This window comes from Phasianus colchicus, chromosome 3, assembly GCF_987193195.1.
Source record: "Phasianus colchicus chromosome 3, bPhaCol1.hap1.1, whole genome shotgun sequence".
Classification (NCBI taxonomy): domain Eukaryota; kingdom Metazoa; phylum Chordata; class Aves; order Galliformes; family Phasianidae; genus Phasianus; species Phasianus colchicus.
This window is the reverse complement of record NC_143438.1, coordinates 38,855,793-38,999,971: the sequence shown is the minus strand read 5'-3', so window position 1 is coordinate 38,999,971 and position 144,179 is coordinate 38,855,793. Positions and strand designations below refer to the sequence as shown.

At 35.5% G+C, this 144,179-nt stretch overlaps 1 protein-coding gene across 1 annotated transcript; it reads right to left on the bottom strand.

Moving 5' to 3' along the window:
• Positions 1-58,505: 58,505 nt before the first annotated feature.
• Positions 58,506-124,772, bottom strand: NETO1 (neuropilin and tolloid like 1). The gene is made up of 11 exons (XM_090137316.1): positions 124,196-124,772; positions 120,694-120,747; positions 119,112-119,249; positions 110,747-110,995; positions 87,740-87,781; positions 87,506-87,633; positions 76,030-76,258; positions 64,186-64,299; positions 61,370-61,928; positions 60,213-60,287; positions 58,506-59,006 (listed from the first exon to the last, which is right to left on the bottom strand). The coding sequence occupies exons 1-10, from the start codon at positions 124,221-124,223 to the stop codon at positions 60,227-60,229; spliced, it is 1,602 nt and encodes a 533-aa protein (XP_089993442.1). The 5' UTR covers positions 124,224-124,772; the 3' UTR covers positions 58,506-59,006; positions 60,213-60,226.
• Positions 124,773-144,179: the final 19,407 nt, after the last annotated feature.

Here is a 144,179-nt window from a genome sequence, read left to right as displayed (position 1 = left end):
TTTTTTTGTTTTTAAATGACACTTCAGTCAACTGAAAATAGCGATCTCATTTTGGCAATACACTTAAAATCTATTTTAAAAGTATGTAGAGATTTTTGTTTTCTCAGCCACTCAGAACCCATGAGCAACAAGTTAATTTGGTGACACTGTGAACAGATTTCATTGAATGATACAATGAAGAAATTAATGTTAAAAATATATAGAAAGTGAAGTGTGTCTGACAACTCTTAATATTTTAATTTGGAAAAAAAGTCTAGGCAGTATGTTTTGTCTACTCTTTGAGTAGAGGCAGATAATGCCAAATAAAGTGACATTAAAAATTAAGAAATTATGTAGGTTTAGAGTGATGGTTAAGTAAATTCCTTATTATACTTAACATAAAAGAGATTTCCTATGTCAGAAACAGACAGTAACAACTATGGTCTTCTTTATTGGTAACTTAGATTTAAAATATAGAACTAGCAAGATGTTTCTCACAGAAATTTTTCTATTTCTGAGAGTCATTTAGCCTTCTTTGAAATAAAATTTCAAAACTTTAAGATATTAGGACTTTAAAAGTCAATTAGAAAATGAAAAGAGAACAAAAAAATAATCTAGAAAACGAGGTAAAATTTTGTTCTAAGCTTCCACACACCCTAGAGCAGAAGTAATCAAATTCCTATTGCATTCTTATTGTTTTCACCAGCTACAAAACCAACACATGCACATACAGAGTCAATGAAAGGATAATTGCAAGTACCCTAAATCAAACCCTAAGCATCTGTGGCTGATACTGTTATATGTTATGGCTTGTTGGTTTGGTCTGATTTTGATAGCATATACACTGCTGGTGGGTATTGGAGAGTAGCTCACCTGCACAGGAAGCTTAAATATCTAACTTGAGCATGTATAAGATAGAAGACTGCAAAACCAATTATTGCAGCAGAAACTGCGTCCATTCTGAAATAAAGCACAATATGTTTTTCTCTTACTTTCCTTACCCATTTCATCTCAGTTGTTTGTTTATATAATTACTAGCCTTCATCTCCCCTCCCCATTTCCCCCAGCCTCCCCCAAGTAAATACTGGCCGGATAAGACATCAAGACTGCTGTATCAGTATTTAGCAAGGATAATACAAAGGAAATGACATTAAAACTCTTACATAATTCTCTATATTGAGTGCTTAAATCTGATTATTGAAAAGATGGCAACTCCTTCTCTTATACACTACTCACTGTTTAAACTTCATGATCTAGAGAGGTGTTACTTTGCTTTTGAATACAGAGAGATAGCTGCACTTATCTGGATTTGAGCTTTCCAGTTCTCACTAATTCGACTTGTTTAATACCATGCTTTCACAAGCTTCTAAGAATTTTCCTTGGCATTGAATGGCTTCAAGTTACTGAGCAAGTTCATAAAAAGTTAGCGTGAAGTCCTGCAAAATGAAGTTTAATTAGCCAACAATTAAACTTTCTGGCTTACTGAGGACATATTCAAGGAAGAGTGAATTCTAATTTTCAAAATAATATACTTTGTCCCTGAATTTGTGGATGGAGAGCTTCTCCACAACAAAGATGCTAGCACATTCAAAACTGTCTACCAGAAGGATTTTAAAAACACACTGTGACTGAGATGGTCATTGTTAATTTTTTTTTGTCTGGCTTTGCAATGTCTCTGATTTCCTTTTATATTTCTTTTCTTCTTCCTTGAGATTTGTTTTCCTTTTATAATTCAATGATGACAGTTCATAACTATAATTACTGTACTTAATTTTTTGTGTGTGTGTGTTGTTTTTTTTTTGTGAGGGGGGGTATTACTGTAGCACAGCAAAGATGCGAACTTTGACATAGAAAACCTGAAGAAGCAAGAAGAGATGATGAAAATTGTCATGTTATTTCTTGTGCTCTATATTTGTACACTTTAGTAATTTTTAAAACAAATTTACTTAGCATTCAGTAACTTAAAACACCTTTTCTTTCATAGGACTGAATCCTTTGAAGCTAAATTAAGTGCAATTTATACATTAGGGAAATTTTTTGAGGAGGCAAATTTCATTAAATCCCAGATCAGAAAAAAATCAGGGACAGCAGCCCTAGTTTAACAAATATATTTGACTTTTCCAAGGATAATTGAGCAAAGCAACACAGGAATATAGTTGACATTATTCTGTTTAGAATTCTAAAACACATCTTACATTGCTCAACAGAATTTTGAAAATAAAGTCTCTTGAGGTTATAGGAGGAATAAGAAAAACTGGAATGTGGCTAGAAGAAAGAAGATCTATGATTTATGCAGTAAATGTGGGCTAAAAGGCAGTCATTAGACCATATTTATTATTTTTTTATGTAGCCCTCAAATCTCTTTTCTAACAGTAAACTGTAGAGTTTGTAAAGAATATTAATTAGTTTTTAATCCATGTAGAATATGTTAAACATTAGTAACCTAATTCTAGAGCCCGATGAAGCTAGGTAATCAAAGTCAGCATAAATCAATTCACTATCAAGTGTCAATTTATCTCCTTCAATAATTCATATTAATATTATTAAAATATATTATAGATTTTCATAATATTTATGGTGAAAAGTCCCAATATTGTACATTTTCACTACCTATCTTTAGTTGCTTAAGTTAAAAAACAACCCAAAAATTAGTGTTAATGACTGACGTAACTGTATAACAGAAGTTAATTCCTTGCCTGATGTCAGCCAGTGGTTGAAGTATTGAATTACACTGAACTGCCATATTTTCTTGTCTTTATATTAGCATGGAACTAGACAAACTAGACAAAAGTTTAAGATGGTAGGAAAAAAAAAAAAAGAAGCTGGAGCAGAAGTGTACAGGAGTCCCTTTTCTTGAATAGAATCATATTTCAAGAGAGTTCTTACACTGGTTTTAACTACATGCATGGTTTAGTTGAGCATAGTTTAATCTTGCTATTTTGACAAACTGGTTTTAAGCCATTTGTTTTTGAAGGAAGTCTGTGACTGGCTGAAGGGATCTTGAAAATAAATGCTTGATAAAGCATTTCAGCCTAAAGCCTGAAACATACTGAAACAGTGTGGGAACAGATGATAGAAGAATGAAAAGGAGGCTAAATTGGGAGTTGATTCTTTGCCTTAACAACTAACATTCAGCTACTAAAACAAAGAGAGTTGCAGTGAATTAAAGTAAAAGATTTAATCCAAGGGCTTGCTTTCTTCCACATGATCTAATAAACATGGAATTAGAAATATTTTTGCAGCTACAGTAAGAAAACAACAGGAATTATTTGGGGAATGAGTTTGTTACATGGGATAGTTTGTAGATTAAATGAGTGTGAAAGTTAAATCTGCAGGTTTTTTTTCTGACAGCCAAAAGCCTTAGATGAATTGTACAAGGACGTTCTGAATAAATGTAAAGTACTTAATATTGTTTTTTGGCTTTTTCATTATTAGTCAGAGAACTTGGCACAATATACTCCTTCAACAGGAACTTCAAGTCTTGAAACTATTAACAAAATATAAGTTATCTATTACCTTACCATATATCAGGAGTAATTTGGCAACTGTCAGGCATCACTGAACCATAGATTAACATACAAATGTTGCGCTCAATGCCTTCTGAGCAGTCTATTTCAGACTAGATTTTTTTCTGCAGACACTTATTTTATTCTTTATTAAAATAAAAAAAGACACTTCAGCTGCTTTACTCATTTGTTATTATTCTGTCTATAAGCATAACTCTGTTTTGTATTGACTGGAAGAGAAGTCGTAGTATGTTATCACTGATTTTGAAAGCACACTAACATCCAGCTATTTTGCAGAAGGGATTTTCTCTGTATGAGAAAGCCAGCAACAAACCTGGAATAAGATTCTGGAACAATTTTCTCATTTTGTTACCTTTCCCAAGGTAACAAAAGGGTGGTGGAATCAGAGAGGAAGTTGCAATAGCAGCAAGATGTGGTGATAGGTGGTAACAGCCCATTTCTTCAGCATAATCTCAACAGGAGACCATTCCTGTTGAAGACTAGTGGTTTGCTTCTTGAATGTTTGCTAGACAAAATTTAGCAGGTAAGCAATTTTCATCATGTGCAAAGAACAAAAGATAGACTTTTCCAGCTTGCCCATTGCTGAAATTCCACATTACTACTCCATCTCATGTAACTGTAAGCTGAAGAGAATTTTAATGCTTCTTCCATTGCTGCTGCTATTCCCCTATAGGATAACTAAAAACACTAATAGCTTAGAAACTTTGAGGTACTTCAGAAAGCAGTATAAACATCAAAGATTATCTGACATTTCAGTATCACTTCTCCCCCTGAAATTTTATCCTGTCATACCAGGTCAAGTGCTTGAAAGAAATTCTAGGAAAATGCACTCAAAAAAAAAAAAAAAAAAAAAAAGCTTCGGCAGAATGTGATTTACCTCAGGAGAGAAAATTCCATTGTGAATTTCACAAAAGACTATATCCCTACAAAGTGTCCCAAGTTAACTCAAGCATGAAGAGCAGATGAGGCTATCACAAAAAAGGCTGTTCTCTTCTGGTGAGCTGAAAATTCTAGTATATTTAGTTAGAAATGTTCAACAATATGCTTTCATTTGCTTGAAATATTAATGTACAAATATTTTTTCCATAAGAAAATTAAAAGAACTAATCCCCAATGAATACCAAGTTCTGAGTAAGATGTGAGTCTCTTGAACTACCACTGAATTTAGAAAGGAATGTTAAATATCACAGCAATTGAATACATGGAGTTTTCTCAACTAAAAATACAATTATAATTAAATGATTGTTTTTCACAGAAAAAAAATGACAGTTACAGATAAATAACAGTCTTTAACAGGAAATACCAACATTATTTTAATTCATATTAACATTTAAAAACTACTCAAAACAATTTTTATTCAGTACATATGATCTTTTTGTTTGTTTTACCTTAACCAGAAATCAATGTGATATGCCATACTGAAAGTCTAATTAAAATTGACTAAAAAAAAAAATGAAAAGAAATATATTTTAATAGATAGTTTAACCACCTGAACAATCATTTACAATTTTTTTTTCCTTTTTGTAATTTTTTTTTGACAGTGTTGACTCCATCTCACTAAAGAATTGTAGTGTAGAAAAGCATTTTTCATGGGGATGGAAATGAGAAATCAGACAGTTTTATTCAAGCCAGTACATCTTTGTAGCTTATTACATTATTAAGCTTTCAAAAGGCAACTCGAACAAAACCTAGATCTGAAAGTTCTATGGATGAATAAAACTCACATCCATTTTCTATTGATTCAGCTTGATAAAAAAAGATCAGAAGTTTAAACAAAAAGGAAATAAGACCAGGCAATATTTCTTCTGAAAAATAAAGCCATCACTATATCAGTGTTAGCTGGCATAAATTGTGTTATTCTTGTTTATCATCATTGGTTTTAACTCTTGAAAATACACCTGACTTATATGCTTGCATAGAGGAAGTTTATTTCTTTCAAATAACTACTCTTGTAAATAAGCTTAGAAAGGATAATTGACCCAGTTTGTCAAGGAGTTCACGTGCATGCGTATAGTTACAATGTCTTTTCAAACTAGCAATGCAGAGTTATTAAAGACAGTGGTTAAATATCATGTTTCAGTCATATCTTAAAAGACTAAAAATCTAACATACATCAGGTCTTCAATAAAAGGGCAAAACAGCACAGCCAATGTCAGCATATAATCTGTGAGAGATATCCAAATGGTAGAGTGCACATTAATAAAAGGTGTAAAACATGAGAGCTTGTCACAATAGAAGACAGATTGAATTGGTTAACCATGCAGTGATGACCACTCCTAGGTGATGGTGAATACCAAGCATGGTCCCTGACTGATCCCATAATATGCATTTTCTTCATGCAAAAAGAGCAAGCAGGTAGCTCGTCATCACTGATATGCAGAACTAAACCCAGAAGTACTTACTAACATGCTGTGCTCACTAAGGAATTGAGCAATACTAATAGCTTTTGTTTCATTTCATACCACTTCTGTTCACATATCAGCAAACAGTTTCTGTCAAAAAAAACCACAACATCTGAAGACATTAGTATTTGTGGGATGAGCTGAATGATCATTTTAAGTCACAAATCTTTTGAACAATGTAAGGGTAGGACAACTAGACAAAAAATGTTGTGCTAAAGAATAAATACTGAGCTCACACCATAAATACATCTACAGGTATATGTTAATATGCTGGGGAAGCATAAATTAATCCAGTGAAAGATAGCAAGGTAATTACTATGTAAAGAACTAGTTATTTGAGAGTCCTCTTCCCCCCCTTCTTAGAAGGGGATTAATATACCAAAATATGGTATTATTTCTGATGATGGACAACACATTTTCTATTATATTGCAATGTTTTGTTCCTGTCTTTCACAGTATATGGCTGGCTAGTTTTAAGATTTAATATTTGCTGTTATAGAAGCCCTACAGACACAGCACATCTCCAGGGTATGAAAAGGTTCGTAAATGTTTGAAAAAGGATTCCCGCCTCATTGGTTTTCATAATGTATCACTACTCCACAAGCAAAAGGTTACCCTCTTCTGGCACTCCCAGAATACATGACTGCTAAGAGGAAGGATAGCAGTCTGACAAATAGGCAGATTTAGTTAGGCAAATTTATGTTTCTAGCTCTATTTGCAGGAAAAATTTGTGTAACTTCTGTTTTCTGTTCTTTTCTTTTTTCTTTTTCTTTTTCCCTCTTTCCATCTCAAACTATGCCCATCCTGCTGGTGTACTATGGATTGATATTTCCAAAATAATCCCCTTTGTGATCCACAAAGCAAGCAGATGGAAAGCTGCCATGTAAAGGAAAGAAGGAAGGTACTTTCATATTTTTTGCTGATGGAAATTATGGAACTTAAAAGCTCTCTGTTGATTTTTAAATCATACTTTATATTTATTCTTTTATTTTTTCTTCCTGTACCCAACTATCATCATTTTAAAAAATGGCTCAGATTATGGTAATACAAAGAGATTAGTAGGGGAAGAAAATCATCCTTCCATCTAAAGAAATGTACTTAGGAATCCCACAGAGTTTTGTTCACTGCTTTATACACATCTGATCTATTGGCCATTCATGTACAACAGAAGACTCAACAACTAGAATTATGCTTCTAAAACAGACATTGGCAAAACAGCTGTGAGTATGGGAATCATAGTGTCTGAAATTCCTAAAATTCATGTTAGTATTCACATCCATATTCAAACACATATTAGAAAACAGGAAATACAGTTTTTATATAGAGAAACAACAACAAACATCAGCACAAGAAGAAAGAGACTAAATGTCACAGAGTTAACAAGATCAGTCTGTGCCCTTGACAGGGGGGCAGTAGGCCCCTGGCCCCCCCCCAGCCCCACAGAATGGGAAAGAAAATGGAAAAGGGATAGGGAAATGGGCTCAAGGAAAGAAAAAAAAAAGATAGCAGCAACAATCTATGGAAAAAAACATTTTACTAACTATGATATCGGAATGCAAGATAACAATATAATACAGTCTAATTGAAATTGAGACTAATAAATCAAATGAAATAGGAGAGAGAGAGTTCCCAAGACCGAGTCAAGCCTGAAAAGCTTGGAACGGCTAGGAAAGCACCCTCCAGCACCCACTGCAAGGCAGTAAGAGACTACCCCACCCAGAAGGGCCAGATCCCATCACTTCCAGGATGTACAGGGGCAGGTACTTGGAATTGGAGCATTAACACTTTAACTCCCTACATGAATGTTATGATGTGTAATGCCAAAAACCAAAAAACACAAAACCATGACACTAAAGGAAAAGTTCCTGGACAGCAACACATTCCTTGCTATATAAGGAAGCAGAGAAAAGAATCCCTGGGAAGAGAAAGAGAAGCATTAGGGGAGGGCTTTAGCTTGTCAAGACCATAAAAACAGACTAGTGTGTGGAAACAGGGACCAGAGACATAACACATAAGACAAGAGAAAAGCAGCTCTTGCTACTGTTCACAAGACAAGAAGTTAAGGAAAACAATGAATGCTTAACTGCAGTCTTACCAAACCACAAGTTACCTAGTTTTTCTGTGACAGGAGGAAATATTAAGTGTACAGTTTAATCTGTAGTTGAGAAAGATTTCTGAAACCAGAAAATCCCTGAACCCTCATAGAAGTCCATCAGATAATGGCAAAAGTACTAGAGCTCCATGTTGGATAAGTTACCTGGCAGTTATACTGCCTTCAGAAACTAAGTCATGTCTTAGTACCTAACATACTCTGTGCATACACTCTTTGAAATAAGTTTTTTAAAAAACATTCTTGAAAAGAACAACATATCAAAACATTTTTCTAGTAAAAATATGTTTCTCAGGACAACCGAGTCTTTACTACTAAGTGATGGAGTTCTTCCAGATTTCATAAGTAGAGATAGTCATATGGCACATTAATACTACACTATAAACCAGAATTAAAAAGATAGTAATCCTGATATTTGACTCAACTCAACTGAATTATCAGATGAAGTGTTGTTAGATAAGGACCGTGAGTAGCAAAATGGACACAATTTTCAAAAGGTAGATACAAAGTGCAGATTTGTAAGAGATCTATCTTACAATATCTGATCTGCAGGTACACTACCACTGAACCATCCACCACCTTTTTCTTGTCTGAACAGTCAAGGGTTTAACTTCACTACATGATTGAAACCTGGATCATCAGGAGTTGGGTTACAGAACACTGCTATACTTTGTATTATATCCCTTGTTGTTGTCTTCTACATGCCCTACATGTACCAGAGGCATAATCCACATTATTCCAATGCAGACCAGTGTGAAGGGCTGATCTTGAATGCAGAGCTCAAAAAGAAATTTAAAAAAAAATGCTTAAAAAGTGACTAAGCACAGGCATGCCAGAATTTTGACTAAATTAAATATTTAAACTAGCCATATTTGATGGATTAAGGAAGATTGGAATCATCCCTGAAAAAATTCTGGTAGAGGAGTAGACACAAGGGTTACATTCACATCAGCACTTAGGCGCAACTCAGTAAAAGTGAAGCTACCAGGTGAAATAGACAGTGCTAAGGATCCGGTGTCCACGCTATCTGAGTCACACAGAGGTTTATATTAGACTTGTTTTAGTTTGGTCCTGAGGCTTAATTTCCCACTAGTTGTTGGATGGCATTTAGTGTGGTCCTAAGGCACATACACCAGATTAGCTTCATCTGAAGGAAATATATCTCACACACTCCTATGATTGCCTCTCTCTGAGAACCAAAACAGTTTGAAAAATAGAACTTTGCTATTCAAACTGAAATGCTAACATAGATGCATGCAGCAGAAGTAGATTTTTTTTACAAACACAAGTTTACAATCTTAGTATCTTCCTACGACTGAGAATGAAGAGAACTCTGCTTCCTCCAAGATATCCAGAAAGGTTATTCAATACAATTTTCTCCTATCATCTTCATTCATAGACTCCAAGTACATTTAGCTTGAGCCAGATTGAGGAATGTATTGATTTGGCAGCCACAATTTATGATAACAAACATTGTTTTCTCTTACAGGAAGCTGACATGTTTTTCTCTGATGGAAATAGAATTACAGAGTAGAGAGAAAAAGATCACTCATGACTCATTACATCTTCACAACAATTAATGTTTCTATAGACCTCAGAAGACAAATTCACCGTATACATTCTAATATATTTCAACTAATTTATTTTACTCCTAAAAATAATATGATTATTGTGTTATTGCCTGCAAGATGCCAATGGCCACATCTGCAAATATCTGCCTACTTTCATATACAAATTTTATGTCCTAGAGTAGAGCACGTAAACTATAAAGACCTATAGAAATCTGTGTTTGTACTCTATAGGCCTAAATAATAATCCCTTCTCTGTAGTTCAACTTGCTCTCTACTATCACATATATTCAAAGAATTATCTGAATGTCTATACTAGATTAAAATTTATCTAAAAGCTGTAGCTATCTCCTCATCAGGTCTTCAAATATGCATATCCAAGATATATTTTCTTAAACTTAATGGTCTAGGTGCCCCACGTAATCCACCACAGTAGTCCATGAGTCTGTGGTTGCTCTCAACTGCTTTCGATTTCTATTACAGAAGTTCCGAAATAAGCTTAAGGACACTTTGATTAAATTTAATCCAGTTTGCTTGAACCTCACTTTTTGTTAACATCTTCCTAGAATTCGGTTTGCTATCTAGCAAATTTGTATGAAAGGATCAGATCTGATTTGGTTTTATTGGTTCAAGAGCGAAAGCAGACTGAGACACATAAAGTCGTGACACAGTAATCTGTACTATTTTATAGAAACTAGTTATCTCTCTTATCACAAATTCACATGTACATTGAACAATGCTTATCTCTATCCCTTCCACAAAGGGAAGACAGGAGTAATTGCTCTTGCCCAGACTTTCTTAATAGGCCTAACAATAGCTTTTAAAACCATTGTGAACTAAAATAATGGTCTCTAAAAGCAGACTGCTCCTAAACATAAAACAACTATTACATTTAAGAATGAATCTTTTCTTTAGAGCTATGCACAAGTGGTTTTTATGTTAATTAAGATGTCTGCTTTAGCATGGTTCCTCAAATCTATCTTACTGAAATGCACGTATGGCAATAAAACACAATGAATTCTCTGTATATATATGTAGACATTTACATTTATGCATTCACACATTTATATCAATAAGCAAGATGTATAAATGCAAGCACTTTACATATTTTAAATTAAAGCACACGGATAATTGCTGAAATGTTTTCTTATTTTTCATTTTTTTTTGTTTTTAACTTCATCAATGATTTGGAAAGAAATGCATTAGCATTTACATTCTGATGTTCAGCAATAAAACTTTTTTTGTTTTAAAGCAAAGCACTGCAGATTAAAACTTTTTTGGAGCTTAATATGTTCTAAGACACAACATTTCCAAATATTTATGACTTTCAGTTCAATAACGAAGAAAGTTTTACCAAGAAATACTATTCAGTATTTATTTCAGTATTTCCAAATGTATTTCCATTTCTACTCTTTATAAATATCAACAAGTAATTACAAAGAAGTTAGGATACAAAGACAAGAGATAGTTTAAGAAGCGTGTTAAAAGTATCCTATAGCCACTTTTAAACTTCTGCACAGTTAGACTTAGCCAAGAGCAGAAGTAACATACTTGAAAGCAGTGTTTTTTTCCCTGATATAATGCAAGATCAAATCAATCTTTTTCTTTTATTGCTTTGTAATTAAATATAATTGCATAGCTAGAACATTTTAGTTTAAAAGTAGTTATGGAAAACATTTTGTAGCAATGAGAAAATTCTTCAGTATTTCAACTCCAAGGATGAAATTCCAGTTCCACTGAAGTCAAGTCTTCAGAAGTTGCATTATTCTTTTTTGCTTATATCAGAAAAGAAGTACACATTTCTTAAATATATACTAAGGAACTTCCTGTAACACGTTACTGTGATAGTTGTGAATACCAGATCATCTTCTAATCAGTTGATAAGGACTGGCCTTTTTGTCAAATAACTATACAGCTAAAATTATTTCCATTCGCTTATTATTTTTTATTTTTAAATTGCATATTGTTATGCAAGTAAAATGCAAGAAAGCTATCCAATTAGTCTAGCTTTTCCTTGTTATACATTAGCTTTGAATAAATTCTGTCTGTTCAGAACTTGTTTATATCTTGAGAAAGAAGCACTTACCCTAATTGTTTTTAGGTGTTTTTTTGTCACTGGGCTCTGAAAGCCTATGGTGTTTTATGAATATCTTAGAAACAACAACAACAACAAACCCTTCAATTGAAGAAGTTATGCATACCTTGTATATTATTATGGAATGTATTGCTAATTTTACCTGACAGTGTCTTTCCTCTATGAGCATTTACAAACCTTAAAGGAACTGATAGGTGTTACATCTAAGATGAATATACATTTATTATTTGAAAACAAACAAACAACAACAAAAAAAAAACAGTAAGAAAACATATCCATGGAGGGATTTCTATCTTGTGATTAACTTTCGATGCAATAGTACTCAACTGTCTGTCTGATGGGCTCTTATTACTTTCACTTCTTCCTTTCAAAATATCAACATTTCCATAAGGAAATAACGCAGTGAACAAAATGCCAAGGATTTAGGTTTTTTCTAAATTGTGCTAACTTCCACCTGATTTCAATAGAAAATAATTCTTTTAGTCAGTTGTGTTAAAAATGTAATATCATTCTTTTACCTTTTAAAACAAAACAAAAACAGAAAACCATACTCTTTCAGGAAATATGTTGTACAAGGCAGATCTCAGTTGAGCAGAACGAGGAAGATGGAATAAGGACCAGCTGAGAATAGCTCTCAGTTCCTTGGGAGTGGTTTGGTATGGACAGTCAGCTGGATTATGCTTAAAGCAAAATAGTCTAGTGAACTCAGAGGAAGAAGATCTGCAGGATGGTGACCATGAGGAAGAAGGAGAATTTCTTTTAACAGAGCTGGGTAGAAAAGGAAGTCTATGAGCCAAAGAATTGCCTTCTGGTAGTTTTCCCTACTGAACTCAAAGGAAGAGTGTATTCTCTGTACATTCTGTCTAAATAAGCAGATTTGCACTGCTAAAATACTCAGGTTAGTATTCATTTTCTAACAAACTTTTATCTTCACGTGTTTGAATATTATGCACAAAGAAACAGAAGATGTGCTTTAGCATATAGCCACCAAATAATTTGGGTTGGAGGGACCTCTGGAGGTTATCTGCTTCAACCTTTGTGAAGCAGGGACAGTTTAGGTAAGGCTGCTCAACACTTACATTGCACTTCATCATAGCAAAAACTTTTCCTAATATATAAGTATAATTTTATTTGCTACCTCCCATCCTATCACTGTGCCTTTCAAGGATGAGACTGGCTCCATCATTAATTATATCTTTTATTAGAATATATATTTGAATGTAGCATCTAGGTCTCTTCCCCACCTTCTCAGCTTTTCCTTGCATTTTTTGTGCTGCAGCCCCTTGATTTGCATCCACTCCAGTATGTTCATTTTCTTCATGTACAGGGAAGCCCCTAACTAGACATCACCACAAGAATGGTTTCAGGAAAGCTTTTGGCAAAGTCAGCAACATCTAGGGCTCGCTCCTTGTACTGCCAGTAATTGTAGTACAGGACACAGTCATATTGGCCAGGCACAATTTACACTTGGTGAACCTCTACTAGGCCTTCCCAGCCATCCTTGTGTTTCCTGAGCCTGGCCATGGATTCAGCAACTGTATACTAACACGCATACAGGAACAAATCAAGGAGCACAATTTCCTTTCAGCAATGTAGTATCCTTTTACACTTGAGATGGCTTCTTAATACAAAGTCTGTATGTTATTTGGAGAGAAAAATTCTCCCTATTGCTAGAGCTTTATATTTCTGACACAGATAAAGAATAATATTTAAAAAGTGCAGCTAAAACTTCACTCTAGTCTCAACTGCTCTAAGCACAAAAAACTATTCTTCACCTCCCTCTCCCTTCCCCCCCCCACTATAAAAGTCATTATTTCTGAGATCTTGAAATCCATTTAATGTTTTCTACCTGCAACAGAAAGATGTTCCAGACAAACCCTACCAGCTTGCTCACTAAATCAAACAACAAGGTAGGACACATCATTCTGACATACATTGAGCCTGAAGGATACTGAAAAGCGCACCTCAGATTTTCTTTTAACCTTCCAATTAAATTAACTCACTGAGGGTATTTTCTTTCTATCTGACAATAGTGTATATTTAATCTGACAATGTTTGTTTTAAGAAAACCATAGGGAAATTCCAGGCTGGAATTTTGATTTCTTCTATTCATAATGGACTCTGGCTGCTACCTTGCCTCATAATTAAGTAAGCTGTCAACATATATTGTAGTCACTGGAGAAGGATACTCTGTCAATACTTTTCCCAGATAAAAAGCACATTAGAAGCATCTAGTTGAAAAAGGTAGAGGTAAATGCAAAGCAAAATTTTCAGTTTCCTGTATGATTATTAACAGCAGTTAAGTTCTTAGTTTTTGCTAAGAATTTTTTTGCAAGAATTTTGCAAAAATTGCAAGAATTTTGTTACTTTCTTCAAAGCAGATCAGTAACTATGAAGAACATTACATTAACTAATAGATAAATTTCATTCTGAAAAGTATAACCTGATATCTGTGTTAGGATGGGAAAGTGGTTTGGTTTTTTGTAAGATTTTTATAGGAATTTTTGTATGGAGAAAAATCAGCAGAAGACAAGATAAACTAAAACATGTTATTACAATGATACTTGCTAATCCTTAGCCTTGGCCATCTCAATATCAGCAATAAAAACAACATAACTGATTAAAATCACCACCTCCAAAGCAAACTCTTTGCCCCAAAATAAATAAATAAATCAGGTAGCAAAATGAGAAAGTATGACTAAAAAACAAATAGTGGAGGTGAATGCTTAATTCCCTAATAAATAAATCAAGTCTTTGAGTCCTGCAAGCAAAATAAAGCAAGATTTATTGGTGTTCTAAAAGGTGTTCTGCCTACAAGGCAATAAGCTGAGTTCAAGAACCACAGCAGGTTAATGTAATTACCACATAATTGCCTATCTTGATTGTTCAACACTTGGAAAAATGCTGTAGCAAAAAAATATGAATCTTTCTATTCAGCATTATCAACACTGAAACTTTTTTTTTTTTTTTCCAAATAAAAGAAGAACTATATATTTTAACGATCACAAGCACACAAACCAAAGACCTGTGTCCCAGCAAAACTGGATTACCTTCATTAAAGTATACCCTAGAATCATCACAATGATCTACCACTGCAGAGAACATGCCTCTAGGAAATGATATACAAATGAAACAAAATATCCAGTGTTGCTTCTGTAATACTGACATGAAAGGATACAGTCACATTTAGTACTTCCACCTCTCACAGGAGGACAATATTTTCCTGTAATGTTTACAGAGTACAAATCAACCAAAAAACACAACAGGAGTTCAATTAGAAATACAAATATTTCTTTCGCTTCTCTGATAAGCATCAAAAATACTAAAATTCTGTCTTTTACACTCTGCTTAAGCATATGAAAGTCTTCCCTTTGCTAAGCTTTCCAGGACACTGCTGTGTAATACGTTCAGTCACTGCAGTATTAAAAAGCCTTCCAAACACTCTAACATTTAGTAAGAGCAAAGGAAATTAGAAATAGATTTTTTACCTTATGAATCCAAAGAAATCAGTGAGATACTTTAAGTAAATCCTTCTATGGGTTTCTTATTGATTACCAAAAAAAAAAAAAAAAAAAAATGCTCTGGCTGCACCATGCTAAGAATCAAGGTAGTAATGCTTGAAGTGAATTTACCAGCTGATATAAGCTGATTAAATTTGCCTGAGAAGACACAGATTAAAAAATAAATAACCCTCCACTCAAACACACACAACATCCAGATATAAGTTTGACTTACAAGCTATTTTAGATGTTCAAAATCTGAAAAATAAATTATTATAATTCTATTACTTGCACTAGTATCAGATTCATATTTAGCAAAATGAGCACCTCTGCTGATGTACAAAAAAATCAGCATGAAATTCAATGTAAGGCAGTTGTATAATCAATGAATACACAATGTTATAATTAAGAAATACCCAGGAAAGTTAGGCTAAGTAAGATTATTACAACAGGAAAATAATAAATGGAAAATGCTTACTGATGCTGTAGGCTCGTAACATTCTCTACAAGGAGTAATCTCCAGAAAGAGATCCTTCCTCAGTGGCAGTCAGCACTTGAATCGGATCTAGGAGAGGTGGAGTCAGGTGAATTACCTTCACCTGTGCTCCCATGGCTGACTCATTTCTTGCCTCAGGTGGTCAATCAGAGGTTCAGTCCATGATTCAGCAGTTCCCAGACAGGCAGTACAAGGAAAAGGAGCCCAGTGAATCCAAAGAGTAAGAGAATCCATAGGCCAAGAAAATACAGTGAATCCATAGAGTAAGAGAATAGCTTGGGTTGGAAGAGACTTAAAGTTCAAATAGTTCCAACTTCTCTGCCATGGGTACTGATGTCATACAGTAGGTCAGTTTACCCAGGAGTAAGGAATTTTTAGGACCTTCTTTAGGTCCTTTAGAATCTACATTAATGGCTGTATTTCTGATGAGTATAGGTGGTAAAGCATCTTCTATGTAGTTTAAAAAATAAAAAGCTTTAGCTGGCTGATGTAGTAGAATTTGGAGAGATTATTATGGGCAATTAGCAGCCATTGTTAATGGCTGCAAAACAATGCAACAGTAGACTGCATGCTGAACAAAACAAATGATTGTTAGACTTATTTATATGTGTTTCTTTTCTCTGCAGTGTTCTATGGATCTTAATAACTGGGCTTTTCCCCTAATTAGAGTTTAATCCAGAAGAAGTGCTAGAAATTGCATTTTGACACTTTAGATTCTGGTTGATTTGCCTTTCAGTGTAAACTCAATCACAAGGCAATGCAAATTATTCAGTAATAACAGAAATGCACCACATTAATTCTTATCTTAAAGGTGTTCACTTTTGTATTAACTTATTTTCTTTCAGTAACTTCTCACAAAATGATTCATCTTTAAGCTTACATGTTATGAAAAAACAATGAAATAGGAAAATAGCTTACAATTAATTATAATAGAAATATTTATAATTCTGTACTAATTCTTATGAAATACCATCCATAAGATTTGAGGGAAAAAATGTGTCAGTGGATGAACATGTATTATAGCAATCCAAGAAAGATAACAAATCATTTTTGGTTAATCGATACCCTTACAAACCAGAGGACCGAGTAAAGCCAGAACAGTGTATGTGCTTAACATCATCTGAAATAGTCCTTCTTCCGAATATGGAGCAATGCCCACCTACCCTTTGATTCAAAAATAAATCTGGTACTGGTTTTCTTCAAAGATCACTTGGTTCCTATAATCAATATATACAGGAAATAGAAGACCGCTACGAGAATTATAATTTGCAAGAACCGATAACATAATCCATTGTGTTCTGGTGTTGTATATCATATTGTAAGATCTAATTTATACAGGGAATTCTAACTCACCAACTTTAAAGTAGTGAGTTAAGCTGATGCAACACTCTCCCCTTAGTTCAAGTACTTTACTTTACATCTTTGTATGTAGCCTTTCTCTAAGGATTAAAATTTCCAATAATAATTTAATGTCACAACACTCTTTTCCAGAGCAATCTTTAAACATAAACCATCATCTCTTCCTTTGAGTTATTTTTACTATCTCATAAATGCCACAAGTATTCCTGTATATTAAATGAAACATATAAGTAAAATCAATAGATTTTTACATTATTAATTTAAAATACTTATCAAAATTGGAGAGTACGTTCTATAAATAAGCAGAGTAGAAAGTTCATATTTCATAATTCATGAATTATAAATTGCCATTGTAGAGCTTAGTAGAACAACAAAAATGGAATGGACAAGATAGCTATCCTTCATTTCAGGACTAAGCTCCTAAGGAAACCCAGAAAACTGACATTCATGATCCACTGCAACACCTCATTGTAGCAATTTTACAGGTTGTTGAGTTTGCCTTCACATTTTGTGAATAACAATCAAAACTTGGCTTCATATCTTCAGAATAGACATTATGAAATAAGTAGCAGCTTGCATGTTTCATGACCAAACCATTCAATACTGTTTTCACAGTGTATTTGTAGCATGGTGTGAAGTTGTACATTAGGAAAGGCTGACAGGGATTTACTTTTAATATACTTTTGGATACCATCTTTACAGGTGTGGAAAGCAAGAAAGCAGAACTTTTAGCTTGTGACATTTCTCCCTCTGTTTTCAATGTAAGTTCAAAGAATGAGAATTTATAAACTCAATATTATGGTGCTCAGTGGAAGCATGAACATAATTATCATTAGATAGTTTTGAGAGGGCTATTCCACACACTTATGTCTTTTGCCTCCAGAAAGTACTAAGAACTCACTGGAATGTTACTTTAATAAAACACCTAATTACTATGAATTACACAATTTTTTTCCCTTTATTTCTTCTGCTTCTTATTCTCAAAATAACTAACATTCAGCAATGGTTATAAATGTTGCATTAAGATATTGTAGCAGAAAGCAGCACAGACATCAAATAATGGTAATTTACATACTAAGTTAGGCAAAGATAATGAAAAAAAAAAAAAAAAAGAATGGCCATGCCATTCTGTCATGAAGTGGGAAAAATTAAGGTCAGCACCCAGATGATCATCTTCTAATGTCATGTTATGCTTACGACAGAAAAAGAATGAAACCTTATAACAAACATCATTAGTCCTAACTATGAACACTTAAAAGCAATTGCATTAATTAAAGACTCTGTGGATAATGTTTATTCCTTTTTCTATATAAAGCCGTATGAAAATATTTCTCTTCCAACATGACACTGGCAATATGCTCTACATTCCCTTTTATAGTTTTTTCAACAGTAATTTTCTTGATCATGAGAGGAGATGTTTTCAATGATGGTATAATAGGATTTTAGACAGTTGTAAGACAAGGCACATTAACCTCGTATCATATAAATTTTAGCATAATCCTTTTCCTGTAACAAAAAGATTAACTGTATAGAATTTAAATATTTATTTAAATATATGCATATATATATATATATATATATACTGCCTAGACTGATATAAGTCACCCATATTTGCCAGAGAACAAGATTTCAAGATCTTAACTATCTTTGGAGTATCACTATTAAAATTCTATGACAATGTCCAAAAGATTCTTACTTTCATTTCAATGGCAAATTTCTTTCCTCCCATCCAAAAATTGTTTGTGATATTTTTTCCTAATTAATAATAGTGGCCTTAGCTCTGAAGATGAAATTGAGATTATAATTATAGAATAAATCTGATCAAGCAAGTTAAGCCACCATTCAGTTTTGACACACCTACAGTTTTATTTGGGAATCATACAAATCTGCAAGTGTTATTATGCTAAGTGGTTATTTATGATGTCCTCAAATGTTAGAAGTATTCAGACTAGTCAAATGCTAAAGTCTCAAGGTGCTGTCTATGAGATTTAAGAGTCTACATAAAGAAGTAAAAGATCACAGAGACAGTTTCAGTTTCTTCTAAAAATCATCATGCGTACAATTATTTTAGTTCCCGCAGGTTACATTTTGGGGAACAACGTGCAAAGGTGCAACAATCAGACTGTAATGCTGAGTGCACAAAGATAACAACAATAAGGTAAAAGAACAAAACCTCTCTTTATAATAAGTCCCATACAGTCAGAAGTGTGTTAAAAGACCTCAAGCCTGAATTCAGGAAAACAGATCCACAAAAAGACCTACAAAACGGTTGCCATTTGTTTCTGAATGACTGAAATGCATGTGTTTCCATCGTGCAAAGATTTCTTTGTACCTAATGTTCACTCTTTTTCTGTCTCCACTATGAAAAGCAGGAGGCTCTCTATGTGTAATTGTGCTGAACAGATTTCCTATGGTCTGGGAAATAGGCAAAGAAATGAAAACAAATACTCAGGGTAGAAACAGGGAAGTAGCCGTTGCACAAGGCCCCCACGGGACCTCCAGCAAAATGCTCTGCACAGTTGTGTGTACACAAGGAAATCAAGCTGGGATAGGAGCTGGGAGGAAAGCCATCACAGACAATCTAATTCATAAAACAAGGTTTTATCTCTGTCTAAGAGAATGAAGCCTGCAGATGAGATAATAAGCCCTGCTGAGATTTTCCCTTCCCCTTCAGAAACATTCATGGTATTGCAAAACAAATATAAGTTGTTAACTAAAAATAACCAGATAGGAACCACCTTTGAACCTCCTTGTGTTCTTAACCAGTTAACTGAATGACTAATTTAAAAAGTGAGCAAACAGACAAACAAACAAAAAACAGGAGTTCTTCTGCATGGCATTCCTTATGTTTGAATTTAAATTCCTCATGTGTAAGTTAAATTCCTATTCCATTGCTGAGACTTTATTACAAAGAAAGCATAACTTCACTGACTGTAGCAGAGTGTTTTGTTCATCTCTTCAGCACAATTACACATGGAGAGCCTCTTGCTTTTCATAGTGGAGACAGAAAAAGAGTGAACATTAGGTACAAAGAAATCTTTGCACGATGGAAACACTTTGGAAGTTAAATGCACTTAAATATAGCTATCCAACATGAACATTAAGCAAAAGTAATAATGTTGAGCAACATAGCCTTTTTGTGAGACAATTTCAAGAAACAGATTCTTAAAATTGTAATAAACCAGGTTTAAGTAATGAGTTAAAGAAGTTGCATTTTACACTTTCTTAAAAAACGAGGTTATTCTCAAGTAGTTTTGAAAGCAAAAGAATAACTGATCCCCATAAGTGCCTTCTATGTTTTGAGGAACATCTCTTTCTGGGTATGAAAACCTCCCTGTATATTTTCATTTAAACATAGAATCATAAAATCATTAGAGTTGGAAGGAACCTTAAAAGGTCATCTTGTCCAACTTCCCTGCAATGAATAGGGACACCTACAGATATATGAGGTTGCTCAGAGCCCCATCCAGCCTGATCTCAAACGGATGAAGAATCCACCATCTCTCTGGGCAACCTATTCCAGTGCTTCACCCTTATTGTAAAAATCATTTCCCTTATACGCAATCTAAATCTCCCCTGTTTTGTCTTTGTCCTGTCACCACAGACCATGCTAAAAAATTTGTCCTATTCTTTTGTTGTAACCTCCCTTTTGGTCCCTATTGGTTCTCCCCAGAACCTTCTTTTCTCCAGGCTGAACAGTGCAAGCTCTCTCAGCCTGTCCTCACAGGGAAAGTGTTCCATCCCTTACATCATTTTTGTGGCCCTCCTCTGGATGTGTTCCAACAGCTCTCTAACATATTTTGTGTATCAGTTACCTAGAAATCTCCCAGAAGGGAAAATTTTCTCTTTCACAATAAAAGACATGTATTGAGGTGGATATTTCTTTAGCAGATTTTGTGATAAAAGTGGGGTCACTCAGCATTCTGTACTGGCCTGGTGCTCTTTAATACGCTGGAATATCTCTGTTTGGAAGAAAAGTTGAGGGAACTAGACTTGTTTAGCTTGGAGAGAAGAAAGCTCCAGGTGGACCTCATTGCATCCTTCCAGTACTTGAGGGGAGCTTATAAACAGAAGAGAGACCAACTTTTTACGATGTCTAATAGTGAAAGGACAAGAGGAATTGGTTTTAAACTAAATAAGGAGAGTTTTAGGTTAGACGTTAGACAGAAGCTCCTTATTCAGAAGGTGGTGAGACACTGGCAAAACCATCTGGAGCACCTGCAGATGCCCTATCCCTGGAGGCGTTCAAGGCCAGGCTGGATGCGGAACCAGGCAGTCTGATCTAGTGGGTGGCAGCCCTGCCCACAGTAAGAGGGTTGGAACTGGGTAATCTTTAGGGTGTTTTCATCACCCTATGAACATCATCAGTCGAATGCATCCTCAGCAGGTCAGTAGATGACACCAAGCTGTAAGGCATGGCTGACACACCAAAGGGATGGAATGCCATACAGAGAGACCTAGACAAGATCCAGCACTTGACCCAGGAGAACCTCATGAGGTACACCAAAGACAAGTGCAAGGTCTTGCACCCTGTTCACAGCAACTCCCATTATCACTACAACTGGGGGGACAAAAGGATGGAGCCCAGCCCTGCTAAAAAGGTCTTGGATAGTAAGCAGGACATGACCCAGCAACATACTCAGAAAACCAACTGTGTATTCTTGACTGCATCAAAAGAAGCAATGGTGAAGCACTGGAACATGTTCCCAGAGAGACTGTATAGATGCTCCATCCCTGGAGACATTAAAGGTCAGGCTGGATGTGGCTCTGAGCAACGTCATATATCTGTAGGTGTCCCTGTTTACTACAAGGGAATTGGACAAGATGACTTTTTAAAGTCCCTTCCAATTCCAATGATTCTATGATTTTATCCCAGCATTTGGCTTCCTCTGCTTTGCAGATATTTTCTCTCTGCAAGATGCTTTCACTCCATATCTGTACAAAAGAGGAAATTTTCAAAGCATCCCTTCAAAATCCATAGCAGACCTGAGACTAGTACATATAACAAAGCAGATCATACTCTGCTGTACAGAGCCACTGCATCAATTAAAGTCATTCATACACCTTATTTTTGCAGACTTTATTTTCATTATCATCACCTCTGTTTGCAAAGTGTTTGGGGAAGCTTAGCTGAATTTACAAAAAGCTCCTATTTTTTTTCTTTTTTTACCCCTGAAAATGCAAAATATAAGAGAGGAGAGAAAACTAGAACATCTGTTCTAATCAGGGACATACTTTGTTTTTTATTGTCTGTCAAATGTAAAGAAACTTATGAACAACTGCTTTCTCAGGAACGCCTTTCTCTATTTGTTTTTATTTTTTCTTCCCTCCAAAAGCTGTTTTTTTGTTGTTGTTTTTGTTGTTTTGGGCTTTTTCTCACCATGAAAATAATAGGGAATAAGATCAACCGCACACACACACACACAAAAATCCAACCACAGGCTAAGTCTGTTATGCATTAGTTTAATTCAAACTTAAAAATCTTGTAGCCTACAAGTGTTACAGTTTAAATAAAATTAGATTACTGTCTAAACACTGAATCATTTATGAGCATGTTACGTAAATATATTTACATTTTGTGCTACATTTTCTGCATTTGGCCTAAAATGCAGCACTGGAGTTTGCCAAATTAGATTATCTTTTTCCGAAATCAAATTCTTTGGATAATTGAAATTATTGTTGGATAAAATGAGAATGAACTTTCCAATTTTCTAAGTAGCTTCTAAATATATCTTTAATTTTTATGGTTTACTTTGAAATAAATGGTAAAAATATTTGTTGCATGAGTCTTGTGGCTATTTTTTTTTTTTTTTCCAATTGGTTGGAAACAGAAATGCTGAGGTACTAACAGGCTGACTCCTGTTCTTACCCCTGCCATCAAAATGGTTCCAAAGAATGTTTATCATCAGGTGATAGGCGCTTTATATATAAAAATAAAAATATAAATACATATATAAAAGAGATCCATAAATCTTTGTACCTATTTTCTCCACGGTTAAGTACCTTCAGATAAATGTAATTCTGTAAATTCAAATGAGTAAGGCAGAACTACCTAAACACCTGGAGAGGGATATGAATAAAATATGATAGTAGCTATCCACTTGTCACTTGTGGCTGAGATCATATGGATATAAAAACGGAGTTTACATATTTTTTCATTCAGGTTCTTAGAAATTATTCCCAGTTTGCACAGCAGGATTACTGTAGCACTTCAAGTTTTCCCTTTAATATATGGGTTTTTGAAAAAGGAAGATCATAACTACTAAGAAGTAGTAAATGTAACTGTATATAGAATGCAGTTTTTATGAGTTTGTAGATAATTCAATAGATAATTCAGAGAAACAAGTAGTATTCCATTAGATTAGAACTTTGCAACTTGCCATAAATTTCAGTTATTAAGTTTCAAGTGCTGATGGTCTTTAAAGAAAAAAAAAAAAAAAAAACATGTAAAAACCATAAAGAACTAGCAACAACTAGATATATGCTGATGAAGTAATTGGCAGTTGTTCTGTAACACCAATATGAACAATTTTACAGTTATCGTAATGGAAAAGAAAAAAAAAATAAAAAAAGGAAGGGAGAATGAAAGCTACAGACAAAATATAGGTAGATGAAGAATTCAGATAACAAAGAGAAAGATCAGAAACCACAATTGCTCTAAGAGCCTGTGATGGATACCTTGTGAGAGGTCCAAGATGTTCAGATCCTTTTCTGTAGCGAGCTCCCCAAAAGGACTGAAAGATTTTTAAATTCTGATAGTCCAATTTTATTAGGCTATAAACCAAGATAATGAACTTCAGCAAAGAAAATTCAAAGTGATTTGGACAAGCATAACATGGATAAAAGGATTCATATCTAATCTCATCCGTTGCCTCACATGTCCTTGCAAGTGAGTCTTGCCTCCCGTCGTTGATAACTTTCTGAGCTGCACAGCTTCAAGAAAAGGCTTAGAGAAGTCCTTCCTTCTCCACCAAAACTTGCCTCTTCCTGATCCTTTCAACAGCCTTACAGTCTCACTGTCTCAACTGCTGATAACCCTCTTTCATGCTCTTTCCTGCCACCTGCAATCTCCTCTCTCTTCTGTATTTGACCAAGACTTGTAGCCACTAAAAGCAAGCAACAATCTTCCTTCTAAGTGACTTTACTTGATCCAGTTTCTAAGGAATTAACACAATATTATTATATATAAAGATGGAAAAGTCCAAATAGCATTTCTCCTGATGGCTGTCTTCTTATTAAGTTGTACATTTTATAGCAAAGAGGTATCAGAAATAAGATACCAGATCACTTATTATTTTCTTAGAATATGAAAATCAGATATCCCCAGTTAGCCCCAATATCCCCATTTTCCAGGAGCACCAGAAGAATTTCATTAATACTGGGGGATGGACTGCTTTTCCATGTGCAGTTCTACTCAAAACCAAACTAACAATCAGTCAAATTCAGTTTGCAACTCCTCTCTGTAACATCTCAAACACTCTTGCCAAGTCAGAAATCATAGGTGATCAAAAAAAGTTTCTTTCCATCCCCAAGAAGATCTTCACAATCTTTATTCCTCATTGACATCAAATACTATTATTTGGTTCTCTCTGGTCATTCAGATGACCTTTTTGTCTCCAAGACTCTATAGACAGACACAGGAATGCCATGCAAATCCTGACACAATCTTTCAGATCCATTTCTGGTCTTAGCAATGACAATAAGGAAAAGTAGAAAAAGCTGTTTCCATGTGCAGTACAAGTAGTATCAAACTGATGAAATACAGTCATTATAAGCATTGACAAAGATGCAGATTTTCAAGAGGGAATCCTCTACCTACTTAACAGGAAGAACCAGAACACCAGTAGGTGTCTTACTTTGCTTGCAGATCTAGGTTGTCATATGTTTTCCGATGACATTCCCAATCTCAAGCTCCAGAACTGATAGGGTTTTGTAAGGAACTGAGGGATGGATCACATTACAAGGTCAAGATCTGCAATACAAACACTTCAGCAAATGCTGATATATTCCTCCTGAGAACAACTGACTCCTTGACTTCCTCGCTAATGGGCACTTAAAATGCTTCAAAGAGACACAAGAGTTAACATTTTCCCACATGCAGACTATTCATTTCTAATGTATTTCCTCCCTCTGCATGGTCAGCTTGGAGCAAAGGCAGCTGTGTGGAAACACCTGACACCTTTCCTGAGGTTGGAGGTAGAGGAGAATGTGGTATGCAAAATCCTTCCTAGCTTTTTTCTTCTTCTTTTTTTTTTTTTTTTTAACATAGATTTAACAGAGGCGTAAGCTGAACTTTAATCTTGTAAGGAGACCTAACACAGTGAAAATAGGATATGTTTCACGGTTTCATAGAAGGCAATGATGAAAATCTTCCCCTGCTGCATTTTGGCTATGGTGAAAACTACTCATCAACGGTCTTGGTAGCCAAGAATGAGATTTCCTACTTACCACAGATATATTTGTTTACCTGCAGCTCTTAACCTTTCTAAAACTAAATCACCAGACAATTAATTGATTTATCAATGTTGTCCGGGAAGAAACATAATTGCTGGAAAGTAGAAAATATGTCAATAACATTACCTTGGGTCAGACAGTGGCTTTGCATGGCATGTGACTGGACAGAAATTAATTTATGCACATATAGATAAAACCCAGAAGTATCTTACAGAGAAACTGTAAAACAAGTAAATTTATGATAGGGTAGGATTGTCTTATACACGACCGCAGGACATAAATCATAGAATAGCTTGTGTTGGAAGGGACTCAAGGATCATCAGGCTCCAACTCCCCTGCCACAGGCAGAGCCACCAACCTCCATATCTAATAGTAGACCAGGCTGCTCAGAGCCCCATCCAACCTGGTGTTGAACACCTCCAGGGATGGGGCATCCACAACCTCTCTGGGCAGCCTGTTCCAGCACCTCACCACTCTCTCTGTGAAGAACTTCCCCTATAAGAAGGTGTAGCCTATGGAGAGCCCTTGTTGAAGCGGGGAGTAGCATGAGGAGCAGCAGCAGAGAGGTCAGGAAAGGCTTCTGCCCCATTCCCCTTCCACCAGCCCTGCTTGGAGGTAGGGAGGAGGACATAGAGATGGGTTTGAAAGAATAAAGTTGATCCTGGAAAGAATAGAGAGGAAAGTGACTCAACTTTGTATCTCACCATCCTACTCTATTCTTGAATGACAATACATGAAATTAATCTTCTCCCAGTTACGTCTGCTTGGCGTATGGTAGTAATTGAATTGTGACTCCCTGTCTTTATGCAGACTGGTGAGCTTTTCTTGTCTTCTTTTCTGCCTGCTATGAAGGGGTGTGAGAGAGTGACTAAGAGGGCAGCTGATCAGGGGCAATCTGTCATATCTATACTCCCCCCCACACACCAAAAAAAAAAAAAAAAGAAAGGAACAAAAATCAAAACAGGACCACCACTGTGTTCTTCTTTTGCTCCTTTATGCATTATATAATTGTAAGGCTCAGAGTAAATCTTACGTAAACAAAACAAAAATACCAATTGTTGGAACACAAACAGCTTTAACGTTCTATAGCTATAGAACTCTAAGACATAACTATCAATTTAAATTGCTCATAATTCATAAATTGTTCCTTCAATGAAATTACCCTCAGACCTGTCTTCCTTTCCCTGCGTCTGCTACCTAATGGCTGGCTTGGCAGCTCAGTTAAGTACTGCCTATAATGGGAACATTTGCAGAAGATAACAGCTGCAGGAACAGAGAGGGATGGGCAAAGGAAGATAAGATCCTTATCAAGTATATTGTCTTGTAGCCTGGAAACCTCCCGTGCCATCACGCTCCTTTAAATTTCATCCTTAGAGTGGCTAAACACATGCAAAGATGACCAATCTCTTGCACATATCACAGTTAAAAAGCTACACTGAGAGTTCACTGCCTGCTCTGCAAGGAGACTGGTCCTTATTCATCACTGCATCCTCACACTTTGTTAATCACTCATGCACCTGCAGCTTTCTTGGCTGTGGCACATCACATGCTTTAAAATAGCTCTTGCAGGCAGTCATTAAAATCAAACACCTGATCCCATCCATCTCTGCAAACAGGCCCAGAGGCATTCACCACATGGACCTCAATTGTAGGGCTGTGCACTTCATGTTTCAGTTCAGTGTCAAGAGCTTCAACCCTATGCGTATGAGAAGCGTTACTCAGAGGCTTCAGGTGGTCAGCAAAACGCCCGGCACAACCTTCTGAATGTGTCCATGATGTAGTTAACGTAGCATTTACCGACAAGAATATTTCTGGTGTCCTGCTTAAGAAAGCAATTGGCACCCTCTGGTGGTCTGTCGATCTTACTGCAAGTCATATGTAACTCCAGAAGTAAGGTACCAATTTCTGTCCTAACGGCAAAATCACTCACAGATCCTGGGAAAAACGCCAGAAACTCTCAAACCTGAAAGTAACTATGCTACATTAAACTACTTAGATTTCAACCATCATGCTCTCCAGAGCCAAAGATGCTTAGAAAAAAGCCATTCCTGTTCTCACTCAGTAGTACTGTTTTTTCAATACACTTTTTACTTTTTTTAAATTATTTTTATTTTATTTTATTTTGAGGATGGAGGGGTGGACATAAAACTTCATGAATTTCCTTTTTTTTTTTTTTAACTTTTTGTTTTTGATATGTTGAAAGTTTACATAACTTGATTGGCAGGTAAAATTAAGTCAAGCAGGAAGATAACTGCAACAAAATTTGCATGGGTGACTTCCTTGGGAAGCATTAAGGTAGATTTTAAACCCATTTTTAATTTTATTTATTTTTTGGTTTGCTGGAGGAGGGGGATGGGGGGGGGGGGGGCGGAGAGACATCTTGACAGTAGCAAATATAATTTCAATGACAGGGCTAGTCTAATACAAATTTCACATTGGTTTGATTGATGTGTAGGAACAAGGAAACCAGGTTTACTGGTGCCTACCCAGTCATGCAGAAGATTATATAAGCTTCCCCAAAGCACTTGTTCATAGAAAGGGCAACACACAGAACAGTACACATGTCATGCTATGAAGGGCAAAAAGGCAAATATTATCAGACCTGGGGCCGCATATGCCCTCATTCTTTTCTTTATGTCAATGGAGCGTTATCAATGACAATACTGAGAATGTCGTGATCATTACAGCACAAGAACTAAAGGAGTAGAGATGATTGATTTTGCAAAATCATATTTCACAGCCAGTGCTTCTTATCTGTAAAGGATGTAGGAGATGTAGTTTATTCAGTGCTATCCCAACATCTATTTCAGCTACTTAGTAATAACTGTGCTGATGTATTGAGCAATTTGTTAAAAATATACAGCTTTCCTGTATACAATAGAATTCAGAGGACCTGTTCAATTGAAAGAATTTTCTTTATCTTTTCCCCATTAAAAAAGAAAAAAATTACCATAGTACCTGCCCACTGTTGTAACTTCTGATGGAAATTCACTATGTCATTCTTTGCCATTTCTCTTAAGAAAGGGAGCAACTGAAGAGGGAGCCATTTACTCCCCATTAGAGAGATCCAACATATTTTGGACATTTTCACAAATGGACATATAGTTAGTTCTGTCTCCAGTATTTTCATCACAATTTTGAATAATCACCTTTAAGAAGAGGTGGTGAAGACTTATATGAAGAGGAGAGGACTCCTGCCTTCACCTCAGAATAAGCAAAACTGATTTAAAGGGTCTTGTGGAACGTCACATTACCACTTAGCAGCAGGAATTTGATGCAGATAATCTTATTTCCTATGAACACAACGATTTCCCACTAAATTCTGAAATCTATACTGATATCTAAAGGCCTTAGATAGCTACATTAAGAGTAACACTCTCCACTTTGTTTTCTGAAGCCTCATAGCACAAAAAAATAAAAGTCAAAAGGTGTCAATTACATAGGTTAGTTTTCTGTTCAAAGCAGAGCCAACTTCAAAGATGTTAAGGATTTGTAGTTGATCAAGATTTATTCACAGTATATTACAACTTATAAAATTAATGCACTGGTTCATAGAAAACTATTGTCTTCCCTCTTCATTAACATTGTTCCATTTGGAAGATATTTTGCTAAAACAATATCTGAAAACACACCATGTTTAGCTTTTTTTTTTTTTTTTTTAAACCGCATTTTAGGTAGCAGAGAATTATTTACTTTCTTCTTTCTTGCTCTGTTCCAGTGGTGACACTTTCTTGAGCCACAAAAATGAAAGTTCTGACTAAGGTTACACAGAGCCACAAAATCCAGCAAAGTATGATGCAGTAACAGCACTACTTCCATATTAGATTTATTTATGAAGTATTCATCAAATTTTTTTAAATAGAGAAAAAATTCTTGTTTACATGATGATATGATATAAATATCCCCATTTTCAGTAACACACACTGTTTTCAGGTGAGCTCTCCAGTTTTTATTCACAAAGATTATGTCAGCCTCACTGGTGGTTAGCAGTATGCAATTAGTATACAATTTATGGGTGAGATATTTTTAATCTTGTCACCTTTCACCTCAGGAGGAGGAGAAAATGGAAAGCAGACTTTGTTTTGCAAGGTAATAATTTAGTTACTGATTTCAACAACTCAAAGATAGTTATGCTTCCACCACAACCTAATTCTAAAAAATTGATTGACATTCATTTAAAAAAACATGATATAATTTAATCCTAGCAATATAAATATGCTATTGCAATATTAACTCTATACTTACAAAAGTGTTTCTTGGACTGGAAAGCTTTCACTTATTCTGCATTGATGTTTACACCGATGTACAGAAATTTTCTTAAAATATTAGTTTTTGGGCCACTTCATGAAGAATGGGGTGTTCAGAGTCAATTAGGTCAACAGGGAGCACTGCAGAATTGTAAGTTAAGACTTCCAGTATAGACAATATTATTTTCTAATGTCTATCACTTGTTTTAAAGTCTTTTTCCTGTTTCCTAATGAAAATACATGATTATTTTACTTTAACAAATAAGGAAAATTTAATATACTTTTGGTCATATTTTTTTTGCTATTTCAGACTTTCACCATAATAAATATGCTTAATGCTGACACCATCTGTGTTATCATAGTTATTTAGAAATGAAATTCTGGTCCATCATTCTTACCTACTACCTACTGAATTTAGATTTGAGTATATGAAACTGAATGACTCAAAAATAACAATCAACATACCCAAGCCAAAACATGAAATCATTATATTCATAACACTTATAGTTCTTTTTTTTTTTTTTTTTTTTCAGACATGTTAATAAAGCAACCTTTTTTCCAGCTGATAGATCTAGAAGAAAAGAAACGCTAATACAAATAATTAAACATAGGACATTTATGTCATGCTGTCATTTGCCACATTTGAGGTGTTACATTCTTGTACTTTTAAGGAACGGAGATGTAAAAACTATTTTCCAGAAGATCCTCAGTAAAACAAGGACAAGCCACCTACTTTACCTTCCCCTGAAAGCCTAGCAATTAGCCTTTTACCTCAGCATAGAAACAAAATAATCCCAGTCTAGATAATTTTTTTTCCCCAAATGGTAAGAAGAGGTTATGGAAACTGTCTTTGAACCTAGAGAATCCCGTGAGGTCCATAGAATCACAGAATACCTCAAGCCAACAAATTAGGGTTATTTCTAGGTGAGAAAAGGTTGCTTGAGGTTAAAAGGTTAATTGTGAGTCTGCTGCTTGCCAGCAAAAAAAACCAAGAGTTAGGTCCATGTTTAGCAGATAACCACACCAGAGCAGTTTCACAGATGGAGAACAAATTTAGTAAGGGCATATAAATATGTTTTTAATGTCACCTGTACAGTACCATTACACATATCATCAGAGATCTGTTTGATTAATATTATTCTGAAACTGCTAATGACTCTAGATGTAATTAAAGGTAAAATGAGCAAAGAACTGTAAACTACATCCAGGGCTGCGTCTAGAAAGAACAGCTAGTTCAGTATTGGTGCTGCACGCAGCAAGGGTTGGAAAGCCTGCTCAACAGTGACAGCTATTAACATCTGCCAGTTTTGAATAGACATTCACAGATGTCATCTTGCTAAGTTTGCTCTGAGTTTGTCAATGACAGTTTGGTTGTTTGTACTGACAATCTGGAGAGCCACAGCTTAAGTTAGCCTAAGTTAGGATCTGCAAAAAAAAACCAATATATATATATAGGAAATCCTGGATGTTGGTTTGGTTTCACTGTTTTTGTTTGCTTGTTTTGTTTCTGGAATTGACAGCAGATACAGGATGAATGACTGTTTCAGATGCCTGATAATTTAGATTGTAGCTGGCTGTAGAGGGGGTACTAGTACAAATTTATCTCAAACATCTGCAGTGCCAGCCAGGTTTGTGCTGGTCTGCAACTGACAGCAGCTATGATTAAAGCTAAGGGTGACGTAGGGATTAAGTATATAGATGATGTCAGTTGACACATCTGGGCACAGGTGGGCCTATAGGTTATACAGTCTGAAAGCAATATAACTTTAGGATTTATCCAGGCAAAGTTCCCTGATCATGTTTTTATTCCAATTGCCTCTTGGCACAAGTGTTTTCACAGGATGACAGCATAGGTCTTGATCCTGTTTTATATAAATCAGATTTAAAACTGCTCTTGGCAAACTAAAAAAAGGACACTGTAAAGAGGTGTTGCAAGCTTTGGGGAATGTTTGTGGTCAGACCAAACAGAATTGTAGGCTGGGATAGATTAATCAATTTTTAAGTATTTTTTGAGGAAAGAAATGTATGAAGCAATAAATAAATAAATACACAAGGTTAGCTGTTGTCTCTCTATGAATATGATTCTCACTTGCAAATTCCATGATAAGGAAAATGACTTTTAAAGTCTTAAACGACTTGGAAAAATATATGTAGTTTACTGCAGTGAAGATCTTGCTTTTCTCTGCATTTTACAAAAATGTCTCCCCAGGTTTCTAATTGCTGACACTGAAAGTAAAGAATTAAAAGAGTACTTAAAGTTTTTATCTGAAAACATAACATAAGGATTGGCATATACAAGCAGAAAGTGAAAAAGAGTTGTTCAATGAAGAGTTCATAACTCCCACACATTTTATATTATATACTATATATATATATATATATAGTAAGAGGGAGATCTTGTATTACTGAAAGAGAGGAGAAGCTGGATCCTATATTTTTCCTTAGGCTTCCTCCTTTCTCACTTTTTGTTTGGAAAAGGAAGAATAGACAAAGCCAGATAACACAGGATATTTTTAAAGTATAAGATTGTCTATAGAAAAACGGAAAAATATATATATTCTGAAGCCACTTTGAATGAACAACTTTTATATATTTCCTTAGATGAATCACAGTAAAACATTCATTTCATAGCCTAGGAAGTTAGTGGTGTGCTACAGCAATTAATCTAAAAGCAGAGAAATCAGAAGAGAATTGTAAGTATGCAATTTTACGTGTGTCTTTAAATATTTTATGAGTGAGGTTGATACTTTCACCTTAGGCACTACCATAACCATAATCCAGCCTAATTAAGTAACTGTCTGATGCTCCCAAAGTTGAACAGGTGAGCGGAAGGGGAGTCCCGTCCTACTTTCCTCATGCTGGTGGCACGAGTAATTTGCAATTATATTTTTCTAACCCTTTACTCTAGCTGGTGCTTGAGCAAGGAAGGAACCTCACTTACCCTTGTCCCTTGGGTGATTAGTAGGAGAAATAACAGCAAACAACCATGTATTTTTCTTCTCATATATAATCTAATATCCTGAAATGAAGGCTGTCCATACACTACCTTATAATGTGAGAGTTTGCCATGTTTAGAGATGATCTATGAATCCATGGGACTTGCTATAAAGAGCACAGACAGCTGGTTTCTCATGTATCACTACGATTTTGGCAAGCAGATGCCAGCAAAGTGGCATTTGCTTAGGGAGGCAGCTATTCCACATATACTGAGTTTTAGGTACTGTCTATATCTATTGTCTTTGATTGCTTTGCTTGCACAAGACCTGGTGAAACCAGATTTTCAATTCTCACTTCATTTATGTTTCCACCACAGTTTTAGAAAGGAGACAGAGAAGGGATGTAGGTCCTTTTCAACAGTTGGCTATTCTTTTTAAGAGAAAAATAAAGCAAATTCCTTTATATCTTACTGCTTGAGGTTGGATTAAAAAGCCTATTCAATGAAGTGGAAATTTCGTCAAAGCACTACATTCTGATGAATTATCTTTTTGAAAGGGAAGATAAATATATATTTCTCTTATGACTAGCAGAGCATTTTTGTAGTGATATTTGCTCAGAAAAAAAAAAAAAAAGGAAAGGTTTTTGAAAATTAGAATTATATGTAGGTGAAAACTTTGAACCAAAGAAATTGTCAGGTAATAACTATCACTATTTTCCAAGTGCATAAATATATCCTTCCTGCACCCATCTATGTGCGTGTACAACTAGACCAGAATATCAAAAAGAAGATTTCCTTTGGAGCACAGCTCCTTTTACTTTAAAATACCGTAAAAGGAATGTTGTATTCAGAATTAGTTTTAAAACAAGTTCCAGTTCTTTGCCATTAGGTGTCTCTGTTATCCTTTGCAAAACACCAATGTGGCATGATTTTTTTTCAGTGTTTCCTAATCATGCTTAAAGAAGTCTGTTTATCCCTCTTGCTTATGTTTTTGCTAGTGACAGCTTACATATTACTGTTTTCAAAGGTGTTACTGTTAAAATACAGAGCTCAGTTAATGAGATGGGTGAATTTAGCTAAAAATTTGCTTCCCAACAAAGAAAAAGTAGTTCCTTAATACTAATTTTTTGTAGTCAAAATAAAGTTCAAGTCAAGTCAACTAAAAGTTAGTGAAAAAGTTAGGTTTTTTTTTCCCCCCTCAACAATTTTGCAGATGTCTTCTCTCAGTCTGCATCCAGGTTTGGGGCTCCCAGTACAAAAAAAAAGACAGGGAGCTGTTGGAGAGGGTCCAGAAGAGGGCCACGAAGATGATCAGGGGACTGGAGCACCTCCCCTATGAGGACAGGCTGAAAGAGCTGGGCTTGTTCAGCCTGGAGAAAAGAAGGCTGTGGGGTGACCTTATTGCAGCATTTCAATACCTTAAGGGAGCCTACAGAGGGGAGGGGAATCAACTCTTTGAAAGGGTTGATAACTGCAGGACAAGGGGAAATGGTTTTAAGTTGAGGGAGGGGAGATTTAGGTTGGATGTCAGGGGGAAATTCTTTACAGAGAGAGTGGTGAGATGCTGGAACAGGCTGCCCAGAGAGGTTGTGGATGCCCTATCCCTGGAGGTGTTAAGGCCAGATTAGATGGGGCCCTGGGCAGCCTTGTCTAGCATTAAATGAGAAGGTTGGTAGCCCTGCCTGTGGCAGGGGGGTTGGGGATTCATGATCCTTGAGGTCCCTTCCAACCTTGGCCATTCTGTGATTCTGACTTTCTTGAGTGGAGAAAGAGTGGAGATAAGGTCTTACAGTGATAAGATATTAACTATCCTTGAATCTCTATACCCTAACTGCCTCTGAACTGTCATTTAACTGTGTACTGGTCTTCTAATGTAGAAAATTCAAATTTTCTCCACTTTATATATTTCCAAACATTTTGAACTTTTCTAGGATGCAAACTACCCATAACTCTGTGCCAGATGTCCCCACACCTGCACATGTTTCAGAGAAAAAGAGTTAAGAAAATAAATGAGAAACAGGGAGATAGTTAAAAACTCTCAGCAATGTCTGTTATCTTACATCAAGAGCTTCATCAAAGCTACACAATCAAAAGAGAAACCTTTGAAAATAGCACCATCACAGGGAGAAAACAGACACCAGAATTTTCCATAGTAACTTGTATTATCCAGGTAGTAAGGAAACCTTATCTGCCTAATTAGCCAAAGACACATGAACTGCCTAAGTATTATATACTTAGCATACACCAACAGTCTATGGTACTTTCAGAAGGGCTTATCTCGAAGAGAAGGGTGAATTACATGCTGTCCTACATATACTTATTTTAGTCCACCTTGTTTGGTAGGGTTAACACAGATCTTTGTAGGCAACATAGACACTGGGATCAAGCACACCCTCAGCAAGTTTGCAGGTGATACCAAGCTGAGTGGTGCAGTTGACACACTAGAGGGAAGGGATGCCATCCAGAGAGACCTGGACAGGCTTGAGAGGTGGGCCCATGTCAAACTCATGAAGTTCAACAAGGCCAAATGCAAAGTCCTGCATCAGGATAAGGGCAGTCTTAAGAACAGATACAAGTTGGAAAAAGAATGTCTTGAGAACAGCCTGAGGAAAAGCTCTAGGGAGTACCGACTGATAAGAGATTCAACATGAGCCAGCAATGTGTGCTGACATCCCAGAAGGCCAAAAATATCCTGCATCAACAGGTTAAGGGAGGTGATTCTGCCCCTCTACTCTGCTTTTATGAGACCCCACCTGGAGTACTGTGTCCAGTTCTGGAGCTCCAACACAAGAAGGACATGTCGTTGTCAGAGCAGGTCCAGAGAAGAGCCATGAAGTTGATCAGAGGGCTGGAGCACATCCCCTGTGAGTACAGGCTAAGAGAACTGGGGCTCTTCAGCCTGGAGAAGAGAAGACTCCAGGAATTTATAGCAGCCTTCCACTACCTAAAATGGGCCTACAGGAAAGCTGGGGAGGAACTTTTTATAAGGGCAGGTAGTGACAGGACAAGGGGAAATAGTTTTTAAACTGGAAGAGGGTAGAATTAGACTAGATATCATGAAGAAATTCTTCGCTCTGAGGATGGTGAGACACCAGAACAGGTTGCCCAGGGGGACGGTGGATGCCTCCTCCCGGGAAGCATTCAAGGCCAGGCTTTGAGCAACCTGGTCTAGAGGGAGGTGTTCCTGCCTATAGATGGGGGTTGGAACTAAGTGATCTTAAATGTTCCTTCCAACCCAAACCATTCTATGATTTGAGGATTGAGCTAGAATCTTTACCTATCTCAGATAACATGAACAAAATTGATACTTGAATATCCATTGTAAAGTCTTTTTCTCAATTGATTCTGGTACAATTAAAAACAGCTTTCCTACCTTCCCCCCCCCCCCCCAAAAGCCCCCAAAACAACACACTTGCAAGCATCTAGAAAATCCAATTTCTAATTTGTAAAATAGAAATCACATTCAGTGATAACTGTGAAACAATAAATGTAGAATTCACAAGATGTGTTTTTATGGAAACCACATTTCCAAGCTGAATCACATTTTAATGTCAAATGAGTGCATGTTTTACGTTGAAGAAAAAACAGCTTAGTGTACCATCTGTTACCTTTAATAGCAAACAAACAAGACTAGTTGTAGTTAATACTGTTGATGTAAAATATATGAGAGGGATGTTAAAAACAGCTCAGTGACAGATATAAACATGCTTTGAAATACGAATGAGCTCAAACAATCCAATGTGCAACATTTACCAGCCAGCTGTTCTTAAAAGATAAGGCAATATCAGAATTTTAAAAATCCTTGCACCAGTCAAATGCAAGCTCACTTCACCAACACACAAGATGATGGAAGAGGCATTTCCTATGTAAAACACATGTAGGATGACCAATTCATTTCTTAAAAACCTCAAATTTAAGGGTAATAATTACATCTTATGCAGATTTGTTGCACCTGACAAGTATGAAAATATCCTCACGAGCATATATATCTTTAGAAGAGATTCCAGTGAAAAGTTGATGATACTTTTCATGGAGATGTCCAGAAAAATCCTCATAGCCCTTCTCATTTTGTGCCTAATATAAGATCGCAGAACTGTAGAATCAAATAATGGATTGATTTGAAAGAGACTTTAGAGATAATTTTGTTCTAACACCCCTACCACGAGTGAGGAAACTTCCCACTAGCTCAGGTTTTCCAAGGCCCCATCCAACCTGGCCTTAAACTTCTCCAAAGATGGGGCATCCACAGCTTCTCTGGGTAGTCTGTTCCAATGCCTCACCACCCTGTGCAAAGTTTCTTCCTAATGTCTAATCTGAACTTAACCTTTTTCAGTTTAAAGCCATTCCACCTTGTTCTATTACAACACTTCCCCATAAAGAGTCCCTCTCCAATTTATTTATTTATTTAGCCCCCCCTTTAGGTATAAGAAGGCCACTACAGGGTCTCCTCAGAGCCTCCAGGAGGAACACTCCCACTGTCAGCATATCTTCACAGGAGAGATTCTCCAGCCATCTGATCACCTTTGCGGCCCTCCACCAGATCTGCTGTTACTGAGTTACTTCTCAGTACCTACACTGAACACTGGTCAGTAATAGATGTAAACTAAATGTTTAAGTTCGTGTAGATGCAATCGTGCTTTGTCCAATCTTGCCTTATTTTAGCAGAGTTCTGAGTTCCTGAAGCATTGAGTAAATTGATCTTCCCTAAACAGAATACCAAAGAGCTCAGTAATGCCCTCAGCAGATATGCTGCAAATAAAACTCTTTCTGTTCATTTGGCAAGGGCTAACTTGAAATTCTTGGTGGAAGGCATAAGGTAAATAATAAAATGGAACTCAGTAATACTTGTTTTTCTTTTTTTCTATATCCATAGATAGACAGTTATAGAGACCATAACTTCAAACAATTAACAACAGGATGGTATTTTATGCACAAATGTATCATCATAAATCCTGCTGTGAGCAATGACAGTGACCATAGCCCATTAGCTCCTTGCAGTTTTTTATTACTACAGCATGACAGCACTATATCAAAAGGAACACAAATAAAATAACCTTAAAGAAAACCAATCTGCCCAAATTCTATTTGTGTTACCTGGATTCTGTGTTTGTTTAAAAATCATACATATGGATGCCTTTCAGGAGATGCTGCTTTAGATAATAAAAAGTTGATGCATTTATGCTTCTGATCAAAGGTCATTTCTTTAGCTCATAACCAGGGATGAATATTGCGTTTAGCACAGATAAAATTTCTTGGGAGTAAGTGAATTAGAAATAGTATTTTTGGTGTTAACATTGTGTTCAAAAAGGTTTTAAAAATGATTAGCAGAGGACTTTTCATAAATTTACAGTTTTTAGAAATGTGCGGGGTTTTCTTGGTCTTTTTTTCCAGGCCACTACCTCACTAAAGTAGTAAGTATGAAAAAAATACAGAAATGTTCTGCAACTGTACTAGTTTAAATATCTATGCATGGACATGCATTCTGCTGGGACGTAACTCCTTAAAGAGAGTGAAGTCACCTTTACCTTGGAAAGAGTCATTGAATTTAGTGAACAATGCTATAAAATATTTATTCCTTTAATTTTCTAAGATAGTGGCAACTGCTTTTGAAGCAAAGGAAGTCCAGAAGTAAATGCTACTTGAATGAATAAGTGGATTAGGCTGTGGTCTGCTTGTTGGTTAATTTATACACCAGTCATAGCCTTTTATACTTCATTTAGAGACATATTTCTTAGTTAATTATAGAAAAAAATGTAATACTGTTCTGCTGGCTAACAGAAATTGCAGAGTTTTGAAAGCATTAACTGATGAATAGGAAAAATGACTAAGTAGAAAAAACAGGTTCAGATAAATTGACATAATAAAAGGGAAATGAATAGATTCAGCTGATAGCACTGTTCCACCAGCTTGTTTTAGAATAGCTAAATCCTTCTAGTAAATGCAATTTTCTTTTTTTTTTTTTTAATACACCAGAGTGTTTAATATTAAAGGATTGAAGAATGAAGGGCATTTTATTTGCAAAGAAATGCAGAAGAATGGCTCAGCAGACACATGCATTTTTTTTTTTTTAATTTTTTTTTAATACTGATTTCTAAAGAGTAGGCAAGGCAAGAAAACTTGCCATCCAGTAAATTTCTGCAAACGATTTATGGCTCTAAATATCCTAATGTTGCTTGGCTGCTCTCATAGTTTACCCTAACTCTAGGAGGAAGGCAGAAATGAAGATTATGAGACCAGAGCTGAGTTTAGTACCTACCAGAGCACCTTCTCCTTTCCCCAGGCAGAGGACATTGCAGCTGTGGCAGCACCAGAACCTGTATGTGGCCTTTCCAGATTCTGTTACTTACTCAAGTCAGGATCAACTTCAAATATTTTCTACCACAGTATTACTACAGAATTAGAACTCCTTAAAGGCAGCCATCACATTGCCAATTTAAAAAATTAGTTTTTCATTAGAACTAAGCAAGTCGTACCAGCATATTGGGCAAACAATGATTTGACATAGATTCTTAAGTACATTATCTTTCCAGACAGCAGGAAGGGATGATGCCTACTTTTATACAACAGTAGCAAGATAGTGCTTATGCTTGTCCAGTTTGGTTCAAAGACATCAGTGGACTTTTGCCCTTGACATCAAAATTTAGAAAGCTAGGTTTAAAAATGCAACTGGAAGGAAAAAAAAAAAATAAAAAAATCAGCCTGCATTGTAGGAACCACCTTATGCAGGAAACAAAGTAAATTGTTTTCACCCTTCTCAGCTTAAAAACTGTTTGTCATAATTTGTCATTTAAGAAAGACATGGATATACTGGAATGACTCCAGTCCTCCAGTGGAGGACCATCAAGTTGAAAGGACTGGACCACCCTCCTATGAGGGTGATAGTGCTTGGAGTTTCCAGCCCAGAGGAGAGGAGGCTTTGCAAGATCTCCTCAAGGTCAATAACTGAAGGAAGGGTGCAAAGAGGATAGGGCCAGTCTTTTTCGAGTAGTACCAAGTACCAGGACAAGAGGCAGTGGGCAACAAGTGCAGCACAAGAGGTGTCCTCTAAGCATTTGGAAGTTTTGTGCTGTGTGATTGATTGAGCATTGATGCAGTTTGCCCAGAATCTGTGGACTTTCACCCTTCAAGAATCTCAGAACTCACATGGCCATGGGCCTGGCCACCCTGCTCTGGGTGGCCTGGCTGGAACAGAGGTTAAAACAAACAGATCCAGAGATCCATTCTAGCCTCAGTCACAATGCAGTTCTATGATTGTGGTCTTGAATTTTAAACATTTTTAAAGTGTTTAGTTATGTCAAGATCTTAAAAAAAAAAAATACATATTTCAAAGAACACATTTACTAGTGTCATCTGAATACTTGAGTGGTTTATATTAGTCATGTCATTCATTCCCTTCCAAGTAAGTGGATAGAAATAACTCAGGTGAATCATCCTGCATGCACTTCTTCACACTTGTTTTTGAATGAAATTACTCAGCCTCCAGAGAGGCCTATGCCTTTCTACTGACTGTAAAGGGAACTCAAAAAGAATGCAGATAAACAATATGCAGAACCAGAAGTTCATTCCAGACTGATGTGGAAATCAAAAAGAAGATTGCTGCTGTTGTACTGGGCCTCCAGCTGTCAGCTGTAGAACTACTGCCAACAATTAGGCAGTAATAACATGTCTCAGAAAAGTACATCTTTCTTTTAAAGCTATAGGTTCTAGAAATTCTAGAAGCAGAGTTTCCTGATCAAGAATACAACTTGTGCTCATTCACTCAAGAAAACATTCCTGTCGCAATCATATCTGGCTAATTCCACTCTGAATAAAAACAAACAACAACAACAAAAAAAAAACAACAACAAAAAAAAAACAAAACATTGAACTACACTGAAGAGCTTTCACGTTTATTTCAGTCTAAAGTGAGTGTAAATATCAGAGGTGAAATCTGGCCTAGTTGAGCTCAGGGAGTCCTTTAACACTGACATGAGTAGAAGAGATGTTTTGCTTTAGAAAAGGTCCCCTTTTGTGGGCTAAAATCTCAAATTACAGAAAGTAAATGGAATAACAATACATCACACACAAACAATTACCCGCCCATCTTACAATTCCTTCAACATCGGCTTTCAGTTAGATTCAAGGTGTAGAAAATGCATTTTGCATTACAGTTGTTCAACAGCAACCATATGTAAACCTGCTATAGCAATATAAAAGATGCTTTGAGCAATCAGTGGAACAGAGATTCAGAAGAGTTTGCAGAAGTTAATGCACACCACTAGCTGATATGATGGAACAATCAGAATTTAGAATTTTTCTCATCTTTATGAGTTATAATCATAAGCTTAAATACTTTTTAAAATATAATGCAAACAAATAAAACTCCTGAATAGGGTAAATTATATGGATTGTTTTTGAGCGTTTATCTTGAAGACATAGTCATATAGTCTCTTAATAGACAACGTGTCACCTTCATTAACTTTCAGAAATCAGAATCTTCATCTACAGAGAATTTGCAAGTAACAGAAGAGAGTTGTTGCTTTTGAAACAAAGTTCAGTTTTGTAAATTATATTCTACGAAGCTAACCTGTATGGAAGAGAATTTATTTCTGAACTTCTTTGCAAATGAAACTCAGTAAACAGTCTACAGTGACAACGCTATGATGAAAACTTTACATAAAGAAATTGAGTTTATTTTCCTGTTTCAAAGTAAAGGGAAGATTCTCTGGCACAGTTCCTTTCGTACTTGGAAGTCATTCATGTCATTAGGGAAATTCATATTAGCACTGACAAAATCATAACAAAATGTGTAAGCGGTTGTCTGAAGAATATTTTATGTTAAAGATAGAAGTTGCTTATCATACACGAGGGCTGCTCTGAATAATAAAGTAACAGGTAACTACTCATCACATCACAGGCACAGATCTTCACCTCAAGCAGAAATATGCATTTTCTAGGCAGGTAGCAAGGTGGTATCTATTTCAGTGTACCTACTGCATAGAACTGGAGCATAGAATTGCGTCTTCACTGACACCATATTCAGAAGCTATTAGGTACATCTGAGAATCATTTAAATGCAAATAGGATGTGAGCTGTTTGTCAGTGACTAAAAATAGTCTTCCAGGCAACTGCCTTAGTAATTAAAAACCATCTGGTATCATGAAAGAATATAATACTGTCAGTATATCCACAGGCCAAAAGGATGCACTTGTTCTCTTAGAACAGTAGAAACACCTATGTTTTTATGTTAGAGCTCTGACAATTAATACGGAAGATCAGACCCATCTTACTATTTTTTTCCCCCAAGTTGCTCCTGGAAAATAAATGAGAAGGGTAAAAGAAAGACTGACATAACTAAAAAAAAAAAGGAGGAATTTAAGAACATACACAAACAGATAAGTATCTTACAGAGGGAAGGAGCCTTTTTGAAACCTTTATCTCCTTCTTTACCTGGTAAAACTATGAAAGATGTAAAGGAAAATATAAAATTGGTACCTCACCTTTTACATCCAATAGAATTACACTCTTGATTTTTAATGTGAGATACATAGAAGTGGATATAAAGTAATTTAGCTAAAACCTCCCTCTTCTCTGGCTCATTTTATTATTTTAATATTTGCAGACACTACAATGAAAATATTCAAGTCTGTTAATCTAAATCTGAAGTTTTTTTCCAAGCTAATATACCCTAGAGAATAACTGATAAGATTGTTCTTTATTAAAAACAGTAATAAGAGTATCATAGCTTTCGTGCTCGTGAGGGAGATTAAGCGATAGTTTAATGCTGACAGCAAATAACTACATAAATTAAAATTAGCGATCACAGTAGTTGCCTACTTCATAAAACATCATCTTCAAGATGATATTCATATCACATTTATAATTTTCAACTTTGTTTGTTAATTTGTAACAGTTGAAAATATACATACCTTCAGTTCCAAATTCATTAGAGATAATCATTCATTAAGGATGTTGAAGAAAGTTATATTAAGATATTTCACATTGATAGTTTCAGTAGTTACAGGAATAACAGGAACTGCTTACGATGATTCACAGGAGACAGTTCCAATGCACAGTGAAATTCTTTTAACAATCAGATTTGTGTTTTTTACGGAACCAAATAAAGAAGTAGTAGTAGATCTACTGCAAATCTGATCAATTTGCATATAACAGAAGTTTAACAGAGCCAACAATGCAGGCTATCAGACTAGTATTACATCATCTGCAAGTGATGTTGGATCCTATACCATTACACAACTGTTTCAGGGGCTTCAGAAATTAAAGCTATTCCATATCTAATTTTTAGATGTGTCAAAATCATCTCTCTAATCGCTGTTTGTGTAATTCATTAAGTATCTTCAATCAAAAAACTTTTCTTAAAAAAGAATACACCGGAAATACTAAAGCTAAGTCATTCAAACAATGAATAGCAACTGCATGTGGAAGTGTGTGCATTTCTATCTGTATATCTCTGTGTATCACATTTCCACAGCTCAATTAAGGAGAGGTATTTTTTTCTTGCATATTTAGGTGAGCATAGCAACTGAGGTTTTCTTCCAGGCTGTCAAGACTCGGAATCTTCTACATGCATAGTTTGGGACATACCTGCTCTGAAAAATGAAACTAATTTAAGGTTTGAGACTATCACCTGTGAATCATAATGATTACTCTTCTAAACCTGGTGTCTTACATGAAATGAGAAGCCTTGATTTAGCTTCTCTTTTAAAGTTGCACCCCTGTGTGAATAAACAACCTCGTCACTCTCTAGCGCTCAAAGATGCATCTTCACATGAATGAATTGTTCTGTAGCCTTATTTTAAATATACATAGCAATACAGAGAAATCAGTAACATTTGCCAATATCTACGCTTCATACAATACCTCTCCATGTAATGATTAATTAAAAAATTAATTTCCCTATCAGCACCCATTTGTTCTTCTTCTTGTAGATGAATTGTATTATTTTCCTACATGTTTGAGTTATTTTCAAGAGTAAACCTTAATCAATTGAATAACAAACCTCTATAATCATTCAGTTCTTTGTAGTTTAATTGAATTTTATTTGCTCACTTATCATCTATAATGATTTTCTAGTATTCAACCATTTAATCCCTATTCTCAGAGAATGCTAAAACATGAATTTCATACAAGAAAAAAAGCAGCAAGATATTCCTGATGCATCTAAAACAGTCATGGTTTTATAAACACATGCACAGCTAACTTCCAAAGACACCTAAAAATAAAAACATGACAACTTTCTGGCAGTCTCTATGAAGAAACCATGAAATTCCAGATAACATGTAAAGTTTCTGTAGAACTCTCCATCTAACCTGGAGCAATATGTCATGTACCACACCATCAACATTTGACTGTCCTATGGAGCTACAAAACTGTTTCTGAGAAGTTCTTTCCAACCCCAGAAAAAATATCCTTTGAAATACCAGTGATCATAAAAAGGAGAAAAGTTAACTCACGCTGTTGGTGATGAAGTTCTCTAACAGTAGAACACTCCTTTTCATAAAGCAACCTTCGTCCAAGGGACATTCTCCCTTCAAACTCTAGCCTGTAAATGATCAAGAGAGGAGTGGACCCTGGGTTCACCCCTTCTGATTGTTTGGGAAGCACAGGTAAATTACTTACACCTGTGCTTGCTGGGCCAGCCACCCCCTTCATCAGGTGCTTAATCATCAGTTCAGGTGGTGACAAAACAGATTCCCTACAGCATATTTGAGTGAATTACAGCATTTCATATTTGTATGTTACCTCAAAAAAAAAAAAAAAAAAAAAAAAAAGCAGGGGAAAGGGAGAGGGAGAAAGGAGAAACAGGAAGGAGAAAAATGGGAAAGGCCAGGTTGGATAGGGCCCTTGGCAGCCTGGTCTAGTATTAAATGTAGAGGTTGGTGGCCCTGCCTGTAGCAGGGGTGTTGGAGATTCATGATCCTTGACGTCCCATCCAACCTGGGTCATTCTGTGATTCTGTGGGAAAAACAAAAAGAAGAGGAAAAACAATATAGGAAAGAGAAGAGGAAGTAAGGCAAGAAAAATTAATTTGTTTTAGGAAGGCAACAAAAAAAAGGAAGTTTGTTGACATCCCTATAATTTGGTCACTATTGAATTATTGCACTATGTAAAAAATACGCAGATTCTTTTTTTTTAAGCTGAAGATGTAAGTTATCACATATAATTTTCAATACAACCCTTCTTTTATAATATCATTCACATAAATGATCCTCCTAATCTCCATTATTCCTTGTAAAAATGGTTTCCTTGCAAAACTTCTTGCCAAAGCTGTTGAAAAGCTGTACTCTCCATATTTTAACCTGGCTTTACTTAATTAAATTTTATTGATATATACGCTAGAAAAAATTTACATAGTAACAATGAAAAATATCCAAAAATATATAAAATATATATTTTATATGTATACATATAATACAGTTAACAGTATAAATGGGATCAAATATTGCCACATCAACCAAGACAGAGATGAAATATCACAAAGAAATCAAGTTATATCAATGATGCCAATTAAGATGCATTATTTGACTATAAAGTTTTCTGTAGACTTTGTGTCAAATGATAAGATTAACATATTCTGTTTTTAATAGGAAAATACAAGAATTATTTCAGAGTTCCTCTGTATAATTCTCTTTCCAAAACAGGTATTTCAAACAGCTTCATTTCCCTTAAACTTACACTGTAGGCAGTCAGAGGACTCCCACTTTATGAAAGGATTGTGGAGAATGTAACCACCCCATATGTACCAAGAATCCTCCCTTTAAAAATCTGTTTGCCATAAATTATTAATTTTGTCAAAGATTATCCTACTTAAACATTACAGATTATTCCTTTTAGAGGTGCCAGACAGAATAAGAATTTCAGAGACATGTTATTCCTTTCTCTGCATTTCAACATGCCATGGAGAGAAATACTGAACTTCCTGTTAAAAAAGAGACAAATTTTGTTTGACTTTTTTGAAAAGTACCAGAAAGTGATTGGTTCAGGCTATTGGCCAGAAATTCCTGTAGAAGGAGAAAAATCAGTAGTGTCGGGGCTTGGGACAGATCTAGCAGAAATCTTGTGGGCTTCCTCTTCTTGTCTTTGCAACTGACTTGTTTTACAGCCATTGTAACAGGCAGTGTCCAAGCCCTCTCAGTGTTACAATGACTTTTGCAAGCCCAAAGACTTTCTCAACCACACAGCTATTGAATTTCCAGCCTACAGTACAGGATTTTGTTGTTCCTTGTATCATATGGAGACAGAGGCAGAAGTAAATTACATACTCATATGTAAACATGTATTTTTCAATTGTCATACTTATTTCTTCCACAATCAGTAGACAGAGAAATGTGGTTTTGGCACATAGTTCAACACATTTACTTTAAACAACTGAAAAGTTTGGTTAGATTTTTGCTACAGAAGTGCCTACAACATCTATAGGGAAAATCTTCAGCAACTAGCTCGGATTTGAAGACAGTTCTGCAGATGTATAAATGAGACAACACATAACTAAACAACAGTAAGAAGCTAAAAGCCCTGAATCCATTAACCCAGACTTTCATCTGGGGATTTCATTCAGGATTTCACACATTTACATGGTTTGAAAGAGATTTTGTTTTTCCTTTGAATATATATCTGTTCAAGAGGTAGGGGAAGTTTTAAGTTCTCTTCACTCCAGGAAAATTCTTTAAACTTATTCAAGAAAAAAAAAAAAAAAAAAAAAAAAGAGAACTCCATAATATTTATTATTTTTAAGAAAATCCTTAATTTTCCTTCAGTTTTGTAGCATGCCTAGATCCTTTTTACAGAGATAGGCATTTTGAAATGAGTGACCGAGATTTTATAATAGTGATCTGTGATTTTATGTTAGTACTCATAACGGCTATGTTAGTTTTCATTACGATGCTTGTGAAAGAAAGTGAAATCCCTAGTGATATCATAGCTTTTTATTTCAGAATATCAAGGATTCACAAACTAGATTTCTGGGAATAAAATTACATTCTCCCCTCCCTCTTGGGAAATACTTAGAAATGTATCTTCATTGTTTCTCATAATTTACCAATTTATTATATGAACATAAATTCAGTGTTCTGAATGTGAATAGCAAAGCTTAGATACACTTCCCCATAAGCAGTGAGCCATAGCCAGTCACAACTGTTAGGTCTTCAGCATCTTAGAATGCCTCTTGATTACAGCAGACTTTTCCTGGGAGTCTATCCTTTCAGGAAGTAAAGGCCTGATCCAAACCCCGCTGAAGTCAATGGAAAAAGACTCCCATTGACTACAATGGGCTCTGGATCATGCCCTAAGTCCAATCTCTTCATTAATGCAGGATTAATAATAAGGTGGCTTTCTAGTACCGTGGAGTACCTAAAGTCCCGGCAATTTCAGCTGAACAATTTCACTTTAGACTGCAGTACGCTGAAATTTGAAAGATGAAGCTGAAGTCTTAATGAAAACATTAACTGTGGTATTTTGCTTTCCTAGTTATAGTCAAATTCATCAATTCAGTCAAAATCCTTAGGCATCCTGAAGTGAAGTCAAAGAAAAATATATTTTTCAAACCATATTTGTTTCAGAAACATAGTATAGACATTGATTTGATCAAGGAATGGATGTAAGGAGAGATCAGTATAGAGTCTCACAATAAAAAACTATTGTACAGTTAACTACATAAGAGTTTTAGTTTCATTTCTTTTTAAATTAACAGACAATGCATGATACAAAGATTGTCATACTGTTTTCTCAGTTTGTACATCAAAGCACAATCAGTTCATAATGAGATGAGCAAAAATATATTAACATTACAAAAAGTAACACCTTTAAGTTCTCTGAGCTTGCAGATGTGCATTGTGAAATGTTATATTAGTACAGGCTTTGACAAACAGTAAATGAACAGAATTACTACAGAATCATTAAATTAGATACAAATATATGTCTACATTAGGATCAGTTTTATAGAAAATTAATATCTGAAACAAAGGTCTTTTGTCCTTTTCCTGCTTAATTTTTTTTTTTTTTTTTTATAAACCGCTGCATGAATCAGACATTCCAAAGGAACCCTAGTGTTTTCCATTGCTAGCATTTCACTAAATTTCCACTAGCAGTATTTATTAATTTACCTTGCTTATGCATACAGACAGAAATGGCTCAAAAGTTGAAACATTTTCATTTTTTAATCAATTTGTAATAGTACTGATAAAAATATACTCAGGAGACAACTACTGATCTTATTGGCCTTGCACATGAAGTCATTAGTTGTAGTGTAAAATCTTCACATAGACCAAAGTTATGATTTTCATATATGTACCTGAAATGAAGGCAATACACATTACTTCACATATAACCCAGGCAATACTACTGGTACACGCACAAGAACCTCACAAGTACACAGCCACTGGAACAAATCCAAACAAAAAATGTACAAAATTATTCCCTTTCCTTTTTTTCATTCCATCATTCAGGTAGATATCTATCTTATTCATGCTAGAACATTCAAGAATGTTTTCAGAAGTATTGCTTGGCTCACAACTCCTCCTTCACTCTCTTACCTGAGTTGATAGTCCTTTCTATCACATCCTTTTCACCTATATTGTCACTCACACCAACAATGCCACAAATTGGGTCAAAAGTCATTACTTATAGTTGACATTGATGTAAAATAATAAGAAGTAATTGCACAGGTTTATAAAGAAGAATGACATGATAAAAATGTAATGAGGTTTCAGAAATAAACTTGAGTATCAGTACTACTAATCTTGCTTTCACAATGGGAAGAGAAAGAGCCTTTTTTTTTTTTTCTCCTCTGGGGAGCGTTGAGGAGAAACAGAATTTTTATTAACTAAATGTGTTTTATTTTATTTTTTAATTAAAAGAGGAGAGAGAATGCATTCTTGTTCTCATATTCCTTACTTTTCCTATCCTCATCCTATCCTCAGGCAAAACACATTTGGTAGATTAAACCTCCACTAGAAAAGTAATGTTCAGAATTGTGTTTTTCTCTGTTTAGAAAACAATCAAAACTGAATCACACCCTGAAAAGTTTTAAAATGAAATAACCTCCTTCTACATACAAAGAAAATATTAATTAAAACTTAATGAAGGACTGAAGAAAAAGCAGTAACAATATTAAAAGGAGAGTCAGAATAGAAGGAAGCATTCACCCTGAGATACTTAATATTTTAATTGGTTATTTGGAAGAAATAAGAAACATTATGATTCTTATTCTACCTTTATTAAAGTGGGTGGCAAAAAGCCAGTGAGTTCAACTGGGCCAAGATGAAGTTGTAACTGAATGAAGAAATTACTTCAGATGAAATGTTACTTTATTCCCTCTGTCTTCAAATTTTAGAAGAAAAAAAATAAAAAAATAAATAAGATTGGTTGAGACCTGGATCAAAGGAAATAATTACTTTGGGGGAGAGTAACTTTTGTGTATGAATTTATTGACAGTGCTAGAAACTGTTGAAATTGGCTGCTCTATAGAAGTATCTAAAACCTGCCCTGATCTGAGCTGTCCACATTGCTAAGAAGGAAGTCCTATCTAAACACAATAATCGTCGAACCTTTTTCTGAGAAATATGTAGGTTTAGCCACAAAAGGAGGACCTGCTCAAAGAAACATTCACTCCCTTTTCCTCCATGCATGAGAACTTATTAGCTCTTCATGCTGAAGCACCAGTAATAACAGACCAGAGATAGAACCCATTTTTCTCTTACCAGCAACAGCACCTCAGGATCTCCTTCCTCCAGCTGCCACTGGATGTTGATAAGTATTTTTCACCTGTGAAAGTGACTAAGCTGGTAGGGGGAACAGCTATCTAAGGCTGTCCAATTTATAGGGGAACAGACCATTTTCTGTAGTGACTACGTTCCATGGCTCAGAAGCAGGAGCTTCCAAATTCAATTACAGCAAAACTGAAACATGGAAGGATGCAATATCTGAGCTTCCTTTCAACCAGAGGGTTTCAGATATAGTTACCAAAAGCTGCCAATTCAAATAACAAGAATCATGAATTATTCTCCAGTTCCAGGAGAGATTGACTTACAAAAACTAATGCAGTCAGATAAGCATTTGAGAAAGCAAAGGAATGTCAAAGAGAGAATGCCAGTCTGTCTCATATTGATGCCAATAAAAGAAGTACTTCTACAGAAGAGGGGCTTTATTTAAAATGCTTAGCTTTCCACTATACAGTGGAATTAAAGAGTACAACAGATATGTAGAAACTTTTAGACACGGCTGTTCCCTTCACTACTGTCACTGCAGTAACACTAACTTGGAGCAGTTCCAAGTACTCATAGCTCCCTTTGATTCTACTCTACTTATCCCAGTGAGTACTCAACCCATATTAGATTTTCTTGAAGCAAGATTCGGCTTCAAGATATTACATATTTTTGACTAACAGCTTTTGACATTCATCAAGAACAATTAAAAGGCATAAAAAATTAGCAAAACACAAATAAAATGATTTAGTCATGATCTGGTAGAACAGATGTTTTCTAAGAACCATGGCATTTTATCTACTTATTTTTTTCCCCCAGAATAAAACACTAGAAGCATCTCAGCAAGCTAACCAATAAATCTTTTAAATTTATGTTCATCCTCATAGGAATTCAAATACATTTTGTAATGCCAACCATGAAATGTTCTGGAAATGGATGAAAGCCTTTTTCTCAGTCCAAATTCTGTGTACAATATCAGTCCAAATACTTACAGCATTAACTTGGGAACATTTGCAGTTTTCAGCAATCTGATCACTGTTTATTGCTATCTGGGGACACATAAGCCCTTGTGTTCATTCTGAAATATCCACATACCTGTGAGGTATGCATAGTAAATGATGGAAATTATGTCATATTATAAAAGTTACTGCATATGTCAGCATATGTTCTGCATTTTACAAATTAGTCTGTGTTAAGCTCTACTACATGCATGATATAGAGGAAATTCATGCCTTTTCTTCAAACTTGACATTCTTGAAAATTTTTAATCTGGAATTTACTTCCTGTTGAAAACAGAAAAGGCAAAATGTTGTAATATTCTCGTGCCATGTTCATTGAATTTAGCAATTTGATAAAATTTAAATAACAAGCTTGGCAGAGGCTTACATAAGCATCATTGTTACATATCACAATCACAAGCTTGTATCAGCACAAAATTCTCCCCTAAAAACACATCACCTGAGCAGCAGATTTAGCTATATTCATTACTATTATCATGAAAGAAACACTCTAGATTATGCTTTGGTTCTTCCTTTCACCTTCACAATGTATTTTACCACTTTAGACATCCCTGCTCTTCAGAAGTGATTCTACACTGCCTTTTCACTTAAAGGTTCTTTTCAGAGTTCTGTGGATTAGGTTCTTGAATGTGACCTTGTATTATTTCATCGTATTTTTCTCCTTCAAACAATGTATTATGTCAACACTACTGGCTAGATGCCATAGTGCAATTTTTTTTCGCTTGGCACAACAGGCATTCCATTGCACAGTTTCCTTTTCTAAGGGATTTACTAAAAATATAGAACAGAAAGTGTCTGAGCTCTCAGAACGAGCGTTCAAGTGCACCTGGGAATGCAGAGAGTTTATAATTCTTAGAACTGTATGAAACAAACATAATTAAAAAGTTAGCAGCCAATGCCAGTCAAAATCTAAAATCAAAACAAGTAAATGCATTAGAGGATTTGCAAACTGTTCAACAGAAACAGAAGCATCTCCATGTTATGGTATAATACATTAACCGTAAGCACAGTGTACAATTATTTATTTACTTACCACATTTGGATTCTTTGATGCTTTTTTCTTGGAAACCTTCTTTGTTTTCCACTTCTCCTGTCTCTACTTTGCAAATGAGGATAATTAGCACTACATTCAAATGCAGGAAATACAACTGTAGTGTAAACCTTGGTGATTAGAAAATTAGAGGTTTTTTTATTCCCTAGTATTAGGAAGAGCCATGCAGCTACAGTACTCATGTTGTTCTTCACACTGAGAAAATATTTTAACAATATTCACATGCAAAGTTTGTTCTCCGTTTTAATCCAGGTGATCTCATCACTGAAAAGTCAGTCCCAAACAGTATAGCAGTTACTGAGAAAGCCTTAGAATCTCAGGGAAAAAAAATAATTTCTCCTTAGAGCTTCATGCTCAATTTCAGTGTCCTTTGAATCATGGCATTTAGAAAGTAATAGTTGAGATATAAATGTTTCTGAAGAATGCAGCCAACAGGATGTTAGAATGTAATATGAATTTATTTTTTTTTAAATATTAGAAATATATTAACTTAAAGAAGAGATAAAATTAAAAAAATAAAATTAAAAATATTTCATTTTAAATTTAATTAGCTATTTCCAATTTAACTGTTAAATTATACAAACATATGCAGACAATGTTAATATCTTTATAGATGAAGCTTAACTAGACCATGTTCTCCAATGTTCTAACTTCTGTTATTATCAGCATAACTAAAGGTAGAATTTACACTGCTACCAAAATCAGCAACAAAGACCACCATATCTGTATCATTACCCCATTTAGTGTCATAAGCAACAAAGAGTAGTGAGCTCACCATCGCAGACCGAATGACAAGATCCTGATTCAGAAATTAGCCACGAAGTTAAGAAATTTGTTAGTAACTTTACTGGATACATCCCCCTCAGTGTGTAGCAGCTTGAAACCATATTGCTTATAGATAAAAAAAAAAAACAAAACAATAACCTCATGTTTACATATACTTTTCATCATAATGCAACCAATTGAACAGAAAGAGCTTGTGCAAAGTCTGTTCAACTAATCCTGAGAGGTAGAAGAAACATTCATTTTCTCAAACCATCAAAAATTTCCTAAATGTTCACTTTTCTCCATATACTCCAAACAGATGTGTGTTTAAAACATCATGCTGTATAAAGTTTATGTTCTTAAGAGATTTCCAGAAAAGCTTGTGCTATTGAGATTTCTCTTTTGATCGAAGCTATTGAATAATAAAATCTGAGAGAAGTAAAATCAGATGCAGATCTTCTAGAGTTTTTATGCACCTTGTATCTAATCATTTGCCAGCAGTACATTAAATGACTCAGCTAAACTCGAAATCTGATAGCACTTCTTAAAAAAGCCATGTATTATATCATATCACAACAAATATTTTTTTATTGAGTTATCCATTTGACAGAAGCATGTTTGCATTAAAAAAGAGGAGGAGAAGTAAAACTAGGAATTCTAGCTAAATTTTTTGAGAAAAAAGCAGATTTGAACAAACAAGCTCTTATAACATTAAGGTCACATTAACTTTTCTCCCTTCTGACAAGAACTGAAAGTTTTCACAGTTGCTCTCTTTTTCAGTCACCAATGTGATGATGAACTTTGTAATAGTACTCTTTATTACCAACTAAGTCAAAATGCTCAATATTTGCCTATGCTGTTGTAGACTTTTCACAATAGACTAAAAGTTAACAGGAATTGTTATATTACTAAAACTACCCTCTAATGATAACACAAGTGTCTGGGCTTGAAACATTACCATGAAATTCAGGCCACAGTTGAATACATTCCTTATTCCAAGAAAGCTGTAACATACCATTTCATTATGAAGAAGGAGCCAGATACACTCAGAATATCAAACCAAGTCATCCCACAGAAGTTTTTTATACCAAAACATTCAGCAGAATATGGGAGTGAAAAAGTTGTAAAGAAATTAAAAATTTCTTCCATTTGCAAGGAATACTCAAAATACAATAACCTACCTTTGAATCAAAGAAAACCATTGTTCCTTTTGGTTAAATTTATTATATGGATTTGGGGGTTAGGATTGTTTTTGCATGGTAATGAAATATTCCATCTCTTAGTCTTGTAACTGTTAAACTTGTCATTGCTGCATTGATCATTGGGAAAAACATTGCTTTTGTTTATTATTCTCTCTTTCAATGTTTTACTTTATTTTCTAACTTACAACGGTCAATTACTCACAGAGGATTCTTACAATTACTGATTTGTTAAAGTGCAGCTCACCTATATCTTCACTGACTTTGAAAAGTCCTTTAGCACTTAGCAAAAATTTGAGGACTAAGTTGTTTATCCCTAATGTAAATTGCATTCTGTTCATCACTAAAGGCAGTGAAAGCCATTCACTTCCAACAAACTGATTTTTTGTAATTAAAATTTTCATTGAACAAAGCAAAGCAGGATCAAGAGTTATGATGTGAATAGGGCATGAATTAGAGCCTGCAGTTGTATTAGCAAAACCTCATATGCAAAGTACCTTCATTTGCCAATGCAGCTGTTACAGCTGGATGTTCATTTAACCAGATATCATTATTGAGGATTTGTGCAACCTCCCCTCCCAATTTTTTTGTTTTACAATCAGTCCAAATAACCACTTTCCAGTGAAACTATCTCTTTATAAATAGTAGAATATGTTTACTTTATCTCTCACTGGAGCAAGGAGGATGTACTGAAGAAAAGAAAGCCTAAAAGGACAGAATAATTAGATATTGAAGAACATTCTGCATATGGCAGCATGAGAATTTTCCTATAGATCCAGTAAGTTCTTGTCTTCCTATACTTGTGTAAGCAGCTACTAAGTCCTTTCCAGAACATTGGAGTCAGTACTCACAGTTGTGGTGCTCCGCTGCTTGGAATAAAACAGGATTGCACTGCAGTCTTCCATTATCTGAGAATGAAGAGATGCAATATTTCTACGTGCTGTTGGTCAGGCCTGTTACTTTGATAATGAAACCAGAATAGTGTTGTTTCCATTTTTTATCACGAGCAGCTGGATTGTTCTCATTGTGGTTTGTTGTTTGGAGGGGTTGGTAGCTTCCCTTTTTCCTGTGATAACACTGAGAGATTCCAGATCAATGTGATTCCTTTTTCTGAGAAAGAAAATGAAGGGGAAGCAGCAGCTCCTGTTTCTCTTGGTAGCTGATGTTCTTGCCTCACTGCTGACAGCTCCGCTATGCCACATGATTGCACAGCTATGCAGCACAAATGTGTTTTCCTATACATGTGAAGGAAGCTAGGATGGTGATTTATGTTGTGTGGAGGGACATACTCTTACAAATACAGCATGGAAGAAAGCATAGAAGTGCTTTAAGCAAAATTTGGTTCAACAATGGTACAGATATCTTTGGAAGAAGACAGTGGGTGGAGAAGAGATTCTTTTTCCCAGTACACTGAAGTATGGCTTTTGCAGAAGCATGCATGCCAGCCCAGAGGTATACAGCCCAGACAGCACTGATGTATAATCATTAAGAAAAAAAAAAACAACAGTATTCCTAGTAAAACTTTACCTCAGTCCTTCCCAATACATCTTAACAGATTCTGTTGTTCTATACAGAGTAATGGTAAGATATGCTGTGATCACGTTTTCATTTTGCTGCTTCTGGACAAGGGAAGGTTAAGATGGCTCTGGACAAGATAAATGGGGAAGAGCCAGTTGGATGACTGAATAAAATAAGTCCAATGAGTTAACAGGATTTCAGCATTTTCAATGAATTTGGAGGAGAGAAGGGATCAAAACTAAATTAAATGAGGACAGAAGTGAAATGTCATAGTGAGAAAGGTAAAATGACCATCAGAGTAAAGAGAGGTGATACTAATGAAAAGAAGTGGAGACCTGAGTCAAAAACTTCACATCAAATGCTAAGTCAGGAGTAAGAAGATAAGAGACTCCAAGGTCAGATAGAAATTTAAATATTTAGAACAGTTTTGAATGGTCCAGTTTTCCATCTTTTTATCATTTAGGTCTTCATCTCTGCTCCCTTAACTCTGTAGTAGCCAGGAGACTCCACATAAAGAAAGTAGAAGACATGAAAATTATTAAGTAAGTGTTACAGTTCCCTATTGGATTTGGACATGGACAGTATATTTACTGGGTGGCAATACAATTTATCTATGTTGTCTGCAAATTTGTGAGTGGTTGTGAATTACAAGATTTCATTTGCATTCCTTGATCTGTTATTTTTCCTTGTTTCTGACTTAATTGGGTGCCAGTAATCTCTTTGAGGAGGAAACCTTTTCCAAAAGGAAAACATACCTACTTGGTTCAAGAAAATATCTCCAGAAGAAAAAATGGATAAAAACAAAAGAGTAAGCTACTTAAACTTCTCAAATTCATATATTCTTCCCCCTTCCCCCTTCCCCTCCCCCCCCCCCCCCAGCCGTTGTTAAGATTAGGAAAAGAATGAAGATGTTTACATTGGGATAGTTTATGAAAAGGAATTCTTGGGACTTTTTAATATTGATGCAGAGAAGTATTTGCATACTAAAAAACTGTATTTCCTGCACTGGAGAAAAATGAGTAGGAGTAGTTCACACATCATCTAAAAAGAAAAGTAAATACGTAACACTACAGGCTTGGAAAGTCAGAACAAAAAACGATAAAAGTAATGTGGCAATGTACCATGATTACAAAAACTCATCTTTAAAACAAATATGTAAGGAATGAGCATACTGTGAGCATGGCTATACATCACATACATTGCATCCACCAGTCAAACCAAAATGTTCTAGTGACTTTTGGTCTTGGTTTTAGGATTAGGCAAACATGAGGTAAAATGCATGATGCTATAATTCCCAACTCATCTAATCCACAGTTTTTTATTAAGTTTACTAGTTAACTGAGTTGTCAGACAAAGCACATTAGCTGTGTTAATTCAATAAGACAAACCTTTCCATAGAATGGAGAAGGTATGGAGCTGGTAAAACTTTTCTTGTAATCTGTATTCAAATACAAGTTGTGAGCATTCATTTTATTTGAAATTGAAAATCTTGAACTGCTTTCTGTTCGTTAAAGAACTGGCTTCATGATAGTAAAAAATACCTGTAGGAAAGGCAAACTGTTTATTTTCAGCAAAAAATCCCCTTTTTTTTTAATGTGGCAAGTTTTATATATCAGATTAAGATATCTTACTGTTATGTTACACCAAACAAAATCTATCATTACTGTTTGTAATATAGTGGATATTATTTACACAGACTATACGCAGAATAAAATCTCTCAAAACAAGTCTTTCTATTTAAATATTTAAACTGGGTTTGAAATCAGAATTATTTCTTTAGTAAATAATTTTATAATTTGACTGTTTCCTCTATATAGACATAATTTGTAATTTATAAAGGTATTTTTGTTAAAAGATATTCCTAGCTCTTAGAAAACAAATTTGTGAAGGAATTTCTAAGATAAAGTAAGGAAGTCAGCATTACCATTCCCAGTTTGCTTGAACTGCTGCATTATCACAGATTTTAACATTTTGCATTTGTATTCCTTGATGCAACTAATTTTTCCTTAAGAAAGTAGAGATGTGCTTGCTACATAAACATTAATACCCATGTCTTCTCCAGTTATGTTCTCTCAGTCAGCACTTCACTAAAATCATAAATTGGATTTTCCTGTGTTCAAAGTGGAGAGTAGACCAGCTCTGTGTTTCAGTGGGATTTAGACACTTAAATGTATAGCAGCTTTGTATTCAGTATTTTTCTAGGTGGCAGACATAATTCATTCAAAGCTAAATTCACATATTTAGATTTCTCCTTATATATTTATTTATACATTGTCAGATTAGCAAATATTTATAAATATACAAAAATGTGTGTGCATGTATATACATTTTTTCAGCAAGTCTTTCCTACTTCCATGGTTTTACAATGGATGCACAGTTGCATCCATTTTAAGCACAGGATTGACAAAAACATCATCATGAAATAGAGTTTGGAAGATTAGGAAAAAAATTTAAAAAATCAAAGTGTATGAACTTGGAAATGGATATTCAAAATGTACTATTAACACATGCTCAGGATCTATGTCATTTACAAATGGCTCAGTGACGCTCAGTGAGTGGAGAGGGAGTGTTTTTCAAAGCTATTATAAGATAACAAACAAATAAATCAGGCTAAAATTCGATTCTGTATAATATGCTGAATATACATGAAAATATAGGAAATCTTCATCATATATAATTCCTAAAATATATCTGTAGAAAATAATCTGTTTTGAAGAAAACAAATTTTCTATGTTGGCTGTTACGTAAAGTATGTAGCATATATATAAATAGATGATACAAAAAAAATACTTTTTTTTTCCCATCCTTTTATACTTCAGGGAGACCCAATGAATTCTTCGCAGTCAAAAATGAAATAAAATAAAACCCAATAGAAATATTTATCAGAAATACATAACAGTAGTAACAAAACCTAGCAAACGAATGACAAAATGTTTAAGAAGGAAATGAGATTTCTTTTTAGACAGAATTTAGAAGGTAACTATTTAAACTGATAATTGTACTATGATTTTATGCATGGTTATTGAGTTCTTAAACAGAGAATTTATTTTCAAGTGTACCTAATTTTGAATTAGGCCTACAAAAGCCTACGATATTTCATTAATCAGTTAGCCTCAAAGGTTCGACTCCAATGTTGGTTATTAATGTTTATGGCTTGAATTACAGATAGCACTTTGTCTTATATGTAGCGTATGTCTGAATCTCTAAAATTGAAATGCAGCCATAATATTTGTATAACCAGTAAAAATCACCTGCTATCCTGCACTGAAGCAAACTCCCCATTAACAGCCAGAAAAATAAATTAGTTGAGTGCACAACTGAACAAAATGTTGTCACAAACGTTTTCATTTTTATGTATTATGAATGCTCAAATCTGAAGAGGCTGATGCAAAATAAATAAGGTAAGGAATGAGAGGCAGCTGATTCTGATGTATTGGGGTTTCATGTTCCTAAGAGCTAAGCTTTGAGTTTAAACTTGTGAATGCTAAAAGATTTGTAAATTTAGTTTAAAAAAAAAAAAAAAAAAAAAAATTGCCATTAAACTCAAGGTAGGAAATTACTATACATTTTTTTATGTATCTTTATATAAAAAGTTACAAGTAGCAAGCATATGACACAGAAATGGAACAGTAACAGCAACAGTTGTGAATGCATGCTTTTTACAATGTGTCTAATAAAGAGATTTTTGCCAACTCAAATATTCAGTAACATACATGCAGGTTATTTTCTCAATGTCAAATTCAGCCATATTGCTAGATGCTTATCCAACAAACATTTCTACTGAAGTGATTATGAGCTGCTAAATACCTGATTTTAATAAATTGTTCCTGAAATTGGGAATTTTACTTGCAATGAAAAGAAGAGAGAAATAGAAAAAGAGAAAGGATTGATAAGCATAATGATGAAAGTCTTATTGCCATCTAGTGATTTTACTCAACACTGTTTGCTGAATTTTGTGATGATATGAGAATAGCTGGTCAGAGAGTCCATAAAACCTCTAGCTGGTGTTTCCAAGGTCCATAGTTTCACATTTCATTGTAGCATGTTCAAAATCACCCAGGTGCGCACTATTCTCAAGAACTCTATATAATGAAAACAATGTACATACAACAAAAGTTCAGTGTAACTCTTCTTCCACGTATCACACATACATGTTGATAACAGACAAAAAATATATCAAACAAAATAAATCTAAGAAAAAAAAAATAAAGTAGGGACAATCTCAGCCAGGAGCTAACTTCTTCAAGTTTGCAGCAAAACTTAAAATGTATTTAAAATCTAAGGAGCACTTGGTGGCCTGCAACCAAACTAGAAAAGAAACATATTATTGTGCAATGGGAATCTTTTGCTAAAGAAGTAAGAAATGTCTTAGGTTTGGATAAAGGCAGTGAAATGAAATTAGAAACATGTCCACTCTCTTTCTGACAGCTGAAGTAAGTCACTAGAGATTTTTCCATTCAGTTCACATGACTGTATAAATATTTCTTCTCTGAAAGCAAAAAAAAAGTTAAAATATGTTTTCTCTAGGTTTACTTAAACTATCTAGAATAATAATAATAATAATAATAATAAGCATTAATGGAATCTCTCTGTGAAATTGTTGTATAGATGTACGTACATGTAACATGTATATACATATATATGTCTATATGTATATACATATGCAAATTGGCAGACTAACAACTATCTATAACTTTAATACACAAAAATGAGATGGTATTTATTAAGTGTTGATAAGAAATTACATAAAATTAAACGCCTAGGAAAAGACTCAGAAATAAAATTTAATTTCCAACATTAACATGAATTCTACAGAATTTCTAAATTTATCTGCACTCCCATATTTTTTTCCCCTGACACTTAACAAGATTAAAGAGTTATTTCCTATTTTCATGGCTTGGGTTAGACTGATAAATTTCACATAGATTCACATATCAAGACTCTAAGTTTTAATTTCACAAACAAAAAATTAATAAAACACTGGAACTATGCTAAGCATCTCTTTTTATGATGTGTTTAGAATGCAGGTTATATTTAGATGAAAGATTATACTTAGCTGATTCAACAATCAAGCATAAGAATTCAATAGGTATTGTTTTAGTTCACAGTGCTAAACTAATCATCTATCTGATGTTTAGTTTTCTCTGTAGTCAAACCTACATCTCTTTCTATGCAAAGACTTCTATGAGGTGGTGTATAGACTAGGAACTAACAGACATTTTAACAATATAACAAATAAAATGAAATGCAACAGATGGTTCATTTGTTGTACAGGTATGTTTACTTACCTCAGGTTTGTCTCTTAGACCCTAGTTGTGTTGTACTCAGACTCATGTTTGCTTAGAGACCCAATGAGGCAGAACCTGGAATGTTATGGCTATTTCATTCAAAATAATAATGTTTGCATAGAAAAAAAAGAAATATATGCATATAGATACTTAATAGAGAGTACATATTGATTAGCTGTTCAATATTCATGAAGTAATTTACATTGGCATGCAATTAGATTAAGATAAATAACTTCTTTTTAAGAGGAAGAAATGCCTTAATGTGCAAAGAAAATATGGAGAGCATGTAAACAGTCACAAGAAGTGCATAAATAATGCATGCAAGAGAAAACACAAATATTTATAAAAAGTTTCTGCTTGCTTTTCCAAACAAATGGTTCATATCTCTTTTTCCTTTTTTCTCTACTTGTAAACTTTTAATCATTTATATTTACAGTCATTTAGAGTGCAATATGCAAATTAGCTTTTCTATTAAAAGTACCATGCTCAACATTTTCACTGATTAAAAAGATTTTTTTAAACTACATTCTTATATGTAAAAATATGAGCATTCTCTATTCACTACACTATAAAAAAACACACTATGATAGTGGAACACATACATTAATGTTATGCAAATACTGTCACTCACTTCATAAAAGATACTATTTAATGGGTTTCCTTACTGCAGGATAGCATGTCTCCTTGTTCTGTCATGTGTCATAACGAATAGACGTATTTTTGTTGTTGATGCATTGATTTAGACATGTTAGACCAACAGTGGACAAAATTCAAGGCCACCTCAGTTTCTAGGAAACCATATGCATGTGGCTATTTCAAAAGCTAAATTTAGACAAAATCTTTGGTTTTTTTGTTTTTAAATGTACCTGTTCTCTGTTGGCTTGTGTGTGCACGCATGTGGGCATGTAAATAAAACAGTGAAAGAAAGATATTGGATAGAAAGGTGAAACTGAGATGCAGAAGCCTCCAGGAAACTGGAGATGGGAGACAGAGAGTGATAATAAAATGGTGTGTGCTGTCAAGAAACAGAAATTTAAGCAATAAACAGAGAAAGAAAAGAATATGTCTTTACTGGAAGAAAAAAAAAAAAAAGTGAATATGTTTGGGCAATCAAGTCCTTACACAACAGTCTTCATCAAAAATCTATTGATACTGACCGCTGAACAGCTTTATCATGTCTTGACAGCCTGTGGCTTGTGGTTGGTACCTCTTCAATTTCATCTATCTCACACGCATCTGCGGCATCTTGTGAGTAGCTATGCTTCATGACAAGGATATTTCTCCTGTTCACGGGCTGAATGAGGGGTTTTACAGGCTGGGGTTGTATTTCTGTCAAGACAGAAGCATCTCTTGTGCTGAGGTTACTACGGCTGCCCTTAGTGCTAGACAGTTGTGATCCACAGTGATGGTCATGAATGCATTTTGAAGATGATCTCCGCAGTTTATGATAATTTTCAAAGTCATCTGCAACATCAGCAAGGTCAGCTGTAGTCCCTGTCCCTCTGAGGGTGCATAACTCATAATGAGGAGGCTCAAACACCTCCTGGAACACTGTTTGATCAAAGTCTGTTTTCCTTTGGACAAATTTTTTACGAGGCTGCTTGATCTGTACTATCACAGAGATAACAATGAGGATGATGACAATGCAAGAGGTCACCCCAATTATAGTCCCACTGGTATTGGTGAGTTGGTCCAATAGGTTAGCTTTTCTTTTTTCTGCGTGCAATGAAAAAAAAGAAATAAAACAAAGAATTAATTTCACGTCAAGATTAAAAACAGCCATGATGTGTTTACAGATCACTGCAAAGCCACACCTGGTCTATGTCTAAGTTCACATAATCGGTCTTCCTGGAGAAAAATGAAAAGGAAGAAATCAGGTACTCGTGGAAACCAAATAAATAACAAGTAGGTTGTTTTATTGGCTCCACACTTGGTTAGTGCTTTATTCAGGGTATATTATAGTCTTAGCTAGCTGAAATATTTATATATGTTTGTTTAATAAAAAAAGCAACTACAGTAAGAAATAGATGGATTTAGTGCCACCTCTGAACTCTATTCACCTGCTAAAGCCCCACATCAGATGCAAAAGTTCTCTGTTATTTACTGTCTATTCCAGAAAATACATGCAGGTAGAACATTAAGATTAATGAAACAGCAAATCTTTACAGGTTCTAGAAATAAATTCTTTGTATTGGGAACTTTTTTGAACTACTGTTATTTACGAGCTAACTGGGACTGATGATAGTCAATGAAAAGCTAAGTTAGGAGAAAATAGAAAAGCTATTCAAACTGAGCTTCCAGAAAGGGGGAAAAAAAAAAAAAAAAAAAAAAAAAAAAAAAAAGTGCAGGTTACTTATTTTTTTTGTGACCTATTAATTTCCAGAATGTTACTAAAGATGTATAAATACTCAAAGCTGATCAGAGCTACGATGCTTTACTCAAGATCTGCCAAGAAGCTGGCCAGAAAATTCAGTGTTGAGAATGAAGAAAAATATGCAATAAAATTATACAGAGAAAAAAAAAAATCACTCTAGTGCTCTGTATGTTCTTCCGTGATTTAATTTCAAACGGCTGACGACACCTGAGACAGTGATGGAGCCAAGCTGAAAGCAATCACAGCAGCTTCTCACAGGCATATCAAAATTGACAACTGTGATTAAGTTCCAGTACCCGGTCTGGTGTTATTTTTCTATCAACTTAAAACATACCAAAGAACATAATAAAAAGCCTTTGAAATGAAAGTCACTGGCCCCAAAATGATAAAATCCAGCTCTTTGTAATCTTCTTGATACCAAAAATGAACTTTTCAGTACTCCCCATTGCCTACTCTTATAGACTCCTTTGAGGTTTCTCTAACTGACTGACAAAGTCTACAGGGAAAGAAGATTTTTTTTTTTTTTTTAGAAAAAGCAACAGAGCAGCAAACAGTTGTTTTTGCTGGAACCATCATGCAGGATGGGATACAAGCACAGGGCCCAATAAAAAAATATTTGGCATGTGAAAGATGAAAATCATTCTGGAAATTAGAGAGGGAAAGGTTTTCTATTTTCATCTGTGCTGAAAAAGCAGCGTTCTTCTCTGGTTGTTTATTTCTTTGAAGAATATTTTTTTCATGTCACAATTTTGTTGTGTTCCTTTGAAACATGATTTCATTTATTTTTCACCCTGCTGCACTGCTTGTCAGGCTTTTACAGACTTCAGCAGACTCACAAGCTGATGGCTAATCCCCATCATTCTGAATTTTTTCTTGATTGGTTCCTAAATTTGGCATTACCCATGTTTTCAGGAACAAATCTGCTGTAGCAGAGGAGGGGAAAAAAAAGAAGCAGCAGACCATATCCTGGGTCTGCAATGCAAGTTAGTTAAGGTCTTTCTTATGAAGACAACACAGATGCTGGCTTCTATAGAAATATAGAGCAGTATTTAGAAACTTTGTCAACACCCGATTGGAAATATCAGTTCCTGCCTATGAAACAGACACGATGCCTGTGCTTATCCTTGCACTTCAATTTCACTAGGTGATGATAAATGGATCTGGATGCTTTTTAATGGTGCTAGTTTCAGTTCAGCTGTGTTGTTTGCTTTTAGCCCACCTGGGCTATTGTTGGCATGACGTGCAGCTAGCAGACACCTGCTATGCATATGCTACTCTACTGCATAGGTAACTATACCAAAGGAACCAAAAGATTACTGTTAATTAACTTTGATATTGTACAGAAACCAAATGGTCAGAAAGCCTGCCAGAAGGATATAACGAACACAAACAAGCACCAAGCAAAATAAATGCAAACACTGAAAGCAAAATCCATGAAGATTTTCACGTCTGCATTTTAATCTGTTGTCTGTTGCATACTGCCCTTGAATTTCAATTCATGAGCCTTGATCAATCTGATACATACTTAACAAGAAACTAAGGATAATATGCTGTATTCCATGTGTCTGATAAACTGACAGTTTCAATCCTACACATTACCTTTGCAGTGGTTTTCATCCCAAGGATACACGCAGTTCTGGAGTCCGTTGCAGACCAATGTATTATTAATACACATATTACTGTGGCAAAAGAAAGTGTTGGCTTCACAAGGGGCTAAAAACAAAAATAAAAAGCTGATATTAAATAGTAAATCATTCAGTTCTTTACAACAAATACATCGTAATCACCTGTACTAAGAGAAAGCTGTACAACACAGGTTCTTTAAGCATATTTAATAACTGACATACACTATCAGCAGCACTCAAGTCACACACCATTTATTCTCTGGAGCAACAGATTTTCACTTTTGTCTAAGACAGATGAACTTCTTCACCACAGTTTAACTCTGATGGCTGCTGCGGGTTGACACCTCAAATATTGGTGGAGGGTCATTGGAGTGTAATCAACATAGTTTTAGCATGTTTTTAGCATAGTTTTAACACTGATCCAAAACAGTGCTTTATGAGCTGATAAGGAGAATGTTGACTGTATCATAGCTAGATCCAGTACACATCAAAGAATTTGTTTCAAAGTTTGTTCTGAAACTCCAATTTTAGAAGAAACCTTGCATGACTGAAAATACATACTTTAGTGCTTGTATCAATGATGCCTGAACACTTATATACAGAGAAAATAAAAATATTAAAAAAGAAGCTAAAAAAGAAAGATTGCAGTAAAAAAAAAATGTATCCTATTAACCACATGTGAAGATTAAAAACAGCAACACTCATCAGTGTCCTTAGAGCTCATAATTTAAGAGAATCATGCAGGATTAAAGCTTTACTGAAGAACAAACTTTTACATTGGTGGCTTCGAAGTCATCAACAGGAATTGGACCTGCTTCTCAGGTATTGGGGTTATAAAGATACTATTCCAAAATCATTTCATATAGTAAAGATAACTCACTTTTCATATTTCTTTTAATTAAATTAAAAAAAAAAAAAAAAAAAGCCAGAAGATCTTCCTCATTATGGAAAAAAACTACACAATTTATCAGTGTGAAATCAACAAAAATGAACTCTTCATACAATTTTATTTTAGCTAAACCCAAACCATTATTATATTTCCTAAAGAAAAGTTTTTAAAAATAACCTAAGAACCTACTAATCAAAAAGCAGTTATGATGTTGACATAATTCAATTTTGGTACTTAAAATTTGATGCTTCATGGCATCAGTTACATTCTTTTGAATAAATAATAAAAGCCGTCAAAACTTGTATATGTCCCTAGATACGAGGTTGCTCTGAAACTAATTCTCAGCTACACAACACTATTTTTTTACACAGTCACCACCGTTAGCTATGCAATTTCACCACCAAGGAACAAGAGTCTGAATGCTGAGCTTGTAAATATCTGTACCAGCAGAGGTGATCCATTGTTTCACAGTTGCTGTGATGGCACCATTAGTGGGAAAATGTTGCCCACACAGTTCATCTTTCGTAAGCCCAAAGAGATGAAAATCAGAAGGTGAGAAATCCAGATATACAGTGGGTGTGGCAGGACAGTCCAGCCCAGATTGGCAGTGTGCTCAAACTGGTAGGGGGCATGGTGCTATCACGTTGCAAGAGAAAAGCTGTCTTCTTCTCTGGCCTGATTCTGGAAATTTGCTTGTCCAGGTTTCCAGAAATCCAGAAGAATCACTCCTTTCCTATCCCAAAAGCCAGTGTACATCGCTTTACCCTCTGAGGGCTTCATCTGGAATTATTTATAGTATGGGGAACTCACACGTCACCACTCCACAGACTGCTGTTTTGACTCTGGCTCATAGTAGTGACACCATGTCTCATCAACGGTAATGATGTGATCCATAAAACTGTCAACTTGAGCCTTGTATTTGTTCAATAGGTCCTGATAAACTTGCACAGTGTTCTTTCAGTTCCTGCATGAGAATTCATGGGACCCATCTGTTGCAAACTTTGCAATATTCCAATGCTGCAACCATCATTTCCAATACAATGAAGTTGATATTCAGCTCTACACACAGTTCCCTGGCTGAAATCCACCAATTCGCACAAATTAGCTGATTGAGATGCCTGTCTTCTCATGGAGTAACAGCTGTGCATGACCATTTAGCCTTGTTTATCAGGTCGCTGTCTCCACTGGCACACTGTGGTCATATCCACTGCTTGGTCTCCATAAACATTCGAACATTCAGAAAGTGTCAATGAATATTAATGGGTGCATTTTTTTTTTTTCTCATGTGGAAGAATTCAACAGCATATCTTTGCTTCATACACACATCCATGTCAGACACCATTTTGTCTGACTGCCCTTCTGCTGCCATCTGTCACAGCAACAACAAGTAATGGGATATCGGTGGGAAGATTCAACCTCTACTACCATACCACTATCATCTACCTCTAATATCATGGGCCACTATAGTACAACAGGCATTGTTTTCAGAGCAGCCCTTGTACAAACCTATCCAATCACACACTATAGTATAAATATATTTATCTATGGCACACATAAAGGTTTGCATCTTCAAATAGCATATATTTTCTAATCTACACTTCTGTTGACTTCACAGAAGTCCAGTATTGTCAGAGGCTTAAAGAGTTATTGATCTATTATATAAATAACACATTTTTAAAACACAAATATTTACGTAAAATAATGCACATAAAAATTTTCATTTGGGAGGCTTTATATGTTGGATTTATGTGTTTTTGAAATATGAAGCATAACAGCTCTTTTGTTTCCATCATTTGCATTGCTTTTAAAAAGTAGAAAATAGTTCTAAAATATATGTAATATATCATAATATCCCTTAGTGGCAATAGTTACAGTTCCATAGCAGAAGATTTATTTTAATGCTTACAGTTTATATTTTCCTTCTGCCCAGATTACAGCTCAAGTTTCATGGCTGCACAGTACCTGGAACCAAGGCTTGGGGAAGCCACACTGCGGAAAAGGTAGGGGAAGAGTTGAGTGCTTTTGCAGAAGGCAAATTGGCCAAACTGATTCTGCCAATTACCAGTGTTCAGTTTTGGAAACATCCATACACCATCTCTCCAGCCTGCAGAGAGCTTGATCAGGTATTAAGTTTGTTAAAGGAAGGCTTTTACTTTAAAGCAGGTAGAAAAGCAGAACAGCACACATACATATTATAAAATGAGAGTACTTTGGTACAGTCCTTATTTGGAGACAGCGTCACATCATGATGTAGTAGAGAACCTGCCAGAGGCACCATCACTCTTGCACAACCTAGCTGCAATCCTTTTTCTCTGGTCAGTGTGGAGATAATCTGGCACTCTAACTGCCTGCTCTAAGCAAAAAATTAAAGAGAAAGGGAAAGAACTTACAAAAGGGAAATCTAAGAACACCTAACTAGCTACCAATCAAAATAAATCATAACACATAAGAAGTGCACAAGAAAAGAAGACCGAAATGCTAATAAAGACATAAAGAAAACAAACAAACACAATACACAAACCAGCGTGAAAGGCATTAGAAGTGAAGCGGTGAGGATGAAGTGCTGTTTCAGCAGGCAGAACCCTAAAACGCCCTTGCCACTTTAAATTCAGTCTGATCTAACTCTGAATGTGACAGCAAAGAAAGGATTCATAGTGGGAAAACAGCTCCCCAAGACATTAGAGAACAATTTAAACATAGGAAGGAAATATGGGAATTTAGAAGTATGATAAATAGAAAAAAAAAATAGCTGGAGGAAAGTAGTAAAGGAAATGAACAGTAAAGGAAGAATGAAAGACATGGAAATAGAGGAAATATAAGACATTCTGCGCTGAAAGTAATTAGAAAATACTATATCAAATTAAAAATATTAGCAAATGTTCCAGCAATAAGAGAGAAAAAAAGAAGAGCAATTCTTTTCTTTCCTTCTTTTTTTTTTTTTTTGGGGGGGGGGGGGGTAGATTTTAAAAGACAGTATTTATGCAAAATGATGGCAAGGAGATGTAGAAACAAAAGTGAGGAGAAACAAAGGAAAAAGGAATAGTTTCTGTCTCCCTAAGTCAACAGTACCTTGAACTGTAGAAGAAAAAAAGGCTATGTGAATAAACATTAAGACTAGATGGACATAGAGGAAGGAAATCTCAGAATAACTACACAAAGTTAGCATGAGAGAAACCCAAGCACAATATATTTCTAGAATAACAATGAAGAGTACTTCTCTGTTTATGTTTGTAAAATTAATATCTCAAATATTAATATGTCAAATATTCTCTGGTCTCTTAAACTCAGAGTGATTAGTGTGATTAGTTGTTCCCAAATCTGAGTTGCCCCTTCTCTTTTTTTCCTTTTTTTTTTTTTTTGTTTTTTTAGAATGAATGAAATCATCAAGGGAAGCTGAAAACTTGCCAGTCTGAACATACATTGAAAGAATTAGCTCTTTTGTCCTTGAAGAGGCATAGCAAAAGGTTCTTGGGATGCAGTATCAAAGACATTCCAATAACAGCAACAAAAAAACCTATTTGGAACTGAACAAGATGCTTTAATAGCAAGATGAAGCTGGTCCAACACTTACCTGAGACTGCTACAGAACTCTGGATGGGAGAGGAATCAAGCAGACATGGTTTGTGGCTGCACCACTGGATAGCTCAACCTTTGCTATCTTCTACGGCAATGCCACAACATGTAAAAGTTTAACAATAAGGAAAAAGTGTGAATTTATGTTTTTACAAAAGGAAGTAACTACTATCACTAGCTTCAAATAGAAAGCCTCTGTACTCAACAGGAGTCCTGATACACCAGTCTACAGTCTTCTCCACAGCTACCTAAATGTCCTTGCATGAGTGAGCAGCAGGACTGAACGGAGCTCTGCCTTCGATTGTGTTAACTGCTGGTTTTATGCCCAGGAGTAGTGAGCGGACAAATGTGAACTCCTACAGAGCAATACTGCATTAAGCGTCTGTCTGCTACAGTCCACATGAACAGGAAGAAGTGGATGACATCTTTAGACAACTGGAAGTAGCCACATATTCACGGGCTTAGCGGGATTTTAACTGCCTGTGGAGGGCAGCAACGGAGGGCACAACAGGAATAATCCCATGTTCTGGGGAATGGACAGCAGACTGGAAAGCAAGCTTGCAGGAAAGGTGCTGCTGTGCAGTAAGATGATAATGAACCAACACTTTGCCCTTGTGTCAAGGAAAGTCAATCATGTCCTAGGTTGCATTAGAAAGAACGCTGCTAGTAGCTGAAGAGAAGTGACCCTCTGCCCAGCAGCTATGATTCACATCTACAGCGCTGTATTCAGTTCTGGGCTCCCTCACTTAAGAAAGATATGAACATTCTGGACTGAGTCCAACAGAAGGCCACAAAGATGATTAAAGGCTTCTGTAATCTGACGTATGAGGGAAGTCTGGGAGAGCTGGAACTGCATCAGTCTGGAAAAGGGAAGGCTCAGAGGAAATACTGTCAATATGTACAAATAGTTAATGGGGCAGAGAAAAGAAGACAGAGCTAGGACCTTCTTAGTGGTACCTAGTAGACACAATGAGCACTAAATGAAACACAACACATTCCTCCTAAGCACAAGAACAAAGTTTTTGTTTTGTGACTTGTCATACGCTGGGCAAGATTTGTTTTTCCACAAGTTTCTGCAGTCTCCTTCATATCGAAAACCCAACTGGGCACTGCCCCACCACCCCCTGTAACCAGCTGTTGACCCTGTTTTGAGCAGCTCTAAGGCAGGGTTCAAACCCCAAAGTCTCTTCCAGCCTCAATTGTTCTATCTCTTTCTGAAAAGACATGGCTTGATAATAAGATTAAAAATTACAGCTTAAATCACAAAGTTGCATTTATTTTTACTGTATCCCAATGCAACCTTGAATCAAAATCAGCCAAGGTACTGGCCTGGAAATTAGTAACATATTCAGCACAATGAACAATTCATAATGTTGACAGCACAAGTAAACAAACTGTAACGATTCATATAACTTAAGTTGATCTACTTTAATAACTGAAAATCTTTCCTAAAACACTGAATTTGTAAAGTACAAAAACACTGTAATTTAAAAATTCAATGGAAAAAAAAAATTACTCAAAGGTCTTTTTCTGTTTTAGAGTTGAACCATGCATTATTTTTATGGGAAATTATATAGAGAGAGACATATATATGTGTGTATATAAACCTTCCAACAGTTTCCCTTTAAGATGTAAAACGTTCTTTAAAAATGTTCTACGTTATGTGTAGGTGTGCCTTGCATTTCAATACAGAAACAAATTTTGCAGTCATGGAACAAAGCTTAATGTAGTGTCTCTTTTGCAACAAGTATTCACTCTGAACACAAGATGGAGCACTTCCCTAGAAGATACATAAGCAAGTGTTTTAAAAAGGTAGAGAGATGGTATATGAGAGACTTTTTAGGTTTATGAAACACATACTTTAAAAAATAGTAGAATAATAAACCTATTACTGTTACCTGACTTATAAATATAATTCATTCCTAGTGGAGACAAGTTAGAAGATTAGAAGTTTGTTACAACCATCATATTTCCAGAAGGTTACCATCTCGGTACTTAGAAAAGCCAAGTTTAGAATTTGAAACATAATTTCAAAAGTTATGACAATTGAGCCAGTGGAATTGTCTACATCTTTTTACTGTTAAAATGTTCTTGGAATGCACGTGGAGCTAATAATTCATACATTTTCATTTACTAATGCAAACCGATCACAAATCCTGAATAGCCCTAAGGCAGAGAAACATAAAGAGCATTAGCAGTTCTTCCATACGCCATATTTACAAAGTAAATGAAATAAAAGCAGTCATATTTCATATTTTTTTCCAAAAAATATTGCTTTCACTTGGGTAGCAAAATAAATAATCACGAATAGTATTCACCCATTTATACTATATAAAAAATATATATATATATATAAGATCTATATAGGACTATAACATATTCTTTGTGCTATTAATAATTGTTATAGTATAGAGCAATAGTAATAAAAGTACTATACTATAATACTATAGTATAGAGATACAGTAGTTTAAAAGTAACAAAATACGTTATCTGTGTGTTGAGCATGATTTTTAGAGGAGTTACAGGATACTTTGGGTATAAAATGCAGACATAGTGGGGTCAAAGTATTTTTACATAACGAAATCAAAAGCTGACTTCTTACATATCTGGTGTAATGCCTGCCTGGTCCGGTGCAGTGCTTTCCACAGTGTATTTACACTATTTCTCAGCACCGTATGGAGCTAGTTTTAACTCCATTATTTCTACATTGTGCAGTAGCTCTGAGCAAGCTATCTTGGGTGTCTACATCTTATTTAATTGAAACTTAAGAATTTATCCTTTGAGACTGTTTCAGGATAGGGTTTTCAATCCAGGACTCTGTAATCTTAGATGAATGCTTTATCCTACTTACTATTTACAGGTTTCCTCTCTTCCATTCCTGTCATAACATTTTTTAGAGGTCTTGCCGTCTCCTGAGGGCAAATGAGAAAATTCTGAAATCTGAATAATGGTTAGATGTGAAAAATATTTTCCGCTGAACTCATTACACATTTCACACCTACTCCTAATGTTCTCAAGATAGCTCATTGCATCATGCTCTGCACATCAATTCTTTAGGCATAGATCATTTAGAATTTCCTATTGCTCTTCACTGAAAAATAGAGCTTTCTTTTCCTCACAAGAGAAAGAAAAACCAAAGTCTTCAGATGTTCCTCATATCATCCTGGAAACAGAGGAACTTGTCTCTCAGCAACCCCAGGGAAAAGTCCATCAGCCATACTGATAGATGGGTTCACTTATTTTATTAAAATTATAAAATCCAGTTGACTTTAGAACTACTTTTTCATTTCCCACAAATGGAAAAAAAAAAAAAAAAAAAAAAAAAAGACAATTTATTAAAATGCGTCTATTAGGAGCTTGAAAATAAATGAAATGCCTTTAATTCTGAATTTTCTTTCTCAGACAGCTCTGCTCCAAATAAAAGTAACCTTTTCTGAGAGTTAATATCAGACACATGTCAATATGAGTCCATTAGAGATTGGCAGCTCAGAAGCATTTGCTCAGAACTCCATTCAGCACAGTTATACACTGCAGACACCACAAACACCTGTTTTGTTCAGGGGCAGAAAACCATTGTGAAGCTTAACCGGTGGGGGTTAGTGAACTACAGACAGTTTAAGATAGTATAGAGAGACTGAAAATCACAGATGAGTGCTCATTACTGAGGAGGTAATCCCAATGATTTCTTTTTTTTATATATCAGTGTGGAAGCAGGGAGAAAACCAGCAAGGCTGTAATCTATTTACGCCTCTAAGTCCTCCCAAGTGGAAACTATTTCTTTGCATGCATTGCACTTATTGTATTTCTGTTCCCTTTCTCAGTGTTCCTTTTGCATTATCACAATAAACACAGCCATTAATACCAAATACCCGCAGTGCCCTCTCCCTATTCTCTAACTGCTCATGCTGAGATGATCGTACTCAAGGATTCTGTCTGCAAATAAGGATTTGACTGCTCTTACTCTATAAATCTGTGTAGTACTCTTCTAAAGATGGCTCTAGATTTCTACATAAATATAGGTTTTGTTAATAAAGTTTTAATGATAGAGTTTATGCTCCTTTAAGAAAGTTACATGTGACAGAGCCTTTAAAACAGTCTTAAAGCTCAAAGCAGCAAGAAAATAAGAGAAAGGATATTTTTTCTGATGTGAGGTTTCTGAAGCAGACTTATGGATATAGAGACAAGCAATGCCACCAAACAGCTGTCAGAGGTGAGAGAATAAGCATCATATTTGTTCTGCATATAAAAGGATTTTCTTTTATCCCTTATGCCCTGGTTTTACAAATCTGCTTTTAGGTTAAAGTGTAGGTGTGTCTGCTCAGAAGCACCTCTGTGAAGAAGCTGTAGGTGTAGCATGTCTGTCATTAATCTACATCACAGTAATGGAAAATGAAATGAACAGCTAGTGGGTGAAAAAACAAAGATTCATTTTTCTAGTCTTCTTACCAGATGAACATACAGAATCACAGAATCCTTAAGATTGGAAAACATCACTAAGATTACCCCAAATGCCAAACCATCACCCCTACATCCACTAAACCATGTCACTCAATGCCACCATATACCAAAGTCCATAAACCTTTTGATGATACAAGGTTTTTTTTGTTGTTCCCCCCCCACCCCCACCCCCCCTCTCCTTTTTCTGCCTCTTAACTTAATTTGATGTTTGAAATCTATTTTAGGCCATTAAAAAAAAAATATGACATAAATGTATGTGCTAATAGGGCATATAAAAGATTGAAAAGGTAAGGACTTAAACAGATAAAATCCAATGATATTTGGAATAGCTGATAATACTGACCATAAACTATTAGATCATCACTCTACAATATTAGCTATATTTTTTATTAAATGTTACTTAGAGCTCTACTAAAATTTTGATGATGTGAGAATCACTACTGATTTTCTGGAGTAGTAAACTTTACAAATTATTGCATCTCATGCCTGTTCTTCCTTGAAACATATTAATAGCACTGCTGTTCTGCAGAGCATCACCATTAAGGGTTTGGAAATTTGTAAGACCACTTTTCAGAAGCCAAAAAAAGCAGACACATATATATTTACAATATGATTGGAGCACACTGATGAAATAGTATGAAAATAATCATTTAAGAAATCTCTTTAAGATTTCTTCTTTCTGCACAAATGTAAATTCCCCAAAAACAGCACTGTAACAAAAATTAACAATGAACAGACTCAGAAAGACAACATTCATGGAGCCTTGCCTAACAGAGAGCTCACAGTCTCAACAACTTAACTCTACAGTCAGCAACTCCATACACCAGAGAACTCGAGGAGCACCGTATAACAGCATCACTTGGTGATTCCCACAGGAACAGTCAATAAAACACTTTGTCACTCTTTTACATGCAAGTTAACCATGACAAAAAAGTCATCCTCGATTTTTTATTTTTTTTCCACAGCTCTGAGTGAAAAAAAGCTTTTTTTTTCTTCTTTCCTTTTCTGTGCATAGAGACACAGGTGTCTGTTTCCTGATACTTATCTCCCTGAATGAGATCTGACATTCCTCCTCTTCCATGCAGATGATCTAATTATTCCCACACACTATGAAAGACTTAGACTATGTGTTGCATCACACCACGCACAGACTGGGCATCTGCTCAATCTGACTTTGCACAGCCAGTACAAATCTGCAGTATGGGGCAGCACTACGCACAGCTAACATGGCACAAAGAGTACAGTCAGTGTAACCTTTATATCTTTTAAGTCAGCTTCCAGCATTAAAAACACAGATGCAGTTTCTTCTAATATTTATGATCAGGCTGTGTACACATATCTCAAAGCAAAATTTAGCCCTTTATAAATTTTCAGCTTTGTGTCTGCAACACCTGTTCAGAATAAATTTACGGAAGGCACATCATGTTATTATTTTCAACCTCCCAGTCAGAATATCATCCATTATAAAACATTAGCTGTTTACAAGAACAAAGGAGTTTATAATATGTAGTATTAGGAATGTTATTGGAGGAAAAATAAACAAAAACAAAAATAAAACCTAACAAAATATTTTCTTCTTTTTCTTTAAAATGAGGAAATCTTGTAAACCCACACTTATTCAAACCCTCATCTCAAGTTAGTCATCACAGTGCTTCATTCTTTACTTGTCTTTATGCTCTGAACCTCCAGTGTCTATGCAGTTGTTTCTAAGGTAACAGATCAGGATGTCTTGTGAAAAAAAAAAGAAAAAAAAAAAAAGAATCAGATCTTGAATATTCAAGACATCTCCAGTTGCTGAAATGAGAAAAGGGCAATGTCATCTCAACTGAGGTCTCTGGCCTCTTATAGACCATGGTCTGATTTAGATACAAAAAAAAAAAATAATCTACCCTAAGGCTGTAGTGTGCAAGTACAGTGGCATATGCAGTTTCAAGCATGTAAACTGCCAGAAATTTTTAATCAGTGCCATAATTAAAGAATTACGGAGGCCGCTCTCAACAGTCTCATTGCGGGGTATACACACACAGAATACAGATGAAGGATATGCTTGGTAGGATTGCACCTTCATTTCAATCACTGACAGTCACATAGAAATCTTCCTGTGAAAAATGTGAAACACAAGCCAAAAAATAAGTTAAAAATGAACATGAATCAGAACAAGAAAACAAATACATACACTCCTTCCTCAAGGGACCATATGTGCATTTTTACATTAAAGAAAACAAAGCAATATCTTTCACAGGTGATTAACTGAATTAATCATTTTCAGTGAATGGGATCATTGGGTTTTGTGTTTTTCAGACTGGCAAGAAGTACCTTTTGTTTTTTTCACAGGCTGTCTTTCCTGCTACATGAGCACAGAAATCATATAGATGCATGAATGAAAGCTGCATAGAGAGAATATTAAAACTACCAATTCTTCATTATTTGCTTAACACTGTATGATACACATTTGTTGAAATTCTGGTATATGAACAAATGTACCCATCACCTATTATAAAATAATCATACAGTGTTTTTCAAGTACCATTACTGTAAGATCTAAAAAATCACATTCATAAAAACAATGAGACTCGATAAAAACATTCAGAGTTGTACTGTTTTCCAATCATGTAAGAGAAAACAGAGTAGCCCAGTGGATTGGGAGTCAGGAAAAAGTTATGTTTATAGTGACAAGCTGTACTTGCCTGCCTGCCTCTGAATCCTGTGCTCTACCTACTGTGTTACAAATTATTGTGCAGTATAAAAAATACATAGAATTAAATCTGTTCTGTTGATTCACAGAGCTTGTTCAGGAGCATCCTTTGGTGTATACTCTGCATGAAGAAAACATTAGCAGTTTGTGGGACTGGTATCATTTAACAAACTGAAAGGCAGACACATCGATTAAGATCTTACGTTCTTGGAAAGATGTGAAGAGCATCTGGAATCGGCTGCTTCGACTGCCTTCATCTGCCCACATACGGATTACTCCAAGACCTGTCCGCAGCATTACATCATTTGCAACAGTGCTGCAAAACTTTGCTTTTAAATCCTCCACAGAGCTACTTCCATCATAGACAGCTACAAAATTTCTTTTGCATTCATTGGAATTCTGCATCTCATAGTCCAAGAATCGCAAATATATCTGTGAAACAAATAAGAAAAAAAAGGCAACATGTAGAAACATTTCTGAATGACTGAAATAGCATTAAGCAACAGTGTTCTATCTTGTGGGAGAAAGACTACACAACAGCGTCAAAATAATTTTTCTGGAGCTGGTGATTCACAGCTCCAGATTCACTTCCCTGAGCGGGCATTAATACAGAAAGTGCAAACTATTTATACTTCCTTGTATTTTGTCTTGCTGCAAAATAGAATTCAGCAGAAGATTGAGATTTTTATTCTTTGCAGCAAGGTCCTAATCTGCCCCTCCAGTAGAAGTATGTACAACAGTCCTTGAAGCTGAAGGACAGATAAGCTGGAAATTTCTTCTTTTAACTGGCACAGTATTGCTCTATTATTGCCTGACATAGAAAGTAACAAGGCAAATAATTGCTACTCTCTCCCTACAGTCAATATGTGTCATCTTTGTGATATGTCTCAGCTACACTGATCAGGAAGTGAGAATCCAGGAGCCAGGCAGAACTCAATCATTAATCTTTTCATGTTTCCTCAAGCAATTTGGCCACCATCTCAGCTTTTCTAAACAAAGCTCTTACATTACTTGTCTTCATAATTTAGCAGGGATGAAATCAAGATTATTCCACAGAAACTGCTAGAAATCTTGAAATTTTCCTTCGAAAATATCACTTACAAGTTAAATTCTCTTACAAATGTAATATATGTCTTACCCTTTACAAAGATGTCTATAAACCTACCCAACAGAAGAAGTGAGAATAAAATGCTATTTTCTGATACTCTATACAGTCTTGAACAGGGAAACAATCTCATTTTAAAGGCAACTGCTAAAACAAGAAAATCAAATATTCCAGCAACAAACTAAGTAAAATTTCTATTAGATAGATGATATATAATCAAACAGCTAAGGGTACCTGGGAGACTTCAAGAGAATGATACAGAAAGGTGAAGTAGGGCAGAGACTGAATAGAAAGTCAGAGAACGTACTCAGCATTTGGCTGTATGCATCTTAAAAGAACAACCCCCCAAAAAACCTCCACCGTATTAGACATCAGATTAACTTTACAAATAGTTTTATTAACATCAGATAGCTATTTACATACACAGAACAGTTCCCCTAAAGGCTTCTATGGATTTCCACAAAGTACACAAACAGTACATTCTAGAAGCATATAGCACTCAACACATCTCCTCACTGATACATTAGAACTCATAAGGTTTCAGAAGTATTAATAAGAAGTCTGACACTGCTTAATTATAGCTCAGATTTATTTATTTTTTTAAAGATACTGTATTACAGCACATTTCCTTTCCTTGCTATTCTTTGCAACTGGTCTCTTCGAAGCAAATATTTGCTAGACATTTTTTACTTGCACATGAAATTCAGTATATGAATTTCATTTCATTTTTTCCACTATGTCATTTCTTAGAGCATACTCTAATTCTGTTCCAACATAGCCATCCGCTAGAGGAACATATTTCAATTAAATTGCAGATAAATTAATCTTTCTTTCAGTATCTTTTTATATTATTATTTTTGAATACTACAAATTGAAGAAGCTGTACTGATCTCTACAAAATTGAACATTTAACAGCAACACAAAGAGTAATAATTTTCAGATGGCAATATGATATGTGAAGAAATTGTTTTTGTAGTGTTGGTCTTCTTGATAATTTTGTTTTTAATTTTATTTGCCCTTGTTCCCTCCCGTAGCGAAATGAAAAATTACTTGAGTTCAGTCATCCAACAATTTTATTAATATATTGTCTGGAATTGTCCTGTTTCCATTTCAGTTAAAATGGGTCACCAACTTCCTTGGCAAAGTCATACTTAAAGGCTTGTTTTGAACTCTTAAATCTCATGAGTACAGGAAATGTATTTCTGAAGTTTCTCTGCACAGGCTGTATCACTTTGCAAGTCTCTTTCATTCCCTCCAATCTTTCTCCCTTCACCATGTGCCAAGGCATCTGACCCTTTTCTTCTTCCCTCCAAAACCTTGCTCTTACTGTTCTCCATCCATTCAGAGCATTTAAGACTTGCTGATGCCAGGCAACTTTAACTCCTCAGGATAATCCCAGTTTTCAGTGCATCTCCTGCCCTTTTCAGCCTCTCCCATGGCCACTAAGCATATGAAGGTTCAGACTCGGTATTAGGAAGAACATTTCATAAAGAGTGGGGAGGCAGTGGCACAGGCTGCCCAGTGAGGTGGTGGGGTCACCATCCCTGGAGGTGATCAAGAAATGTGTGGATGTGGCACTGAGGGACGTGGTCAGTGGGCATGGTGGGGATGAGTTCATGGTTGGACTAGATCTTAGTGGTGTTTTCCAACCTTAATGATTCTACAATTCCATGGCTGGAGTTCTCCTTCATCTACTTCCTAGAAGCTGTTACAGCTCTAAAAGTAAAGTATGAAAGCATGCAGAAGTCAACTGGAAAACAAATTTGAATGAGCAACAAAAGTCCAGTAAGAGAGGTTTAGGCCCAAGTTTTGTACCAGCAAAAGATTCAAATGCAGCCATGCAGAACTCATATGGGTGAGATAGGCTCCTCACTCCAGTGGTTTGACAAGGTCCTCCTGTATTAGCAGCTCCTAGCGTCAGCACTGTACTGTCAGAACAAGATTTGGAAGACGAAGGGAAGTATGGCAGGAGGTAGAACTAGACTACCCACATCTGAAAATGGCCATAACTAGGACAGGTCTGGAGAGCAGATTCCTGTGGCCTAGAGACCTGTCAATGTTCAAACACAAGCCTAACAAGCACTGTGAAACCCTGGCACTCAATCTCCCTGCGAAGCTGCTGAAATTGTCCATGTCTGCGTAATGTTTCACTTATCACTATACATATATATATAATAGATCATATATAGACATAGTAAGACCATACAGATATAATGCAAAATGCACAGATTATATTTTTGTCTCATTGCAGTCTTCAGGAAAACTCCTAGCTACTCCAGAAGAAAAATATGTTAGTCTGACTGCAGAACATCAATAAAACTATAAGTAACTTAATGGGGCAACGATCACTCACATTTGTTTTCTTGTCTTCTCTTCCTACCCTGATGTCTTGCATATGTTTATTTATATATATATCTGCTCACATATATATTTAAGCACATATATATATCTATACAGGGTACACTATCTCAGAACTGAAATGAAATTTAAGAGTTTTCATTCTTACAATAAACTCTCACTATTATTATTAAAAAAAAAATATCTCTCACAGCAATTTCCAACATTTAGCCACTATTCTCGATCTATTCAAAGAGACTACTCATAAACTATATGGCCAAAGTCTTTTTTCTATAAGCTTATCATTCAACATTCTGTAGTTTCTGATACCATGCTAGCCTTCTAAAATGGTAAAATATATCTCAGAGTAAACAGTTATAAATGCTGAGAAGGAAACAGGAGAACAACAATTTAGCATTCTGCTTTGATTCTTTCAGTGAGGAAGCCACCACAAACTTTTTCTCAAGATTGAATTCTGCTTTTGGTCATGTCAGTTAATTCCTGTATGTGATAAATTCAGCTAAGATATATATATATGAAAGAGATTTTGTGCTGGCACCGCTGGGAATAAATATTTGGCTTAAAAATCTATGCCCATTCTTCAGAAGAAAGATGGCACCTTCTACAATGGCATGAAGTTTCATAAATTAGAGAAAATAAATTTACTATATTCTGAGGTGAGCTGGAATTTAATTCTTATATTCTTTTTTGGAGATAACTATGTCTAGAACTTTATATAAAGCAATGAGGATTTGATCCAAAGCTACCTGAAGTCTATTTACTTAAGTTTATTTGGATCATATCTATGGATTAAGACTGGAGTAAATTTTTTAATATTGGAAACTGTTTGTACAAACTGACAATCTAATATTGAATCCGATTTTATTTTAAAGAGATGAAAGTAATTTAATTGCATCTGCATATTTCTGCCAATTTTCATAGTCTTATTCAATACATTTGCCATTGCTGCTGTCATTGGATGTAAGGTTTACACTGGCAGAAAAAAAAAAAAAGGACTAATAAATTGAGACCCCCAAGGAAAGAATAAATCTGATTATACAACAAGTCATTATTTAATGCAAAACATTTCAGATACACTGCTTTCTGAAATCAGTGGCAAGATTACTTTCACTGATATGTAGATCTCACTATGATAAATTAAACAGATGGAGAGAAAAATTATAAATATTTCTGGTTATTTCATTTGCTGTGATCTCAGTCCTTACTTCCACCAACAGCAGATAAGAAATTGTCCCTTCAGAAGCAAACAAACGAAGACAAAGGAGGTCGCAAACTGAAATACCATCTTCTATCTTCATTAAGCCTTCTTCCATTGATACCAATGGGAGCTTTTGGAATGTTACTATTTCTGTAGGTACTGACACATTATTTTAGCATAATGAGGACTTTCTTGTTGAAGAGAACACTGTATCCAAAAGAAGCATAACTGCTGTATTTCGTCCTTTCGTATTTTTCTTGTAAAATTTTAATAAGACATTTTTTTCACATAATCAGATCCATATTAGTTAGAAAAACAGGCTGCTAGTACACAAGTATTAGCTTTTACTGAGCTTTGAGATGTCACTACAAGTGCTAATGTCATCAGAAACAAAACTGATAAACCTTCACTGTACTGTGGTATATATAATTAATGCTCAGTCACATTACAGTTTAAATAATTGTCTTGTCACTTTTAAGGTTCCTATTGTCATCATAATAATGAAAAAGGAAAAGTTGGACAAGTTTTACTATTTTTTATTTAAATTTGAAAACAACAGAAATCTTTTACTGTATATATTAAAAAAAGAATGATTGTCAACTATTAATAATATATCACTTCAGTAAAATAGTCAGATCATAATCTCTTCATAGTGAATCACTTTTGATGAGTTCTGCTTTTTAATCAATCACTGAAGGTTAGTGCTGACAACATGATTGATCAGACCAGTCATGAAAACCTTCAAACCATATCCTAGCATATCAGACTTAATATATGTGCACAGACATTCAGTCCCCTATAATGCATCAAAAAAACCCCCAAAACTACCAAACGATAGAAAAGAAGAAAAAGCCATCATTCAACTGCCAAAAATACTTTAGAAGTGAGAGAAAAACCTCCTCTTCATCAGATCCTAAATTCCAAATTTTGCATATTCAGCTTCTAGGTTCAGTCAATTCTCTTGCAAGCACAGGGGTAGGGTAGAGAGTTCTATGTCTTTCCCCACTGCTTGCTGAAATTTACAACATTTGCTTTATTCCGCATCTTGTTCAGCTCTATGCAATTAGCAATGGAGTTCTGACATAATACCTCAACTATTTTGGCCTAGCAAACTCGGTTTTTTTTTAAAGCAGATTTTTGCAACATTAATTATTTTCCTTCAAGGCAAAAAGATGACAAACATAACAGCCGAAACAGCCTCATACTAATAAAACACTGATTTTTTTTCTTCTAAAAATCTTCCACCTTTCTGCTTGGATTCTAAACATTTCTCTTGATAATCATAAACCAAAAAGCATTAACAGTGGTTCCTGTCTGGGATGATACTATGGAAAGACAGAATTCCGTATCTCATGTTTTCCTCTCTCCTGGCACTTGAGAAATACTCCCTGTTGTTTTCCTGGAGAAGTGAAGCTCTTTAGAATCCTTTATTTTGTTCTGTTTGTTTCTTCAGACTTCCACAAGTTCTCAGTAACTCACATTTATTCTAGTTATTCTAGCCATCATCACTTGCATTTTTCTCTTGTTCAGTGGAAAAATAATGGCAAGTGAGAACTAATGTCCGTTGATACTATTCTGCTTTTTAACAGTGAAAGCCATAGATTCTGATTCTGCTATTCTCTTTTGTAGATTTTTTTATTACCTCCATCAGTACCTTTTAAATTTGTATTTCCTAACAATTATTTGGACAGAGGATGCTAAGGCTAGTTACATTTCTATACCTGAACAGAATATATTCATGCTAACTTAACAGCATCTTTCTGCCAATGCTAGTGTATTATCAGATCGGCTACAAAATATTATACACACACACTGTTTGTCTTGCAATGCCATCTGAAAAAAAAGCTGTTTCAGGAAAGTGATTTTAATATTTTAACACAGGTAAACAACATTTTCTACTTGTTCGAACAAAATTTGTCCCTCTTGTTCCAGGGAGAAAGCTTTTAATATGCCAGCAAAATGCACAGGATTTTTCATTCATAACATTATTTGCATACTATCAGGCTTCAGAGTTTTCCAGAGATGGAGCCCACCTGAAGCCATTAATGATGCCTTAGGTTCTTCAACCTTTAAATTCTTTTTCTCTTTAACTTTTCAAGAATCACTATTAAAATGCCTGTTAACTTAATTTTATTAGGAAATGTTTCTTCTCCAAAAGAGTGGTGAGGCACTGGAACAGGCTGCCCAGGGAAGTGGTGAGGTCACCATCACTGGAGGTGTTCAAGAAACATTTAGATGTTGTACTAAGGGACATGGTTTAGTGGGGGAAATATTGGTGGTAGGCGAATGGTCGGACTAGATGATCTTAGAGGTCTTTTCCAACCTTGATGATTCTATGATTCTATAATGTTAGTGTGCTGGTAAAGAATCCTTCAAGAAATCAGGATTATGCTGGTATATTAGAGCAGACAGTTTGAACTGTCACTCTTGTAGGTCTCAGAGCATAAATTGCCATTTGTGAATGAGAACAGAAAATGTTTTCAGTCAGATTGTAGCTCCAGAGTTTGTTTCACTGCCTACTTCTTCCTATGGGTACAGGAAACATGTGGGCAACAACCAAATTTCTCTCAAGACTGCAATCAATCTGGAGTCAGGCTCTGGAACTGAAAGCATCATGTGTTTTTGATTAGGTAAGTGGACTCAGGGTTCACTGTGAAAACAGTGAGAAGTGATTTAAATCCTTCTTTCTAAACGTGTCAGTGTCTTGAAGATACCTTCTTTCCACAGCAGTATTTTGATGGCATGCCTGAATGATCAAGCTGTAGTATCCTGTTCTGATTACTCCCACCAGGACCCTGAGTGTAAGAGCAGGCTTGGCTTGGATTTGTTTTTTCCATGTTCACTCGGATGAACATAGCAGAGCAGTGTCACGCTTCTGGGCAGGTGGCTCTGACTGAGCATGGACCCTCCGAAGTCTGCACAGGATATTTTAGCCCATGACCAACCACACTGCCCTTGTCTAATCATATCAAGCAATCACCCTGGAGCTTAATCAGATTCTGTTACCATCACCAACCGAACCATAACAGAAGAGTTAAGGTTGAAAGGGACCTTAAAAGACCATATCGTTCCACAACCACTCTGCCAAAGGCATAGACACCTTCCACCAGACCAGGTTGCTCCAATCCAAAAGGTTGCCCATTCAACCTTACCTTGAACTACTTGGAAAAACCTGTTGTTCCAGTGCCTCTCCACACTTTGAGTAGTTTCTTCCTAATGCCTAATCCAAATCTCTCCTCTTTTAGTTTAAAGCTATTACTTTTTGTCCTGTCACAACACTCCTTGATAAACCATCTCTCCATCTTTTCTCTCAGCCTTCTTAGGTAATGGAAAGCTGCACTCAGATCTCCCTGAATCCTTCTCCAAGCTTAAAAATCCCTGACAGCCTTTCTTCATAGCAGAGATGTTCCAGACCTCCAAGTATCCATGTGGCCCCCGTGTGGACTCACTCCAATATATCTTTATGTTCAGGGCCCCAGAGCTGAACACAGTACTCCAGGCATGGTCTCAAGAGAGCACTGGGGGAGACCCACCTCCTTCAGTCTGCTACCTACATTTGCCCTGGCTTTCTGGGCTGCAAGTACACAATTGGCTCACACTGAGTTCCTCATCCACTTGTACTCGTACACGTAGTTGAGACCCCCAGTATTTCTGAATTCAGATTCACAGCTATCTTACTCAACAGGAATAGTCTCCAAATGATTACACAAATGACATACTTTGCAACAAGTAAAAAACAAGACTTCAGTTGTATTTCTCCTGTCTTCTGGACTTCCAGAAAGCTCCAGTTCTGCATTCACTTCCAGCATTCTACTTTTCATGCTACAAGGCAATCAGTGATGACTCAGTACTTTAAGCCTGTGAGAGAAATTGAGTGCTCTCCGTCATTCTAGCTTGGTGAGGACAACAGCAGCGTTACATCCAAACTGTTAGGTTGAAGCTCAGGCTTAGAGCTCTCAAGTTCATACACCCCAATTAATCTCATTGCATATATGTTGAGCTCAGACTTGGCTTGACTCTGGAATTGCAAACTGTAGCAGAGACTTGCATCTTGCTAGATTGGATGAGCTTAAGCCAAATGAAATTGCCCACAAACTGGCAAAGATTAAGAAACTAAAGATGTAAAGATCCAACTCAAAATCCATCTGAGAAACTCTGGCCTTTTAGGCATAGTTCCCAGTAACAGACTGTGCAGCCCAGAACACATGAGCATATAGATTTAAAGACAGTTGAGTTCTTACTGTTCCTAGCTGGAAAGCCTGTTTTCATAGATGCAACCTGCCATAAATTAGAATGATGTCACTGACATTGTACTGAATATGTCATTAATTCAAGGTTAGATAAGCACAAAGGAAGCTGACTGTAAAATATGGACAACAGAATCGTAGTCCAAAAACAGTATTACCATGGATCTTACTTCATGCAATATCTTTTTAAAGTTTATCCACCAATTTCCTCTTCAATATTTGAAAATTTTCCAGTTTCCCAGTACAGTGATACCATGACTACAGATGCGTGAATATAAATGCATATGTACACATGCACACTTATACACGTGTGTATGTAACAAGACAGCCAGAGTAAAGCCCTTTAGGCTTGAAAATGTTTTTTTTTTTCCTAGCTTGCTGAAAAATCTTTCACCTTAAGAAACACTGATTTAAATGCTTTTATACTGTCTTCTCTCTTCAGCCAGATAATTCTATAAGATGGGAGCAACATGATTCATCAAGAGATAAGCTAATCCCTTCTCTGACAGGACATAAGATTAGTGATGTTTCTCATATTTTCCAGGTTTTTTTTTGTTCGCTTGTTTTTGCCTTACTTGCACTTTAAGGTTGCTAGCAATGTCAGCTGAACAAACTTCCTTCAGCCAATAATTCACATCCTACTGTTTGAATTTTTCTTCCCTTATATCTAACCTGAATCTTTTGTTTGCCCATGCAATACTGTGAACTATCCTATAGATACAGAATCATAGAATCACCAAGACTGGAAAAGATCAGCAAAATCATCCAGTCCAACCATTCCCCTATCACAATTATTTCCCACTAAACCATGTTCCTCACTACAACATCTAAATGTTTCTTGAACACCTCCTTGGACAATGACTCCACCACCTCCCTGGGCAGCCATTCCACTGCCTGATCACTCTTTCGGAGAAGTAGTATTTCCTAACATCCAACCTGAATCTCCCCCTGAAGCAACTTGAGGCTATTCCCTCTAGTCCTATCACTGGTCTCATGGAACAGGAGCCCTACCCCCAGTTCACCACAGCCTCTTTGCAGATAGCTGTAGAAAGCGATGAGGTCACTCCTGAGCCTTCTCTTCTCCAAATTGAACAATCCCAGTCTTCCAGCCCTCTGCCACAAGCCCGTAGTGTTGCCTGGTACTGTTGTGGCCAAAGTGCAGGACAAGCACTTGGTCTTGTTGAACATCATCCCATTGGCCTCAGCCCAGCTCCAGCCTGCCCAGATCTCTCTGTAAGGCCTTCCTATCCCCAAGCAGACTGACATTTCCTGCCAACTTGGTGTCTTCTGCAAATGAGTTGACATCTGAGCAGCCTCTCCTCCTCACTAGAGACTTAGGGATACTGTCTCGTAACACCCTCCTTCACAAAACCTCTATGTAACATCATATAACTTACAGTCTTTTCTCACATTTTATAAAATTTTTTCATTGCTCTCTCTTTCAGACAATCTTCAGCTGGTCTACACTTTATGAAATGAAGCAAAGCTAAATCCAGGTATAAAACTTAGTATTGTTAAATCAGGACTGAATTCTGGATAAATCCTATAGATAACTAAATATGGGATTTTCAGAAGCACTTTGAATTGTGGCACTTTAGAGCTAGATTAGATAAGAATGTAACGATGGTATTACCTGACAATCTAAGCAGAAACTGGATATAAAACTGTAGGGCAACTTTTATTTAACCGGGCTAAATCTTTAATTGTGTTTACCTGTTTTCTTACCTACTAAGTATATAACGTGCAATAACTAATTAGTCTAGCAATTTCATCTACTTAATTGGAAACTTCTATGAATACTGAATTTTGCAAATGTAAAAAAAAAAAAAAAAAAAGAGATTGAAGTATATTCTACAAATAATTTATCTATAGTCTTATGTGCCAACTATTCAACTCCTGAACTTTCGAAATAAAAAAAATCTTGATACTAAATAATTTTCCTCTACTGGAAAACCTGCCTGCTGCTTATTCAGTATTGGGTGCTGGAACAGTCAGATATATGCAGTATAGTCTGCTCTGAGCTAACAAAAAAAGAAAAAAAAAGCCTCCCAAAAACAAACCCGCTAATAAAAATGTGTGGAGAACTTGTCTTTAGCAGGGGGAATAAAAGTAGGTAGGATGCTTGAACTCAGAGAAACAGTAGGGTAGCCAGCAAAAAAAAAAAAAAATTGAACAATAACAGTTAAGCCATGGATAAGAGAGGATCAAAATCCAGGAAAAGAATCATTAATTAATTGTATCCTCCTCCTGTTTGTTGCAAAGACATTGTTTGTTGTGTATGGTGGGAGAGGGAAAGGAGAACACTCTCTCTTTTTGTCAATGGCTCTACAATAATAGAAAAAGGCTTCATACACAAGAATGTTAATTCACCTTGGCTCCATTTTCACTGTTCCCAGATGAGAAAAAATAATGATCATAGGGATCCAGCAGTGTTCCCTTAATAGTTCCTATGTTAGATAAGATTGCCTCCCACTTAACTAAACAAACTGATGCCTTAAAAGTATGATCAAAATTAAAGATGAATTTAAGAAAATTACTTATGGCACTAAAAGCACATTAATGCTGCCCACATCATTATTTATAGAGAAAGAAGGTTATTTTGATTGAGGTGATAAATTACCTTTCTACAGCAGAAGAAAAAAAAAACAGTTTACAGGTTCAAGCTGTAAAGTTATTAAACAAGGTCTGTCTGTACTAAGCAATGCACAGCATATTAGAAAAGTCAATTTCTTAAATTAAGTGGCAAATTAGCAAGTGGATGAAGGACTGACCTTGGATCGGGGTGGTGCTCGGATGTACCATTTACAGTCTACTGCTTCAGTTTCAGAAGCTTTTCCTTCTTTGACAATTTGAACAGATTCCACAATTCCTTCAGGTCCTCCCATTTCAAACTCACAAACTAAATAACAAAATATCAGAAAAATGAATCCTGAACAGCAAACAAAAATATTTTCTACAGCACAGTACAAATGCCTCCAGAACATAGGAAAAACCAACATACCAACCTGGCAATGGTTTCAAAACTCCAAGGTCCTTAAAATCTGGATCTTAAAAATTGAGAAAGAGAAAATTAGTTTTGTTCAATAACTTGGCTGTAATGTCAGTGTGCTAAATTTTAACCGGAGTGATATAGTTATACATATATTTCTTAGGATCACAACTTGCTTATACAAGAAGTTTAAAAACTATGGCAACATAGTAATTATTAATGCAGACAGTATTGGTACTATTGTGCAAAGTTCTTCTGTTTCTACTTTAGTCAAAATTTCCTCCATCTCATTCACTGTTTCATGAGTGAGAGTTAAAAAAAATTCTGCATATTCAAGCATGCATGAACATTACACAGTTAACCCCAAGATATCTGAATAAAGGCTAATGAAATAGGATAAATTTACAAATTTACTTTGCCTATTATGCATTTTCAATGTGATTATAACACTCAACTTAACTTGATTCCGCATTTATGAATACTCTACTACCCCTTTCAACAGTGAGGATTCCTTTTCTTTCTCAGAGACACCCACCTAGTATTCCATAAATAAATACAATAAGAATTTATTGTGGAATTCATCACATTAATAAGGTAATAGGTCTAATATGCCTGCTATTTTTTATCTGATCAACATAATATTTACTAAGATGCTTTATATCATGCCTTTACAGCCTGACAACACTTAAATAAGTTTGATCATAGATCTATGTCTCAAGAAACAGGTATCCATAGACAAGCAGCATTTCACAAGATTTTTTCACAGTTTGAAGATATTGTCCTTTGAAACACTTTAGCCCCTTCTACATTTTTGGTTCTGCCCAATCATCTCTTCAGAACAGACTATCCTGTAGTTTTTCTCTCTTGCATTATTGTTCTACCTAACATGAATATTCTGTACTGTTTTGCTCATCTTCAGGGGAAATATTACAAGAAAGAACTCCACCATTCTTTACCCTTTTTTCCACAAAATTTGATAGGATCTGCTCTTCCAAAATCAATTATAAACATCTACATACAAACACTCTGCATCAAGATTCCCCTGGCCACGTTCTACCCAGGCCTCTGAAGGATTGCACAAAAGGAAAACCAAGTTACAGTCTGAGCCTTGAAGTCTACTCAGATCACATTACTGCTTTGATTCAATGTATCAAAAGTTATATAAACAAGGAGTAGAAAATATGGCAAATAATATGAAAAACAAAATCCAATGCTCTATGAGCAAGAACAGCCATTTTAATCTGAACAGTGAGGATATGCTGTCAGAACTGGAGTTGTAAAGTCACCTTTTAAAACTGTCTTGTTATAACCAGGCTGCCATTGTTCTTCTCAGTTTTCTTTTACAGTGGTACAATATAAATCTTGATTAAATACTCATGAACTTAAGAGACTGCAAATATAATTGAGTAGGCAATTAGTATTAATTGTTAAGCAGTTTTATAGATCAGCACATAGATATGATAACAAACAACAGTAAACTTAATTAAACATTTCAATTAACGTACTCAGATGTTGATATCTACTGCTGAAAGTAAGACACTTAAAGGAAATATAATTTAACTGCTGGTTTAAATTAACATCCAAACCATGCCTAGTGTAACCATCACAGTTCTTCTCAGTTTACAAGGACTGGTCTGCAAACACTCCAACACATTTGCAAAGTACAGAGAAGCAAGAGGAAGAAAAAGATCTTAATAGAATTTCTCTCATCTGAAGGGATTTTCATAGAAAGGAGTCATGGTAGCAAGAATCCAAGTGTCTTGCTGCATCAGCTGACCATACTAGAAACAGGTGGAGAGAGTTGGACACAGACTGTGTGTCAGATTGTGAAAAACTTTTGCTCTTCAGGTTTCAAAGTCTGATCACATCCTATAGTAAGCACACATTAACCTTTTGCCAACTTGTGAAGGACAGACAGCTCTGAAAACATGGGGCACAAGAGAAAGACCTGACTTACTCTGCAGCGCTTTGGGACCCAAGTCCAATAATCTGAGAGAAAATGTGCCTGTTCAGTCATGCCCCCCAGATAGTTGATATGCTTTGTGTTAGAAGGCTTCTATACCCAGTTTTCGTAGTTCATGACAGAAGCAGAAAGACAAATTATCTGCTCTCCATAAGTATTAATATTATGGTAATAAAATTAAATTTTTCAAAATGATAATAAAGTGAAGATAAAAAGAATTCATACATTTTTATTAAAGAAACCCTTTGTTTTCCAGATGTAAAACTCATTCTACCTGCTGTTTCAGTGTTTATTATCAATTTTCAAAGCATCTTACTTGAGTAAACTTAATAAAGCTGAAGTGTAATCCAGACATACATTTTAATGCATAAAAAACTCCAGTTATATCTTCCCATTTTTTTAGCAATACAGTTATTACAAAGTCACACCAAAGTACAAAATCTGTTAAAATTCTAGCGATATGTTAGATCTTGAATTGGACAGGCTGTGAAAAATTATCTTTCTGCAGCCTAAGAGTGAAAGTGAAATAAAGTCTGTGACACTTGAAGTAATAAATTAATGGTATATTGGCCGATACAACAGTCTGGAAGTAAGGCATTATCAGAGATCCTGAAATTTCAATGATGTTGAAGCATATTTACCCAGCACAATTTTGTTTTTAAAATAATCTACCATTAAGTAGATTATACTTCAACAGCTCTTCTGTATGTAATTCAATTAAATTGTTATTATCTGTCTGGCTGAGTCAGAACTCTTTTAATGATACCTAAACACTGACTGACTAGATCTTCTGATAGCCAGGTAGTCATTTCTTTTGCAACTAATGAAAATCAAGTTCCATTAGGGAAAATTCCCAAGTCAGACAAAAAAAAAAAAAAAAACACTGAAAAACAAGAATGATAACCTACTTCATTAAAGAGAAAAACATGCAATAAGTCTTGAGAGTACTGCAATACACTGACTTCTTGTTTTATTTCTTATGGGGAACTCTCTCATTAACTGAAATATGAGAAACATGGTATTTATATAGGAAATGTGAAAATATGTAAAGGGTATGTAAATACAAGACCTTACAGCCAACATAAATTTGAAGCTTCTTGGATATGGAATGTCTCTTTTAAAAACAAGCAAACAAAAAGGGTATCCAAAAATTTCCTTTGATGATATATTACTATCAGTTTCATAAGTAACAGATTGTTGTTTTGTTAACACAAGCTTTACTGCAAAATCCCTGTAAAGCACAGAACTACATTTGAAAAATATTATGAGATATAAAAGATGTACCAGGTTATTCAGAGTTACCAGCAAACAAACAAAATGAGATAATTTAGAGTAGTCCAGGAAGAAACTGATGATATCTGTAGGTTTTCTTAACCTCTAAGAAATGAGTTGGATAATGAGACAATGCTGGCTGAACAGATGGGCCCAAGATTTAGGTGAAGAACATAAACTGGTGGTGCATTACAGAGGTACATGCTGGCTGCAGTTATGTTCAGTATCTTCATTAATGATCTGGATGATGCAGCAGAATGCTCCCTCACCAAGTTCACAAAGAACACAAAACTGGGGGTGATAGACAGACCAGAGGGTCTTGCTGCCATCTTGAGGAATCCTACATTGGAAAAACGGATTGGAAAAAAGGAACCTTGTGATGTCCAAATACAAAGCCTGGGAAGGAAAACTCCAAGTAGCAGGACATGCTTGCAGCTACTCAACTAGAAAGCAGATCTGCAGAAAAGGACCTATGCACTAAGTGGAACATGAGCCAGCAATATGGCCTTGCAGCTCAGAGGGCTAGCAGGACCTGGGTTATGTTAGGCAAAGCATCACCAACAGCTGACCCTTCACTGGTGAGGCCTCATCTGGAATGCACTGTCCACTGCAGTGGAATTTGCTTCAAATCATGGCACAACTGGCATTTCCTAGAATATCTTAGATCTAGAATCCATCTAATTTCTCAGAATCATTTATATGTGAATAAAGTATACATACTGAAGAATATGAACAATTAATGTATGATTAGAAGATGTAAGCTATAAAATCCTAGTGCATGTATGAGACCTATTTTACAGTTAATTTGATTTTTTTTCCCTATTACTTAGAAATGAAGGAATTATTTGATTAAACTATGCAGTACAGATGGTTGATTTTTGAAACAAATGTTTATGCTTTTTTATACAGAAAAATACATTTTATGTATATAAGCAAGAATCACCGCATGTAGAAGCTAAATTTGCTAAAGATAAAAAACACATGCTCAATTTCATTTATTGAAGACAACTACAGATATCTTTTCATTTTCCTGTATTTGAATAACTAGAAACAGTCATTCAAGTTTTAAACTATGAATATTTAAGATGTGCATACACTAGAATACCTATCTGTATCACAGAATTTATCAGAGAACTGATTGCACATAAATACTCATGGAAAAGTAAATAGAATTGCAATATTCAGCATACCATCAGCTATTTATTTTAAAGTTTATGAAGTCAGGTATCTTTTTACAGTTACTTATGGGAGTCCTGCATTTTAAAAGGGTGAACTGTAATACTTCTCCATAAAAGCAGTGCTTGCAGAACTCTGTACAAAACAAGATTTTTTTATGGTTTTCTCCTAGTATTTGATGATAAGATGAGCAAACAGGAAAATGACCAAAATATTTTGAAAACATGAAAATGTGTTAAAGAATCGCCAAAAAAAAAAAAACTAAAATGAAGGGGAAAAAGGTTCTAAAAATAAATATTTTGTGATGTGTATGAGCAAGGGGATTTAGCTACTCCACTAGAAGAGCAATGGAAAAGTGCTAAGGAACAAAAAAAGTTCTAAGTGAACCAGATGCACAAAAATATAGGAATTATTGTCTTGTTAGCCAAAAGCAAATTTATTCAATGAATCTCTGTGGCTCTGGAGTCTTACTGACACTCCAATAAGTATTTATGTATCTGTACAACAGGATCTTCAAATAAAAACATAGTTTACTAGACACTTCTATAATACTTTTAACTAGCAAAAGCTATATTTAACCTTGGTATTTTACATACTGACTTTTAAAGAAAACATTGTGAACAACAACAGATATTTTTGAGGCTACACATAAAACACCACTTCCAAACCATTTGTATCTCAGCACAATCAGAAAAGAACTTAACTGCAGTAAGTGTAAAAAGAAGTGAGTACAACTCAGCATTTCACCTTGGCATTCTAGATCAACAAGGATTCACATGAAGAAAACTCAGTTACTGGGATTTAACTTAGCAGCAGCCCAGCACCACAAAGCCATTCTTTCACTTAACCAATAACCCTCTACCAATATATCTCACCCAGCAATCCTCCAAGAAAACACATACCTCCTAGTCAGCTCCCCCACAGCTTTATAGCCTTCACATGTCACAGGGTGTGGAATAACCCCTTAGCAATCCAGGCCACCTGTTCCCACCCCACCCCACCCTCTACTGCTGGAACATAATGGCTCTTCCAGCTTAAGTGGTTGTGTTCTGGGTGTGCTCCCATTGCTTGTCGACAATCAAGATGCTGGTTATGCTATTAATGCTGTTTCAGCTGAACCAGGGTGTAACTGAAGTAAATGCCCTAAAGAAGTTTGAGAAATTCTGTTTTTGAAAATGTAGGTCTACAAGGAGGCATTACTCTGCCCTGTGCTTGGTGATCAATGTCTCAGTAAATACAGCTTCTATTTTTCTTAAGAAGAAATTTTATAAATAAATGATGCAAGTAGTAAGGAAAGTAAAATCATATTAGAAAAAAACAAAAAACAAACAAACAAAAAAATCATAGAAATATACTTTAACTGGATTCCATATAGTATTGCTGAAATAACAAAGACTGCTTCCCAGAAGTTGGATTTCTAATTGCTACTATTATTACTATTTTAATTCTTATGTCACATTTTCTGTTCTCAGCTCATTCATAATCAAATTATCTGTATGCTGTAATTGGTAAGTTACACCAATGTTCAACCTGCACAGCTGTGGTGACATCAGTGAGATGAGATATACTACATATATTAGCAAGAGACAGGTATTTGTATGCCAAAAATTAATATTTGTTTCTTTGACATAATTTTGGAAATGTAAGGACAGTGTCATCAGAAAAAGAAAATCCAATCTTAGCTACTTATTAAGCTTTGTGAAACTATGTAGACAAGAAGTGGCTTGAATGAACTCCACTGGAACAGGATGTATGAATACAGAGTTTGTGTCTAGACTTCTCTCTATGTATGCAATGGTGGACTTTGGGATCTTAGCCTCCTTCTATTTTACTCTATCATCTCTTCAGAATAAGTTATTTCTCCAATATAGATTTTGTAAGAGCGGGTATCAAGCCATCCTGAAATACATCCTCAAAGAGTGATGGAATATTTGATATCTATACCTAAATCTCAAAAGCGTGAAGTACTTCTTGGTACTGCAATATAGACTTAGAAAGGAGAGCAGGAATGTCAACAATTACTTGCTGCTTAGTGGAAATATCAATTCCGGGAGCCTTGATGATTTGGGTGAGATTGTTTGGCAGATAATTGTTATTATGTTAAATATTTATATTAGATGCAGGATGCCCCAATTATTATATTCCTCTCATGCAACACAATATGTCTAGAAATATGGGGAAAAGATCATCCTATGAGAAATTTCTCAGAGTCTGCATACACCTTTGTCTGTCAGTTGCCCAGAAATGTGTGGAAAAAAAACTGAACGAGTTCAGGAGCCCACTCTGTCTAAGAACTGCAGCCAAGCAATCTCCGATGTGACAGTGCAGTTGATTTGGCTGCCAGGACTAGCTGTCAATTATCAAGAGCAGTACTGCATATGTGTCCCAGGATAATATCTTAGTGCTTTCTTCTGATTGATTAATGGTACCTAAAGCTTATCAGGGAGAAAGATGTGCAACATAAAAGTGCTATAGAGCCTTTCCTGAATGATGTTGAATACTAAGTATGGCCAAGTTATGTAATTTCAGTATAATATTACTAAGGCTCAGGATTTGTCTTATTGATTTGTTAGAGTTGACTGGTAGCCTAGTCCAAGGAAATAATACTTTCAGTTCGCTATAGAAGTACAGGGGAAAATGACTCAGTGGGTTTAGCCACAAATGGTTGCTAGGCATTCTTCAGATTGAATCAATTTACACATGGTTTTTGCTTGCTACTGTTGTGTGAAAACTCACATTGTCTTTTCAGAGAGGCTCTTCATGATATATTAGTCCATAGAGTGGATTTACCAGGATGGAAGAAATGTATGGGAATAATTTGGCAATGTGAAGTAACTGTTGAGATTTTATTGTAGTGGAAAGGCTTTCTCTTATTTGTATTCTGGATATAGTATTTATTTTTAAAAAATTAACCAGAACATTCAAGAGAACTCTCAATTCTGTTGAAGTGCTACTTTATTTTCAGCTATTATATTCAAATGAAATTATCAATTATGCTGGTTCAAGTTGTACTGAATAATCTTTAGCTGACCACACATTAAAACATATTTTCAATACAAACAGAAATGTAAACATAGCGTTTACATCAACTGACATCCCTTTGCTGTAGCTGGCAATGTTATGTACGCTGTATCATTGTCCTGATTTTACATGAGAAATCATTGTATCATAGACTCATAGAATTGCTCAGGTTGGAAAAGACCTTAAAGATCAAGTCCAACTGCAACCTAGGCATACCACCCCAACTCTTAACAACCCTCGCCTAAATCATGTCCCTGAGCACCACATCCAAATGGTTTTTAAACAGATCCTAATTTTCATGTGTGAACATGTCATCATCCACGTTAAGAGCAGATGTCTTGCCATTTTCAAATATTTTTCTCTTACCACCTAGCAGAGAACCAGGTGTACTTTTCTAAAGTGAATAACCTTATAAGAAAATAAACTTAGCTGTATTTGCAAAAACAACTGATTGCTTAATCATCTGTCTGTATAAGATACTAGAAAGATAAAACAGACATAATGCTCTTGAATATATGATCCTTAGAGTGGAAAGAAGTGAAGTAATCATAGAAAAAGAGCTTTTCATTATTTTACTCTGCAGCTGCTAGATTTTTGAAAGTTAATGGATAAAGCGTATTGTAGAGATGTAGGATGTTTTTAAAATGTATTTAGTATCCAGTAGAAATTTTTTTCAGTGCCAGAGGGAGAATTTTAGAGCTTCACCCACTCTCACTGTAGCCTGAATTTCCACTGTTTCCAAAGGAGAGGAAAAAAAAGTAAGAAAATTAAACCAGATTGTTAACTCCAATTGCTATTATGTGTGCCTACCACAAGAGATGTGGCAGCTTAAATATTCACTTCCAGTAAGCAAGAAGAGGAGCTGTGAAACTCCTATAACATGAGGAATTGCTGAGCTCAACAGCAAGTCAATGAAACATCTGCAGGGAAAATAAGTCATCTGTCCTATCCTTCCAGCCCTATAACTCTCAGTCATACCAGTTTTCTTTTTCTTTCTGCTACTTTATGGAGTTTTCTTGGTTAGAAATCATGTTCCCTTCGAGTGTGCTGAGCTGCTGACCACAGCAGTTTTCTTAAATGTAATATGGCCTATGAAGGTGGTTTTATATCAGTTTGAGATGTAAACTATACTGTGGAGCTGCTTTGGAGATAGTCTTACTTTCACTCTCCTTTTTTTCTTCATCTTTGAACAGCAGGGGGTAGAAGTTTTTTTCTATGGAGAAGAGTTTCAATATATTCCAGAACTCAAAAGACTGACTCATGTGAATTTCTACTTAAATTTCACATATAGTTATGAATTTTATATTTCATTATACAGAATAAAATCAAGGTATAAAAAGGATACACATAATATATAAGATGGGAGCAATAACACTTCCCTACTTCCAGATGGAACTTCTGAGATTTTGGGACAAAAACACTTAGAGAAAGTTCAAGCCCCATTTAGATTCTTTATTTCCTTTTGATCAAGTGGCAGATGCCATGATACAGATGCAAGAGAAGAAGAATGTTGGAAAGGTCATTCTGGTTCCTGAAGCACTTAAGGAAAAATCAAAAAAACATGAAGGAATGAAGGAGGATATATGTGCAGATTGTGAATTCATGGTTTACTTAAGGATTTACAGCTAGTTTTTTGCCTTACAGTTCTGTTGCTTCCTGTTGGTTACAACTTCATGAAAGTAACATTTCCTTTTCTTTGAGTTGACAGTTTTGCTCCAATTAAAAGTGACAAAGTAAAATCCAAACAACAATTAATTGCTAATACTGATATAACATAGACAGTCTGTTAGAAACAAGACACTACATCATCTGGGACTTCTATTATTTTGATGAGGAAATCCCTACTATATCCATACATGTGTTTAAAATAAACATAGTTCATACTAAGCCTTGCCCCAAATGATTTCCACTTAAGTTAAACACTTAAAAAATGTTGTTAATCAGGAGCAGTAAGACATGTTTTCTTACATACCCACATGAAAAAAATTAACAGGATGATAAATTCTAAATCAGAGGGTCTTCAACTTTTCAAACTTTTTCTTTAAACTATAACATTTTAACTAATTGACAGTAATTTTATGTATCATTCATGCCACATGCTCATTATTCATTAAATGATTCTGAAGCTGGTTTATCATGGAAATTAGAAAAATATAGATCAGTGCAGAGCTGGAGATCTTTAATCCAGAGTATGAATAGATTAAAACTGATGTCTACTAGCAGCATAGTTACATCTACTTTTTCCTGAGATAGGCTACCCAGAGAGGTTGTGGAGTCTCCTTCTCTAGAGATATTCAAACCCCACTTGAATGGTTTCCTGTGCAACCGACTGTAGGGAACCTGCTTTAGCAGGGGTTTGGACTAAATTAGCTCCAGAGGTCCCTTCCAACACCTACAATTCTGTGATTCTGTAATTTAACAGATCTGCACATTTTCTGCTCTATTCAAAACTACCAAAGCAACAATTTGAGTTCTACTGGATTTGCTGACATTCTTAATATTATTCAATATTAATATTAATTAATTAATTAATATTAATCAATATAGATAATTATGTCCACAATCTGACCTGAATTTAGCAATTTGTGTATTGAATGCTACAGCAATTTTCTAGCTCAGTGTCTTAGAAAGAGTGAAAGTTGGTCAGTCATAGTACCCAGGATTTTTACGTATAGGTCAGCTTATCCAACAGGCAGACAATAATTAAATTTCATTTGACTAGACTAGGTTTCTGGCTGCCAAACAGCAGGATTTTTCCTAGCTTGATTTAAAAGAATCATCTAAAGCTGTAGTGATAAAAAACAAAAACAAAACAAAACAAAACAAAAAAACAAAAAAACAAAAAAAAAACCCTCGAAACGAATAAAACTTTATACAAACAACTATATTACTGCTAAGAATGATCATTGTAGAGATCGAGCAAGCACACAGGAGCAAAGAGATTCAAAGTTACCCGAATCTTGATTTTTAAACTGCTGCACCAATATGTATTTTACAAAAAAAAAATTACTTACTTTAAATAATTTCATCATGAACATTGTAGTTGGTGGCAGTTAATGACCAAGTGTTTAATCCATAAAATTAAATCAGCATTAAAGAGCAAAATAATTTTGTGAATAATTTGTTGCATTCTCATTTAATATTAATTTTGACTTAGAGTTTAGAAATGAACTACATGAAAGAAAGGAAAAGAAAAAATCAAAAGCAAACCGGAAGTGGTATCGTACAATCTTTTATTAACCCACATTCCGCAACCAGCAGATTTGATAACATTGTCTCTTGAGCTTCAACTATCAGATAACATCTGGCAAATGATGTTTGTAAGTCCGGTTACACAACAACTTCTGGCTTCTCACTGTCATCTAGGAGATTGATATGTGACTAGAATAGCACATTTCATGCTGCCTGCTTTTGTCATGCTACCACAGATTTTTAATAATGGATGTTCCATGGCATTAATTTATTTGAATCTGAATTCTCAAAAAAATATTTGGCAATTCTGTTCTCATCATCTTTCTCATTATTTGAGCAGTCTTTCTTAATACAAAACACAAAATAGTCCTTTGATATCAAAGTATTCAAATAACCTTTCTGTATCTCTAGCATAACATCTCTGAAGTAATATTTTTTGAGTGTTATTGAAAAGCATTTGCTTACTTATTTCTGGAAATCTGCCATTATTTTCCTTCCTTTCAGATAGTATTTTCATTTATTTGGTAAACTTCTGTAACTACAAGTCCATTTTAGACTGTGTAGCACAGACTAAAACATTTTTGCTCACTGAAGTTAAATTCTCTAAAAATCTATTTGAGGAAACGCTAATGTCAGACCCTCATTTACCTAATGAGTTGTAGACTAAGCTGTTACCATTCAAAAAAGTGCATTTGACGTAACTGAGCAAAAAGAAAACTGAGGGAACTGAATTTCTTGATTTCAAAAGGTTTTTGTGAATTTGAATATTTATTATATTTATTGTACTGTGCATTTTTTGTAAGAAACTGAAAATGTAGACAGATGTAATTTAGCTCACAGTAATGTTACTTGACGTGGTTATGAATAATCGGTATATTTTTAATTAAAAATTCTCAATTAAACTGTATGTCCTTAAAATTGCAAAGCACTCTTAGATTAGATTAGGAATATCACAGCAGAATGGAAAACTAGACTAAATCTTATGTCTCTGACCATGCAAATAATATCACTGATATGATTACAGTCCCATCTTTACACTGGAGAAGAATTTATTTCTGTTTAGATGAAATCTTTTCAGTATTGTATAAAGTTGTAGACAATGCTTTTGTGAGTAAGAGTGCACTAATTAAATCAACATTGGACTGCAGTGAAATCACTTTGAAAAATAAAATACACTTTTTAGGAATACATGAAGGATTAAGGAATTCTGTTTTCATTTACTAATCATAAATGCAAGATTTGAAAATAGTTTTAAGTATCACCTTTTATTAATAAATTAAACATATAACGTTTTAGCAGAATGAAATTTCTAGCAAACAAGTTTTCTTTTGATTTGTACTTAAAAGGGAAAGAAAATGCACGCAGTACAAACACATAAAATGTAATTGGAAGATAATTAATTGCCAGACCCATAAAGAAAATAATCTTTTTAAATTTACATCTTCCTAAATCCGATTTTACTCAAATTCTGTTTCTTTCAATAGACATCTTAGCATCAATATGTCTTTGTACTAGCTCCTAAATGAATTGAGAAAGAAAATAAACAGATATTTTAGGTGTCTGCAAAGTGCTGGATAAATGGATGAGGTGACTAAAGAATAAATAAATTAATGATATGCAATCACAGTTGCCAGCTTCCACCATATAAAGTGGAAGATATGGAAAATCTGTAGCCGAGCTAGCTCAGAATCAAAAAATTTGTTTCTTCATTTTTGGAAGGCATGCAATAGACACAATTCAATCCTGACTTCTACTGAATTCCAACACCAGATAGGGTGAGGAGATGAGATTTTGTAAACAGCTCAAGACACTGAAGATCATCATGGCTTTTGCTTGGTACCTCTTGTTAGTGAAGATTTTGTCTGTAACTTAATTTCCAATTTTAAAGAATTTTAAAGAAAGGAACACATAATAACACAAACACACAAAATTGAAAGCAAAAATCACAGGCCTCTTTTGTTATCAATAATTGTTCCTTTCAAAAAACATTCTCAGACACTTTTATTTGAGAAAGCCCAATTGGCAGTAGTGGAAATGTAGCAAAAATCTACTTGTTTGATATTCAAAACATAAAATACAAGGAGAGGAACGAGTAATTATTGCAAGTGACTGCAGAACTTCTATCACTTCATTTTACAAGCAGTATAACTGATTGATGAATGGAACTGGAATAAAAAATGTATTTGAACTAAGTAATAACCACATTTGAAAAAAATGATGCACTTTTACATAGAGAAAGCATTTTCATTTCAGATGATTTTGAGGAAGACAGACAAATCACTAATTGTGGTGTTTTAACACCAACAAAACTCAATTTATTGCATCAGAAAAAAAAAAAAAAAAAAAAGATGAGAGAGAGAACTGAGAATCAGTGAATAAACTTAGCATTCTTAAGGTTATATTAGACTTATGGTAATTATTAAATTGACAGTCACCAAATTGATATATATCTACCACATATTTTGAGTAGAAGTGGAGAACTACCACTGAGTCCTACAGTATCCTATATTTGGTGATGGAACTTTTTGTCAGCCTTACACTTTGGACCTAGAGAATATGCTACACATGAGATTGTAAAGGACTATCAGTGCACAAAGGGAATTAACATTAGAGGAAGTAACATTTTTAACCTAGTCAGCATGCACAAATATTGAACAGGTCTCACAATAATCAAATAACTCTTGCATCAACCTACTATTATAATCATATACATATTCCCTATAAAATTTCAGATTTAAAAGTTTAGATTCTTTTAAGGTTTCACTTTAAAAAGTTCAACTTCTCACTTTCTCTGTTTTTCATGATGATTTTTCGAACATGTCTACTTTTCCTATATGTCTAAGTTAAAGTTACTGAGATGGGGTTTGTTCATAAACCCTTAGTGCAGGTAAAGATGAATACGGTCAGCAGCTTAAGTTAGTAATTCTGATTTGTCAGATCTTCGTAATTATAAAGAGTTTGGGAGAGAGAAAGGGAAAAGACAGCTGAGAATAATCTCTGTGTAGAAGTAGAAGTAGAAACTTAATTCAAGCTCTTTTTTTTCGCAGCCATAAAGTTGTAATCTAAATCCCACAGAAATCTTTGTATTTCTGTTCCTCGCATAGAAAATATTCTGCATAAGAGTATTTATTTATCTCATAAGATTAGTATGATAGTACATATACTGAAGATTGCAAGGACTTCAGTCTTGCATAAGAGAGAAAGAGAAGACAAGTCAAATGCAGAGGCATTCTAACAGATTACTTAAAAATGTATTTATAAAAAAAAGATGGGATAAAATTTCTATCCAAGTTGAAGTAAGTGCAGTCTTATTTTGGGACAGGAGCACCAAAGAAGGGCAAATGTGGTACTTAAGGCAAAAGTATTATACTATCTGCAATTTTCTACAACCAGTAGACAAAGCAACATTAATCATATCCCTAAATATCACAGAAGCTATATTGAGGTGATAATACATAGCCAGTACATTTGTTAGGACACAAAACAGTATTTGGTAGCAGTCCTCAATACTTGTGAGGAAAAGAGAGTATAGATTGATTTCTTGATGAAACAATATAAATACTATTCAAGAAAATGAATTGAGCACCAAACAACTGCTGATTATCCTGAAAGCTGATAGATGGTATATTTGAATTTGATGCATTTACTAATTTACTATTCATATTGCAAAAACACTCAATTCTAGAAACAAAAACATGACTGACTTTTTCAAAGACTACACTATTCAGAATAAGAGTTCCTAGTTATTGGATGAGAACACTTTTTCTCAGTTATAGAGCACAGAGAACTTTACAACAAAGGTTTATGTCAATTTCTTTAAGGAGAGTTAGGCACTAGAACTATACAAAGAAAGCAAAAATCTGTTAAGAAAAGCTGAATATAATAATAAGAAGAACAATAAGAAGCCATAATTATTAGTGCTAGATTTGAGAAATACCTTAGTAAATAACAGATGATAAAAAAAAATCAACAGTCACCTATACAAGTGTCAAATTAACAACAAATGATAACTGACAGATGAAAACAAGTGATATAAACATGTTTTTGTACCTAACATAAAAGCATGGTTTTCAATATGGACAGCTAAAGAATCAGACCACTTGCAGGTCTGTGGCTAGAATAGGAAATAGATTCTCTGTCTAACAGTAGAGTCACAGCCATGCTGATTATACTAAAGGACAGAGATCATTGTCAAGATTTACTGGCCATACACCTCAGAAACTTGTAGATACAATACATAAAGATAAAAATTCAACTACTTAAGGAATGGATAAGTAAAGAGGAATTGAACATCCACATTGCCAAGGTCACCAAGAGAAAATATTACAGACAGAAGTGTTTCCAAGGTAGGATCACAACACAATCATCCAGAAATGCACCTCAGTAAAAATAGCCCAAAAATTTGACAGATAAGGAAGTCAGATGAACTATAATGAACTAAAATAGCTTGGATACTTATTTATTACGTATTAGGTAAGAAGTTTCTCATTTTTTTACCTGACGAAATAGGTGTGAAAATATTTGAAGGAGAATTGTGAAGTAAGATGTCTTATAAATTTTGGAGGTAATATGCTGATTATATATATACTAATAGTAAAAATGCTCATAGTAGTCTAGTTGTTCCAAAGCACTTGTGGAAGAAGACTACCCAGGCTTCTGTTCAGTACAAATTCCTTATTATCTCCCCTATTCTATAATTTCCAAGTGCCTCACAAATATTACAGCCAGATTAAGCATTAAAAAGGAAAATAAATGTCTAGGGCTCACTGGTTATTTTTACATTTTAAAGCAGAGGATGACCTCTCTAAATCAGACCTGAGTCTTACCAACTCAGTGTAGTAACTATGCAAAGACAGAAGAGTGTCTCTAGGGAAAAGCATAACAAAGAAAATATTTAAAGAAAATCCTCCTCTGCCTCTGAGATTTCATTTTAATTGTTCTCTATCAAGTAATAATATAAACTAGTTTGAGAAGATGGTGTTGTAAAAATACAGGTTAATATTAAAAAAAAAAAAAAGTTTGCTTGGATTATTTTTGAACATACATATAAATTTGTTAAAGTTTCCTCCTAGGTGATTCTGAAAAGACAAATTCTTTGTCAGGGAAACCTGGTTCCTCTGTTAAAAATATTTAGCAATGCAAAACCATGATCACCTTTATTGGTAAGATCACATATATATCACACATATATGGAGAAGTTTTTCCAGTGGAGATAGAGAACAATTATTTGCACATACACTACTGTAAAACGTCCTGCTCAACCTCCTCCAGTATTCTGTGTTCAGTAGCTGTGGAACAGACACAAAGAAGAGACTCGTGGAGGGAGGTGAGGTGGTAGTGCTGTCAAAAGGAAGGTGGCATTAAGGAAGAAGAATTTAGCTTCTGTAACTAAGAAAATCCACATCTTAAAAAGTATACTGGATATGGTGCTCAGGAACATGATTTAGCAGTGGGTTGTTAGAGTTAAGGTAATATGGTCAGGTTGCAGTTAGACTTGACAATCTTTAAGGTCTTTTCCAAACTGAGTAATTCTATGATTCTGTGATTCTATATGACTACCATCTCTAAGCTTCAATATGACTTCCATAGGAGTGTCTGAGGCAGAAAATATCCAAATAAAATAAAACATTGAGTTAGAAACATATTGCTTGCAGTCCTGGTGTTAGACAATACTACACATCTTGGAAAGTCCCTTCACTCCTATGTATGCATAGTCAATGCAAATGCAACTCTTATGCCTCCAGTTAATGCAGTTGTTACCAAACTTTGCAATAGGTGTTTTCTCTTTTTCACTGTTAGAATACTTAAAGCCATGTCATTTATTTCTATTACTCTTATTTTTACAGCAAAGTTCATCAAAGTAGGGACTTCAGTGTACAGCTTTTTTTCTGCTAGTAGTATAATACTTCCAGCATGCAGAGATTTCTTTGGCAGGAAGTTCTGCAACATATTATTAGGAAAAAAGAAAAAAAAAAAAGAAAAAGAAAAAAAGTGATAAAAAGAGGTAAAGAGGTAATATGGGACCTCAGAATCTTTTGAGAACTTCCATATATTCATTTGTTCCACTCAAGGTATTCTTTTTCTCTTGATATTTAAAACAAACTCATTATTTCATTACCTTCCAATATGTATGGTAATGAAATACTCTGGACCTAAGCCTACAGTTCATGGAAATTCCCTTGAAAATACATTTATGTAGCTGATCATGACTTCCATTCTAATAAGCAAATGCATCATACTAGATACTACATGCAATTCATTTTCAGTCAGAAGACCATAAGTCCTAATATATGCATTATAAAAGGCAATGCAGTGCTGTCCCCTGCACACTTGCATGAACACGTTAAAAATTCATAATTCAAAGAAGTATTTTATAACAATTTGAAGTGCTGAGAACTAGAAATAAATGCAACAAACTCACACATAAAAAAAATTAATAAAAAAAAAAATGGAAATATTGTTCTGGCTCAAAAGCTTAAAGGAAGAGAGAGTTACAATGACTCATCTCTCACAAAGTTAGACAATTTCCTAGAGGAAAAGGCAAACACATATAGTCTCATGTATTCTGAGACAGGTAATTATTTCCCAGAAAACTTAAATGAATTACAAGCTGGTTAAAAATTATTATGGCTGATTTTAACTTAGAAGCAATTAGACCAATTTCTGAAGAGAACTGGGAATTAAAATTAAAGTAAAATGAAACAAAATGAAATGAAACAAAATGAAATGAAATAAAATGAAATGAAATAACATGAAAGTGAGCAAGCTCTCACAAGCACTTTTCACCTGTCCTGAATGGCTGAGATGCCTAAATATACACAAAGAAGGACAAGGATATTATGTGTCAAAATGACTGTTCTCTAGAATTACAGTTGAATTTAGTTTATCTATCAAACATTTGACATCATTCCTAAAATACAGACCTACCCTGATCAAGAAGACTTTTTTGTTGTTGTTGTTTTTGTGTTTGCTTTTTGTTTTCCCTAAGATAGATGATGTTATCATATCTTTCTTTCTACAGCTAGTCATACCAGTGCAATGTGGATGTAAAAGTATCATTGTTCTGAATAGACAGAGTTTTACAGTCCATTTTTGGGGCATAAGAGTATAAATCTTTTTTAGTTTTCTGTTATCAGGCAGCTGAACAGAAAACATTACTGTCTAACCTTTATATTAACAAGACTAAATAAAAACACAGATGGTTTCTACTAAGTGATGGAACTGAAAGTAATGATGTGCTATCTTAAGCCACTGTCCTGCAAAATCAGAGACCAGGATAAACAAAAATCTGATTATTCTAGCTGAGTAGCAGAGATGGAATAAATATGTCCACTCTCTATCTGTATCCTTGTCTACACTGAAAAACTGAGTCATATTAAAGAATGATTGTCAAGAATAAGTCTCTTTGAAATACTGCTTGAAACAGCAAGATTAGAGTAGACAAAAAATTTAACATCATTTGAGAAAATGCTCTTGAGATATAACTTTTTGGGGAGAAAGGAGGACAAGAGATGGAGTACAAGACCCAGAGATGTGATGTGTTTGAAACCTGTAGGTGTTTCAGTGGTCCAGAGAATACTGAAACAAGAGCAAGGGACATTTGGTGTCCTTCACTAACCAGTATGTATTACATTCAGAATGAACCAACTTCAAAATATTGTAGACACAGGGGTCATTTTTTTCATACTTGATATTTGAAAGTAAAAATAAAAGGTTATATATGTATTTAGAAAGATTTTAATAGGTTCAGATAGTTTCATTTAGAAATGATTGAAATTAATCTTTGTTTGATAGTAATTCTACTTAACAATAAATATAAAATCAAACTAGTACAAAATGAATGACTAAACTTTGTTTTACTTTTAAAAACATAAAAGCATACAACATGTTTGATATGTCATTTTATATACAAATTGCACCTGGTTGTTAAATTAAAAATAAAAAGCTCTTTCCTTAAACCTAAAGTTTTAACATTAAAAATAATCAAGAATTATACCATTCAACCTAATCTTGCTTAACCCTATAGCTCATAAAATCACAAAAACAGAAGTCTACTTTTTTTGCAATTTTCAGTAGTTTTATGGAATCATAGAATCATACAATCATACAATCACTCAGTTTGGAAAAGACCTTAAAGATCATCGAGTCCAACCATGACTTAACCATACAACCCTAACTCTAACAACCCTCCGCTAAATCATGTCCCTGAGTACCACATCCAAATGGTTTTTAAACACACTCAGGAATGGTGACTCAACCATCTCCCCAGTGAGCCTATTCCAGTGCTTAACAACCCTTTCCATAAAGAAGTGTTTCCTAATATCCAACCTAAACCCCTGGCACAACCTATGTCCATTTCCCCTTGTCCTGTCACCTATGAGAAGAGACCAACTCTGCTCTCACTGTAAGCACCTTTCAGATATTGGAAGAGAGCAATAAGGTCTTCCCTTAGCATCCTTTTCCCCAGACTAAACAGCCCCAGTTTCTTCAGATTCTCCATGTAAGGCATATTCTCCAAGCCCTTCACAAGCCTTGTTGCCCTTCTCTGGACCTGCTCTACCGTTTCAATGTCCCTTCTGTACTGAGGTGCCCAAAACTGAACACAGTACTCGAATTGAGGCCTCACTGATGCCGAGTACAGGGGCAGGATTACTTACTTCCCTAGTGCTGCTCACCACTCCATTCCTGGTACAAGCCAGGATGCCATTGGCCTTCTTGGCCACCTGGGCACATTGCTGGCTCATATTCAGCCAACTGCATTAGAAATAGTGTGGCCAGCAGGAGCAGGGAGGTAATCATCCCCCTGTACTCAGCACTGGTGAGGCCGCACCTCGAGTACTGTGTTCACTTTTGGGCTCCTCACTACAGGAAAGACTCTGAGGCCCTGGAACGTGTCCAGAGAAGGGCAACGATACTGGTGAGTGGTCTGGAGCACAAGTCTTATGAGGAACGGCTGAGGGAGCTGGGATTGTTCAGTCTGGAGAAGAAGAGGCTCAGGGGAGAACTCATCGCACTCTACAACTTCCTGAAGGGAGGTTGTGGTGAAGAAGGGTTTGGCCTCTTCTCCCAGGCAACAAACAGGACCCGAGGAAATGGCCACAAGTTATACCAGAGGAGGTTTAGGTTAGACATGAGGAAAAACTTTTTCTCTCAGAGAGTGGTCAGGCACTGGAATGGCTTGCCAAGGGAGGTGGTGGAGTCGCCATCCCTGGCAGTGTTCAAGAGGCGTCTAGATGAGGAGCTGTGAGATATGGTCTAGTAGCTTGTGGTAGCAGTGGTAGTGTGAAGATGGTTGGACTAGACGATCTTATAGGTCGTTTCCAACCTTGTGATTCTATGATTCTATGATTCTATGACTGTCCAGCAATACACTAAGGTCCCTTTCCATCAGGCAGCGTTCCAGCCACTCCTCCCTAAGCCTGTAGGGCTGCCTGGGGTTGTTGTGTCCAAAATGCAGGACCTGACACTTATTATCACTTATTTGGTATGATTATGTTGTTTTTATATGGACTTCTGGAATTTTTTGTCATTAAAGTCATTTTATGACTCCTTCTAGAGTTCATCTTTCAGAATGCTGAAAATTAATCTGAGGAATGAAAGTACAGTCTCACTTAAATAGAGTATAGGATGAGACAATAATGTTTGTTTCAAGATGCCTGAAACCCCAATCTGTTGAGAAACTGCTGAAATTAGACTGGCATTTTGCTTTGGTGGAAGAAGCTCTATCTATGTACACAGTTTAGGACTCCAGTCATTTCAAATCCAAAAAGTGAAAGAAATTATTAAACAGGAATGGTTTAGTAAATGCAAAAAACTACTCAATTCCTTAGGATTCTTCTACACAAATTATTATTTTTTTTTAGGACTTAGTCTAAACTATTTTTAAAATGCCTCAGAGCTTTTTTCTTTTACACAGACTAATAGATCTTCATTGGAACATTTGTCTAGATACCCTTATTGATATTTTTTCAACTTCATCTATTTAGCTGTTTCTGTACACCCTGGAGACAAAGTAAATAATTTCTTTCTCTACTTTTCCGTGTACTAGTCAAATAATAATAAATGGTTACAGCTTCAACTTAGCCAAATTTACTTACTTATTTTTTAAATCTTATCATACACACCCCCACAAACACCCACACATTCAGCACTATGTTTCTTTCATCAACAAACCAAAACATCCATTAGACACCAACAGCAAAGATGGCAGCTGAGGAAGTTTTGGGGAGTTTTGGGGGACAATTCAGGGGGAAATATCAAAGAATGCTGCAACAAAAGAAACAATTGTGTAGTGCTTACCACAAGAGTGGAGGAAGCCTCCTACACAGGGCTGCAAGTGTGTACTTTTTGCACCCGTACAGGTAACCAACTATTACTCTTGAGCATTCAGCTGCTCCAGATACCAACAATTGCCAAATTACTTTAAATATTCTTGAGGTTCTTTAAAAATAAGTCAGCTGTATTTTTTTTCTTTTGATCTTTCCTTTGTAAATTGTTTAATTGCAGAAATAGTCAGGGATGGATTTAGATGATACTTTCTAGAAGCAATGCCTCTCCTTTACACCCTCTTGAAAGCTGTCAGTATTTGATGAGCTGACAGCAAACCCTTGAACTGCAAATATTTGGACAGCACATCTCAAAAATATGAGGCCTAATCCATTCTTATATCACAAAGAACTGGTCAAGCAATTCATCCAGAATGTGAACTGGATCCTGTTATTGAGGATTAACGAGGCAGCAGTGCTGCTTTGCACTTGTAAAATTAATCATATTCTCATTTTGGCCAATATTCATAGAAACCCTTTATCATTTGCAAAGCTTTGTATAAAAAGCTAAGGGGAAAAAAAAAAGAAGAAGAAGAAAGGAAAAAAAAAAAAGACAGCTTTTCCATCTGAAGTCTGGAATAATTTATGCTGTTACAGAAATTTAACAGCATTGATCTCCGTGCAGAAATCTACCTTACATCAGAAGAAAAGAAATGAGAATAAAACATTGTCCATGAAATAATCACTTGAGGATTTTTTTAGACAAACTAAACTGGAGGTCATACTATGAACATATTTTCAACCATAACACAAATCCCTTTGAAAAAGAAGGAAATGAAATCTGAGGCAAAGAACTTTTGGGGAAGATGGAGAGGAAAATGGCAAAAGTCCAGAGAGCCATGGTAACTGAGACATACAAATTTAACTCACTTTTCAGAGACAAGTGTGTAAGGATATAATGCAATTTCATGTATTATCTTGCATTTGCAATATATACATCTACCTGTTTATTAGGTTATTTCGTACAGAAATTCTGTGTTCTGTTGTTCTTTGAATTATCTAAGTATGCTTTCCCTCTGGAAGCCAGAATCTTTGACTTTAAAGAAGATTGAATTACTCTGATTAATTCTATAACTATTTTCTTTTCATTAGAGAAATAAAGCCACATAGAGGAACACTCAAGTAGCCCTGGTATTTTCTGTAATGCTGCTGGAATAATTAAGCAAGCAGAATCTGAGGCTCTTTATTTTTAGCAGATATATATATCTATAAAGGAATATTTTTCCACCCAGTACAACAATTTAATTGAAACAATGGTGACAATTGATAAAATTACATAATAATTATAGTGCTTTACAGCAAGCTATATTAAGGTATGATTCATCACTCAGTACTCAATAAGAAGGTACAGAAGTACGTCAAATCCAGCAGTTCAGTGTAATATACTGTAGCGTCAGCCAAAAATGAAATTTAAGATGTTGTTAAGTGGGAGAAGAAACAGTTAAGAACTATGACCATGAATTTTATTTTTTACTTTTATGAATTAAGTTTTGAAAGTGACGAATGAATAGCTGTACAATTACAATTAAGATTTACTTAATACAATTTATAATTTGTATTTCACACTTCTCTGGCAAAACATATGAATTTACTTTATTTAAAAGGTAGAACTAGTCCACTCTTCAACTGGTGAAATAATTGGTGAAGTGGAAATGCAAAGATGGAGTTTCCTGAGGTAACTAGATTTTTTTATTAGAATACTTTATCAATAATAATTTTGAAGGATATGCTGTACAGTGTAACAATCAGGCATAAAGCACAACATTTCCCGTGAAATATTTTGAATGATTTACTGTAACAGAATTCTACTGAAAACAATTCTTATAAAAACTGCAGAGCCAGAGTATATGTATATTGGATAGAACTGTACTGAAAATTTCTTTCTTCAATAAGCGCTACTTATTACGTGATATAAATGTATCTTGTATTATTTCCTATCTATTAATATTTTCTTTGATATTAAAGATAGACCCCGTTAAAGACATTAAATAACATATCATTATACATTATACATCATACGCAAAGTTAATACACTTAGCTTTCTCTATCAATAATTGGGATGTTTTATACTTACCAGGTGTAAAGTTATATCGAGCAGAAAACCCCATAGATTCCAGCTCACCATCAGCAAAAAATTTAATCCACAGAAATCTGCCACTGGATTTTATCATAGGTGGATTTTGCTGTCCACAGAAACGTCCAATGATTGGAGAAAAGCCAAAAGGTCCATCTCGTACTTCAATGTGGTCAAATTTACATTCCCAAGAAGGCTCTATGGAATATTTTTCATCAAAGTGTAGTTCAATGCATTGTCTAGGGGCAGCTGGAGATGGAAAGAAAATTATCGTATTATTTTCTAAAGCAAAATCCTTCAAACTTGATACAAAATTAAGAGAATCAAATAAACAATTTTTATACACCTTAATATATGAATCTTAACATTGTCCATAAGACAAAACAAAAAGATTCTAAGTTTGAAAATTATTACCTTTTTTTTTTTTTTTTTTTTTTTTTAAGATTTTACACCATTGTTTTACTCATCTATTCACAGAAAAATGTGTAATTTTTTTTTAGTAAAATTAAAGGAGATATCTATGACGTAAAGCAAAATATAATTTAGGAACAATCAAACACAACAGCTTTCTAAGAATCTTATGTATCTGAAAAAACAGCCTTGTTTTCTATTTGAAGGGAAATATGAATCAGAATACTTTTAAAATTAATACAAAGATGAAGAAAAGTCTGTTCGGAATGGTATAGCACTAAGCACAAATTCTGTTCCCATACATACAGTAGTCAATTGCAGATCTGAGTACAATTCGTATCAATTATCTCATTAAACATGAAAAAGTAAAGTTAATTCACATTTAAGAATAAAGATGAAGCAAAAGTAACTTACTAAAGAGCAAAAAAATTTTATTTAGAATAACCTTTAAGAAACTTTAGAGTGGTCATTTTAGACAAAAAAATAAACAACAAAAACACTTAGTGATAGGTACTAAAACTAGTAGCAATCACAATGATCTCAGATACAAAATTTCCCTGTCATCTCCTATGGAACACAATACAGTCACTGGTTCAACTGTAATACTTTGTTAAAAGAAAAATATTCATAATTTTTAATAGATTTATATTTTTTAAAGATGCAGAATCCCTGAGATGTGCTTCTTCTATGCTTAACCTGATTGATAGTTAAAAAGGTATACTGGATTAATATGTTTAGGTATTGGTGTAGTAGTAAAAGTTTTTGCTGTAAAGTCTTCTGCAAAGAGAAAGATTCATTGTCACCACATCTATGCCTCTCATGGGATCGTGTCCTACGTTTACATGTTAGTAGAGAAATTTGCCCAGTTTTTACCATTCTTTTCACATTAAAATACGTAAGATCAAACTCCAAGTCTAGGACACATACTTAACAAGGCAAATGCTGCCACTCTGGCAGTCAATATCTTTCCATTTATTTATTTAGGAATAATAAGACAATTATCAGTGTGACCAGAAGCTAGATTGTGTGTGTATTTTGAAATCTGAACCTTTTGAGATAAGCTCATTACTTATTTAAGAACTGAGAATAATTAAAATAAGCTAAAGATGTAGACATAAATCTTATACACTTTACATAAGATCACAGAAATAAAACCCGTTTACAACTACTTCATGTAAATAAGCATAGGTTCATTTTGTAAGACTCTGAAGAAGTAAGTTAATAACAGATTATTTGAGAAGAAAGAGTATTTTAATAGCTTTACTTTTAATATATTAGAATTATTTATATTTAATGAAATATTTAAAGCAGAAATTACTAATTGCTTCACATTTGAAGGAATTTAAGGTTAGGAAAGTATTTATTATTGGCTCATTGTTATTTACATAAAGTTTTAGGAAATTAACTTGTATGTATTCTCTGCAATACTTTCATCATATAATATCTGTGCCCATAAAAATTCAATAGTAAAATCAAAACTTAAGACTTTACATAGAATTGCATGAAATTCAGAACTCCTGAAAATAAAACTATTTTGAAAATGAGAAAAAAATAAAATCAGGAAAAAGAAAATGCTTGGAATGACAATTAATGCTATTCTGAATGAAGTCTTTTTCTTTCTTTCTGAAGGAGGTCTTTTAGGCAATAACAATAGGCTGAATTACTGGAAGACATCATCACTGATTCTTTGTCCAGATTTTTCAACCCTTGTCTTCATATGTTTACAATAAATTTTATTTAAACTTAACTAAATAAGACTTGGGAAGAAGAAAGCAATCATTGTTTTTCAATCTACAAACATCTTTTGTATGTTTATTCCATTTAAGGAGATTTGCTGAGAACTATTCATTTCTCATCTAAGGACTATAGAGTCAAGTATCAGGAACTCAATGGCAATTGTGGATGATCTTGAGAATGCTCTGTAAGACTTACATACTCACTAACCAAAATACAGTGCTATCAACATACGAAAAGCTTTATTGTAATGTTTTATGGTGTTGCAAATTCCATTTCATATTTAAGGGTTGGCAGTTCTGAAGTTAAATACTCAGCAGACTTCATTGAATCCAAGACTCATTTCCCAAATGGTAAAAATGGTTATAAACTTGCCTCTGAGTTCATTCGTATTATTTTTGACACTGAAAAGGTAGCTTCAAGTCAGTTATATCCTTACTGCAACATGAGACCTTGGAGGTAAATGAGTCTGAGGCCTACAGACTTGCATATTGTATCAACTGGCTCAGTGGGAGTATGGCCTGAGAAAAGACAGCACCATTTTCACAGTCTCCATACAGCACTCTGAATTTCACATGGCAAACTAGTTTTAGGATCAAAATGTTGCAGTAGTTTACTCTCCTCTGCTTTTGTTTATTTTCCAACAAAGCCAAGAAAAGGCTTTTTTTAGTCAAGCTTTGTTCTTGCTAAAGGATCAAAGAAAATCGCATTAGCTTATGGAGTGCCCAGGGAAGAGTTCCCAACTTTCAACCAGGTCTCCCATGCTTAGAGGCTGCTCTGATTTAAGAATGGAGCACTGACAATTCATCATGTCTGCTTCTCCAGTGCTAAATAAAAGAAGGCCAGGAAGTGAGTCTAGAAGTTGGCAACTGACAGTTCTCACTCCATAACCATTAAAATCACTTGCTAGAATGATTTTGGCCCATGACAGTCAGAATTCCAAAAAAGCCTTCTTAGGCATGATGTGGATTTCCTCACTGGCCAAGGACCATTCACAATAAATGGTTTGGATCTGTACTGGTCACTAGGAAAATGAAAGGAGTTCATCAGTTCCTGCAGAATTCCACCAATCAGTCTTAAACCCAGTGAATGCTTCCCAGATTATTTTAGTCTGGACACTATATAAGTGTCACAAACTTCTCTGCACACTAGCTCAAAGGAGGATAGCTCTTTTAACTCTTCTCAGGAATTCAACACTTTTGTTTCCATAATTACAGTGACTGTGGTGATTACAGAAGACTGAGCAGAGATTAAAAGGGATACTAGGTAAGCATTCATGCTACCTTTTCTCTACATGCTTTTATATGCACTTCCCTGCTTCATCTTAGAGCAAAAGGTTAAACATTTTGTTGCAATAATCTACCAAACAAAGTGATCCAGACCTTCCTGAAAATGATAACAAGAGATAAAAACACAATTCAAATTCCCAACTTTACCTACACTTCAGAAAAAAAAAAAAAAAAAAAAAAAAAAAGTATATTTTCACAGTTTTACAGTTTTCTTTGACTTCAGTAAAAGGTTTCCTTGCTATAAGTAAACTAAAGCAAGCAGGTACTGTATGAATATATGCCTTGTGTCACAGCTTTCTTTCTGCAACATTGTATGCAAATATAATCACAGTAAACCTTACAGAAATACAGTGACTAGAATAATGACTAAGAACAAAGTATGCATAAGTACTCACACACAAAAAAAAAAAATCCAGTAAAAAGACAGAAAAAAGAAAAAAAAAATAAAAATTATTCCATACTAGACTGGAATCCACTGTCTAATCAAAGTAGGAGGGATGAAATGGTCCTCATTCACAGGTAAATCACATTCACATCTTACATCTTCAAACCTTATTTTATGACTACAGTTCACAGGAAAAGTTTCTGCTGTGTCCAAATGAAATATATTGAAGGTATCTCAGAAATTGGTTGTATTTCAAATCATAATATCTTCCATAGTTAGCTTCCAATTATGTTTCTTCAAAGACATTTAATATGGCAGAAAAGTTACTTAATGCTTATGTCTGTCATCTTTTTCATCTAATTATCTTTTACAAGAGCTATACTAAGATTTTACATTCAATGAACAAAAAAAGTCATTTGGGTTCCAGCTACAGAAGAAGAACATTTGCAACAAAACACACAAGTAGGATTTAGATTCTGATCAGTCTCTGAGACTATAAGTGACAGTGGAAGTTAAGCAAAAAATGTTTCAATTTACCAAACAACATAGAAATGAAAAATCGAACATTATCTGTCTGGGATACTACAGTACTAACAGTTTTGAATGATCCTTAGTATTTCTGGTTGTACAGCTATTATTGATAGGAAAGACACTTACAATCCCCTTTGAAGGAGGAATTTTTCTTTGTTTTGATGAATATTTTTGAACACCTGAAATACGAAAGGACTTTGAGAGAAGATAATTTTTATACAGGTAAATATCTAGGAGTAAAGAGTTTAATGTCTTTAAGAATAAAAATGGAAGATTTTCAAAAAAAAGCTTACTCTGAATTTCCACAAGGATATAAAGTGGAAGATTTACTTCATAAGTGAAGCAATACTTTTCTTCATAAGCAATTCTGGTCCATAACTGTATTTATATATAAGCATTTATTTAGTAAAAACTGAAGAGCTGATAAAAACATGTAAGTATTAAGATTATTTATTTCCAAAACAGCTCTAAAAATATACTATGTAAAGTATGACAGTCCTACTGCTCACATATTTTTAACAGCAACAAAAGATTGCTTCTAAAAAACTCCTATTTGTTTTCCCTCTAGAGTATGTGTGCCCAATTTTCTGCAGTCTGGCAAAGTCTAATGCTGCTCCTGTGTTTGTTCCAAGCAGCTGTGAATTTTGCCACGTAAGAGTCATGAACATGTGAAACAAGGGTAAAATTAATCCCAAAGGAGATCTTAATGTATACATTCAGCTATTTCCTACATTCTCTATATGCCCAATAGGATTGAACAAAAAATGACAACAACAACAACAAGAAAGAAGAAAAAAATCTTGATTCATATTGAAAGGTAGATGGGACTCACCAGAAGCTGCTTTATAGCATAAAATCTTTTGTACAGAGTCCATAACTTCTGGATGACCTAAAGAACTTTTAGAAAGGCATCCAACCTGGACTTCAAAAAATTCTGGCTGTTCCAAAAGTTAATTGTCATTACAACCAAAAGATAAGTGAAAAAAATGGGGAAAAAAAAAAAAAAAAAAAAAGGAAAAAAAGGAAAAAGGAAAAAGAAAAAAGAAAGTTCTATCTGTTTGATCTGTTTACAACTTTGCTAGTATAGACTCTACAATCAAAAATCCTGTTCACTTTTAAAAGCTCACAGTGTATGATCATGGCAATTTTTGCCAGCTCTCTTAATTCACCAATATAATTCTGAAATGATAAAAGGCTTGCTTACACTTAAGATGACCTAAAATATGAGGGAAAACTTGCATCGTGAGATGAACATCAATTTTATTATAACAGACTATGTGCTGCAGTGCTCACTTGAATCTTTTAAAGTCAGTCAGAATTGTATTTGTGGAAAGCCATCAGAATTTACCCTTGATAGTGTTTGATAGCAAAAAAATGAAGGAAAGAAAGCAAGCATGCAGGAAAGAACCTGCTGATCCATATACATATTTATAGTTGGGTTACACAGTGGTCAAACCTCTATTGTACTGGCACACTGAGCTAAGATATACAAAGAGGAGACCTCAGTATAGAAATGCTAGTCTGGATCACATCAACAGTCCCTGTAGTTTGATACTTGGTATATAACAGCAGACAGAAGCTATTCCAAGCATGCTAGAATCTCAATAATAAATATAGGAATAAGATGTAAAGAGAGATGTTTATAGACATTTATGTCTTGGATTAGAAAATATTACAATGCACAAAAGATATGCAAGAATATCTTCATTGGCTAGCCTTCTTTGTCATTTTATGCTCTCTTTAGCTGTTGTAAAAAGAATTGGAACAGATACATTACTTTAAGTACAAAAGATTACTTCAGAATGTCCCTTTTGCCCTTTTCCAAAACTGATACTTCTGAAAGTATGGTTTCTCAGACATCTCTACACTTTGGTGATTTTTTAAAAACATTCTATTCTTGACCATTTTGGAAGACAGAAAAAGGCAGAGATGAATGTGTTGTGCAGCATGCATGATTCCCATCAAATTACATACAATACAGCTGACATCATCATAGGTTTTAAACTACCCAGTTGGAATCCAGACTGCTCAACACAGTTGGACATGAAGCAAAAAGACTAAAATCAATTTATCCCATAGAATATAAAGATATCTGTTGAATTCATATCATTTCTGTTACTGCATGGATATTACTACAAAATTGTCAACATAGGATTTCATCATCTAGAACACAGATGTTTAAGTATTTCTTTCCTATACTTCGATATTTCCAATTTGAACTATTCTAAAGCAGTCTATTTCAATAGCAGATTCTACCACTTTTCATTTTATTAATTATCTTTTCATAAGTACTTAAAATAATAAAGACAGGTCCTTACAATAAATATATTTCAGGCACCTTCTTACTAACAGAAGGAATTCCTCATGGCTTAAGAGACTGGATTAGAGTTTACAGAATTGATGGGTTTTTGTTGTTGTTATTGTTGTTGGTTTTTTTTTTTTCATTTTTTCCACCACTTTTCTCTTTGTCTCTGTCTCAGTTCCTAGAAAATAAAACAGGCATGTTTCCTCCCCTCCTTAGGGGAATGTTGAGATCATTTCACTGCAGTGTGCAAAAAGACCTGGATTTAGCAACATAAATGATACAAAAATATCACAATATAGTACTAAGTAGAACTTATGGAACCTATATACTCATTATTATTATTGATTTTCTTTAAACTATGAAAGAACTGACATACTTACCATACATCTGCTTAAATTCCAGACTTACATTGGAAGAATTCTGGAAGACTGGAGAAGCATAAATTTATCTCAAAGGGCTTGTTGACTCCCTGATTTGTAACCATCTCTTTACGTCTGACTTCAGTCAATTTACTTATCACTAAAGTGTAATTCAGATATCTTATTTATTTATTTATTTATTTTCAAACTATACATACAACATTTACCATCCATCATTTCTCTGAAAGATTTTTATGAAATGTATTTCTATTAGTAAATCAGCACTAGGTTTTGAAAGACAAACTGTTTTCTCTAAGTGTTTTTTGGAGGGTTCTAAAGCAGTTAATTTAGTTAGAATGATCTATACAGCTTTCAAAATCTTTCTTGGAACAATCAGCATCTTTAAAAAAAAATATATATATATATTTCTACGGGTCCTGGTTCCAGCACGTGAAATTAATAGCTCTTTCCAACTCAGCGTGGATAGAGCAATCATCAGTGTTGTATTTTGCATGTAATCACAACTCACACATTAATCTTTTTAGTTTCAGGGCCTTACCACTTCTGTTCATGATTCATCTTTTCTGTTACCAGCTTCCAACAGTATCTAATCTTTTGTTACCTTCAGCAGATTCCTTTTTACAAGAATCCCTTCACATCCATTTTGCTAAGATTCATGAAAAGAAATTAGAGGTATGTAATAAGCCTTTTTTACTTCAACTCCAGACCTTCAACTATCTACTCATTGAGAACTGGATTTTACATTTACTATTTTCTGCGCTGTTTTTTCTTGTTGTTTCATTTTGTTAATCTCCTTATTTTCAATTCTTATGAACACTTGTGTAGAAAATATTTTTATGCTCACTGTATGGATGTTTTCTGCATAACCTTCTTTACTGTACTTCATCTAGATGTGCTTATCATCCCTGATTCAGTTATGACAAGTTTAAAAAATTGATATGAGGAGTTGAAAGCATTCGAGTTACCTGTGTTCATGCCTTTTATTCATTTTAAATATTCTGGTTTCTGTCATATTACAGCTTTTTAGGTTCTATCCATTCTCTAAAATAAATTATACTGTTTATTCCTAAGTGACTTATGTATACTTGACACCTAAGCTATTTTATTAGTCTGTTAGGAAATCTGGCATTTTCCAGTATTTCCCAGTATGCTTTCCAATGTATTTTAATCTTTTTATTAAAAAGACAATTTGCTGAGATAGAACTTTTCTATATCTTGCTTCTTGAAAAGATTTATCATGAACTTAGAAGCTTTATCAACTCTTCACATACAGCAAAGTAAAATATTTATTTGACAGTTGATAGACCACAAAGATTCATTGGCTGGTCACCTTCTATAATGTAGACACACTCTCTGTCAGGAGGATACTTGTTGGGATAATTGGGAGAAGTGAAGATGCCTCCTTCCGCATATTTTGTCCAAGTTCCACACTGCACTGGTTTCTGTCCTTCGGCAGTAGTCTGCTTTTCTGTGAAATGATCACATTAAAAATCATATGGTTAGTTTACAAATTATGATGTCTATTTGACACTCTGAACTCCTCTACAGAACAAAACAGTTCCATCTGATGGTGGTATCAGCTTTTTCCTATTGAGTCTAAGTATGATCATTGACCTGGAGGGAAATTAAACTGTTCTTTATGGATATTTTCACTCAAAATATTTTTTCAAAGCAGAGAAGAGTCTTGAATATCTGAGGGAAGTCATCCTTACATCGCCTTTTAAATTACATGCTCAAGAATAGAAGACATGAGTTTCTCCCTTGCGTACTTCAAAAAATTCAAATGTGTGCCTTCTCAACAATACTCAAAATCAAGAAAACAAACAAGCAAAAAAAAAAAAAGAACAAAAACCACTCCAGAATTCTAATAGAACTGTTTTTAATTCACAGTGCTGTGAGCCTAGATTCACCTGACAGAGACGGGGTCACAAACCACAGCCCAGAACTTTCTTCCTCCAAGGTGAGTCATCAGAGAGCAGGGTCAGTCCTCGTTTGCTAGCCCTGAAACTCCTGTGTTCCCTTTCTGCACATTGGCAGAGAGCTTGAAGACAAAGATTTTAATCTTTTCAGGCTGAAAAAGATGCTTCCTGGGCATTGTGCTTTAACTAGTAGGCCAAAATAAGATTGGAGGAGAAAAATCTAGACTTGAAGGGACAGCAGGTTCTAGGAAAAGCACCAGTTTTTAGAGTTCACGGGAATCATAAACGGCCTCCTGTGCTTAGCTCCCAGCCAGGTGCCTGTATCCAAGTCTGTCCCACCAAGCCTCTCATATTCAGAGCCAAGTTGTTTGAGGTTCTTAAGATCAATGGAGGGAGTCGGCACCTTCCAAAGATGATTTTAACCACCTGAGATCTGCCTTAGACTCTGCATGCATTTCTCTTTCTTCATGGTCCGTATCCAAGCTAAGTATGAAATGGATCCTGATCTCCTGAAATGAATTCGGGTTTGCAGGGAGTGAGTATTCAGACACATGTTCAGACACACACTGTGCTGAGCATCCCTCCCTGCTTGCCCATCACTTCACTTAGCATGCAAGGTTTCTAAGACTGTTTTTCTATCCCCACACTGCACAAGGAGCCAGGATGCCTTATTTCATATTTTGAATTCTATTTCAGCAATCAAAAGATTTTGAGACAAAATTGCTTGGTACCAAATATGAACATCTATTCTGAAAGAGAGGGCACTTTGAGGCCACTAGATAAGGTCAGGCTGAGCCTTTAGTTAGATTTAGCCATGGATAAGGTCACTAACTTGTTAAAAAATCACCACTAGATTTTTGGGATTGTACAGACTGCAAACAAATGAACAAACTACAGACACTGGAAGTAAGTGGTCTACAAACAATTTCCAGACCTACATTAACAACTCACAACCAAACTTAAGACTGTAAAACAAGTCTGAAGTTTACGTACCTGTTCCTTTTTTGGTTGCCCCAGACAAATGTAGGATGATTAGACTTGCTACGACTGAAAGAGAGATTTGCATTAGGTATAATAGTGTAATAGTGTCTGCAATTAAATCAAATGTAAACATCTGAAAAGAACACAAATTAAATAGAATTACTGTAAAAAATTCAGTATTTCATGTTTACTTGTATCCTTAAGTTTCACTTTTTATATGAACTCATTTACTTGTAACCTGCCCATGTAAGTGTTTATCTTTGTAAATGTATTCAAATAAAGAGGAGAACTATTTGGCTTAAAATGCAATTTCCAAGCATTAATGTTTGCCTCTTATTTTATTTTGCCTTCTTTAATATTAAAACAAAACATTTTAGGAATATTTATTTATATAATCATAGCTTGGGCCAGAAATAAAGGAAAAAAAAAAGCTGTATTCAACCAAAGTAGACAAAGACCTATTAAGTTTCAGTGCCACCAAATCACTTTGGTTTCTTATCAAGGCATAATAAAATTAAAAAATAAGTACTGGGACTATGAAAGAAGTGAGGGCTGAGGTTTTCATATGCAAATCCTCAGTGAAATAAATTATTATGTGTGTTTAATAGTCTCACTAATCTAGTTTGTTTGACTTGACCAGAGTATGTTGCTTTATGCAGCAGTTAAGCTTCAGTCTGTTTTATAAATAATCTCCAACCATGGTAGGACAGATGTGGCTCTTGGGAACAAATATAGAATTCAACTTGGAGACAGTTCTTGAGTTTTGGGTGTTACAGAATATAATGTTTCAACTAGAAAAAGCTAAGAGGGAAATGTTCAGATCAATAGTAGTTCAGATAATTTTGCTTCAGAAGACCAAAATAACTAGCCAGCTCTCTGATGGAGAAATCACAGAATGATGATGGTAATGTTGAGGCACTAGCACAGCTGCCCAGAGAAGCTGTGGTGCCCCATCCCTGGAGGTGCTCATGGCCAGGTTGGATGGGGCCCTGGGCAGCCCTGCCCATGGAATGGGGTGGGGCTGGGTGGGCTTTGAGGGCCCTTCCAATCTAAGCCATACCATAGTTCTATGATTTTTTCCCACCTGCCTGGTCTTCTCCAGCTATTTCCAGGAGAAAGTGGGATAGCAAGAGTACGAGTTCCTGGAGTGCTCAGGATTTTGACCCCAGTGAGTTTGGCATAAAGCCCAGACTTAGTGCTCAGGCAACACTAAAGTTAAAGTGGAGATGAACTTGTCTGTTTATCCTTAGTATTTTGGATCCATCAGCTTCTGTTTGTATCGTTGACTATATGGAGGAATTGGTGGCTTCAACACATATGACTGAATGGTGTGCTTTCCTCTTCTTATCCCCAGTGGTCCTTCTGAAAATAGCTTAGCTTCAAGATCTATTTCTATGCCTTTGACCCTTCCTGTGTGACAGAAGGCTTTAGGTGTGCATGACGGCTACCTTGTTAAGCAGGGAAAGGTTGAAGTGCTGGGAAAATGAAGTCTTGGCAGCACATTCTCTGTTTCTTGGTCAGGCTCACAGTCCCTGAATCTCCCAGCTAAAAGAGACGGATATTGGCAGGGCTGGTAGTTAAAAACTCTTCTGTGTCATGGGCATTCAGTGAGAACATTGCATCTTCTGCTCAGATCTGGATGCTACCCAACGATTCATGCCCTTATGCTCCTCAGGGATGGATTCTGGAAAAGCATTCTTGCTGGGATTCTGACCATCGGCTATGTCAGAATCTGGAGGCAATGAAGGTTTTGCGCATTCAGTAAGTTGCTCATTCACTTAGTTGTGTTTCATGCAGTGAACACACTGCATCTATGCCCATAATTCTCACCAGCTGAAACCAAATTTCTCCATATTTAAGGAGGTTTGGTGCTAGAATGTGGAGACAGGATTCTTTATGAAAGCTAGTATAGGCAGAACAGTAGCTAAACAAACCCTACGGGAAATGTTTCTTCTTAGACTATTAATCACAATTCATGTCTTTTTCTTACAGGGTCCCTTCAGTCACCTTTATCTATCAACTCTCCTTTTCTAAATGTTAAAATTGAAGTCCAGAAAATTAAGACTTGAACCAAGTCACTGAGATATAATTACAGAGATGATAGAAAAACACAGGTCTTTTCAATTCCAGCTAACCGCTAGAAGGAGTGCTTCCAAGTTGCAGAACTGTATTATTCCAAAGCAGGGAGCTACACTGACTTATCATCACAAAGAGTCAAAATAAATATGATAATAAAATGTAAAATGTAACAAAAAAAAAAAAAAAAAAGAAAGAGAGAGAGAGAGAGAGAAAGAGAGGTGGAGAGATGCAAAGATTTTTCTGCACATATCATATCCATCACTTGTAGTGAAATACTTCTCTCATGTTTAAAATTTTTTTCTTGATACAGTGGCATTAACACCAGCATTGCCAAAATACATACGGTGCCAGAAAGTAAGTAAAATTGTGGGGTCAACAGGGAAAGATAACATGATACCTTTCACTCCGGCAGTCATGATCGTCCATTCTATGCTGTGATCTCTTGCATTTTTCTTTTTCAAACCACCAGAAAAGAACATTTTCACAGGAAAAAAAAAAAAAAAAGGACCCCTCCAAAGAGACCAATCACACTGTCTTTACACATTCAAAGCTGTCCCTTGGGAAGCTTTAGCATTACACCAACAATATTGGCATTATTTGGGTTTGGGAATTAATTCAAAGAGTTTCCACCAAATTTCTTGTTGCATTCTCTCTGCCTTCTTCCTCTCTTTCCTCTCCTAATCATCAGTGTAATTATAATCACACTTTCTACTTCCACTGATTGCGCATCTTTGAATCTTTATGGATTTGTGCATTTTCCCGTTGCAAGCCTCACATTTAAGAGGTTTATCTCTCTGCCAGGAAGCTTTTTGGAGGCTATGATTTGGCATGAACATGGTTTAGCCAGGCGAAGAGTTTTTGGAAAAGCCGTACCCAGCCGTAGCACTGCTGTTTTACAGGTGTGGGCGCATAGCGAGGCGGTGAAAGGAATTGTGCCCCTCCGGCAGTGAGGATCCTCTCCAACATTGCGTCAGGAGGAGAGGGTCCTAACACGCAGCCCCAGGTCTCGGTGCATTTCGGTGCCCCCCGCTGCTCGGGGAGGACCACTCTGGGGGATGGGTGCGGGGGGGGAACCGCCGGCGCGGAGCCCACGGGCGATGGGCGCAGCGCTCCTGGAGCCTCGCATCCCATGGCCGCCCCTGGGACCGCCGGTTCTAGTCCCGAGCGGGGCAGCAGGGGTGCCGCTTCCCCTCTCCCCCATAGCACGCCGAAAGCCATTTAGACGCGTCGCACCAAGGTGAAAACCAGCAGACAGCCCGAACGGGAGTGCGGCGTTGAGACACAGACCTCCCCCCACCGTACCGCAGGGGGGTGCTGGGGAAGGGGCGAAGGGGGTGTTTTGGGGGGGGGGGGGGAGGGGGAGTTTGCCGTGGGGTCCCGTTGGACGAGTTGTGGGGGCAGCGGAAGGTAAGACTGGGCGGGAGGAGATACTCACTGTGAAGGAAGCTGCGCCCATGGGTCATGTCTGTGCCTTACACAAGGGGCTTCGGTCTCCACTAATTCCATTTAGATACGGGAGGACTTCCAGTGGCTGGGAGAGGATGGAAGTAGGAAAAGAAAAAGAAAAACAAAAAAACACCAAAACGCGGAGCCCACACAAAGCGGAGCGGAACAGCCCTTCCTCCCGCTCGCTCTCTCCCTCGCCGCCTTCCACCGATCACGGCCGGCTCGATCCCATCACGGCGAGCTCCCGGCAGCACTGCCGGCAGCGGAGCATCGCGGCAGCGGGCACGGCGGCGACCCGCGCCTCCGGGTGCCGGCGGGCGGCGGCGGGGCGAGCCGAGCCTTAGTCCCCAGCTTCATACAGAACCCAGAGCGGAGGGAAACATCTCCTGCAGGACTCCGCGCCCAGCGACTTCCAGCCCTTCGGCTTCTTTTGATGCATTGAAGAAGGGATTAATGGGTCCGTCATCAGCTCCCCGTGCTTGCTCCTCTGAAGGGGTGGGGGTGGGCGGGAGGGAACCCAAAGAGGAGGGGTGGGGGAAGAAAGATTTACCAAATAGGGGATTTAGTCATATTTGTGTGCAATGCGATCCTTATTAGAGAAGAAATCCTTTAAAATCGAACAAATCCATTTTGCAAAAGCCTCTCTCTCTCCCTGCGCGTTGCGTGGTATCAAGTGGTTGCAGCGGCGAGAGGCTGAAAACACATGGCACCGTCTGAAGTCCTCTCGGGAACGGATGGAGCGAGACGGAGACGGATGAGGGTTAGTGATGTCCCCTTACTGCTCTGGTCCGGGGCGAGGAACAGGAGGAAACCCTGGAGACTCTTCCATTCATCCAGAGCAGGGGAAGGGAAGGGGAGGGGAGGAACGGGGAGGCGGCAGTGGTGGGGAAGGAACGATTTCAGAACTGGAGAAAGAAGAGTGAGAGAAGAGGGGTCGTTTCCCCTCGCCCCTCAGCTCACGGATGAGAGAAATGCTCTCAGTCCCTCCCTGAGTTGCACCTGATGCCAACCGAAAGGATGCTCCTCTTGGAGAAGAGACTTCTCCATTTATACACACGCACTCACAAAAGGGAGCAATAAAAGTTTCTCCGCTAATCCTCCGACCGCAGATACAATGATTGCCTCTTCCAATCAGCCGTTAGACCACAGCAAAATCTCTCCCGTTCTCTTCCCCCCTCCCTCTCCCAGGCTTATCCGCTTCCTCGGCTATATCCCCCCCCCCCCTCTCACCCCAGGCCCCCATCTCTCTGGCTGCGGAGGGAGAAGAATGGGGCAAACATACTGAGAGTACTGTGATGAAGGGAAGGATTTCAGCGAGAAAAAGCGGGGCGGGCAGCGCAGAGGCCCGCAGGAGAGGGCGGCGGATGGAGGGGGCACGCAGCACGAGGGAGTGAGGGGAAGGGGGAACTGTGCCTTCGGGGTGGGGGGGAAGCGGGCGGCCGCTGCTCCACACCCGCACCTGATGCTCTGTGCTCTACGGGAAAAGTGCGTCTGGGGGCGGGGAGCTGCCGGGGAAGGGGCTGCGAAGGGAGAGAAGCTAAAATCCGACCCGGGATCCGCATCTGCGCGCAGCAAACGGCACGGTGCGTGCCCGCGGCCGGGCGCGGAGGGGCGATGCGCGCCCGCGGAGCGGGAATGCCGCTGCCTGCAGGAGGGGAGAGTACCAGCTGCGGGACCACTGTGTTAGGGCAGATTTTTAACGAGCCGAGGGATTATTTGCCGCCTTTGAGACAGCACTGAATAGAGGAGGGGAACCATATGAAACCCTCAAGTTGTTTTGTTGTTGTTTTCCCATTAAATCGCCATACTATTACAAAGAACATCACTTTTATTCTCACTCTGTGGATTGTCTGCTCTGTACTCTGAAATCAAAGAAATATTTTCCATTGGTGCTTATGAACGCAGGCAGTCGGTGCAGCAGCATGCACCTGGCAGTGAAGCAGAGGGGATCCTGGCTGGCAGAATTAATTGCTAATGTGGCCATCAGCCATTACACCTTCAGCCTGGCCTTGAGCCTTTGCAAATGATGTGGGGTGAGAAGGGCATAGCTACAGGATTCTGCAGAAAGCTCCCTACAATAAGGAGTGTAGGAAAAATAAGACTGTGAAAAGATTCACCTGTGTTTTGTGTAATCCATCTCACCATTAGCAACATCAAGCCTGCAGCTGTTAATCTTAATAAACTGTCCTGCTCTGCTTTCCAGCCCTCTCAGCGCTTTCTCTGACCTTCCCTATTCTCTCCCACCTCAAGTTAAAGAACTTCATTTGTTCCGTAATTGAAAGGCATCTGATTTATCCATAGGATAAACTTCTGTACTACAGATGTGCAGTGTGCCTTAGTCAAGCAACAGTAGGATAACTGAAAAAGGATAATGCTGAGAACAGTCAGAGAAGCATTTATAGGCAGTCAGATGTTTTTTTGGCAGGGTGATGCAGCCATCCATATGGCTAAGTTTCAAGTTATAGTTATTTAAAAGAAGGTTATAGAACAAGTAGGCACAAAAACGCTGATTTTGCTCTTCTGAGGAAATGTGCTGTGTCACACTGTACAATAGCAAGCCTCAGTGTTTTTTCTTTACTGAGTTGGGGGCTCATATCTTCAAATATCTCAGATCTCTGTTTGTTGGCACTCTTCATTTGAAGGATATCACAGCAATAGTATTGACAGATAGTGACTGCTACATTGCAGGTATGCCTAAATTATACCAAAATGTAATGAGCAATTGTCATGACAGAGTAAGACAGCCACAGAAAAGCTGAGGAATGGCCACAGTGACCATTACCTGTTCTACTAAAGGTGCATCACGGGGACATGTCAGGATCCACATAACAATATGCAAAAAAGCTTGTTCAAATGCATATACAAAATCATAGAATCGTTCGAGTAGGAAAGGGCCATTAAAGGTCATTCATCCCAACTCCCCTTCACACAGGGTTTGCAAGTTAGAGACTGACGAGAACCACTTTCCAATTATATAGAACTCTTTCTTACAGAGAGTACAAAATTTTGAACTTCATACAACCAGTATAGTCTTCATTGGCACATTCTGGAGGGCTTTACGTTTCATTTTGTCCCAGAATCTGTTTGTATCAGCTTTGATAAATACTCTTCCTGAAAAAGTGGCAGCTCATCAACCAGCATACATTTTTCACTACACTGGTTTTGTGTAGGTAAATATTCATATAATTATTGTGGGCTCTTTTTTCAGCCTTTAATGAGCCAGTAACCATGTCCTACATTTCTACTGTGCAGTAAACTAAAAATAATAATAATAATAAAGGAATAAAGGTATTCAGATTTAATAAAGGATGACTTCTTTAAAGATTTATTGTTTTGAAATGGGAAAGAATAAGCATACTTTCTCAAATGACATCTTATTAGTTTTTGGAATTCTCTCGATTTTGTTTGGTGAAACTCCAATTGATTTTAAATTGGTTTTAAGATGTTGGGTGTTGGTTTTTTTCAAGTTTGAAGTTAAGTTTTGTATTTTCCTTAGACTATGAACATCACCTTATTTTATTACAAAAAAATGACAGCTACATCTTTCATTAGCTCTTTATTGGCTATCAGTTGAAATCTTATTGTTAAAAATAAGCAAAGCACCTCCTTCCTTCACTTTCACAGTTGAGTTTTTCTGTTGATTTTTATGAGGGTCTGTTTGGGCTCAGAAGAGTTTATTCAGCAAGATATGGAGCAATTCCTTCCTGAAGTCCTGTAGTTCCTTAGGCACTGATGAGTGTGAGGATGGCAGAAAGAAGACTAACCATACGGACACGAATTTAGGCAATATGAAAGATTTTTTAGCTGAGATCTGCAAAATGAAAGAAAAGACAAACAAGTATGAACATATTTGTGACAGTTCTGTCAGAAACAGTAGTGTGCAGTTTCTCATTTAGAGCTAAGTCAAGGATTGGACACTGAATAGATAAAAATATTTTCCTCTGGAATTCTGTTTAGTGGTGTTTCAATCACAAGAAAAGAAAAAAATAAGATTTCTGTCTTGCTTTCTCCTTCTGTAGTTAATCTCTTTGTTTATACAATAAATAGAATTAAGCACTGGGGAAGAAGAAGCATGAGGAAAGGGATAAAAAGGATTTTCTCCTTTTTATCATAAAGAAGAAGAAGAATCTCTTTAAATATCAGGATTGAATTAGCTTGCTTTCATTTGTAACATGTAGTAGAATTAGACAATATATGTGAATGATTTTCTCCTTGAACCAGAGGATATATTTCGGAAAATTACTCAGTCTCAGTCAAAAATTTTCCAACAGGGAGGTACTTGAGGTGAATTGCCCCTGTAAATTTATTAGTTAAAATCTTTCTTATTTTCTGGGCCATTTCAGGTTGTCTCATCCTAGTCCTACTTTACCATTGATTACTATGTCCTTTAATAACTAAGTGAATTAATTCCTCTTGGCGTAGATAAAAAAAAACTTAAAGGATTCCAAGTAGACATGAGTCACTCCCACACTCTTATACAGAAAATGCCTCGAACTGCAAGAAACAGCTAAGTTCTGAACAGGAGGAGAATTTGTTTTACAGTTTTATGGATAGCAATCTACCCTTCTGAGTGTGGGAAAGAAGAAATAAGAATGATATTTCACTTCTCTACACTTAAAAAAAATAGTGTGAATTCTATGCTGATGCATGTAATCATAAATGTACTTTTCGTTATGATCTCTTTGCAAATGTTTTTTGTTGCTAGATTCTAAACTATGGGCTCATAATAATACAACTATACACAACCTGACATTTGGAAATGCTAAAATGAATCACCAAGCCTGTCAGCACATCTACATTTGTGCTTTGGTTCAGACTAGGAGGGTGTTTTTGAAGTGAATCGCCCAATTGCCCCCACTTACTGCATTTTGGATTGCAAATTGGAGCAGTCTATTAGTGTGTGAGTTGTATTATTTATGGATGAAACTAACTGGAAGATGATTCAGGAGCAGTCTTGTTTGCCAGCACCTGAAGGGAATGCAGTACACAAGAAAGTTATGCTAAACTTAAGTAACTCCCCTCAAAACAGATACTGATGAGATGTGAAGATCTGAGCAACACCCATTTCACCCTTTGAGTAAGATCTTTTTGCACAGAATAACTCATTAGCCTAGAGTTGCCCAATATTTCTTTCAATTAGGACAGAAGCTGAAATAATGGAAACTGGTCCCTCTTTGATGTCAGGATAATGGCATCTTCTGGTCACTTAAAACCTATTCTCTTACTACCCATTTTCTGGGCATTCACAGACCTCTCTCACATAAGCGCAAAATGACTCTGGGGTTCCATGCCTCCTATCAAATGCCCTGAACACAGCAGGGTTAGAGCACCTCTTTTCACTAGCTTTTCTTGGAAACTTTTTTTGTTTCTTGTCGCTCTTACAGGCAGCCTGGATTATAACACTTAAATATCAGAAAAAAGCACCTCAATCTAAATGAGGAAAGAAGAGAGATCTGGTGCTTTTTATCTGCAGAGTTGCTCATAATTAGCCCAGCATTTACTAAGTGTTAATTGGTCTATGCATTTCATATACATGATAGCTCATGGTTTCAGTGAGGTAACAGACATCTTTCCACAGGATTCTTAGTTCAGCACTAGTAGTAATGATGGTGGTGGTAATGGTAGTAGTAGTATTCCCATCTGATTTAGTCTCACTCAGAAACTGAATTAATTAAAAGATATTTGTTGTGTGACACAGGAATTGACAAGGCTGCTTTTGCACTCAGTCTTTGCTTTAACTAGAATGGTTGTCTTAAAGTGGGATGCACCCCTGCAGGTGCATGAGACAATCCACTGGAGAGGAGGAGGAAGAAAACAAAACTAAATAAATTAAACATTAATTTTAAAAATGTGTTTCTTTCAGGTTTATGTCATTTTTTTATTTCTTTTTTTAACATATATTTCATAATATACATAATATACTAGTATAGTGGTATATGTGTATAATGTATAAGTAAAATATACAGGTATTGGAAGGTACATACTCCACATTTTAGATATTCATAAACAAAAACTTTTGGGGACCGCTGACCTAGACCTAGAAAACCACTGCCAACTGTTGTGTCTGAAGTAATGATAGTTGCAAAAGTGCTAGCCAGGATTCAATTTTTATTTTATTCTTGTTTGTTTGCTTTTTCATTTTGGTGGGGTTTTTTTTGGTTTGTTTTGGTAATTCACATACTCATATGTTGGTGAATTGTTTTATCATTAAGCATAGATATATTGGTATATAAAAGAACTCTTGAAATTCTGTGCTTATTATTGACAGAATCTGTAAGAAAGTTGTTAAACAGAAATATTGGAAAGCTTCCTTTCCAATTCATTTTGCAGGAGTTTTGTGGTTACCACTGTGATCAAAATAAAGTTTTAGAAAAAAAAAAAAAAGTGAAAATGAAAAAAACACATACATAATCAGTTTCCAAATAAGACATTTTAAGAGGATAGAAATCGCACGTCAAAACTTTCCCAAGATTATATTCTGAGTCATCTATCACAGACTAAGAATTTGAAGAAGTCTGTTGAATACAAACCATAGGAATGTGCTTAATGGAAACCAAAATGGCAGAAGCTAAAATTAATTCTAAAATATATATTTTCCTCCTCAGAAAATATCTACATCTTTAACTTACAACATAATGAAAACTTTATTTAAAACTGCTACTTGCATTTTTTCCCCAAATATTTTTTTCTAGCTAGTTGCAAAACAACAGACATATTATATGCTTGTGAAAATCTCTTTTACAAAGATCAGTCTTACTCATATGGCACTGAAAACAGTTTACTAGATTTTGGGACCACACCACATTAATTGGCTTATTAGTTAACACTAACGTTGATTCTTTAAACCTAATAACCACCATATAACCAAAAATTGGTTTTGTAAGTAAAGACCAACTGCAAAATCACATGCAACATTATTTTATGTGTTTACAGCAAAAAAGTTATGTTGGATAAATAAATGCATTAAAGAACTATAACTATTTAATTTTTATTATGAAGTAACAAATTACAAATATATTATTATATATTATTTGCAAATATTTTATCAGTCCTCCAATTACTTTATTATTAGAACTAGTATTTAATACTAAGAAAGTGCTAGATTCAAGGACGATATGAGGTACAAAAGGATTCAGGATCCTATAGTAAAGAATAATTCAGGGTCATACAAAATATTTTGATAGATACATACCCATTTTTAAATCTATAAAATAATCTTTTGACTGGAAAAATATGTGATTCATATTTACACACACAAAAAATATTCCAGGAGTTTTTCAAACTTGCAAAATATCTAGGCCATCTTTCATTTTACATCCTAAACTGTGTTTCAGATTTCTAAATCTTGCTAAAATCAAATGCTACATATCTGCATAAATGCAGTCATATGCATATGCAGAATTTTGGAATTAGGTATTCCTACTAGAACTGCTTTATCTTGTATAATGAGGATTACAAGTAAGTTAACTTTGAGGTTTCTGACTTCATTTTATTTGAACTATGCTAATTCAAATATGAACACTCATACAAGGAAGAACATACTTAAATATTTCATTTCCATATTTACATGAATTAAAATGAATCCTTTCTGAAATCTTGCTCAATCTTAACATTAAAAAAAAAAAAAATGGGGGGGGGGGGGGGGGGGGAGAAGTGCAGGGATAAATGGTGGAAGTCTGAGGGGAAGAATTCTGATAAGATATCAGCTGTGGAAAATGTTAATCCAAAGTGAAAACATCAGATAAAACCATGAGGATCCCAAGTGGAGGAGTGAAATATAAACTGTAGGATGGTCTTCTCAATAAAATCAAGTGACTTCATCCTCATGAGGACTCCAGTGCCTGCAGGCAGCCAATAGAAGCTGCTGATGGACTTCAGGAACTTTCTACTAGCGTGAGTGAAATAGTTCTGGGCATTGCTTCTATCGGTGTTCTGAAATATAACCCTCCCTATCAATTCACAGAAAATTTCTCCTACATCAATAATCTTTAACTAATTATGTGCAAATGCTCTAACAGAGTATTTGTTTGCCTTTTGTTTTGCCATGTGAGACTGGAAAATGTCCAGAAATAACCACTGTGGTAATGAATTATAGCCTACTGATCAATGTCATTGGGATCTTGGCACAATGTACAGATAAAGTAGACTATGCACCACAGTGAATATCCTTGTTTCAGTGGTTTATTAGATATTAGCTGATTCATCTTAGTTAACTCTGAGCCATCTCATTACAGCTTTGCCTAAACTATTCTTCCTACAACTGCTTTTAGGAGAAATATATCCAATAGCAAATGTGTGTCCCACCTGAAAATTTTTATTTAAAAATAATGATTTACATAAAGATTGTGTGAAGAAACGTAAGAAATTACTTGCTCTCTACTGTATGTTATAAGAAAGTTTACTTTTGTTATGAAGATACTTGGATTTTTCAAGTTTGTTAAATATTCTCTTTGCCAATGACAATGGAAATGAAGTCTTTATTGAGACTGAACAGCATGGTTTCTCCTACCTGACAGTATAGGATCTTAAAAGAATTAATCAGAAAGTTAAACTAATTCTTATTTCATTAATGTTCAATTGGAACAACTTTAGTTCATTTTTCCAGGGAATTGTTAATAGGACTCAATTTACATTTAAAGACAAATACTCCTTTTTTACACTAGGGAGGCAGAGTGGCTCTATTTTATTATTTAAATGGAATGCTAGTAATCTCATGCAGTGGAAAGAAGAGCATGAATCTTGCTGTCTAGTCAAACATTTCATACTTGTGAGAGAATAAGGGAGGTAGTGGCAGGTCACACATTTGGACAGAAATGCATTATAATTAGATTGCATGAAAATGCTCGTTACTGTAAACCTCATTCAAAAAAGACTTAATTATAATGTCTTAGAGGAAAAGAATTGGAATGTTGCATGTTATTTTTCCACTGCCAAGTCAGCGTCTTTGTGATATCCATCACAAGGTTTATATATGCAGCATATACAGCAAAGCTACAAGTAAATAAATGATGTACTGGTAACTAGATTGAGATGACAGTAAAAGAGGAAGAGTTATACGGGAACACTGAATTAGAAGTAGATGTCCAGCTGGGTCAGCAGGTGTAAATCAACAAAATTTCACTGAGGCTGTTGGAAACACATTTATCAGTTCAAATGAAGTTCAATTTTAATTACTAGCTTCTATATTATAACACATAGTTTAGACTGGCATTGTACTTTTCTGCTCTTAATCTTGAGGTGAGGAGAAAAGGGAAGGTTGGCAGAGATTGGAAAGACTGTATATGTAGTGATAAGCAGAACATGCTCCTAATGTGTACCATTGCAGACAAATCTCAGGTAACACTGCTTCATTACAAATACATCAGAATACAGGAAGCTTCACTATTAAATATTAAACTAACACCTGGCAGTAAAAATTAAATACTTCTGAGGATCTGAATTCATGTACTCACCAGTGACCTCTGATGGATTTATTCAGGATCATCTCATCCAGTTATACTGCTCAGCAGGTTTCTGAGGTTCAAACACAATGAGCATGAGTAAAAATAGAATCATGTCGAAGCAAATCCAAGATGTAATTGACCTAGGAAGAACGGGAAAAGCACTCCAGAGAGCCACTGACACATCATCATCTACAAGTGGGAATGGCAACTGTATGATACTGTTTTATAATTTTATATATCACATGTGAATCACACTACCAGTCCCTGCTAGTAACTGACACAGTAATGACACATCTGTCCATCCTTAGGTCTTTTTATCGCTTCCAAATTTATTTGCCTTATGTAGGAATCTATTAATTAATGCCTAAAGTTGTCTGGGGAGTATTTCTTGTTCCGTATAACTGGAGGTTTTGCTTTTAGGAGACTGGCATCAAAATAATCTAAATGAAGCATAATGTTAGTAGGTATCAAGGTAGTCATTTTTGCAAGCTAATTATAAATACAAATCCTTCCTTGACTACTTTTTACATCAGCACATTGTTAACAGGTGAAAACATATCTCAATTTCTACTTTAAAATGCATGTCTTGTTATTTGATTTCTGTAATAGTTCTTCACAGTTAAATATGGTAAAAAACATTATTACAGTATTTGCAGTACACATTTCTTGCAAAATGTACTGTTTCTTTCCAAGGGCAAAGCTTCTGGAAAGGTAATCATCTTTGTTTAAAATCCTCAGTAGGGCAACATTTCATGTCATTAGGTCAATAATGCTACAATTGTCTTTGATTTCCATTTTCTGAACAGTTCTCCATTCACAGTTCACATATGCAGTTTTTCACAGAGGTCTTCATTGTTAAATTAATTGTATGAACTTGCACATGACAGTTTTTTTAATTACAGTTCTGCTTATCCAATGTATTCTGCATCAGCTTTCTAAAATGAATAGCCTCAAGTTTAGCTACCCTACTTTAAAACTGCCAAACATTATTAGCAAAGCAGAGAAGCAGTTCAAAAAGTAATTAATTCCAGGGCTTAGAGTAAACTGCTATTTTAATTAAAAGCACACTAAATACTAATGTCCTGCTTCTTTGTACTTAGAACATAAAAAAACAGTCTAAATCAGTTATGTTTAATGCATTTTAGATGTAAGTTGAAATATGTTAAAGACATATGTCACATTCCTGATATTTATAAACTGACCCAAAAGAAAAAAAAAAACAAACAGAAGTTAGAAGACTATACATCGTATTTCTTGGCTATGCTATTTTTCTTCTTGATTCTCTTCCAACTCATTCTAAAGAGGAAAAACAACTGATACATAGTAGATCTCCTCACCATATTAATTTTGCATAAAATAACAGATCTCAGTTGTGAAATTATGGCAATAGCCATGTGTAGGTGAAAAAAAAAAAATTAAGGTCCACAACACTTCATGTGAAGCTATGGAACTGTGGTTTTTATTCTCTTTAAACTTACAGCTTCTCCAGGTTACCCATCATTTGTGTTATACACAAGGGAGGCACTCTACCTCTGAAGAAACATGAGTTTTAGGCAATTCAATTTGTACTACAATTTTGCTGTGTCTTTTTTGGTGATTTCATCTCTTTGTGGAGAGCAATGAAAGCCTCAGCAGGTTGTCCGCAGTGTGTCAAGAAGCACAGCATAGCAGCTCCCAAACTAGCTTTGATTCCACTTGCAGCCGGATGAGAACTTTCATCAAGATAATGACCACGGCCTGAAAGAGCTTAAGCTACAAGCCATCCTTGGAAAACGTATTCTGTTTTCTAGAACAGAGTGCTCACTTTGCCCTATCATTGTGTGACCACTGCTTGGCGCTAGCTCAGGTACGTATGCATATTGACATTAAAAGTTTCACTTTGAGAAGCTTTTTTTCCTATTGGGAGAAAAAAAAAACAAAAAAACAAAAAACAAACAAAAAAAACCTTCTATAAGTCTCCTTCCTGAAAAAAAAAAAATTATATATATATATATATATATATAGACCTTCTAAAATACATGAAACACTTGAATGGTGCTAGATACACTGGCTGCTGATTGACTAAAACTGTTTTGGACAGTTCATGAGGCTTCTATAGCTTAAGTGCCAAATTCCAATTTCTGTGGAATTTAGAGAGACTGAAGCTCCAAATTTAAGCATAAATATCCATAACACTAATATTATTGAACTCGGCTTCTAAATTTACAGTACCAACATAGATATCCAGAGATGGATGTTCAATCATTCATTCTCTGGAGTTTAACTGTTCACTTCTTTGACCATTCAATGATCCAGGATTAGTGAAACTTTTTTTGGTGTGCTACACACTTGAAAACCCAGTGTTTGCCTACAGATAAAATTTTATGTATTCTTTTTTTTTTTTTTTTTTTTTTTTCTGGGAGAAAAGTTTATCGGGGCTATCATGGTATTATCTAACTAAGCTACATTGCCATGTGACATGTTAGTATTGGCCCAATGTTATAGATATGAGCATATATCCTATATAGTGTATCAAGGCTTATCTTGAGTTTTCAGCGTTTTCAATTTTAAGGTCCAATCTCAGTTTCTTATACTTTTCTAAGCTTTATCCCTTCTGCCAAGTATCTGATTCTATCTCTGTACATTAGAAAAATGCCAAGAATGGACCAGCCATTTCTCAGCCTGATGCACAAGAAAAATGCTCTCTTCATTAATTCTTTATTATAATTATTTCACTGAAAAGTTTTACAGAAGCCGCATTTTACATAGAGGAATATAAATTTACATTAAGTTTCTAATGCCTTGTACAAATTAATAAATGTCCACCCAAATTCGACTAAATTAAAAGACTTAGAATTAATTTCAGAAGCTTATGAGAGTTATCTTCCATCCAGAAGGAAAAAAGGATGGAAACAATAGATTCAAAGCAAGTAACATATAATTGAAACAATACTTCTTCTAGATGGTGCTATTGCTTAGCTCTTGTTGAAAAAAATCTTTTGAATCTTTTTAGAAAAATATTAGATTGTGATAAATTAAAATCCACACAACTTATACAAATAAAGTATCGTAATAAGATAATAAAATAATTCACATATAGCGTTACCTAACTTTTGAATGTACTTTATAATGACATTTCCAAGTACATTTTAAGACAATTTTCAAAATTTTAAAAGACAAATTTTTACATCTTTACATCTGCATGTGCTCGTAATTGATCAGATGACCAACACAAAGATCAGAGGTCAAGGACGTCTCTGCAGGTGAAAGGGGAAATTGACAAAATCAGACAAATGTCCTCTATAGAGGTATATATTTGCATTTATTAGCACTTGCAGCATATTAATCAATTCCCAATAATCTGAGTGTTCCCTTCTGTTCAGATGCCTAATTTATTTATATGGATTTAAGAATAAAGGCTTCACTAGAGATAAATTGAGGGATTCAGCAGTATAAGTATTCAGGAAAGCCGTAGTTCAAAACCCTTTAGCTGGCAAAATTCCCAGGAACAGAGCACTTGTGTCATCTATTCAAAACATTATATGGCTCCAATATTGAAGTCTGTGAGCATCTCAGAGCTTTTATTATATTTATTTTCAAATCTTCATAGAATCATAAGAAAATAAAGCTGAAAGGGACTTCAAGAGGTCACTGAGTTCTCTGGCACAAGGCAGGAACAACTACTATATCTTTGTCATTCCTGATGCATGCTTGTGAAGCCAACCCTTAAAAATACCTAGTGTAGGAGATAACAAAGTCTAGATGGGCGATTTCTTTCCATGCTTCAGTGACCTTATTATTAGAATAGTTATTCTAATACCTAACCTGAATCTCTGGATGCAAATTAACCATATATTAAGAAGTGCATCGTCCAACAGAACACGTCTAAGTATTACAAGAGTATGAGCTTACACTGATTTGAATATCATGGTGTTACTCATTGGAAGCTTACTCCCCCCATTAAGGAAGCTAGATTTTGCACTTAAACTTTATGATTAGTTTAGTCTTTGGCTCAAACAGAATTCACAAGAGGATATCAAAACGAGGTACATCAAAGCATAAACCACAGGTTTAACACTTATAATGCCTCCAGATGGGCTGCAGAGGAGCTCCTTGCCAAATTTCTACTGCTCCTGCAAGCTATGTGTGGAACTTTTAAAGTGATTTCTCAGTGGTTTATGGAAAGCATTGCAAATTTAGTTTTGTTACACCATTTAAACACTATGTGGTATGGGATATAATATGACACCACACGCCTGAGACATTTGGGATGCCAAATATTCCTCCCTCATTTCTCTCCCATCTACTTAATGCAGTACGTGGAACATGTCCATCACTACTGTTCAACTTGCTTGTTTTGGTTGATGCTACAAATCACAATTTGGTTTATCACAGCCTTTCTGCATAAGCCTTTCAGAACCAAGAAAAGAAACAAATGATAAAGTCCTTATGCTTTATTCACAACATATAGAATGTCAAGGCAGAGTCTCACACAAGACCATGCTTGCTAGAATAGAAGTAATTCCCAGATATCCCTAAGTTTTCTAATAAATCTCAAGGACAAGCAGATAACTGCATTTGTGAAAACAATAAAGCAGTGATCCTCATGAATCATACCAGTGTCTTCTCAAAATATTCAGCTGCCGTACAGAAAGTGAGAAATTATAGTGATAACATTTATAAGATCATTCAAAAACGCTCTTAAGAGTTACATACTCTTGATTTTATACGGTGACTTAGTGTGTTACAAAAATTGTATGTCCCTAACTTTTTTTGCAGTGTAATTGAGAAAAATGACCACAAATTCATCATAACTGCACTGTTTTCAAGGGTCTTTACCTTTGCAAAATAAATCATTTAAAAAACAAACAAACAAACAAAAAATGCCCCAATCCTAGTTATCAGGCTTAATAAGTGAATTTTCATAACAGATTTGAACCAAATAAACATATCACTCTTGTTTTATTTAATGAAATGCTGTATTTGCTACAGTCCACCACAAACCACATTCACTTTCTGAGCCATAAAATGAAAACATTAATAGGATTAGCACTGGATTTTGTGATGCCTTTCAGAATCAGAAATATATGATACAGCAAAAAATAGAATGCAATCATTTGGTATCCATTACTTCAAAGTTTAATGAAAATCTGTCAGGGTAGATACTTAAATCAGATATATAAGACAGGTAAATACATTATACATATAATGTGCAAGAAAGATGAAGTTCTATCAGAAAAATAAAAAAGAAGGTAAATTCTGTATTGTTTTTTCATCACAGAGGCGAGGATATTTCCTCTTTGAAACTAATTTTATGGATGAGTATATAGTATTACTTAAACTGAAACTGTTGATAGAGGAATAAAAGGTGAAAGTAGTAATGTCTGCTTGTGAAAGAAAACCAGGCAATGATCTGGACAACCACAGATCAGTCTGAGCTTAAAAGCAGGCAAAATGGTAGAAATGGGAGTTAAGGGTCACCTAAGGATAAATATGCCATGGTACAAAGTATCAACACAGCTTTTGCAGAAGAAAGTAATTTTTTGACATATTTGTCAGAGTTCTCTAAGGTACTAATAAACATGTGAGAAAGTGAAAGGCTATTTGGCTAATAGACCATTCTTGGCTCTTCAGTATAGTGTACACAAACATTCAGTGAAAACAGGGATGATTCCACTGTGGTAAGAAACAAAACATTGAAATAAATGGGCAGTTTTCACAGCTGTAGGGACTTTTCAAAGAAATAGTTCCAAGTCTTTGTTGTTAAGTACATTTTTATATCTAAATCTTAAAATTATATGGGAAACAATGCAATATAGCTTGCTGAAAATACAAAATAATGCAGAACAGTCAAAGCTGGATGTATTACTGAGCTTTATAATATTTGGTGATGTATCAAAAATAGAAGATAAAATGGCAGATTAACTCAAAGATATAATACCAGGTAACATTTAAAAAAGAAATCACCCAGTGACATGCAGTAATAAACTGTACTTTACTATGATGCATTAAAGAGGTCTTGAATTTTTGTGGGGAGGTCTTGAATGATATCAGTTAGAATTTTCAGCAAGCAAAAAGACAAAATGAGTATCATCAATGATTAGGAATGAAGAAATAACAAAACAGATAACTTGGTTAGAACTCGGACTCTTACATGTTTTTTGCAGAAGTTTACAGAAAATTTAGCAATTTGTTTAAATAAAAGCTGGATTTGTGGAAAAATCTTCTCCTATGTGTTTTCCAGTCATGAGTGAAATAATTTGTTCAACTTTTATCCCTTCTCATAATAATATATAGAGGTCATCTTTTAAAGAGAAAAAAATGAAATTCACTTTCATCATATGATTCAAGATACAGATAGAAAGAAATGCAATTTTTTTTCAGAAGTTCTGGTTGTTCTTAACATGATTAACATGATTTCAGGTGTTTTGAAAGCATTGGAAGAATGACATCCTGAAAATCTTGGTGTATCCGCAATATATAATGTTATGTTCCTACCTAAACCTTAGGAAAAAGCTATTTGTCCTGATTTAAAAGATAACCTCTCATCCTTAATCATCATCTGAATTTCCTTTCTTTTCTTGATTTAACACAAACTTATAACTGATATTTGCAGTTTCCCTTCTGACTTGTTACAGATGTAATGGAAAAGAAACTGATTTAAGGTTTGAACAATATTTGGTTTGAAAGCAAATGTTCTGTTCATGTGATTGACTAAATGAAGGGAAAGCAGAACAGAAACAGAAATAGAAGCACAATGATGATGCCAGCTAGTTGGTTAACTTTGTTATACACCTTAAAGATGTCATAAATGAAAGGGAGTGTTTGTTTCATTGTGAATTTGAATTATTTTAGAACACCTTTAATAATATTTGGCCATATTTCACAATATGGAGCATCTGTCACAATTCTCCTACATGATGGTGTTACATGATTTTCCCACAGAGAGAATATCCTTCTCTCCTGAAAATTGAATATGTCCATCCTTTCTACCCTTCTTAAAATATAATAATAATATGGTAGCAGACTATCTGACTAGAAACACATGGCGAGGTCAGAAGAGTTGTCTTACTTTTACAAGTAAGCTAAGCCCATTTAAAAAAGAATACGTGCTTCTTCATTGAAATTGCATGTCATTAAATACAGGAGTACAGAGAGAATTCAATTATTATTTTATTTATTTGTTTGTTTATTTTTACTTAAGCAATAGCTTTATGTAGTCAAATACAGAATGGTGTAAAATGTGACATTGACAGCATGCTTTAAGGAAAATACTTATAAATGGAAAAAATTTTAAAATGCAGTGAATGAATTTGTATGACAATATATTAGAAATGATGATTAACTTATTTTCAATATTAATATAGCATAAAGCCATTTCAAAGACATTATAAAGAGGAAAATTTGAATGAGGAATGCACACTGAACACACAGACGTACAATATGGCTTTAGTCTTCAAAGTTGCACAATCCTGGCATGCATCAAAAAGATCCAAAACACATGAGAATGCATGTGAAGATAAACAGACTTCAATGCCAGTCTCCTCAGTTACTGAAATACAGCCAAGGCGATGGCATGATCAATTGACTCTATGAGGAAAATAAATTACGTATTATTCAAAGACTTGGTGATGAACAAAGCACTTTGCAAAAATAGGACTTGAATACTGGAGGTTTTTCCTCATGGCTGCCTGGACAGAAGGTACAGAGAAAGAAAAAAATTGAGAGGAAACTCTGACCATAGGACAGAGTAGGTGATCACTTTATGCAAGCTACAAAAAACCTCTTCCTCTGACCTTGAGGTACTGGATGGTGACTAATTAGTCTTCTCTGCTTTGACACCTACAGTTCACTGTCCTTGGGGCAAGCAATGTGCAGCGATTTATCTCTGCATTCTTTAGTAGCTTTAAAAATGAGATGATAAGACATATCTAGGTTCACGACTAATGTGGATGTAGATGCAAGAACGTCTTACATTGTCAGATATATTAACATAATGTTAGAGTTTCAAAATCATCAGGGTATTCCATGATGTAAAAACATTCAGTGCAGCAAATGCTTCTCTGCAAAATGCCCTTGAGCAATATATTCTACTATTCCTACAGGATAACCATTGCAAAAAGAGAATATAGTTCTTCCAGGAGGTAATGAAAAGTCAGACAAGATTTCATTTAGCAGTTCCACCTGCAGTCGCTTAGTTTGAAGTCTTTCACACAGTGTGAAATGATGTTGGTGTCAAGAATAATAAGACAGTTCTAAATATATTGAAAAAGGTCATGTAGGAAAACAGTGCTAATGGTATAGTCACATGTCTAGGGATATGAAAGTTTTGATAGTGATTTATTTTTGAGAGAGGCAAATATTACACAAGCTGTTCAAGTACCAGTTTGAGGGTAAATACCACTTAGAAAGTTGCCATAGGCAGTCTCATGATGGTGACATGAATGATACAGTGATATTAATAGCAGATCCTTGGGCCCTTTTTCATTACAAGCTGAAAATAAGCAAACACTTGAATTTCTGGTGTCTTATGAACTACCAAGTGACTGCTGTAATCCTCTATAAAGCTGATATAGATCATTGCCTTAAGCTGCCGGATCTGTTAATAGAACATTGTGGAAAATAATAATTTCATTCTTCTTAAGATTTATGCTCATCTTTTCATTCAAAATAAAATAAAAACCTTTGACTGCTTTAAGGATGTTATTGCCCTTTATGTTTAAAGGTTAGAATATTTGCTTGGATGAGAGGATTCAAAAAAGTTTTCAGACAACACCAAAAAATCTCAATCAAAAACTCTTCTATTTGCAGGTCAGGACCTTGAGCAAGCAGCCTGAGATTTTCACCAACATGAGAAACGATGCAATACAACAAAAAATGTTCTGACATGGGATGGGGTCACAATTACTTCTTTCTGAGTATATTTTTTGTGTCTCCACTCTGATCTATTTTTGCCAAGACAGTTTCAGAAGACCTCTAAAAGTTACAGATAATAAATGTTTCCTGGCAAGAACTTTTTTCTTTCAAATGAAATAAAGCAAAAGTTCTCTATCACATGAATTCATTGTCCAGACAGAAACAACTCTGAACATATTTAACAGCAAGGTAGTTATACCTCCATTCATTTCAGTTTTGATTAATCAGGTCACAGAATCAATTTTGGGCTAGTCAAGAAACAGAGCTATATAATTTTCTTCTATTAGCATTTTCAAAATGCTTTATGAAACATTTCTGATCATATGTGCGCTTGTGATAAGAAAAGTATCCTGTGTGTATAGATGATTGTCTCACTCCAATTTATAGGAGGGAGAGGAGGTTCTTTTAATACACGTATACTTAATGGCAAGATTAAGACACAACAGGTCAAACATTAGCCCAATCAGTTTATTACAAATCCTAGTCATTCAGGGAGAAGGAGAAGGGAAGAAGGGTGATAGAAAAGACAGGAAATAGAAGCAAGGAGTCTTTGTAGGAAAAAAGAGGGAGATAGTCACCATCACGGGTCCAGCGTGGTTTGTAGTTCAGTCACCGATCTTCAGTAGTGGTGAATCATTTGGTGTTGTCGTTCAGTTGACAACAATGACAGTGACCACAGAGAGAATGGTGACTATGGTGATGCTTTCCAATGGCAGTACAAACTTATTTATGTAAGTAAGTTCAAAGTTCTTGAGTCAGCTCTTATTAGAGTGACAGCTTCTAGCTTTTGAATCTCAGCAGGAACTCCTTTTGTTCCCATCTTCCGGGCCTTTCCAGCAGATAAGAGGAAGTATGGAGGTGCCAATTTGTACCTTGCCTTCACAGGATACAATGGTATCATACCCCAATCTCCCATAGCAAGCTGGAGTTATTTTGTTCACAGGCCAGTAAACAGTCCTGAGCACTCTCTTCTGAAGGCAAACAATTCTGGAGGACCACAGAATTGTAAAATCACCAAGGTTGGAAAAGATCCTCAGGATCTCCCAGTCTAACCATCCATCAATCAACAATAGCTCTCACTAAACCATGTCCCTCAACACAACGTTCAAACATTCCTTGAACACCTCCAGAGTTGGTGACTCCATCACCTCCCTGGGCAGCTCATTCCAGTGCCTGACCACTCTTTCAGAGGAGTAGTATTTCCTAACATCCAGCCTGAATCTCTCCTGGCGCAGCTTGAAGCCATTCGCTCTAGTCCTATCACTAATTACATGAGAAAAGAGGCCAACACCCAGCTCACTACAACCTCCCTTCAGGTAGTTACAGAAAGCAATAAGGTCTCCCCTGAGCCTCCTCTTCTCCAGACTGAACATTTCCAGTTCCTTAAGCTGTTCCTCAATGAAAGAAATGCTTTCAAATGTATAATTGTCCACAGAGTGATGCCGACTGCCACATGATAACAACCACCTCTCATCTAGATATGTCAGTCTTATCACAAGAAATGTCTCAGAAAGCAAGCTATGAGCCAAAAACAAAGAAGGAATCAGACAATTATGGGATAGCATCTTTATTCTCAAAACATCTCGGGAAATCAAGGTACCAAAGAAGATCAACACATTCAGCTTCCCTGCTTCC

Coding starts and splice junctions, on each gene's coding strand:
- NETO1 (XM_090137316.1), bottom strand. CDS start 124,223: ATGACCCATGGGCGCAGCTTCCTTCACA. Junction 64,300..76,029: donor CTTCACATCTTTCCAAGAAC/GTAAGATCTTAA, acceptor TTTTGTTTTTAG/CCCCTTGTGAAGCCAACACT. Junction 60,288..61,369: donor CATGATAAAGCTGTTCAGCG/GTCAGTATCAAT, acceptor ATAACATTCCAG/GTTCTGCCTCATTGGGTCTC.